At 40.5% G+C, this 144,179-nt stretch overlaps 5 protein-coding genes and 1 long non-coding RNA gene across 12 annotated transcripts in view; all 6 read right to left on the bottom strand.

Moving 5' to 3' along the window:
* xpo4 (exportin 4) overlaps positions 1-47,313 on the bottom strand; it is a 56,751-nt gene extending 9,438 nt beyond the window's left edge. Inside the window, exons 1-13 of the mRNA XM_005806236.3 lie at positions 47,185-47,313; positions 43,525-43,630; positions 42,239-42,380; positions 41,374-41,512; positions 39,238-39,354; positions 38,986-39,139; positions 27,036-27,148; positions 14,162-14,319; positions 5,725-5,899; positions 4,508-4,684; positions 4,270-4,412; positions 2,926-3,071; positions 1,368-1,545 (exon numbers count right to left, since the gene is read on the bottom strand). Coding sequence (XP_005806293.1) covers positions 1,368-1,545; positions 2,926-3,071; positions 4,270-4,412; positions 4,508-4,684; positions 5,725-5,899; positions 14,162-14,319; positions 27,036-27,148; positions 38,986-39,139; positions 39,238-39,354; positions 41,374-41,512; positions 42,239-42,380; positions 43,525-43,630; positions 47,185-47,277 — 1,841 coding nt within the window. The 5' untranslated portion in view covers positions 47,278-47,313. The remainder of the gene's footprint in view (positions 1-1,367; positions 1,546-2,925; positions 3,072-4,269; positions 4,413-4,507; positions 4,685-5,724; positions 5,900-14,161; positions 14,320-27,035; positions 27,149-38,985; positions 39,140-39,237; positions 39,355-41,373; positions 41,513-42,238; positions 42,381-43,524; positions 43,631-47,184) is intronic.
* Positions 47,314-60,953: 13,640 nt separating this feature from the next.
* LOC111609264 lies at positions 60,954-63,792 on the bottom strand. Of its 4 annotated transcripts, none has more exons than XR_002753022.1 (4): positions 63,699-63,792; positions 63,273-63,601; positions 62,297-62,939; positions 60,954-62,202 (listed from the first exon to the last, which is right to left on the bottom strand). It is a non-coding gene; the product is annotated as an uncharacterized LOC111609264 (long non-coding RNA). The 4 variants fall into 4 exon arrangements; XR_002753021.1 differs by having other exon boundaries at positions 60,954-62,471; positions 62,574-62,939; XR_002753023.1 differs by having other exon boundaries at positions 60,954-62,939; positions 63,273-63,365; positions 63,451-63,601.
* Positions 63,793-69,824: 6,032 nt separating this feature from the next.
* Positions 69,825-101,075, bottom strand: lats2 (large tumor suppressor kinase 2). 2 transcript variants are annotated; one of them, XM_023336763.1, is made up of 9 exons: positions 100,631-101,075; positions 91,600-92,279; positions 80,675-80,807; positions 78,720-80,302; positions 77,493-77,720; positions 77,037-77,391; positions 76,303-76,485; positions 76,087-76,193; positions 69,825-74,912 (listed from the first exon to the last, which is right to left on the bottom strand). In XM_023336763.1, exons 2-9 carry the CDS (start codon positions 91,936-91,938, stop codon positions 74,379-74,381), a joined length of 3,462 nt encoding a protein of 1,153 aa, XP_023192531.1. In that variant the 5' UTR covers positions 91,939-92,279; positions 100,631-101,075; the 3' UTR covers positions 69,825-74,378. The 2 variants fall into 2 exon arrangements, with proteins under 2 accessions (XP_023192531.1, XP_023192532.1); XM_023336764.1 differs by lacking the exon at positions 100,631-101,075 and adding an exon at positions 97,334-98,437.
* A 5,461-nt stretch (positions 101,076-106,536) lies between these two features.
* On the bottom strand, positions 106,537-111,757 carry LOC111609226. 2 transcript variants are annotated; one of them, XM_023336432.1, is made up of 2 exons: positions 111,482-111,757; positions 106,537-109,133 (listed from the first exon to the last, which is right to left on the bottom strand). In XM_023336432.1, exons 1-2 carry the CDS (start codon positions 111,657-111,659, stop codon positions 107,785-107,787), a joined length of 1,527 nt encoding a protein of 508 aa, XP_023192200.1. In that variant the 5' UTR covers positions 111,660-111,757; the 3' UTR covers positions 106,537-107,784. The 2 variants fall into 2 exon arrangements, with proteins under 2 accessions (XP_023192200.1, XP_023192201.1); XM_023336433.1 differs by having other exon boundaries at positions 106,537-109,061.
* A 1,008-nt stretch (positions 111,758-112,765) lies between these two features.
* Positions 112,766-120,878, bottom strand: ska3 (spindle and kinetochore associated complex subunit 3). Of its 2 annotated transcripts, none has more exons than XM_023336553.1 (11): positions 120,643-120,878; positions 120,476-120,537; positions 118,811-118,982; positions 118,247-118,673; positions 117,329-117,384; positions 116,789-116,982; positions 116,501-116,704; positions 114,884-115,060; positions 114,697-114,770; positions 113,381-113,517; positions 112,766-113,158 (listed from the first exon to the last, which is right to left on the bottom strand). In XM_023336553.1, the coding sequence occupies exons 1-11, from the start codon at positions 120,758-120,760 to the stop codon at positions 113,001-113,003; spliced, it is 1,779 nt and encodes a 592-aa protein (XP_023192321.1). In that variant the 5' UTR covers positions 120,761-120,878; the 3' UTR covers positions 112,766-113,000. The 2 variants fall into 2 exon arrangements, with proteins under 2 accessions (XP_023192321.1, XP_023192323.1); XM_023336555.1 differs by having other exon boundaries at positions 114,697-114,758.
* Positions 120,879-127,524: 6,646 nt separating this feature from the next.
* Positions 127,525-138,808, bottom strand: LOC111609349 (potassium/sodium hyperpolarization-activated cyclic nucleotide-gated channel 1-like). Its single transcript, XM_023337414.1, has 10 exons — positions 138,452-138,808; positions 135,986-136,172; positions 135,348-135,452; positions 135,117-135,254; positions 133,032-133,193; positions 132,794-132,887; positions 132,573-132,700; positions 131,630-131,776; positions 130,831-131,068; positions 127,525-127,961 (listed from the first exon to the last, which is right to left on the bottom strand). The coding sequence occupies exons 1-10, from the start codon at positions 138,634-138,636 to the stop codon at positions 127,789-127,791; spliced, it is 1,557 nt and encodes a 518-aa protein (XP_023193182.1). The 5' UTR covers positions 138,637-138,808; the 3' UTR covers positions 127,525-127,788.
* Between the last annotated feature and the right edge of the window lie 5,371 nt (positions 138,809-144,179).

The following is a 144,179-nucleotide window of genomic DNA, read 5'->3' as shown; positions in this document are numbered from 1 at the left end:
AGAACTGGACCTCGTTCAGGTTTCGCCACCTTGTCTTTAGATGGCCGTTATTGATTTTTACAATTTCTCCTAAGACTGAAAAATACAGAATATTAAAGGGAAAGCTAATTGTACCACTCAATGCATAAATGTCAAATTTTGCAGTTAAAAAACAGATGAGTTGGGGAAAAAATTTAAGTAATTTATAGTTAGTGGCTTTTAAAGAAATGCTGTAAAACTGATGGGACAAACTGGAATCTGACTAAAAGTACAAACTTACATGCACCGATTTAAGTTTTTTGGCCGATCACCGATATTTAAAAAACCCTTACCTGCTGTTTCTGATTTTGGCCGATACCAATTTCTTTGTCTAAAAAGTCGCTAAATATCAGGGATGAAGTGATTAATAAAATTAATTGCGGTTTTTGAAATAATCGTACTCTAATTCAGTAACCGAATAATCGCTAACTGGAGTATTCAGACTCATAAAAACGGCCACTTGATGAAAGAACAGCAAAGTTAGAGCAGTAAACAAGTCAAAGCAGTACAAAAAAATATAAGTTTTGCATTTAGGATGAAAAACCCTCTCGGTGAATTTCATCTACCCAGAAATCAGTGTGGCAGTTTCAGCTTCACCTTGTTCAAATTCTGCTAAAAAAAAAGAAAAAAAAAAGAAGAAGCTATTAAGCAACATTATGCTATCAAATTATTAGCTGCTTAATATAAAAAAATAATCACCAGTTCAGTCCTACACTGTACTGATGTTCATTTGAGCAGAAAGCTGGAGCTTTCCATGTTTTTTTTTTTTGCTTCCTTTGTTACAAATGAAGTGTTTCATTGAAGAAATGCTACTCTATTGCATGTTAGGCAGTAAAAAGTGTATTTTCTCATTTAAAAAAGGAATGGAATTACATCTGTGCATGTTGTAATGCCTTTCTTTCTAATATCGAATAAAAAAGGCTCAAGTGGTTAGATAAACATACATTTGGAGAATGTGCCCATTTCTTTTTTGACTAATCATTAGAATAATCCATTACAAAATAAAAATGTTGGCGTCAGCCCTGCTAAAACAGAGCGACAAAGTAGCTAAGTTGGTGACAGTGGGGATAACTACGATGAGCCGTGATTGAGACGCTGATTTTCAAACTTTTCTTTTTTTTTTTTACAGATTAATTTTATGTTAATTAATCGGCCAAGTTAAGGAAATCGAGTCCAGTTTATGGGCGCACCCCTTGCTAAAAGCATTAGGTGTGTGGACTCCTGTTTTACACCAAGCAGCCGACGCCTGATCCCAAAAAAAAAACACCGAGCGTGTTCATCCATCAGAACCCGACAGGCGCTGCGACGCTCTGTGGACTCTGGACCCGCCTGACCCAGGAACCCGCTACCTGATGACGGAGTCTGTGCGGTTGCAGCCCGGTATGGAGGAGGCCTTCTCCCCCGGGGAGCCGAGGATCTGCAGCGTCGTGTTGATGTCGACTTCTGTGGAGTGTTTGATGGAGAACTCCATCACCTCAGAGGGGATCATCGGGGTTTCGCCCTGAGGATCGTCTGCCAGCAGATAACCTGGAGAGCGAGGGAGAATACAACTTTTACTTTATTTTGTCTTTTTTTTTTTACAGCTATTGACAACTCAAATTGATTAGTTATTCATGGTTCGCTCACTTTTCCCACAGTAAAATTCAAACACTTTTCAAGTATTTTCAAACTTTTCCAACACTACACTCTGGAGGCAAAAATAATACAAATAAACTAAAAAGAAAAAAAACGTTGTACTCCACGATTATATGTTATTTATTACTGCTTTTATTAATGTTTACTATTATTAATGTCTTGTGATAGTGTTCTACATTCTACATAAAATAAACTAAAATATAATGAAATTTGCTTTGAACCGTTTCACTCTCACACACTCTATACCTGGCTGCACCGAGAACAAAACACTAGTTTAACAAAAATCAAAAACAAACAAATTAAAAACACTATTTCAAAGTCTTAATGCATAAAATATAAGACAGTGTTTATTTCAGTAACACAGATTAACGAGTTGATGAGAAATTAGGAGTAATAATATTCATTACAAATTGTATTAATGTAAATTAACTTCTTCCTCAAATTAAATGCTTAAACACAACAGATGAGGAAAGTCACAAAAAATCGCTAAAGAAAAATGTTCTCACTAACTTTTCTCACATTCAGCAAATAGAAATGACTCTGTTAATCCTAAATAACCTAAAACAAGAAAAAACCATATCTGTCTTTTTATTAGGGGCATAAAAATGTCTGGTTTCAACTATAAAAAATGCTTTCCAAATCCAGACTTTTAATCAGGCGTTAGATTGCACGTTATTACATTTGAAAATCAAGCACTTTCAAGGACTCTGTGCAGAAATCAAGAACTTTCCAATCCTTCAAGCATCTGTACGATTATGAGTTCGTATTACAGCGTGTCTAAAATCCTGGGTTATTACTTGTGTTTAGATATGCAGAGTTCTGCTGTACTCTATAAAAACATTGTAAAAACAATTAAAACGGATCTCCTCTTTAAAGAGGGCACACCCAGTCTAGAGTGTAAGTCAACGGGCCGTAAACCTCAATAAAGCTTTGAACTGCTCTGCAGACGCAGACTGCATGTCACGAACCCACAGCGCAGGGAGGTTTCTCTGTTATAAATATAACCAGTAAAGTTTAATAAACTGCACTGGAAAAGTCATTTCTGACTTTAATAAAACATTTCTATTGTAGACGTGCGGAACGTGACTCCTTGTTAAAGTCTAAAGAGTTTGGATCTGATTTTATGTGGGGCTTTTTGTGGACTGGGTTTTTGGATTTCTCTGCAGAGAAGCTACTTCTGATCCGAGAAGTTGCTGCAGACCGGAGCAGAAACCGGCGCTGAATTAAATCCGTCTTTCTTTTCTTTTTTTTTTTTAAGAAACAGCTGCTGACCTGAGACCAGTATGAGCCAGTGGATGTCCTCATACAGGTCGTCCAGGACTTTGCGGTCCACTGACCCCAGGTCGGTCGAGGCCATGAGGTGCTGCTGGGTCCTCTGGAGCTGGCCGTGCAACCGGTTCACCCGGTCCTCCAGCAGGCTGCGGAGCGGGGAAGAAAGAAATGGCACATGTATTTTTTTTTTTTGCAAAAGCAAATATGTATGAAAGTGCAAATGTATTCATAATCTTTTATTTTTGTATTTTGTGACGTCAAAGCCATAAAATTCAACGTATTTTAGTTCAATTCTTTGTGATACATCAACGCACAGTCCAATACATTTGGATATTGGAAGCAAAATGAAGCTTTTTTTCTTTTTTATCCACAACCCTGTTTTTTTATTATCATTATATTTGTACACATCAAATCTGAAAAATGTGTTGCACACATATTCATGGAGTTGCTGTAGATCTAAATATGTGTAGAACATTTCAGTCACAAAAATACTTCTGGTTATGTCTTTACCACATATTCACAACTAACACATTTATCTATATTTTACCCTTTTATCACTGCCAAACAACTGAAGCTCATCAAATTATAAGGGGAGCAAAGTACACTTCATGTTCTCAATTGGATTTAGGTCTGGACTTGGACTAGGCCGTTGTAACAAATAAAAATGCTTTCACCTAAACCAAGGAGGGTCAAAGTGGGGCGACCCGAGCTGATTTTGTGCGTCCAACAATTCAAGAATAAATAAGGACAAAACTACAAATTTTAATTTAAATCTACTTACAAGAATGTTAGACGCAACATAAAGTGATTATCTCTGCAAATCCTTTTGGTTTCCTTCTATTTTCAAGGTGACTGTTTTCCCACATCGTCGCTTTCCTAAAATAGTCTTTTTTCTTGCCGAGAGATTTTGACAAATAAATAAATAAGTAAAAGTCACGCTCTTTTTATTGCCTAAAAATGACTTAGGCAAAACAACAACAAACAAAAAAACATAACTTTTGTCAGAGAATATAATTTTAATTTAGACATCAGTATAATTTATAATGTCTTATTCCAGTGGCAGATTATTTCACTTAAAACTAGAACTTTTTAAAATCACTATTAAGGAATTATTGACTTAAAACAAGCTCCTACATTTAGCTGAAAAGTTACTAAGTTAGTTTTGTCTTATTGCAAATGTACTAAGACATCTGCACTAAAAACTAGACAAAAGAAATAACTTGGTAAGATTTTTTTTTTGCATTGTTAGAGGTTGTCATTCTAACACGACAAGATGTGAAATGGTTCCAGGGAAACCTTCACAGGGTCCTGCATGACCGGTCAGATAATTATTCGGCTTGTTACCTTGTGAGCAGGGGGATGCAGTGGTCCGCCGCCACACGTCCCAGCATGCCGATGCTGGACAGCTGGTCCGAGAACAGCTCTCTGTCGTCCTCCTGCAGCTCGTTGATCTCCTCCGCCTCGTGGGACGATATGCCGTTTACAGACTGTTCCAGCAAAAATAATTAAAAAAAAGATTAAAAAAGAAAGAGGAAGGAATCGGATCAACGGGATCGCTCTCGGGGACGCCACGTCGTCTCACCAGGTTCCGCGTGCCGTCGGGAGCGGCCAGGTGACACTGAATGTAGGAGTTGAAGACCTGGATGGCGGGCTGGACGAAGCAGCCGCGGGGAAAGTGTTCCTCGTCCTGGACGAGCGTGAGCCACGACTCCAGCAGCTTGTCGTACGCCTCCATGTAAACCATGTCGTCTTTATCCAGCTGGGAGGAGGAACAAGCAGACAAACAGGCATGGTGTCAAATTCACAGCAAACATTTGACACCAATGGGTCCAAAATGATCAGGTTGAGTGTTTTTGTTTATTTTAAATCATCAGTATTGCGTATCAAGGGTACATTGTACATTCTTCCCACAGTAAAATTCAAGCACTTTCCAAGCCTTTGTCAAGGTAAGTTTCCAAACTTTTCCAGCTCCACACTTTGGAGGAAATATTCAAACAAACGTAAAGAAAAAAAAAAAAGTTTTCATTCACCATCATATGATACCATTTATTACTTACCGACTTCATTGTGTAATTAATTACTCAACTATTATTGTTAACAGTGTCTTGTGATAGTAACTACATTCTACAGCAGAGATGAAAGTAAATTAAAATAGAACAAAAATTGTTTGTTTTGAAACGTCTCTCATACGCCCTTTACATCTGACCAGTACTAAAACTAAACACTAACAAAAGTTAATCTCCCAGTTTCAATAACTTGAATATATAAAATAGAAGACAACATTTATTTCAGCTACACATACCAATGCTATTCCAATAAGCTAAATGAGCAAAATATTCATTATATCAAAACGATTTAAATAAATTTTGTCCTTGCTCAAATTAAACGCTCAAAAACAAACAGTTGAAACCAGATATTTACCTAAAAGAAACGTTTTTCTCTCACTGCATAAAGTAAAATCAGACCAAACTTCTCTTGTTTTAGGTTTGTTATAATTACCAACATTATTTTAATTTGTTAAATGCCAGAAAATATAGCAAGAAAATTGTTAAAAGAGATTTTATTTTGAAACTTTTGTGTCTTTGTATTGAGTGAAGAAAAATATCTGGCTTCGACTGTAAATTCAAGCACTTTCAAGGCCCTTAAACAGAAATCAGGCACATTCCAAACCTAGAAAAAACCTGATTGAAATGCGATTATTTCTCAAAGACTTCAACACCTACGTGCATTTAAACGTATAACACAATGTGACGAAAGGTCTGCCTCGGGAGAAGGCGGGCTGAATGCGGCGCGACTCACCACCTCCTCCAGGGCGGCGCTGCGTCCAAACGAGCAGGTGAGGAGTGTGAGGCAGTTGATGAAGGAGGTGAAGAGCTCGCTGGGCAGTGCCGTTAAAACGCTCCGGGGGAACATGGTGATCAGGTTGGAGATGATGTTGGAGATGCCCACCGCCTCCGAATCCTCGATCTCGATCCTGAGGACAAGGAAACCGTCACCGTCTCAGACTCAGACGTAAACATTGGGAACGATCCGCAAGGGGAGTTTCGTTCACCAATAAATGCCCGTCTTGTGTTTTAGAGAAAGGAAAATGAGAATGTGAGGAAAACAAGCCGTCTTTATTTGGTTTAAGGTTTCAAAAAAAAAGTCTGCTTTGGTCAGAGGAAAAACAGACTTCAGAGTCGTTTTCCAGTTCGCCCACTGGGGACAAAAGAAGAAGAAGAAGAAATAAAAATCCATCTTTAAACTGAAACTGGCAGGCGGCCTGACCCCAGAAAACGTTCCCACAGCTGCATCCCACAATCTTATCTGTGCTTCAGTAAAAATAAAAAGTCAAACGTGGAACATTGACTCTACAGTTAACAGTGGTGCAGTTGGCAGCACTGTTGCCTTGCAGCAAGAAGCTCCTGGGTTCAATTCCCAGAGTTTGCATGTTTTCCCTGGGCATGGGTGAGTTCTCACAGGTGGATATCATGTTACAATGTTATTCCCTCATCAGAAACATACCTGGAGCGTAGCTTTGATTTTTTCATATTTCAGAAATCCTTTAATCTCCATGGCAACCATTCAGCTGTTCTTAAAAGCCTGGTTGGACGTAGCTCCGCCTTCAAGGACAAAGCTCCTCCTCTGAGCTGCAGTTTTCAAGGTTCCACCTCACATGACGCCCCTCCGTCCACTCCCCCACTCAGCTCCTTCAGACTAGCCAGCAGCAATTAGCAAACACCTGGCGGATCTGAGCATCAGCTGAGCTCATTAAAAGACCGACTTCTCAACGCTGGTAAAACGTTGTTAAAGGGTTAATAGAGGAGTGAGGCTGTGAGGACTTCCTGAAGGCCGAGTTTCAGGAGGAGGAGGAGTTTTTAAAGAGACAGAGACCCAATTTCAAGGCGTCACTTTAGGAAGTAAAATTTCTTTTGATATTTGTTTCATAACATTTATTTCATAACAACTGAAGGTAACAGTTGTTTGTACTGTGAAATGTCACACTGTGCCTGGAAAATACACAATACTGGCCCTTTAAAAGTTTTGCATTTGATTAGCAGCATCTGACTGTTACTTTCTCTATAATTAAGTGTAGGGAGGCAGGATGCGTGTAGTTTTCACTCATAATGCTTTCATTTGGGGGTTTACTTTAGTGCAGAAATAACCAATAAAGGTAGAATCTGTAGTGTTTTTTTCAACATCTGATTTGATTTAAGTTATTCATTAAAACAGGTTTTTTTTTTTTTAAATGTTGTGATATACAAAAGAAGGAGTGCTTTGTTTATTATACATTTCTTTTTTAGACCGTGACTAACTGATCCAAGAGATTTTGATGAAAAACCTGAAGATGAAGCGTCTGTTTCTGCCGCCGCTCCTCTTCCCGCTCTACCCAAGTGAAAGAGCTACATTGTGTGAGGAGCCCTGCTAAACCCTATCAGATGGAGCTAAATTGCGTGCAGGACTGTTCAATCGCTGCGGATCGGCCGTCCCTCTCTGCATGGCTTTCCGATGAGGCAAGTGGAAAAAAGCTCCAAGAATAGGTGATTAAAGACATAGCAGTGGAGCGGGGAAGAGAGGGAGAGAGAGAAAGAGAGAGGAAGAGGAGAAAAAGACCCTTTTCTCAGCCGGTGTGTGAGGACGTTATTCATATCTAGCCAAGTAATCGTAGCGTCTTATTTTCAATGAAAAGACAACGTCAACATCTCTCACAGACTTTATGGAAACAAATGCGTCTAATTATCCCTTTAATTTTTTTTGTCACTTTTACAAATCTTAATAGCTAAGAAATAAAACAGCTTTTTTATTAAAAAGAACTAAAACAAGCAGCCAATAACTATGCAAAAAACATAAATAAATTAAAGCTGCAAGCAGCCTCGGGCGGCCCTCGCAGCAAGCGCCGCTCCGGCCTATTGGCCACCGCGGGGGTTCCGGCCACCGCAGAAGCTCTCGCGCGTTTTCCAGAGCCGCAGCCCGCTCCCCACCGCGGAAGCTCCGCCGCAGTTTCCAGCACCGTCGCCCGCCAGCCGCCGCAAAAGCTGTCGCGCATTTTCCCCGCCCGTCCACCGGGCGACAGGCGTTAATGCGTTCGGCGGCGCTCCCCGACGGCTGTCGAAAAATCTGGTGCAGATCGGTCGATGCGTCGAGGAGATACGGCCGATGTATTAACTTAGGGGGCGCAGTGGAGTCAAATTACATCTCAAACCCGTTGGGCTCTTTAGAGGTGAACAAAGGTCATACATATCCAGTTTGGCGCCAATCGGATGATCCATGCGTGAATTAGAGCCAAACGTATGCATATGGCGAGGGACTGATATTCGCCGTTTGGCCACGCCCACACGGTTCAGCCAGCAGCGAGCATTGACAGAGTTTATCATCCGAATCATCGTGATTAGGTCAAGAGAGCCATAAACAGAGCTTTCCAAGGAAAAAAATGGCACTTCCTGTTGTGAGGGGGCGGGGCTTAGATGACGTCATAATGTGATGACGTAGGATCGACGGGCATACCACCAGGATTACTCAGGCAAAGTTTGATGCAGCTCGGTCAAAATATGTGGAATGTAGAGGCAAACGTATACGAACGGCGTTGCCGCCATTGAAAACACTTGGCACTTTAAAGCAAGCGAGACCAACTTCCTATCTGTCATCCAACACAGAATCACCTTGATTAGGTCAAGAGAGCCATAAACAGAGCTTTCCAAGGAAAAAAACGGCACTTCCGGTTCCGAGGGGGCGGGGCTTAGATGACGTCATAATGTGATGACGTAGGATTGACGGGCAAGCCTCCAGGATCACTCAGGCCAAGTTTGATGCAGCTCGGTCAAAATATGTGGAATGTAGAGGCAAACGTATACGAACGGCGTTGCCGCCATTGAAAACTCTTGGCACTTTAAAGCAAGCGAGATCAACTTCCTATCTGTCATCCAACACAGAATCAACTTGATTAGGTCAAGAGAGCCATAAACAGAGCTTTCCAAGGAAAAAAACGGCACTTCCGGTTCCCAGGGGGCGGGGCTTAGATGACGTCATAATGTGATGACTTAGGATTGACGGGCAAGCCTCCAGGATCACTCAGGCCAAGTTTGATGCAGCTCGGTCGAAACATGTGGAATCTAGAAGCAAACGTATGGCATCGGCGTTACAGGTCACTCCGCCACGCCGCCACGCCCAGCTGCTATCTCAAAGCCGGTCGGGGTTGGAATCCTCAACACACCAACATGTCTTCTGTGTCTGGACACAGTTTCATGTTGATTAGGTCAAAGGGCTAAGAGAGCGACCGTTCACAGTAAAACATGACACTTCCTGTTCTCAGGGGGCGTGGCCTAAGTGATGCCATCATTTGACCATATGGTATTGTAGGACACCCGATGCCGATCAATCACTGAAAGTTTGGTCCCTCTATGTGCTTTTGTATAGGAAATATAAGAGTTTCGTGTTTCATGGCGAGTAGGTGAACTTTGACCCCTGCTAACCCCCCTTCAACATGCTCCAAAACTCACCAATTTGATAACTTTAAATCAAACATGCCTTATGATCAGACTGACCAAGTTTGAAGTCGATCAATCGAAATCCCTAGGAGGAGTTCGATCAAATACGAAGGCTGTAAACGTCAAAATCGAGGTAAAAAATGGACGTTCAATACAAAATGGCCGACTTCCTGTGATAGTTGGCTTATAACATTAAATGTAAGTTCTGAGTCATTTGGTGAGCTCTACAAGTGTACCAAATTTCATGTCTCTACGATGAAGTACGTTCATACCATTGTGTCAACAGAAAATTGCTAGTTGCCGCCGTTCAGCAATTTTTTTTGCGATTTTTGCGACAACCTTCAAATTCAAAATTTTTAAATTTTCTAGTCGCCACCGCCAAGTTTGGTGAGTTTTTGAATATGATAAAGCCCCCAAAAAGGCGCCTCTTTAGGGGGGCAGAATCGTAATAATAATAATAAGAAACAGTACAGAAACAATAGGCCTTCGCAGCGCTTTGCTGCTCGGGCCTAATAAATAAATAGAAGAACTGAGCTTGGAGTTAGGTGCTTTGAAACGCTGCTCACATTCAGGACCTGCAGACTGACGTTACCATCGGCTCAGAGATGAGCTTCTGTTGTGGCTGAAATTTAAATCTAAAGGCGATGAAGCGTTTAAATACTCTGACTTACCGTCATTTAGGGCCAAGTGACGGCATGCGATAAAGTGGGTGAAGGCTGCAATGACTTGCAAAAAAATAAATACTAAAGTGTGTAGCATTAATATCTTTATTAATACTTCAGATTCTTGCAAATGGACCCAGGACAGCAAATGATTGGACCAGATATTATGAAAAAATAAATAAAATAAATTTAGTAACAGATTTTATTTTATTTTTTTAATCCATCCACAATTTCTGTTTCAGCAATTATACAACTTAGTTGCTTAGCTGTAGTTAGTTTCACCAGAACATCTCAACATTTTGTGCTGCATTAAACAGCAAGATATACCAAAACATATTACTGCTACGTGGAGCATAATTGGACTGCGCTTTTATTTTTATAATTGGCTAAAATTAAAATTTAATGAGTCCAAGCAGTTATTTGCAATACTGGTGTTGCGATGGTAGAAAATAGGTGATTTTTCGTGAAGTCCTTTCTCCATTTTAATTTTGAACAGTTATATTTTGTTTATACTGTCTACTGACACTAACAGATACTATTAGTATTCAGATTTGGAACCAGTCCTGAAGCTTCTGAACAGGAGGAGTTAAGATCTGGATAAAAACATGTCAAACTTTTGAAAGGCAACAGCTGCGTTTCCATTACAAATTTGTGCAAAACGTTTTTGCTATTCTGCGAATGTCAAAAAATAAATGAATACATTTTCGCAATAACATGCCGCGCCGTCATCCTCCTGCCACTTCCTGTTGTCGTCGTTTTCACCAGTAGCGACACGTGATCACAAGACTCGTGTGACGCAAATAAAGTATTACCGTTGCAGTTTTGCGACATACGACTGAAAAACCACCTCATCGTAATGCAAACACTTAAAAAATGTGAGCTCCATCGAAACTGACACATTTCCATTCAGTCAATTCATTTTCCCAATTCCATCCAGCTCAATTTTATGGAAGCAGAGATGGACTGAGACCGACCGACTCTCGGCTTTATTGGTGACAGGCTGGACCAAAAATAATGCAAGCCTCCAATATGTACGCTCTAACATATTGTGCCAAACGCAACATTTATCATTAAGAATTTAAAATTGTTTTTTCTCCCTCCAATCAACAAGGTCCAGACTCTTTTTCTTTGTGTTCATGCAGCTCCACATGACTGCCTCTTTGGTTGATATACATATAACTCTCAGGTTTAGACAATCGACTTTGTTTCTACAGTTTCACATCACATGAGTCTCATGATCAACAGCCAGATTTTACCACTGATAAAAACCACGAAGAAGACGGCGATGACAGGAAGTAGTTGGAGGATGTCGGTGCGGCATGTTTTCTAAAGATTTATCACAGACGTATTCATGTGTGATTTTAATTGCGTTTCTTATTTGACGGAAACACCACAATTGCGAAATTGTGGGGTTTTTGTTTTCAACATTAGCGGAACATCGACAAAGTTTTGTACACATTTGTTTCGGAAACTCAGCTGCTGTTAGCATTTCACCTGATTTTGTGTTTCAAGTAAAAGCAGTCATCTTGCATATGTAATCGTTTTACATTTGAGTAAATACTATAAAACTCTGCTGTCTTTAATCACGTTTACTGTATAACATTTCGACAAAACACTTTACGCAATCCACAGCTCAGAAAACACACCAAAGTGTTTTCACCTCTTGAAAATAGTCGGAGCTCCATCATCAATTCAGAGCTCCAGGCAAATCTGAGAGACAAGCCCCCTCGGTTTTATTACAGGCTCTGGCAGGTTGGTGTTCAATTAGAGGACAACCGGTGGATATAAAAACACACAATTCGCCCGTGTTTAAAGGAAAGCAAGTGTGGCGTTTTAATCCTGTTTTATTTGAAAAAAAAAAAGAAGCATGAGGATAATAATTTGATCCACCACGGCATGAATGCGGTTTCAGACACATCTGGGAAGCATAAGCCACTGGCTACGCTACGTACTCAATTTGTTACCAAGCTGGAAGACAGGTTCCCATGATGCAATGAGGGGGCATTAAAACTGAGACTCAACAAGCAATTACTTCCTGTAAATAAAGCTGAAATGGTTCAACACGCAGCGTCCTACTGTTGACGTTGGCCTCCGACGCTTGTTGAGTCTCCGAATTTAAACACGAAATGTGGAAGAAAAAAAAATTAAATCCAGCACGTCTGCTCAAAGATAAGAACGGAGGGCTGTGAGCATCTTTAGCACACTGCGTTCAAACCTTCCGAAAACAAACCGAGACAAATTGAAAAGCAACACAAAGCAGTAGCTGCAACCTTTATCTCTCAGGCTCCGAGCTGCCTTCAAGACTGAAGTAATTATTGAATAATGGCGTTCTGCAGCTCCCTAGCACTTTAATGTGATTGTTGAAGGTTTAATGGTGGAAAACAATAAAAGGAAGGCTATTAAGCTAAAAGCATCAGGCATTAGAGAGAAAAGTTAATTCAGGGTTCAGCGGCTCAGGCTGGCTGCTGCAGCGGCGCCCGTCTTCACAGGGCGGCTGCTTTCACTTTCAGCTTTCAATTAGTCCCTGCAGGTCAGTACTTAAGCTACACCTGTCAGTGTTGTGGCTTTTGACGAGAAAAAAGTGGACGACTTGTCAAAATGTCAGAGGAAATCATGAAAGTAATAAAAGTGAAAAATGAAGAAGAAGAAAAAAAAAAAAAAAGCCAGGTGACGACTTGCTCCCGAGGATCAGCAGCAACTGCAACCCACACACACACACACACACACACACACACACACACACACACACACACACACACGCACACGCGTGGCTTAAACGTAAACTAAAACTGATCTAAATCTAAGTATGCATTCAACATTTCGTATAGATGACAAAATAAAAAATTTTCCCAAACTGTCATAAAGCGGCCCAAATTTAATCCCATTTCAGCAACATTTTAGAAAAACTAAGGCAAGAGATTGACCAAAAAATAATATTAATACATGATTTAATAAAAAATAATCCCAACTACATTTCAGATCAAAAATACTTTGGCAAAATCAGATATTATAGTGAGAAGGCCAAGTAGCAGCTCCGGTTTTTGATTTGGTTCATAAAGCTCTATCCAGGGAAGCTAAGACAATTATTTTATAACATGTATTCTCCTTTTATATGGTCTTATTAAATGCCAAGGGTGTGTATAACCTTAGGTTTAACTGTATCAACTGGTTAAAGTAAAATAAATGTGATTTCTTTTCTTCATTTAAATGAAAAAATAAAATACAATTTAAATCTGCTTGCTTGTTGTTGGTTTAGAAGGGCTTTGATAGTTTTGATAACAGAGAGCAAATTAGTTTAGTCCATGTGATTACTGATGTCCAGGGCTGGGACATTAATGCATTAAAGTCTTAATATTTTTAATGCAATTAATCTTTTTCTTTTAAACATACATAGGTTCCGGCAGGAACCTTTCCATTTAAGAGTTTCTAGTACGCCCCTAAATCTGACGCACAAGTGACGTCTGCAAACAGCAGCGATGGATGACGAAGCTGCTTCTCTGAGCTAAGTTTTGCTTCAAAAGTCTGATTGGACGCTGGAAAAGTCTATTATTGAGCTAAAGGCAGTTAGCCTATCAGCGAAGCTATTCAAGGCTAAAATAGCATTTCAATGCTAAACATGTAGCTAATGTCGGCGTCCACATTTCTATAGAAGGATTTTTTCACAGAAGTTTATGAATGATAGTCTAAATAGCAGATAAAAAAACAATATTGTTGAGCTCATATGTCTATTCATGTAATAATTTACCAGCATTTTTTTATTGAAAATATTGCAACAGTTTTAATAAAAAATGATTAAATACAGATCCAGCAATCAACCTAATGGAATATCTTAACCGAGTCCCATCACTACTGGTTACACAGGCTTTCTGAAATATTTGACGAAAATCAAAATGTTTGAAGCTTCAGCCACCGTCAGAGAGAGAATATTATCTATCCAATACAGCACAACGTTATGATGCGTCTCCGCAAAGCAAAAGCACAACACTGGGACTTTCATTAAAACGGACTTTAAACCGTCTGAGCAGCAAATTCTGCTCAAAAGCGTCACGTAAAGCATGTAAGCCAATAATGCGACTTCCAGGTTAACGGCAACAGAAAGCTCGCACTCACCCGTTGATCATACTGAGCAGGCCTTCCACCAGGTGAGCCAGGTAGGACACCTGGGCGCTCTCGTCTGGGAAGACGGGCCCGTGCATGGAGGCCAGCTGGGCCAGGCACTGCAGGGAGTCCTGGGCCATGTCCGAGTCCTCCCGGATCTTCCTGTGAATCTGCAGGACAGACAGACAGACGCGTCTTTCTCAGACTGATCTCGTTCTTTAAGAAACAGATGGGAAAATTGGATGTGCAAAGGTACAGACCAAATATAAAATGTTGGTTATTTTTTAATGTACAGAATGTAACTGGCTGGTCACGAAGAGTGTCACGATACATTTTGTTGGACGATAAATTGTCCCAGAAATGATTGCGATAAATGGTGATATTGTTGTTTTGCAACCATTCTGAAGTAATATATTGTTTTTCCCTCTCAAAGATCAATACAATTTCATTTTGTAAACAAAACTTATCACTGAAACTGGAAATAATGATAAAAAACTATATATTAAAATATATAAACAACCAAAAAAAAAACAATAAATAAAAAGCACAACCAAAACCACAGATAAGACAGATTATGAAGTATGTAAACATAATTGGCCTTCATTAAAAATATTATTCATCAGAATGGAAATTATTGACTTTATTTTAATTCATCATGTGATTAATTGATTAATTGGTTACTGTGACAGGTTTAGCTGCAGCCAGCAAACCAAACGGCTTATTTCCAATCAATTTACTGAGACTGCCAAATATTTTTTTTTAGTTATAAAACACAACATTCTCCTCTCTGTATTTTGTTTGATGGCAACAAAATAATCTCAGTTCAAACCTAAGCAAAAAAAAAAAAAAAAAAAAAAAAAAACATGTCAAAAAGAGCTAAAAACACAAACAAATGCTAATTTCAAACAACTCTGGAGACAGTGGTGAGGACAAATGCTAATAGCAGAAGATATAACAGATCTACTGCAGCGAAACTTTACAGCAAATCCAGCATGGGTCTTAAACTGGGCCGAGCAGCACCAGGACAAATCTGAGAGAGGACAGAGTCCTGCTGACAACTCTTAAAACACACTTCAACACAAGGTTGGGGTGTTTATGAGTTTGATGCTTGTTCTCGTTTTAAAGAGTTCCGATTCTAATTCCCGTTTTTAGCAAATGGTCGACTTCTTGCAGAAATGTTGTTTTGACGTATGTGACTTGAAGGAAATAATAAAAACCTTTAGCCTTAATTTAGAAGCTGAGTATTCTACATTGCATTAATGCTAAAATCGTTTATTTGTTCAACTTACAAAAGTTCAACACTTTACAATACTTAAGCATTTTGCCAACAACAAACCATTCTGTCATTTTTCATTTTATTTAACCACCTCAGTGAAGAAAATCAACAGATATGGCAACAATTCACTGCAACCAAACTTCGCACATCCCTTATAATAAAAACCGACATCAAGCTTTACTTTTATTTAATACATTCTTTAACGCTCACTAGATTTTATGTGAGAGTTTATATAAAGATACAATTCCTCAATGCAATCTGCCGGGTTTTCTTAGAAACTTATTAAACAAATTTGAATAATGATCTGCGCTTAATGTACCGTTTGATAACTGAGATTAGCTGTAACTTTTGTACGTTTGAAGTGAAAAGACAGCTTTGGAAATGACGTGGCCACTGTTTGCTACGTTTTTAGCTGCTGCTGAAAATGTTGTTAGAAAAAGAAGCTTAAAAGGAAAAGATTTACTTTACCCCTTAACACAATTGCAATTTTAAAAATGTAAAAAGCTCTTTGATTTTTATTTCCCAAACTCTTCTCCTTACTCTTTGTGGAAAGGATCTAAAGGTGAGTGAAAGTTTTATTTAACGTGAATTGTGCTCCGATTCCATTTTAACCTCGACACCCGACAACATTTAGCTGTGCAAGGCAAACCTCCACAAGTAGAAAAAGCCGTAGTGGAGGTGAATCTGATCCAACCAAAGTTGAGCAGGATAAATACTCACTGGTGCAACAAAAAACAACAAACAAAAAATATCCAGCTACTCCGACTTCAGCGTGACCCTGTCGTCGCCAATCGACCGCTTCAGATTGCCTCAATTAAACTCCTGAGCGGAAAAGATTCAAGTCCTGACGAGAGAGAGAGAGATAGACAGAGAGACCGCCGCCTGACACGGTCTCATGGCATCAAGCGTCTGATCCCGGGATTGATCCGCGTCGAGCCGTCAGACTCCGGCAGCAGGGGGAGAAGCTCGGGACGGAGCGCGGCGGGGGCAGCAACAGCACCGCGGCGAGTCATCACAGCAACATGTGTTTCCACTGGCGGCTCCGTGCAGATGTGCGGAGCTCCAGCGAATCAGCCAGTTCTTTCCTTCCTTTTTTCCCCCCCTGCTTCTTCCTTTGCGTCCTGAACTGTCATCCTAATAAATCCAGAGTGCCTGCATCTTCAGCCGGTGCCTCGCACACAAAACCATCACTGGAGCACTCAAACTTTCATCCTCCCCGTCTTTTTTTCTTTTCTTTTCTTTTTTTTTCACCCCTTCTCCTCACTCAATCCCCGCTGGATTCTTCCCCGCTTCGTTCCCACACTCTTCCTCCCCCTCTCTCCGCTTTCTGATCTCCAGCTGTGCCGCCCCGTTGCCCACTTGGTGGCGAGCCACGGCGCTCGGATGCTAGCGTGTTCTAGCCGCCAAGCTGTAGCCTCCAGTGCTGCCGCTCTCTTCCAGAGCGTGAAGTCATCCTCTGGAAGAACTCGGCAGGAGGAGGAGGAGACGAGGAAGGGGAGGATGTGGGGGTAAACTGGTGAGTAAGTGAGAAAGAAAGCGAGAGGGAGGAGTGGGAGAGCAGCACAAGGCCAACAGATTGAACAGCGCCAGCTCTGGAAAAGCAGCTGCTCCAGCGAACGAGCCATACCACGCCAGTAATGTCAGTCGCCTTGAGTTTGCCTATAGTTAGACACGCTGAATGCTGCGCGGGTATTTCTGCAGGCGCGAGGTGGGACGGAAGGAAGAATTAGGAATATATTAATATGAACAAAACTAAAAAGAGTTCCACACACAGTGAGTCCTTCAATTCAGTTTGGTTTTGGCAGTAGAGATGCACCGATCCAAAATTATTATCTGCATCAATCCTGATATTGAAAAAATAATAATAACCTAGATTGTGTATCGTGGACAATGTGCCCGATCCTTAAGGGCAGATCTATTCAGTCTAATTCTGTATTTTAAGCCCTGAGTGATGTCATGCTTTATTATTTATTTTACATCATATTTAGATTTCCTAATTGCACTTTCAGAACCATTTGAAAGAAAGTTTGTTACATGTTTGACCAAAGCAGTCAACCAATTGTCTTTGTCAGTTTCAGCGTGTTTATCATTTATTTTACATTGGCTGTTATCCTCCTGATTGCACTGACTGGACAAATGAAAGCTTTTACATGTTTGACCAAACTTACGGAGCTATTTAAGTGTGGCGTACTGGTGCAGAGTTACCGGATAAATTTGTAATTCTGTACATTTATGTCGGTGTTTTAAAAAAATAAATGTCTCAAGTCAATTCAGCAATGTTTTTCTGTGTCGGATCCGTATCAGCCGATACTAAACCACAGATATCGGGATCGGAAGTGAAACTAAATGGATCGGTGCATCCTTATGCAGTACAGCCGTTTGAAGGCGTTTCCATTACAAAAGTGTGGAAAAACCTTTCCATATTCTATTAAACTCAAAAAACTGAGGGGTGAAAGGTCACCTTTACTCTTCTGTTTTCAGTAAAGGAAGCAGCGGCCGCAGCTAAATATTAAAGAAAACTCTATACCCGCTTTGCTTTTCAAAAATAAACTTACAAAACGCAGAGCCTGTGATGAATACACTGTGTACATTTTATAAAGAACCTCATCCTACTAAAACAATGTTGATGCCTAACATCTAAAATACAGAGTATGACTTTTTATTTCCCTCTAAGTCTTTTTGTTGAGGTCAAAGTTTTTGTATCTTGACTACTCTTCTGAAGAGTGAAGGGTCAGTTTAAGGTCAGTGACCTTATTCAGGAAGTGAAAGGCCTCCTGAATAAGGTCCAAAACATATTTGAGTGCCACACCTGTCGCAGCAGAGAACTAAACCCAGGTAGATTCTGGCTAATGTGGATTTGACAAGAAGGTTCTGTATAACCCATGATGAGGCTTGTCATGTGACTTAAAGCTAATGTATTTCTCACATGCAGATTTTCTGCGGGGCTGAAGTCGCTCCATGTAATTTATTCCAAATAAGAAAGATCGATTCTTTGATTGTTGCAAGTTAAGAAGCCTATCACCCACGTCTGTGCTGGAGGCATCAGGAAGGTTTTGTGAGAAGAAAGTCTGACATTACACCTTCAGGGAATGTCAGCTCACTGGATTAACTACAGCTTTATCAGTTTGTAAAAAGGAAAAGAAGAACCCAGCAAGGGAATAATGGAGATGCCACTGGCTGAATCCAGCTCCACCGTGAGCAAGTAGAAGGATTTATATCCTCTGTGGATATCTGCTGCTGAAGGAACAGATGTTAGCTGGTCAATAATCAAAGCAGTAGTTATGGAGCTCTTGTCCACTCTTCATTTTGGATTTGGGAAATATAGTTAAGCCTGTCGGAGTAAGCAAATAATCAAAATGAGCTCAATAATTCCCATTTTGATGACTCATATATTCTGAAGGACATTTTCCTTTACAGAGTTTTCACAACCCATTTTATTTAAGGTTTCAGTTGTGTGTGGTTTTAATTTGTGATTTATTTATAGTCTTTGGCTGTTGTGTTTTATTTTGGATATTTAAAGAATTGTCCAGTTCCAGTGTTAAGAGTTCTTCACTAAATTAACGTTTACTGGTCTCTGAGAGAGAAAACTTGCATTATTATGCTATCATCAATATGTTACTTGGACGTGGTCTCAATTTTATAGCTTATTGCAATAATTACTGGGACAATTTATCATCCAGCAAAATCTGTCATTGTGACAGGCCTACATATAATCTTAAGAGTTTTTGTAGCTTTGGAGAATACAAATTAAATCAAAGTTGCCTATGCATTTTACATGCTTTGAATTATTGTATTGCGACAAGACAAAAACATAATAATGTAATTCTTTAGATTCAAACTAGGGATGCAAGTCATCAACTAATGAGTTAATCTAGAGTTGATTTATCTCAACAAGCTCATTAATGCGAAACTTAATGAGCTTGTTTGTGTTTGTTTCTAAACAGAACCTCATAAGGTGCATTTTGCATCCCACACCGGACTCTGTTCCTATTCTGGTATGGCCCCGCCATCTTTATTTCTGTATCGACTGGTTCCGCTTAAGGATGACCATCAGGGCCCTCTTCTGGATGGCAGCCAAACTACAACACTAAAAAAAGGTCTAAGTGGACGTTATTAGTTAATTGATTGGAACTCATTTTAATCTAATACGTCATTAAGAGATAATCAACAATCGTAAGTTGATTAATTCTTTGCATACCTAATTAAAACAGTAAGAGACATGGAAATTACACAGTAGTAATGTAGACAACTGATTTGATTAATTTAAGGTTAAGAAATTGGGGAGAAACTAACAATTATGACTCAAAGGGGCTACAAGGTTCTCATCTAGAAAATTAAAAGCCCTTTGTTGAAGAACAAACTCAACTGAGGTCTACTCCAAACCTGCTTTGCTTCGGTAATGGTGATGGTACATGGTCATAAACTCTTGCATTATGTGGAAGAATCTAAAGTTAATCTAAAGAATTGACTCCAATTCAAATGAGACATTGAGTACTGAAACTCAAAAACTGGCAATGCAAAGAGAAATTATTTAAAAAATGATTATCTGGAGAGTAATTACTTATACTCTCCAGTACAAATAACAGTAAAATAATGATTTCCCCACTGAGGAAATGGACTGAAAAATTTTAAGAGAAAAAGATATTACGCAGTAAAGTAGATGAAAAGGAGGGTTGACAAAGAAAAATAAAAAGGAAGAGAGAGCGAAAGAGAGCCAATGATATTTATAGCAGACAAAGCCTGGTGTCTGTTACCACAGGGGGGCTAAGAGGCTCGTCTTTCTGTCCTTTTTTTAAAATCAACACCGCGCTTCCAACTTATTGTCTTTCCCACCATCCGCCTCCCTCTCAGATCATGTTACCGTGTGCCTGCAGGGCTCTGCTGCAGCCTCTTCTCCTCGCTGATTGGGTTTGTTTGAGTAAACACGTACAACCCCGGCCTCAGTTTTCTCCCTTTGTGGGGACGAGTGCATGCCAAGCCTATAAAGAGCAGCAATTTTCATTCTTCTTGCTGCCTAAATTAATCCGACATAATGTTTTATATGGTACAGCCTGTGATGGGCAAATCTGAGATCATTATCAAGCCAAAAACAAAACACTGTGTTTTCTGAAGGGATGGTGAATAGGAGGAAAGACTCCAAATATTTAAGGGGTTTTTGGGTGTTTTGTTTTTGTTTACTTCAGCCCACATTTTGTTGCTCAGACCAATTTTCGTGTTGTGTTTAAAGACACTTTTAATTTTGGAAATCAAAACTGAACAGGGAAATTAAAAAATAATTTAAATACATGACATCATGCTGCAAAACCAGTCGTTTTTCTTTTTTTTTAAACAACGGCAGCGTGCTGGTTCATTTATGGTTTTATTGTCGATGGATTGTGTTGCATCCACAATTTTTCTTCCCTCTCTGAAACTGCTGCTCTCCCACTCAGGAATAAAAACATTTTGTTGAAGCATCGATTATAAGATTTAGTGTGAATATATTTTGTTGTCTCTTCCCCCCGCCCCCTTCCCTTTCTTTTTTTTTATTGTGGCGCTGACGGTCCGTGTTGAAGAGCAGCTAGCATTTACTCTGAAGGAAAAATAAACGTCTGCTTGTTTCCAATCTCCAACAGACCGTTTATCCCGTAAACGCTCCGCCGCTCACAATCACAATTCCCTCTTTTCCCCTCCCGTCCATAGTTTCTCTTCGGCTTCCTCTCATTTCCTTTTAATTTGATTCATTGGGGGGTTTTTTGTTCCACATTTAGCCCTGTTCACATTCTCATCTGTACCTCGGCTCGTTTTCTTAGTAAGACAGAATGATAATTATGAGGCTGTGAGCGTCTCTTCAGCTGGACAGACTGCATTGTTGCTTAAATGCATTTCCAGAATATATATTTTTTTATTCTGTCTGACAACACAGACAGAATAAAACAGAATATCCAGGGTCTGGATAATACAATCGATAATGATCTCACCCCAGTATCAGTTTACTGACTTCAGGATTTACTGTTGCTCCCGTCACGAAACGCACAGATTAGCCAAAAACCGTTTTCCCCCTCATGCTTACCCCTGGAAATAAAAGCGAATTTCAAATTTACTACATACCCAGTTTTTGATTCTTTGCTGCTGACAACACTGTTGCCATAGTGACCTAGAAAATACACTAGATGTTTATAACAGTGCTGCTAGACTTAAAGAATGTCCATTCAATGCAGAGTCATCGTGTTTAGGTCAGATTAGGTTTGGTTCCTTCGCTGACAGATTGCTGCATCCCAGGTGCACCAAGGAGCGTCACAAGAGGTCCTTCCTCCCAGCAGCTGTTCGACTCTATAAGAGGGGTGTCCAAAGTGTGGCCTGGAGGCCTCTGAGTACAAGTCAGCAAGGCTAAAAATGTGAAAAAACCCTCCCCCCAAAAAACTGAATTTTCACATTTTTATGGGTCACAGATTGTTTTGTTTTTGTTCTAAGACAACAGTTTGAATCCCTTTTTATATTTTGCATCTTTAATTGCGTACAAATTTCATTGAAAAGAAAATTTTGCGCGGGTGAAAAAAAACAACAAAAACACTTGTAATTTAATACATTTTGTAGTTTAAATTTGCCAGGCCAAAAAGTTTGCACATCACTGCTCCCAAGAAAATCAATGGGTATTTACATCCCTGTTAGTATTTGCACAGTTTTAATCATTTTAAATAACATTCCCGATGGTACTGAGCATCTGTTATTCTGCGCTGTTTTCGTTTTTCATATACTGTTAATAGTCTGTTGTCAAATGTACACCATGTACATTAAACATCCTACTCAGTTGCACATCCCTCGGATCGGAGTACGCCGTTTCTGAGGACCGCACAGTTATGTTTTATAATCACAAAAGTGCCAAAGTGGTAATAAAATACTCCATTTCGCCCTTATTCCCATACTGTTAGCAGAGGGTTTAGAAGTGCTGCTGATTCATGTCAGGAGTCATAACATAATGGTCGCACTGCATGTAAAAACTTTACAGCATCGCAAATAGCATTCATAAATCTAGACACTAATAGGTGACACTAAAACGATGAAAGGCATTCGAACAGGAAAGCTGCCTTCAAACGTACAGGGATTGTAAAAATTACTAAGGATAAAATTAACTGTGCTCTCTAACTGCTGCAGTCAATGACCAAAAATAAAACCGTGAGCCTTCACGTGAGTAAGTTTTAGTCAGTAACCTCATCCTCGAGCACAATCCATAAAAAGAAAGGAAAAATCCCTAAACCCGTGTTCTTCAAATTAAAAGAAATTTGGTGTCAACGGTTTGTGCAGCAACATTTTTTGTTTGTGCTGCAATCATTTTGAAAATATTGATAAATATCTTCAATATTTATCAAAGGTCATCAAAGGTCAACCAGCCGGTCCACATTTACAAAATCAAATGAATTATGGCGTCAGTCAACGGTGCTACGTTTGTGCAGTAAAAATGTTTATGTAATTTTGTTATTTTTTTAAAAGAAAGTTTCCAAAGGTCACCAGAGATCAACCTGTCATTAACAAAATTAAATTGTGCTGGATTATGCCTCTAGGATTTTTGTAAAACAGTCGACTGACATCAAATTTGCTTATTCTTTGTAAATGTTGGGGGGGTCAGAGGGGATCTTTGATCTTTGATGACCTCCGAAAACATCCGTCTTTAAAATGAGAGAAGTAAAACAAAATCTTTTAGTCGCACAAAGGTTTGACACCAATTTCCTTCAGGTTGCCGCTAGAACCTGGCATTGCAGGGCAAAGACAACGAGTTGCTTGGTGGCAGTTGAAATGCAAAACACTTTTAAGATTTTCCTAGTTGCTCCATCGAGGAAAATAGAGGTAGCGACAATTAAACCTTAGTGACCTTAGTCCCCATCGCATGATAAATAGCGATGGGGACAGTGGAGAGCTGCATGAAACAGTCGACCGTTTCTTGTTAGCTTGCAACAAGACAGCGGAGGAGCAGAGGAGGCTGGCAGACGTCCACCCACTGAGGGAGAGAGACAGGACGAGTGTGTTATGGTAAAGTTACTGGGGTTGTTAACAGGGGCCCCTAATCCTGGGGCCGGGCTGTAATCTTGCCACTGGTCGGCAATGGACTTCGACCCTGATGGCACGTGCGTCTGAGGACCCCCTCAACACACACTTACCCGGGTCACACACACCCCCTCACCACCACACACACAGCTGAGGAGACACAGCAGCTGAGACAGCAAAGGACGCCATTAAACGCAACACACACGCACACACAAACCCAAACCGGCAGACGTAAAATATGCACCCCAACACAATGATGATGAAGGTACAACACACACACTCACTCACGCCGGCAGCTGATGGCGCGGCGGCGGCGGCCTTACAACAACAAACAGTTGAGCTACTAGAAATACCACAGCGAGAGCTGAAACCGGAGGCCTGGAAGCTGAAACCAACACAAAACACGTCCTGCAGATTCCAGCTGCGCAAAGAACCGACAGAAAAATGACAAACATTTTTATTCGCAGGCGGACGCCGGGGACAATCGAGCTTTCCGTACGGCGCCGCTGAGCTGATCTCACTCACAACCGGAGACGTCGCTGTCGTCTGATTCCTCGCCACAAGTCGTGAAATGTTCCTCTAGAAGATCCTGAGCTGTGACTGAATACATCTAGATGCATCCAGAGCGTCAGCAGCTACATTTTCATTATAAACGTGCGCAAAACTCTGTACATATTCCACTAGTGTCAAAAAACCCACCATTAGAAAAGAAACGCAACGTGAATAAGTTTTTTCCCATTGTGAGTCACAAAGAAAACATGTAGCACCATCATCCTCCAACCACTTCCTGTCATCTTCTTCGTCTTTTCAGCCAGTAGGGACGTTCGGTTGTTTATCATGTGACTCGTGGGATGCGAAAAAAGTGTCTACATTACAGTTGTACGAAATACACCAACTTCAATAAAACTGTGTAAAATGTACGTCTTATTCATTCAGAGCAGGTATATAATGCTCAATGACATGTTCAACTTTTAAAAACACACCTTTAAAATCCAAAATAACCTCCTGGTATCTTCAGATCGCAATCAATAGAAACAGGGAACAGTAAAGGTGGACAAAACTAGTGATTTGTTTTATATTGTGATAAATATTGCTCTGAAAAAGACCAAAAAAGAATAAAACATCAAAACACTTTCAGCCTTCCAGCTATTTTCTAAAGGTCTAACTCTCCTGCACTCTGGATAAACCAATCTCTTGTTTCTATGTGGTGCGTTCACTGACTGTAAAAAAAAGAGGAAAGTGTTTTTATTATGACCATCCAAAGCTGGATGTCGGCTGATTCTGGTCAGTTGATTTCTTGGAGTAAATCTAATTATTAGGTGTATTTTCGTCCTTTTCTGGGACCAAATCTAGGGCTGAAATGATTAATCGAATTAATCTTGATGAATTGATTATTGAATTGTCAACAGATTTATTAATCGATTAATTAACTGGAGCATACGGACTCCAAAAAGGCCACTTGCTGAAAGAACAACACACTGAGAGCTAATTAAGCCAAACTGTACAAATAAAACCTTAAAGATGAAAATCTGCTAAAAACAAATCTCCCATTAAGCACCTTTTGCTACCCAGTTATTAACTGGTTATTGATATTGGTGCATTGATGTGTTGAGCAGGAAGGGCTGAGCTTTTCACATGTTGACAGTAGAAGTGTTTTTAGCTGCAGATCCATCCATTTCTGCAAATGATCATCCGTACGCTAAAGGAACGCTGTTATTGCATTTAGGGGATAAAATGTTTCTTTCCTTTTTAAAAAGAAACCAAAATGTATATTTGCATCTTTTAAAGTATTTCTAACATTGTATAAATAGGCTTAAGTGGTTCAATGAAAAATCTGCAGAATGTGACAATTTTTTGCTATCTGATTAATCGATTACTAAAATAATCGTTAGTTGCAACCAGGGTAATATAATGGTTTTGGGTTTTTGATTATAGTATTTCGTTGTGCCTTTGTTCATCTAACTCAGTTTTGAGAGTTTGTTTGCTTGTTTTAGTTACATACTATCAGTTAAATATTGATTAGTTTCAGTTTAATTTTTAGTAGTAGTTTTAGTTTTTTCATGTTTTGATTAATTTTCAGGTGCAAAATTTAAAAAAAAATTGAAAGTATTGTTTTGCGATTATGCATACATCAATTGGGTAATGAATAGTAACTGAAGATACCATTGCCAAAAATGTATTTAATTTCTGATGAACAACAACTGACTGGTGTTTCCTCCTAACTTCTGCTGTCGCTATTTGAGGACTAGACTAAGTGCCACTAGGAGGAGTATGGTGTGCCGTAATTTGCCAACAGCTGACATAAACTGCTGGTATGTAAGGGGGGAAAATAAATCTACTTCATATCAGTTTGAAAGACTAATAATTAGATTAATAAACAAAGAATACTATATCTATAATTTCAGTATGTTTTAGTTAGTTTTAGAAACACATAGTATAGTCAGTTTTTCCGCATTATTTACCGTTTTTATTTATTTCAGTTAACAAAAATGTTTTTTTCCCCCATTTCTGTTTTTGCTAGTTTTAGTTAATTATGATGTGCTTGGTTGCAGCCCTAATCAAATCCCATCATGTTGAATGAAAACCACGGTGAACTGTGGTGAAAATCTTTTGCAACCGACCCGTTTTCTTCCTGCTCACCTTCTGCTAATTTATCCGATTTTAGCCGTTTGGTGAGATGTACACTGTATCGTCCTCAAACTATTCTGTCTAGTAAGACACCTGAAAGAAGAAGAAAAAAGTAGTATATGTCTGGAGGCCGTTAAGAGGAGGAGCACTATCTGGCGATGGGCAGCTGGAAGTTTTGGACGGATGCTTAATGGAAGAGGAGCTGACCAGTTTGTTCCACTCTTCTATTCCACAGCGAGCGCTCGGCCAGCGTGGGCCGCCTCTTTGAACGCGCTGCACTAAAATACACATCTGCTTCACCGGGCGGTCTCCTGAACGGTAACGCAGTAACACGAGCCCGGTGCAAAGCACCTATAAATCTGCTTAATGGTGCATTCAGGAAAGCCACAGAAGAAGAACAAACTTAGAAAGCCCCAACGGGGGAGGGGAGGTTAAACCAGGACTCGCAGCCCGACATGAAGTAAACAAACCACTCCGGAGAGCTCCGCAGAGAAATACTCCAGTACTTTAATGGAAATGTGGAGAAAATATTCCAAATTTATCAGGAAAACCACAATTTTCTATATATATTTTTGTTTTATAACATTGTAAGATGCACTGTAAAAAAAGAAAATCGAGTAACATTTCAGGAAGATGTAGGAGTCAGTAATGCCTTAATCATGATAAAAAGTGCAAGTTCCACTGACAGATTATTTACCCCATAGAAAGACATTTTTCCTAATGTTAAAATGAAAAAATCTGCCAGCATAACTGATACTTCTAGATCAATATTAATGAATTATTGACTTAAAACAGGCACCTAAATCTTGCTGAAAAGTTACTTTTAAGTTAGTTTTGACTTATGTCAAGATATCAGGAAGCGGAGGTGGGAGACAAGAATCGTACCATCAAAGCTTCTAGGTGCAACAAGTATGTGATGACCCAAACCGATAAATTAAAATCCAGGCCTGTGGGGATACTCACAGAGAAGAAGAGGTCCATGACGCGGGTGTCCAGCAGCGCCTCCCTCCAGGACTCCGTAGGCTTCAGCGTGACGTTCTGCGTGGCCTCGAACATGGCGATGTAGTGGCGCCCCAGTGGTCCACCGCCGGTTAAGGCCCACAACAGCAACAAAAGGAGGAGGAGGAGAAGAATATAGGAGGAGAAAGAGGAGTACAGTGAAAGCAGCGGCTCCTGTCAGCCGGCTCCGTCTCAGTGGTTAGGTCTGGTTTGTGGGAGAATCCTCTTGATACTTGTTCTTCCTCTCATTAACCCCGTCAATCTATTTCTCACAATAAGAGTCGGGTTTTCTCAGCCTCCCCCCCTGATCTGCTCCATGTCGTCTTCCTTTCTTCCTCGGCTCTTTATTTGCTCAAGCTTGTACCCACGCAGTTAAAGCAGGTCCTTCTTTCTCACCCTCCTGTTTTCCCTGACTTTTCCAGTCTATGACACCCGCCTCCTCTCGCTCGCTCTGACAGCCTCTTCGCTCCTTGTCCTCTCGCTCAACCCCTTCCCTTCCTCCTGGCCTCCCTGCTTGTGCGCTTGCTTTTCTCTCCTCCGTTTCCTTAAGATCTGAGACTCCGCTCCTCTGGGAGAAACGCCCGAGGCTCCTTACTGTCCTCTCTCTCTCTCTCTCCAGCCCTCCTCGGCCAATCACCGGGGCTTTCCGACTGACCACTTTCCAAAATGAAATTCATGCCGTTTTTTTTTCCATCACTTTAAAAAAAAAAGAACAACCCCAAAACTTCTCAGCTAATCGCCTGTTCTCCAACTTGAAAATTTTAACCTAAGAACTCAATGTGGGTTGTGTCAGCCCATTGCCACAACACAGACGCAGTGTGCTTATTTAAACCGTTTACACATCCACAACCGGCCTGTTCTTAAACCCACAATCTGTAACTACACCACCGCAACACTTCCCGTTGTTGTTTGAAACATCTTAAAAAAAAAACACACACACACACACTCCCATAACAAGCTTTACCAAAGCTCATTGAAGCACATCTTCTTTAAAGCTACAGTTTCTCACCAGCTTGAATGCAGTTCACACACCCACAATGCTCTACACTCAAAAGAGAGATCTTGTCTCTTGTTATTACGACTCACCAAACATCAGCAAAACAAAAACGTCCACATGAAAGGGCCTGATGGAGACGCCTGCTTGTATTTATTCCATCTACAGTCTATTTTCCAAAGTAAAAGAATAATAAATTTGGGATCAATAAGTTGATTAATGTGTGTATGGAGACACGCACAGGACATTATTAAGTCAGGGTTTCCCCCAGCGTGTTATAAGTCTGGCGGGCCACCAGGCTTTACTTGTGCCCCCACCAGGCTAAACACTGCTTATTTATTTAAGTCTTTTTAAAATGTTTGCATTTTAAGACTTTATAGTTGATGTTCAGATATTAATTTTCCAAATACACATTATTATCAAGTGATATTTTCAGATTTCCTGTCAACTTTACACACTTTTTAATTCAAAAACATGACAGGCCGCTGGATGAACGACTGCAGCACCCAGCCACCGGGCTTAGCAAGTTTTCTGGGGGAAACCTTGATTAAGGTGTGCCACCACTGATTAACACCAAGTCAGATTAAAGATTAAACCACCCAATATAATGGACCTTACCTCAGGGGCCGCTTCTCATTGGCTGATGCCCATTCTACGTGGTCACGTGCGTGGCCGTCTCACAAACACTGTTAACTTCCCGTTAGCTTAGTACAGCATAATGGCAGAACTGATACAACTTCTACACCTTGAAGCCTGTCTGCTACACAGTCTTACGTTAGCTAAACAGATCAATATGCAATGTGTCTGTATCTGACATACACTAACGATTTTATTTGAGCAGAAAAGGCTTTGGACTAAACTGTTACTCCTGTTAGCAACGTTAGCACCAAGTACAGCTAGTCAATCAACGGTCGCTGTGTTCAGGGAAGCGCTGATTAATAATCGAGAAATAAATATCAAGCCTGGAAACTTGATATCGTAACGGACTGAATGTTATGTTTTTGACGTAATCTTTGCTCGTCTTGCGGGACGCAGGCGGTTGCCACGGTAACAGGTGTGCTTAAACTACAAAGAGAGAGAGAGAGAGTAAAAAGGTAGGAGTGGTTTTGAGTTGATCACCTGTTCGGGTTATTTTACCTGTGTTTACCTTTGCTGTGGCTCATTACAGCCGCTGTAGTTTCTAAATGTTGGACTAATTACCTCGTTCGTTTGTGAGTTTACGTCATTCACAGCAAAGATCAAATAGAACAAATATATTTCATAAAATTTTAACAAACAAATGGCTTCTACCGCGATAATTATGTGAAATTAAATTAATTATATTCCAACTTAAGAAGATTTGCTTTTACCTTTACAGAGCTCTTTGGTTCCTCCTATCAGTCTGTAGCTTCTCATATTGAGGTCAAAGTTCAGATCTACCATAACTGACTGACGCCTGCTGGCCTCAGGTTTGCAACCAGCTTGTGACTGAGAAACCAGTAACCTCCTCCCAGATGATGACATGAACTTGTTAGTTCCTCTGTCCATTGTAGTAGCTGATATATTGTGAAAATCTGGTAGAAATTATGCACTAATGGAGTCATGTTTACATAGAAACAACGCGCCGCGAGGCTTTGTTTGTGAGACTTGCGGTCACGTGGGTCGGTTGTGGGCGGAGCTTGGTAAGGTCCATAGCACTCAACCACAAAAAACATCCAGTTATAATAATCTATTATAATGAATTATTTTATTTTATCATCATTTTTAAGACTGAATCCTTTAGGTTTCCGTTTTTAATGGGTTGTAACAGTAACAATAGTGTAAAACTAATTATTATCCACTTTACACAACACCTCACTTTGATTGACTTCACCCATCCAGACGCAATTTTAAACACAGCTACAAAAATATATCCAATTATTACTTTGAGCTTACATTTCTGTTTAGATTTCTACATCAACATAAACTGATTTTTTCTAAATTATTTTTTAAAAATCTCAATTCCCCCCGGTCAGCCGGCATTGCTGCACCGCCGCTCAGCGACAGCACAAGCCGGAAACTTCCACAGGAATGTTTGATCAAAGCCAAGCGGCAGCAGAAGCCGGCAAGGTCACGCATTCCTCCGACGCCAGTCCGGTCCCTCCCCGGCGCACACGCCCCACAACAACACGGCATGCCGCACTTTGGGCACAAAAGTTGCCACCTGTTTAAGGTTCTGAAGGACTCTTTAAAAATAGAGAGTACGTGGCGGACGATCACAAGCTAAATACTTCTAGAGAGAGGGGTAGCTGAGTCCCGTGAACTCAGTTTGATTGGAGACCAAAATTGCATCATTTGTTACATTTCCACATGTTGGGGTTTGCTGTTACACTGTAGTGTGTCGAAAAACACCCAACCATTTAATAAACCTGTTCCCCTCCTCGGCTGTAGGGGCGCTGCAACAAGACCTAATCTGGGAAACAACACAAAAAACCTCATAAAAAGACATGAGCACAGCTTCCTTTTTTGCAAAATGTAAACAAAAACGGAGCAGTGCCAGATTTCAGTGGTTGTAGGATTTCTCTTTTGCTTTGGTAAAAGACCAAGAGTAATCTCTCCCGCTAACGCTAGACACAATGGTTTGGTTGTATTAATCCAGAATACCCTGCAATACAGTCCACTTCCTGCTTTTGGAGCGGTCTCTGTTCCACTCGGCATTCATATATACATACGAACCGCACCTGCGTTCACTTCAACCAAACCGAGACCTCGGTTTTTAGGTGGACCAGATTTGGCTTTTTTGAGAGTTTGATTGCACGTTCACACTTCCCCAAACGAACCAGACTTTTCAGTCAAACAAGCAAAGTGTGTTCATGTGTCGGACTGGCACAGGTCCTAAATACAGCTGAGAATCTAACATGCTACATAAACCAAAATTTCCTTTTATTCCACTGCTAAGTGCTCCTTTTTTGGCCTATAAAAAGAAACACCAACAAAATATCTCTCTTGGTGCGTTCACACCAAACACATTCTGCTCGTCATAAAAAAAAAGCAACGCTGCAAGTTCAGCGCATGTGCACTTTGAACGCAGACGCTTGATGGTACGTTCACACCAAACGCATTTTGAGCCTCAAGCATGTCTGCTTTACATTCAAAGCCTATGTGGAGGCGCGTCGGTAGCGTGTCAGACGAGTCAAAATCGCTCTAAATGCTGTTTTCCATTGCAGACCTATTGGACGCTCCAAATGCTCAAAATGCTCCAGACACGTCAAGCCACGCCGCGTTAGACGCTCAAAACACGCCGTTACGGGCCCTCAACGCGCCTCCAACTGTAAATAATCCATGAATGTGAAACGCGTTTGGTGTGAACGCACCAAAAGTCTGTTTAAAAAACAGAGAGATTCAATGTTGCATGATTTACTTCTTGAAGACAGTAAGGTCCGCCTACCTGTCTATGCAAATACAACTATCCAGTTGAAATACAGCATAAGCTGTTGCTAATATTTGCATTGACTGAATTTAACTGAAGTTCTGAATGTTTAGTTCCCATCCAATCAGAACCAGAAAAAGGAACCGGTCTGTGTGTGTTTGTCATTCCAACACGATGAGTAATGAACCCGGAGTGACGACGACATGTGGCTGTGGTTTGTGGGTTTTTAAAAGACATCACCTGCTACTATCTCGACCACTCCAGCAGGCTCCAGAATACCTAATGCGACACGTCAATTTTCCACTCCAAAGACGAGATGTAATGACAGACCGTCAAAGAGGGAAAGAGAATGAGAGACAGAGAGAGAGAGAAAAAAAGAGAGAGAGGGGGTAACTCAGCCCATGTTAACCACCAACCACAAGTTTCAATCAAATGCAAGTGAAAAAGCCCGCACAATGAAAGTTCTCACAAAGAGTTGTCGAGTCTGCAATCACAGCGATGTGTAAACATAAAAGTTAATACCTCAGCCATCATCAGCCAGGAGCGGTACGTTGCAGTACGCTCAACTGTGACACAGATTTTTATCGTCTATTTCTGCCCTGTAGGGTCCGGCAGGACGCTGGGGGGTCGACCACGTGCGCCACAGAGTTTTGCGACCTGCAAGGTGCCAACAACTGTAAAATTCTCAAACCGGTGCCGGCACAAACACACGACAGAAAGAAAACAAGGAGTTAAATTAAAGCAGAAGAAAGAAATGTAATGTGGAAAGATTTGTTTAATAATGTATCAATGCCTTGGAACCGTGACGACGCAAAAAGTAGTGTACTGGATCAATTTTTTTTTAATTGTTCCAGCCTTTTTGTTCATATTTGTCTAAATGTGTACGTCATTTAGACAGTAAATAATCAGGGATTTCACCAAGTAATTTGTTTAAGCATTTACAATGATGTTCACAGTGGCTGCGCTTCCATTAACCACAAAATTGCTAAACTGAATTTACGTGGAAACAAGGCAATTAAAGAAAAACATGTTTTTTCATAGAAAGGTTTTGCGCTGAGATGCGTATTGAAATAGATGTATTTAGCAAAACTTCAATGGATACGGGGTTTTTTTGGGGGGTATCACAAATTGCGTGATCAACAGCCGGACGTTGCTACTGGCGGAAACAAGGAAAACGACTACAAGAAGTTATAGGAAAACAAAGGTTTGTTTTTGGGGGGGTTTCCTGGACGATATGCAGCTGGCTCCACCAGAGCTCTCACTGCATCTTCTGTAAAATCATTAACTACAATTTCCCCAAAACGCCATTCTTTTTTTATTCTTGTGTGATTTTAATTTCTTATCTTATTTCTGATTTTACAAACAGTAACATGCTACCAGTAGCCTAGCATTTTGTCAGACTGCTCCATATATAAGAACTTTATCAGCAGGAAGTGAATTTATTGATGTCTGTAGGTGTTAAATCAGATATTGTTTAGAAACACATGGTAAGCTTTAACGTTGATTTCCTAATTAACTTTATGTTTGACCAGTAAAGGGTCAAACATAGAGAAGCTTTATTTAGGACAAAATATCCTTTGCCCAGAAAGAAAACCCAATAAGACAGCATGATGAATGTGATTTCAAGCATTTAAAAGAGTCTGTGTATCTCCAAGAAGTTATTTTGTTTCTGCAATTCAATTGAAAAAGCTAATAAACAAAAATTCTAACTTTCATTTTCTCCGATTTTAATGTAGAAATGCTATGTTATTAACATGTTAGGGCCCACGCAGTAAAGGGAAACACTGCTGACTTTACAGTCCTCCTGCAGCAGTAATGCATAATCAAATGAATAAAAATGAACTGGTAACAGTAGGGCTGGGCGATAAATAGATTTTATTGATCAATCAAAATTTCTGTGCAAGAAGATTGAATTTCTGGAAAAAAATGTGATTTTTTTTTTTTTTACTAATTCACTCCTTGGGGGTCCCTGAGGTTCAGAGTGTCAGCCCAGCCAGTGCCGGGCTGTTTGATAAACATGATTTTCAGGCTGGATTTATTTGGACATAGGTTGACTCATACACGGGATGATTGAATCATTTTTTTAAACTATTTTCTGTATTTTTAAATTTCTTTAATGTAAACTAAAATCGAATATAGGATTTGGCTTGAAAAAAAAAAACTCTGATATTATTCTTAAGCCATTTCACCCGGCCCAAGGCAACAGCCATTGATTTCAAGTACTTGACTGGGAATGTAATGGGAAACGTCCAACCAGAAATAAATGACATTTCGTGTTATTTATCAGGAATTATTTATTTTCTTTTGAGTGTCAGGAAACGGCATGAGATCCTATTTTTGTTCACCTGCATCATGACGAGATTAAATAAACTACTTCATTTTCTCCCCAGATTCAACAGAACACATCAAAAACTTTCAGCTGTTGCACAAAAAACCGCATCAATCAACCTGACAGCATTTTGTGACGGTTTTAAATAGCCAACATCTTGCTGATCCTGGTAATCTCAACATTTTGCAAGCCTGAACAACCTTCACGCTGAAGGATCGGTGGATTAGTGGGCTTCTCTTCTATCCCCTATTCATTATGTCCGATCAGCGCAGAGGAGAGTCCCGCTGCACGGTGGTGGGGGGGTGAAAGGCTGCCAGTGGCCATGTAAAGACGGCAGCGCTATGCTACGGCGCGTGGTGGGGTTTAAGTGATATATCCTGCCACCAGACCGCCCTGCAGCCTCGCCATGTGGAATAACAGTCCAGGAATACCTCCTCTGCGACCTGTTCCCCCTCCCTGGTGAGCCCCTCCCATCTGTTTAGGCAGACGTTGTCATTAATTCAGCTTCCAGTGGGGGGAAACCAATAATAAAGCAATTACACACTGGTTTTTCATGCCAGTTTTTTTTCCCCCCCTACAAATCCAAGAGGAGAAATCTATGTAATGCAGTAACATGAGACGAATACTTTCTTCGTATGAGCGAGCGCTCGCAAATCCCTTATAAACTGCACGCTATCGCAATTCCACCCTGTGCCTTCTTTCAATGAATGAGCGGCCTGCACATCCACCGGCTTTTCCGATCAGCTGTTTACTCCGTCCCACTGTTGTTTAGATAGCAGTCGCTTAGGATTCTTCGTAGTGGGTCAGGGCCAAGGCAAACAGTCGGCATCACCTTACACATACCCTAATCCTAACCCTAACCTCGCGGCCATAATGCCCAGAGCGCGACCTTAGGAGAGCTGATGTGAAAACCGAGACCTCTCCGACACCGGCATCCACTCAACACAAGCTGCAAAAAACACAAAATCTTAGCAAAATACCATTTTTGGTCTCGTTTCTAGTGCAAATTTCATGGTACACTTGAAATAAGACAAACCAAGTAGCATTTCAGTAAGCTTGTTTTAAGGCTATAATTCCTTAATATTGCTAAAAAAAAAGTACTAGTTTTCCTAACAGCTTATCTCATTTAAAACGTGGGATTAATGAAATAATCCACCAGCAGGAATTGCACTTTTTAAAGTAAATAAGAAATTATTAACTTAAAACAAGCTGCTATATCTTGCTCAAAAGTTACTAGTCAGTTAGTTTTATCCAATTTCCAGTGTACTATGACATTTGCACTAGAAACTAGCTAAAAATACTTGGTAAGATTGTGTTTTTCCAGTGTATCTCCTGATTGGGGGCTTGTTTGTGTTGCTACACCATCCATGAAATTCTCTGGGTTCATGTAGGGAAGAAGTAAAGAGATGGCAGTCAAGCAGCGGAAATTGAGGTAACATTACCTTAGTGAGAGAAAAAAAAGTTTTGCTCTAGTTTTAAACATTGGTTTATCTTGCAGTTTTCCCGTCTTTTCAGTTTTACAAACATTTCTTGCGGTAATCTGGTTCTATGATTGAAATGCACAAAACAAAACATGAAAAACTACTGGAAAAAATGACGCAAAAAACCCCAAAGCACCAAAACAGAAAACAAAAGAAAACCTCAGTTTACATCTGTTTGTGCCTGTAGAACTAAATTTAATTTGACATGAACAAGGAAAAAACCTTCGACTTAACTATCCAATAGGTTATGTGGATTCACAGAAGGGCTCTGTATTTTTGCAGCACCTTTTTTAAAATTATCTTGATTGACTACATGTGTTCCCCATTGGGGCCCATACAGATTTGTCCGCAAGTATCTTTAGCAGACAAGACTTTGGTGTAATCTTCAGATTCTGTCATTAGTTCTCTCACTGTCTGAATGTCTTTTGCAGCTTTTCTTTAGACTTTGGCTGAATCTCGATTCATTTTCAGTAAGAATGCACGATTGCATTTCTCTGGCCGATCGCGATCTTTAAAAAGCCTAACATGCTGATTTCGATTTTGGTCGATACTGATTTTTTTGTCTGAAAAGTCGCTTAGTTGGCACATGTGAACAGGCGGTGGTGTTAGTTTCATAGAGGAACAAAATGGGACAGTGGCTGATTTTCAGACCTTAGCAATCTCCCAAAATTAATAAAATCTGAACCGATTTATCAATTACCCCTAATTTTCATTCCTTGTAAACAATGTCAAAGCAGACTAAGCCGTTTAACTCTGACCCACAAATCATCAAGGCATAAAAAGGCTCCTAACTCAAGGTATGATCCACCACTGCGTCAACATCTAAATAAAAAATATCAGTAAATAACAATATTTACAGACATTCAGTACTTTGTAAACAGCATCCTGATCCAAAGGCACAATTTCTTCCAATTTTCCAGGAAAAAACACTTTAAAAGCACCAACATACTTTGGCGTACTTCACTCACGTCCACCCAAAGGACAAACTTTACCACCTCGTACCCATAGTCTTGTCACACAGAAATCTGCCTGGCAGGAAACAGTGTTCACACCCAACTGTTTTGTATGCGCTAGCAAGCTAATAGGGTTAAGAGTCGGCTCAAGCGGTCTCAAGTTCACGCTGCATGACTGCCACTCTGAGCCGCACCAACAGGTCACCAGGTGGTCTAGGTGCCCCACTAGCTTATTGAACTGGCTAGTACCCATTCGGATTGTGAGAAATGAAGGAATTTGTCACCAAAAATGTAGGCAATCAGTACGCTCAACTATGAAAACTCAACCATTCGGATATTGTGTGAGGAATCCGCCCGGCTCACAGAATACACATATTACACCCCAGTATGTGGGAGCCTTAAGGTTTACAGTCTTGTCTTGACGATATTTCCAACAATCGGACGGCCTGCTGACCGAAATGCTAACCTTGAGGTAACCAAAGGACTTTAACATATTTCAAGAACAATGGAGAAAACGTCACCGTATGGACGTTCCTGAACTCAACGTTTTACTGCGATTGTCTTGATTTTCAGTGAATATGTTGTCTGAATTGTCTGTGTAGAGAGACAAAGACGACTAAACTTTGGTTTGAAGAGACGTACCAAAGGGCTATGAAAATCATAATGCAATAAACAACTTGGTAGGAGGAATCTGGAATCAGACGAACCACTTTCCGATTATAAGATGACAAATCTTCCCACAGAGTCACAGTTGCCCTGTATAACTGGAGTCAAGACTTTCCTCCCCAGAGGGCAATTAAAAGAAAAGTCTGAAACTGCCACAGCTGCCACATCGGTTTTGGAGACTCCCCCTCATAACAGTTCCAGCTACACAGTATAATCAGTGGCTGAAGACAAAGGTGAATGAACGAATGTGGAAGCAGCCGAGTCGTCTGAGAGCGTTTTGGGGCCTTGAGGCCTGACCGTGACCCAGTCTGCAGTCCAGCCTGGTGTGGAGTGACGCGTGGGGGAGTGCGTCTTCAACCATCTGTGGTGTGTTCAGTTCACACCACACCAGGTCCAGCAGCAGGCGTGCTGCGACGCTCATTGAGCGTTCATCAATCTGTTCCCCGTTTCAGCAGCAGCTCAGGCATTCCAAGACTTCACACACACAACGGATTTCAAGGGGAACGCCACTTGATCTAAAAAGTCATGAGCTATTTTTATGGGCTGAGACGGTAGTCAACATTTACAACAAGTCAACATGAAGAGGAGAGAACGGCTCTATATAAGTGAACCCAACACCAGCAGGAAAAGATCCCCGCGCTCAGAAGTTACCCAGCGACTTCTGCTTCATTCATTTCTGTTCAGCCGATGATTAAATGATGAACTTCGAGGAGCTGAACTCATACCGAGTTCAGAGCCGTGAAAGCAATCGTGTTTAATGTCAACTGTGCGCGCTTCAAACTCATAGAGGAATCAGTTTCGATAGAGTTGAGGTGAAAGATTAAATCGGGTAAGATTTTAATTTCTATAAACAGCTGGAAATAATAATCTTCCACTTGACTTTTCCTTTTTGTCGCACTTGATCAGCTCGGAAAACAAGTAGAGTCACTACTAATCAAGAGTCAACAGATGATTTCGTTTACTAAAACAGAAAAAATAAATAACTCGTTATGACGACCAGACCGACCATCCCTTCCTCAAAGCGCCCAGAATCAACAACTGCCGCTCCCTCGACTTCATAAAGATGCCGCAACAATAAAACTAAATTAAACTCTCATCCAAAAATCAATATCAACAATCTTTGAAACATAAAAAGCGGGTATTTGAGAACACAAATCCGGTGGAGCGTGCCTGGCATGCCAAGGGGAGCCTCGACAAGCCAAGGCAGGGCTGCCGTGCTGTTGGAATGAGACGGAGGGGGTGGGGGAGGACACACGGAGACACCTCTTTGAAAATGATCCATGGCTCTGGCTGGCAGCAAGCGCCACTCCAGATCCCCTCCTCAGACAGGCCGAGAGGATGCCAGGCTGTGGGGATTAAAGCCGTAATGAGTCGGGGTGAGCACACAAACACTCCGACACGCACGCAGAGCGCCTCAGTTTGCTCAACAATGCAGCCAACTGTGAACGTAACACGGATGTGTGCACAAGACGTGAACGACGAAGCAAAACCTGCTGACAGTTGTACATCTCGGAGGCAACGTGTATTTAAAGACACGAACACATACACCAGGTTTCACCAACTCAAATCTAAGATCCTTATGAATGGAATTTAAGACCCATATCGTCATATGTACGAATATTGTCCAGCCAACTGCTGTTAAAGTTGTACTTATCCACGAAAGACCCAAAAACATTAGCTACCCTAGCAAGGGTACCTTAGCAAGGCATTTTTGTCAGCAGAACTCAGTGGAAAGTAAAATCAGAAAGTATGAGGTAGCATTTATGCTAAACGAATGTAAGAATTACTGAATAGTTAATGAAAATAAGGCAAAAACGATTCTAAAAGTTGATGTTTCTGCACATATTTTGTAGCGTTGGCTTTTGTAAATGGTTTCCTGGCTAGAAGCTAATGCCGTTTGCAGGGCCATGGCATGGAAAGGTTTGGGAACCCCACCTGCCTTGCAAAGGTTTGTTACTTCACACCAACGCCATACTAAATCCTATGGATTTCCATGTAGTGATGCTTAACCACCGACTCTCCACTTGACATAAACCCCTTGCTGATGCAGCAGACTGCGTGGATGAACAATCAACCCACGTCCTTCCAGCTAACAAAGGATATGATTTGGAGGCAGGAAGTTCCAGCTCAGGACCTGGTTGGCTAGAGCCAGGTAGCGCTGGAAGACGCAGGACATCTGAGCGTTGAGGTTCTCCCTGCGACTGAACTCCTGCAGCACCTCCATGGTCAGCATGAAGGTCTGACGCAGGCCGTCCTCCTGGAGGGGGATGAGAGAGAAGAGGGGTCTGTCTGCAGCGGTGCGGGTGGAGAAAAAAGAAGAAGTGAGGTTTAAAGAGATCGAGGTGGGAAGCCAACCTGAAAGAGGCGCTTGCAGTTGCCGTGGAACTCCATGCTGAGGCCAATGCTGCTGGTCTTGCTGGAGCTGGAGAACTCGCTGAGCAGAGCGGTGAGGATGGAGCAGGCCAGGGTTTGCTGCAGGGCAGAAGATGTGACCTTCAGATTAGCTCAGGAACGGTGCGTAAATAATTTTCCATGGCTCTCACTACGCAGGAACACTTTAAGGGCGGTCCCTTCCTGTTCAATGAGCGTGCACCAAGGTGCATAAAAATATGGATGAGTGAGTTTGACCTCGTGACCTAAAAGGCCTTTGTGATGACTTCAAGCCACGCCCTCTCATCCAACATCAGTGTCTAACCTCAGAAATGTGCTTCAGGTAGAACTTGCACTCCTAAACCTTGTGGAAGGTTTTCCGTAAAAAAGTTTGTCACAGCTGGAAAAGTTGGCAGACATCCACTTAAATCTAGGGGTGCACCAATTTTTGGACCAGATGATTTATCTGAGTCAATTTCCTTAATTTTGGGAGACCTGTGATCGGCTAATACTTACACAGGAAGCTAATCTTAACCACTGATCTTATCTACCTCAGCAAAGGTCTAACAATCAGCCACCGTCCTCTTCTGCTGTCCCGTGAGACTGACAGGCCGGCCCACCAGGCCATGTCTGCACATTTACAGTTAACAACAGTCACACCACTGTTGCCAACTTGGCAACTTTCTTGCAACATTTCAGACAAAAAAAACCTGACATGGATCAAAATCGGAATCGGCACAGCAGGCTGATTAAAGATTGCGATGGGCCAGAAAACTCAATCTTTTTTAAGTGGAAAAAAAAGGTAATTCAGTCAGTCAAAGCAGAGTGTGTATTACTCCGAGACGCTCCAGACTACGGTAGCCTGACTACTTAACGTAATGTAACTAAAACATTTTGACAGAGCGCCGTGAACTACACAAAATTGCTTCGAGGTCTTCTTCTTTACTTCTGGTGGTGTTATTAAAGCGGTCAAGAAATACAAACAAGATCCTCAGCAACTAGAAGATTTTCACATCATCTACTTTAACTGGTGGCTTTGGCCGTCGTTTTTTATGACTTATAACATGGGGGAACACAGAGCAAAATGAAGAGCTGCAAAAGAGAGAGAGAAAAAGTCCTGAATAAAAGTTCATTTAACTTTTAGAAAAACTGCCTCATTAATCTTCATTTAACAGTGGCAAGAAAGCTTTTAAAGGGTTAATAATAAAAGTCCTCCATATTTCCACCCAACACATGCAATCTAAAGTTAACTATATCAAAAGGCTTTAACTCTTAGCAGTTACTGATCCCCTGGTTATGATCAACAAATAGATATTATGTAAAGAAATTAAGTCAAGTCTCAACTTGCAGAGAAAAATTGTTATTAACGTAATTTAAAAAGTATAACTTAAAGTAATTTGTTACTTAAGAAAAAGCTTTTTTGTAAGGATCTGAAATAACTTTCTCTCTCTTTGGGATTTAAATTCAAGCACAAGCACAGTAGTGCCATCTACTGGGCTGAAATAGGAATTTACTTTATTGTTTGTCAAATTTAGGGATCCTCATTTTTTAGACTTTTGTAATAATGTTTATGAATGTGCTGGAACGTACATATAGAGCTGGTCAGTCCGTGTTTTCTAAATGTGAAGTGATATTTTCTATTTTACAAGCCCTCGACACCAAATGTATACAAAATACTTCAAAAATAAAAGTCAAGAAAAAAGGTCTTCTAACTTTACAACAACATGGAAACTAGTTGGTTTTTTTATTGTTATTGTCAGACTAAATTAGCTTCCTTCATCTTATTTTGTGCAATTAAAACACAGATGAAAAATGTTAAGATAGAATAATAACAACAGAAATTAGTCTCTTTTCTTGAGCCCAGAATCCTCACATAAAGTCTGAAAACACGCAGAGAAATAAGCCTGGTGCTGAAATCTGTGATGCACAAATGTCATTCTCAAAGGATTAATTATCCATCTGGATCAAATGTTTCCCAGACGTACTACTAGAGTTTTAACGACAGTATTTATTCGACGTTAGAGGCTTTGTTTCCCCTCTTTAAAGCTAAAGTTTATTTCCTTCACAGCCAAGTCGAGTGGTGTGGATCAGTGAAAGCCGAAATGCGTGCGTCTCTGTTACCACTGTGGGGTTCCCGCTGCTGATGAGCTGGCCGACCTCGTGGAAGATGCCTTTGCAGTTGATGCTTTTGTCCAGAGAGCCTCGCTTCACGATGACGGCCACAGCCAGCAGGATCTGCTCACGGACGTACTTCTGCAGGCTGCAGGAGCGCGCCGCCGCCAAGGCAGATGCAGAGGAACGGAGGGGCTGTTATCCATTAAGTTTAGAAAATCTTTCACAACAAAGAGGCTCACCACGTACTCAAAATCAGGATTAAGAGACACAGCTGGATTGTCAATAGTCCTAGCTCCACTGGGAGAACTTTTCACTTATAACATGGGAAAAATGTCTTCCTATAAGTCTAATAATCTACCAGCGGAATATTTAGACGCTATTTACTTAAAACAAGCTTGTATATAAACATTACTTGTGAGTTATTTTGTCTTATTTCAGGTTTACTGAGATATTTGCACCAGAAACTACGCTGAAAACACTTGGTAAAACGTTGTGCTCTTGCGGCTACTAAATACACTGCTCAAAAAAATAGAGGGAACACTTAAACAACACAATATAACTCCAAGTAAACCAAACTTCTGTGAAATCAAACTGTCCACTTAGGAAGCAACACTGATTGACAATCAATGTCACCTGCTGTTGTGCAAATGGAACTTTGTACAGAACAAAGTATTCAATGAGAATATTTCTTTCATTCAGATCTAGGATGTGTTATTTGAGTGTTCCCTTTATTTTTTTTGAGCAGTGTATAAACTTCTGGACTGGCTATCAGCAGTCAAACTGCCTGGATATATTACTGGCACGCAGAATGTGAATGCACAAAACTCGGAAGACAGTATCCAACAAAGCCTCCTCTTCCTTTCCTACTCACTTGGGTCTCTGCAACACGTAGGTGAGGAGGAACGCCCGGAGGGACTCGATGCTGGTCTTCTCCAGCAGGATCCACTCCCGCACAACGGCCTCCATGACGGCTGTGGCTGCCTGGAATAGCACATAGTCCACCTTGCTCGTCTCTGGAGGGGGAAACGTGGGGAGGCAGAAAATACGCGTTACGAAACTGGAGAGCGTCAAAAGGGAGCAAATTAAGACGGCGTGTGGGCGGGGAAGTGATGGGAAAACGTGTTAACTGCTTTGGCACTTTTATATAAAACGATTAATCGGACGAATCGGTTGCAGGTTATCCACTTTGTCTTCATCGCCACGGCAAAACGTCGTCGATGTTGTTGTTTTTTTTAGCCTTAAACGTTGTTTTTAATTCGAGAAATATTTGAAAGTTGCTCTGAATATATTAAGAGTTGAAACAATTGATCAGATAAACCGCAATGAATCGATTATCGATAAAATCTTCAACTAATTTAGTAATCGATTAATTGCTTACTTTAGCATACAGACTAAAATATATTACTCAGCAGTAATTAAGCCAAAACTGTACAAAAATATGTACATTTTGTATTTAAGATTAAAAACAAACCCTTTCATCTTAAGTATTTTTAGCTGCAGACGCATCCTTTGGCACAAATTTAGGCAATTAAAAAAGGAAAAAATAAATAAAAAAGAAATTGAATTATTTGTTTAGTTGCACCTTTTAATGCACTGCTAATATTAAATTAAAAAAATACCTTGAAAAATCTGCAAAATGTGCCAAACTTTTTTTATCCAGTTAATTGTCAGAATAGCATTAATCGATTATGCTAAAATAATTGTTGGTTGCAGCCCTGAAATACACCAACCGGGCTCACAGCAAATTTTGGAAAAGATAAACTTACTGGATTTAGTAAGGTTATTAAAAATAAAAGTCTGAATGTTTTTTTTTACATGAGTGGTTTTAATTTAGCTGTTTCCTTATCAAATGTCAGGTTCTACTGATAAATCAAAGACAAGGGATTGTATTTATCACACTTGGAAATAGGCACAGCGGCCCTAATTTCAGATGCATAGCTTGCAAAGTTATACACTATCTCTCAAAAGTCCTTTTCATAAAAACAAGCCGGCTTCCAACCGTAACACCACAGGCTGATTCTCATGTAGTCAGGCTCAAACATGTCCTGGAGCAACACGTCACCACGGTCCGGCAGCTTGTCACCAGCAAGGTGATTCCTGAACGTCTCGAAAGCGCCTCAACACTACGCAAGTTCAGCGTTTTATTTGACGAATTACCCAGGATGTGCTTGCAGATGGCGAACGGGGACTTGGACTTCCTGAAGGAGAGGAATACATGTTCAGCGTGCTGCCTCTGCTCTGTGCTGACCATGGATGGCGGTGCCTGGGAAGAAACAGCAACGGCACAGTTCAGGCAGAAAGCTTTAAAAAGATAACATGTACTTTGTAAAACCAGTGTGCTGGAGAATGTTTTTTTTTTTTAAATGCTTTATTCCAGGGCTGCAATTAAGGATTTTTTTTTTTTAGTAATCCATTGTTCTAGGGATGCACCGATCCACTTTTTTCACTTCTGATACCGATATCTGATGTTTAGTATCGGCCGATACAGAAAAACAGCTGAATTGACCTAAAATGTTTCATTTTGAAACACAGATATAAATGTACTAAACTCCAAATTTACTAGATAACTCTTAAATGGACCAATAGCTGCACAAACTTGGTCAAGAATGTAAAAACAACTTTAATCTGTTCAGTCAGTGCAAGTAGGAGCAGAATAGCCTATGAAAAATAAATGATAAAAAAAAAGGTGGACTATCTGGGTCAAACATGTAAAAAAAAATAAACTGCAACAAAAATGTTTTCAAATGGTTCAGAAACTGCGATTAGGAATTATAAATATAATGCGACATAAATAATAAAGTCTAGAATTAGACTGAACAGATCCGCTCTGATGGATCGGCTACATTGTTACCGGGCGAGAATTTTTTTCCAATCTCGATACCAATACAGATATTAATATCGGATCAGTGCATTTCCATCTCACACAGGACCAAGTCGGTTTGGATATGCATCGTCCTCAAACTGAAAGACTATCCTGCAGCTGAGACATCAACATACATGAGAAGAAATGTTGATGAATATAGATAACAAAACAATTTTCCAATGTAGTCTTTTAGTAAAAAAAATACTAAGCTGCAGCTGAGTTTGCACAGTTGCCTCCGTCATTCATAGAAGACACAAGCAAGCCTCTCATAAACAGATTGCAGCTCTAAGAAAGTGCAAAACAAACAGTTTTTTAAAATACAGCGGCGTCTCCATGATACCGCCCAGCAGGAAAGTCACATTCCAGACCTAATTGCAGTAAAAGCAGCTCAGTGGTTGGAGGCAGCAAAAGGAAGAAAGGCCCTTTTATCTGACAAAACACACATAATGTGCCATAATGAGGTGACACACACAGAGAGAGAGAGAGAGAGAGAGAGAGAGTTATAAAAGACGACTGCAAGCAGACAGACTCAACGGACTGGACCTAATGTGCTCTGCTGTTAGATTAAAGCCCAAATTTAGAACGACTTTTAATTCTGAACTAAAAGGGAATGACAGACGTTCATTCAGAGGCCTGGCGTGTCAAACGCACCACCGAGGACGGGTCGCAGGGACGTTTCCCCATTTCAAAATTCAAGACTTTTCCAGAATCAGATTCTCATATTTGTCTGGCAAAGTTTTCACCCAGCATGACTGGGACATGGAGTGCCAAACATTATATCGAGTTTTACTGTCGAGTCGAAAAATATAACTGAATCTCGCTTCGGGTTCAGCAGTTTGGAAAAAGGAATATTTCACTTTTCTATTTGGTTTTTGACAAGTTTAAGAATAGAAATGTGTGTGTGTGGGGGGGGGGGGGATCTGGAAAGTTTATTTATTTTGTTAGGAGAGATTTACAAATTTCTGGTGATACACAAAACTTGATCATCCCTGACAAGTAACTAATAAATTGACTGAACTAACTATTTGTTTTTTCCTATTCTTAGGGCTGTAGTTACGCTTTTCTGTTTACTTTGGTCTGCATCCAATTGATGCGTTTGACAACTTGCCACTTTTTCCAGCGGTTTGGTTCCTTTTCACACAGAAAAACCTCCAAGCGAACTGAAACCAGTCGCTGCAAACCAGCCGAGAATCTGTTTATTAGTCAGACGTGTTCTGGGGCAGGAGAAGCAGAGGTTAAAAAAAGAAGAGAGACATAGTTGTGTCCAACTGTCTCTTCTAATTTTAAGTTCATTGATAATTTCACTGATAATAAAAACAATCTAAATCTGGGGGTTCTCTTCCTGCAGTAACAACTTCTGCACCGATCAGGGTTACTGACAATCTGAAAAATATTTATGTTTTAGATTAGAACCGGCCAATTAGGGATGATCCTGGCTTGGATAAAAACTATAAATCCTTCACTGAGAATACAGACGGGAACTGTTGTTGGCAAGACCAATTATGCTAACTGGGATTGATGCTAAGAAGCTAATCCCAGTTTTAAATCTAAGATCATTTTGTCTTTCTGCTGCACTATTGGTGAAACGAAACAACAAAAAACACTGACATTTCTTCTGGTCCTAATATATCCAAGAGGATTTGTTAAAATATAAGAACAATTTAACAATCTAACCCCTATAATGACAAAGTAGAGGTTTTTACTCCTACAAAATCAGCTGTTGTGTTTAAAAAAAAAAAAAGCTTATGGAAATATAAAAATAGGAAATATAAAAACAGCAAACTACTACAATTTCAAATCCTCAATAAAAGCTAATGAATCTATGCAAAGGATTTAGCATATAGAGGTTTTTACTGTGTACATAAAGTTCCAGAGGGAGACAGCTCTGTATTTTTGAGCTAATTCTGAAAAAAAAAAATATTTATTTACCAAAAAAAAAAAAAAAAAAAAAGGTTATTTCTAGTCATTTATTGCTCTCAGGAGAAATATCAGATCATAGTTTTACCAAATTGGTGATTGGGAATTACCCATTAGCAGACACACATCTTCCAAAAATGTATTAAGTTAAAATATACAACACTTTTCTTGATATAGCTTAAAATCTAATGAGTTATTAAATTGACATCATTTAATGAAAGTTAATCATCCGACAAACAGCCGGTTTCCCCCTTCAGCCTTCTAATTTAGTCACCAACAGCCTGGATTTGAGTTGGTAATATTTTAAATCCCAGACTAAAACACCAGCAGGTGAGTGAAATGTGGACCTTTAACAGCAGCTATTTGACTCACTGTTGTACGGTGGAGATTTCCTTTCTAATAATGTCATTTTGGGCTGAGGGGGGTTATTTACATTGAAATGTTCACGCAGCAGCAGCAGCAGCAGCTAGCTGAATCACCCAGCATACACACCGACATGCACATGGTTAGCTACTGGCTCCTAGCCGGGCTCTTCTGTCTCATTTGCTCCGGTTCAGGCCGAAATAAGTTAAGTGTTTAGCGGGAAAGAGTGTGGTCTAGCTGGGCGAGGAGGAGCTGGAGCTGCAGGCAGGGGAGCAGAAGAGAGAATATAAACAACAGCGACATGCTGCGACTGTGTCCAGAGCGCAAACATCTTGATTTAGCGACACAGAGAGAACACGAACCGCAGAAGTTTCTGGGGGGGAAATGAGCCCCAGCACGAAGACTGGGGTTGGTAGTTAAAGTCCGGAGACGTACAGCAAGGTGCGGCATTTGAGCTTAATGAACAGGTTTTGTAACGGGACGGAGCCGAGCGAGACTCTGCGCCACGCATCGTTCAGACATACCGTCTCTAACCTGAACACAGTCACCAACAACAACCGGGGCGAAACGAACCGCCGCGGCGAAGATTTTCACCCGACGAGCTCCTCCGCAGACCGGGTTAACTAGCGCGTTCCGAGCCCGGAGCGGGGACGAAACCAGGCCGGGCTCCTCACCATTAAAACTTTGGCAGCGCTCTCCAGTTGTGTGATCACTTCTGGTGCACCGACCGCCGCCATCATCATCGGCTCCCTCCAATGACGCGCCATGCGCTCTGCATTGTGGGATACTCGGCAGGACCCACGGCGGAGAGACTCCGCGAGTTACGTAACCGTGGAAAAGCATTTCTCTGTGGCGGAACATCAGAGGAGTGTTTTAAAACTGAATGTGAATGATGTTCACTATTAATTTGAACAAAAAAATAAAAAAAAAACAAGTCAACAATAATTAGATTTTACTGTAGAATTCATTTTTGTTTGTTTTTGATTTTTTGTTTTTGTTTTGTTTAGAATTTGTCGTGTTTTATTTTTATTTTTTCAGTTTCGAAAGTTCAGTATGACGACGTATTAGGGCCATTGCTGATAGAAAAAAAGATAAATAAATTCTCGCCAAAAAAAAAAAAAAACTACAAACAATGTGAAAATAAAAATAATAATTCAGCAATTATTGAATTAATTATTCAATAATGGATTTTTTTCTACAGTAAAATTTATTCTATTTTACTGTAGAATAATTTTTTTGTTTGTTTTTGATTTTTTTGGAATGTGTTTTTTTTTGTTTGCTTATTTATTTATTGTATTAGTTTTGTTTCTTTGGGGGGGCGGGGTGTTGACGGGGTTTTGTTGTTGCTTTTTTCAGTTTTGAGAGTTCAGTACGACGTTGTAATTGGGTTATTGCAGATAGAAAAAAAGAGAGATAAATTTCCGCCAGAAAACATGAACATCTCTGAGATGCAAAGGTCACAAATTTCCAAGAAAAAACGGAGACATTTTTTTAGATTCGTCTCAGAAACTTTCTAAAACAAAACTGTTGATTTCTGAAGTGCAACTCAAAATGTTAAACTTTTTTTCCAACATTTCTGAGTTTTTCCAGCACATTTTTTACTTTTGAAATTTAGAAAATTTCCCGGTTTTTTTATGAAAAATGTTTGAAAGTAATCTAAAAATTTAAGGGTTTTTTTCTCTTTTGACTTTCGAAACTCTTAACACTAGGACTACCAGGATTTTGAGAAATTCCTATCTCTACCAAGAGGGGCCAAATTGGGTATCTTCCTAGAGCTACCGAGAGAGGGCCAAACTGGGTTATTAGCATCCAAATGTGGCCAAACTGACGACTCTGAATGGTCTAATTAGCATCCCTGTAGATGTGACCATAGCCTGAGGGACCAGCAGGGGGGAGGAGAGCCAAACTCACTACATCAACTTTCACGCTGATTGTCCTTTGTCATTGTCAGTAATGGCCTTATTTACATAACAAAGGCGCCTCTTCACACCCTCTCTTGGAGGGCCAAACTGGCCCCTCTCTGGTACCTAGACGAAGATTCCCATTTTGGGAATCTTTGGTAGTCCTAGTGTTAAACTTCCTTGTTTTTCTTGAAAATGTCTGAGTTTTTTTCAGCCGAAATGCACTCCTTTCTTTCCTATCTACATGTCCCCAATACGCTGTCGTAACAAATAGGCCAATAATTTACTTAAGAGTATTTTCTAGCTGCACTGAGTTGGCAGAAAGACATACCAAAACTGTAGCCATACAGAAATACAGATTTTCAACTGCCCTGGTTATTGTAAAACCATCAAACAGAAACGCATTGATCACAACCAGTTACCTAATGCCTTAAATAGGCTACAACAAACCAACCATCTCGGAAAAATACGCGTATATTTAGGATATGATGCTGGGTTTCAGTCACGTGACCTGGAGGACAGTCACAGGACTGAAACCCAGCAGTAGAGCTTTGATGTTTACGTCTCGTGCTCTCGCTCGGGTCAAAAACTTTGACCCAATTATATTCTCCATGATTTAATCTATGGTTACAGAGAGACCTGGTCACACTGGTCACACTGGTCGAGTCCTGCTGGGCAAAACTTGAAGGTCTTTCTCGTCTTGTCTATGCCAGTTCAGCCCTTAATGTCCCAAACAGCCTTTGCACTAAAATTGATCAAATACTCATTGATTTCATTTGGGGGCAAAAAGTCCGATCTTAATAGGAAAAATGTTATGATCAATAGACTGAGGTCTGGTGGTTTCACTGTTCTGGACTTTATTATCCTACATTCTACCTTCAAAGTTAGGTGGATCCAAAGATATTTGTAAAAAAAAAAAATCCTGATTCAATGTGGCATTGGATTCCTACAGAAGTCTTTAAATCCTTGGGCGGCTTAGACTTTTTATTAAGATGTAACTACAAAATAGAAAAGCTCCCTGTTAATTTATCTAGCTTCCATAAACAGCTGGACATTGGTTTATAAACATAACTTTTCCCCTCATAACTGTTTTATATGGAACATAAATCCCTATTTCTGTTATTTCTTAAGAACTGGGTGGATAATGATATTCTATCTGTAAAACAATTGTTTAATGAGGATGGTCAACTGTTTAATTATGGTGAAGTTCTTTGTAAATATAATTTCCCTGTGACCCCTAAAGAATTTGCTGTTGTTTTCGATGCTAGTCCAGCAGGTTTGAAATTTCTTATATCAACCTCAGGTACAGTCCATGTCCAATATCCCAGATTTCCAGAGTTACTTATTGGTAATTCAGTCCCGTTCCTTAAAACCGGAAATGAACATACTAGAGAAATAATCCAGAGGAATACTATTAGCAAACCTGCTTCAATCTTTTTTTGGAACAATCTCTATACAGATATTGATTGGGAACAACAAACATGGCTATTGCCAAGAAAGTTTTTATCTCAAATAAAGTACGGGAGGTGTCTCTTAAAATTTTACACAGGTGTTACCCTGTCAATTCAGTACTTTCTAAATATATTCCAAATATTGATCCTTTGTTCCTTTTGTCACATTGAACAAGAAACATTAACTCACCTTTTTTGGGAATGCTCTTTCAGCAAAACATTTTGGTGTCACTTCAGTATTTTCTTTAGTCGGAAATGTGATATACTTATTCCTTTGAATGTTAAACATGTTTTCTTTGGTATTTCCAATAATAGTATGTCTGGGAAAGAATATATTATAAACTTTCTTATTCTGTTGGCTAAATTCCACATACATGCCTGTAAATTTGCTAAACCCAAACCCAACCTCGGTGTTTTTAGAGCTTATGTAAGATGTTTCTTGGACTCGTTATAAATGTGCACCAACTCTAAAGCTATGACACTTATTAAGTGATGAATTGTGTTTATAAACTATGATTTTTTCTTTTTTCTCATGGAATCCTGTGGTTTAGTTACCCCAGCACCTCAAGCATACTATTACTGTCTGCGATTGTATATTTTTCATTTGTAAATAAAGTTTCTTTTTTAAAAAGCGCTGTTGCTCGGCGCCATCTTTAAAGGCCATTGTGCTACCGACCGCAGCGAGGTTGTTTTCAAGTTGGATATCGGCGCTCCGCGGAGTAAGGGGTGTTTAGCTCAAGGTTGATCCGATTTATGAACGCTAATTCCGGTCAGCGGTTCTCTACCGCTCCCTCCTCAAACTCTAGGAGGTTCACATAGGGATCGTCAATTTCCGAACCAAACACTCCTGTAAATAAATGCCTTGTGACCAACTGATCCCAAAAAGTGGTAATTCATGGTATTACACGAGGCACACTATCCTCTATTAAAATTTTAAGTCATATTCAATATTTTAAATAATTTTAATATTACATAATATGTTTTCTTCAATAGCTTCCAAATCGTTGCCCCATTAACTCAAAACCTGTGTGAAATTATTCTATGAGGCACATTCGTCTTTATTACATTTTGACACTTTTTATATTTTCTAGCTAATTCTGTAGTCAAAATGTAGTATTCTTCTTCAATAGCTCCTAGGTCATGTGACCTATTAACTCAAGATCCGTGTGAAATTATTCTACTAAACTATGTAGATGATGCACACATCTTTATTACATTTTGACCCCTTTTTAAAAAATTTTAAATAATTGTATATTTAATATATATAATATGCAATTTATATATGTATATATATATATATATATATATATATATATATATATATATATATATATATATATATACAGTACAGACCAAAGGTTTGGACACACCTTTTAATTCAGTGAGTTTCCTTTATTTTCATGACTATTGACATTGTAGATTCACACTGAAGGCATCAAAACTATGAATAACATGTGGAAATATGCACTAAACAACAAAGTGTAAAACAACTGAAAATACCCCTTATATTCTAGTTTCTTCAAAGTAGCAACCTTTTGCTGTGATTACTGCTTTGCACACACTCTGCATTTTCTTGATGAGCTTCAAGAGGTCGTCACCTGAAATGGTTTTCACTTCATAGGTCAACCTGCCCTGTCAGGTTAATAAGTGGGATTTCTTGCCTTATAAATAGTCATGAAAATAAAGAAAACCCATTGAATTAGAAGGTGTGTCCAAACTTTTGGTCTGTACTGTATATATATATATATATATATACCTGTAATGTTTAATTACATAAATTCTAGGATCTATTTCATTACATGTTCACATCTTACCTGAAATATACAACAAATATTTACTTAAAGTGTGATCTATTTCATAACATTTACTTGTCACCTTTATTGTTTACCTTGAAATGTTTAATTTCACATTAAATGTTTAAAAATGGGCTCTTTCATCTGGTTTGCTTGTTACATTAAATGTTTACTGCAAAATGCCTGATTATATCCATGATTTGGAAGCGATTGAAGAAAGCATAATATTTAATATTAAAATCATTTTAAAATATTGAACAATTGAATAAACCACGTCAGAACCTTAAAACTGGTGAAAAACGAGCATGGAATACAACTCTTGGACGCCTATGATGATCCTTTGTCTATTTCTGTTTGTTTTTGTCGTTCTACTATCCTTCTGTTTGGTGTCTGACAAATGTTATTTATTTAGATTTTTACTTTACTTTTTTATTGTTGTCTTGTAATTATATATGTGCCTTAAGCCTGTAAGACTTGATTACATTAAGTCTTAATGTAATCAAGACTTAATGATTACATTAAGTCTGGATTATGAGCAATTAACACAATTGCTCAAAGTGTTAAAAAGGGTTTCAGTCAGGTGACTGTCCTCCGGGTCACGTGACTGAAACCCCGCATCAAATCCTAAATATAGGCGTATTTTTTCGAGATGCCTTGTTTGTCCTGGCCTAGTTAAAGCATTAGCTTACTCGTTGTGATCAATTTTGCTTTGTTTTGAACCGAAGAAATCCACTTCCGGCCCTCCATCTGAATTTCGCGCGGCATCCGGGTTCACGTGACCGAAACCCATCAATTGCTGGGTTTCAGTCACGTGACTGCGTCATTCGGGTCCCGTGTCTGAAACCCAGCAATAAAAGTCCCCGGCGTCATTGCGCGGTTCTCTTTGGATTTTGAGAGACGGCTGAAGCAGCCTGGAAAGCCTCGGGACAGTTTGAACTGGCTGAAATCTGTGACTTGCCAAACCTGCTGAAGAAGAAGCTGCTGACCTGTGGAAAGGGGCTTAAATTGACTGGGGTCTTTTGACCAAACAGGAGACAAGGAAAGTTCTGAAGAGGGTCCGGCTCCCTGGACATCTTCCCCCAACACCTCCACACAGATGGCAAGAAAGGAAGACTCTGTTCCCTTGACATCGCCACACACCATCTCCAAAAAGAGGAAGAGGAAGGAGGACCCTTCTACACCACCACCTCTTGCCACTACCCCCAAAAAGAGGAAGGGCGACTCTTCATTAACAACTCTTGCCACGATCACCAAAAAGATGTTGGCGTCTCTTGCCACCATCTCCAAAACAAGGCAGAGAAAGGAGGATCCTTCTCCACTGATATCTGTCTGCCACATGGCCAAGAAGAGGCCGAGGGAGGAGAGTGCTGAGGTGGAGCACCCTAACAAGAAGATGGGTTGTGAGAAGGTCCTTGGAAATGGGCAGTCCTCTTCGTGGCTTATTCCCTCAGTCCTTCGAATCAGCGTCTCAGGACCAGAAGATACTAGAGAGGACTGTGAAGAGCCAATGCCGTCATCATCCGGCGGCCTGAGAAGAGGACGGAGCTTCCGACGCTCCTGGTTCAGACCTCGTTACAGTTATAGTGACTCGGATTAAAACTGTGATCTCTGCGGGGCGAAGGACCAATTCCCCACAAGGACACACTGAAATGTCAGGAGATCATTGCTTTAATGACTTGTTCTTTTGAAGCTTATGGCTTTGAAGCAGGACTGGGGATGTCTTAGGTAGCGCCTTGCGCCTGGGCTTTTGTTTGCGCCACTGCTGGATTTTGGTCTTTTGAGTGACCGCTTTTCCACCGGCCCGACCCGGCTCTGTAGCAGGGTGCCGCCTCCTGGCGGTAGGGGGTATAGCGCCCCGCCTCCAGGAGCTGTACTTCGTTGCTACGCGACCTAACGCGAGTTGTTTTTCTGATACAAGAGAAGAAGAAATAGCTGAGCTTTTTTTTAAAAAATAAATTATAGCCTGATTGTGATTTTTCTGAGACTTCAATGAGACTTTGATAAATTAGGTTTTAATAGGGAATAGAAATTTGAGAATGTGGTCGATCAGTTAAATAGTATTGAGGGCGGAAAAGAAGATTTTTCGTTTTAAAAAAAATACTGGGATCATTATGAGAATTTGAGGTATAGATATTAGGAGCCAATAAATGGCAGTAGTGCAACAAAATGGATGCAAGCTGCCGTTAAAATCTAAAGAAGAAGAAGAAGAAGAATCCTGTAACTCGCTTGCCTGAATATGGAATGAAACAAAGAAAGAACTGCATTTTGACTTTTTTGATCGTTTGGACTTCGTAAGCCATAATCCACGGTGCATCAGGTGACTGACTATTGGAGTTGAGTTCACCTTTTGTTTTGATCACCTTTAAGTCTTACGTTTTATTTATTTATTTATTTATTTTTTGTTTACTCGGCTCTGTAGCAGGGTGCCGCCTCCTGGCGGTAGGGGGTATAGCGCCCCGCCTCCAGGAGCTGTACTTCGTTGCTACGCGACCTAACGCGAGTTATTTTTCTGATACAAAAGAAGAAGAAATAGCTGAGCTTTTTTTATTTTTACTTTTTTATAGCCTGATTGTGATTTTTCTGAGACTTAAAGAAAACGCGCCGGAAAGCAGGTGGCTCAGACGGTGCAGGTGAGCTAACGATGATTTGTGCATTAAACTTCTATAAAACCTGCAATAGTGCCGAATATGCATGCGCTAATTTTAGCCAGGATGTTGCACATAACCTAAGTGTCAGAATCCATTCCTAATATATTCCGATGTGTTTCCAGATGTTGGTAAACCATCTGGTGCTTCTGCAGCCTCTGAGTTGCAGGATGTCTCATCAAGTGTCCGTCTTCCTGACTGCCACTCGGTGTTTGACCTTCAGGATGTCCAGAGACCTTCACCTTTCTGGAGCTGGGATCACATGAGCCCGATGTGCTGATGAAACATTTCTAATTTTTAAAAAAATGTGGCTGATGTTCTTACAGAGTTGAAGTGCATTAACGATCTGTTGTTTTTAGCTTCTCAATACGTTTAATTATGATTAAACTGATGTTCATACTGAGAGCAAATAAAGCTGTGTTCTTTCTAATCTGACTGGTTCTACTTTTAATCAAACTATTCATGTTTTCACATTTTGGTCACCAAGAATCACGGTCGTTTCAGGAGATGAGAAGATTAAAGACGATTAAAAGGTTCTAAACTTTAGTCTAGAAAATATTACTTTCATTTACTTTCATCAATTTAGTTACATCTACTAAAGCAGCTTAAAATATTAAAATGTCACTAAACTTTGCATTTTAAAAAACCCTTTAAAGGGAAAGAACCTTTTAACGAGAGCATTCCTAAGTTTTATTGATCCAGTTCTGGATCCGTGGAACCAAACCAGCAGCTCTCTTCTCATCAAAGCCTAAATTGATGTATTAAGTTGGATAATGTTCAGGTTGGCACCTTAACACTGCTTGTCAACCTCTCTGGATGTCCACTCAATAACGAATTATTATTATACCAAATTATTATAAGTAATAATAATTATTAATAAAAATAATAATTATTATTATTATAATTATTATTATAGTTTGGTATAATAATAATAATACCAAATTATTATTTTCTTTGCAGTTGTGAAACATTTCAAACTTCCCATATTATTTCATTACTCATCAATCATTTGTTACTTAAACAACCCACTCTATGGAGGAAATTGTTTCCTGAATTTAGGAAACTAAAACTACATCAAAATCCTGCGTTATGCGATGATAATAACTTCTCTACAACTTCCTATAACCTGTTTCCAAGCAAAACCCAAAGGGTTAAAAAGCCTATTTCTATGTTCCTTAGGAAAAAGGTTCATTGGATCCTTTGTGATTTTAGATTTCACAGTTTATGTTTAAGGTTACTCCACTAGCCTGAGTTATCTCTATTGTCAGATGGACCACAGAACAAACCCACTCCCCCCTTCATGAACCTCCTCTCACCTCTTGCAGGGGCAGGAAAAAGAGCTGATAAGGATTTCAAGAGAAACTCCTAATTCTTCTGCTGCTTCATTAGCATTTGGCTCTTGTATCATGAGATATGTTTTAGTTTCATCTCATTTTAAAATGTGGGAGTCTTCTGTTGCTTTACTTCTAAAGTTGTAACTTTGTTATCATGCTCTAGTGTTTTGCCAGGGGGCTTCATATGGTGGTCAGTTGGACCTGGTGGGGGTCGGAGTTGCAGCACCGCTGCAGCTTCTGCCTGTTCTCCCCTGCTGAGCTGCTGCAAGCTGCTGTGAGCAGGAGTTGCAGCTCCTCCCTGGTGCTTCATTGTTCTCTAGTCTAAATAAACATACTTGTTGCTTCCTCCTGCTTATTTTTATTTGCAACACTCTCTTCTTTCTGTAGTTGCTTTTAATCATGTCTTATTACAGTTTAGTGTTGATTCTCTACAAGTAGCTCCTCATGCACCAGTGTCACACAAAAAGATCTTTTTCCCAATAACCAATAGTTATTTCAGGCTTAATGTTAACCATTGATAGCAAATCGTGTAAATTTAGCAAAACTTCCCTCGTTTGATCAATTTCCATTTCATTCACTTCATCTAATTTGGGATGCGATGTCTCATTATCAGACTCTGGTTCACTCAGAGCTGATTCTAATTATACTCAGGCGTTTTGTTTCTCAGGACAGTTTCTGGCCAAATGTCCTTCTTTTCCACAACACCCTGAATTATTTGATCTTAGATTTCCTCTTCTCCCTCTAAAACCTCCTTTTTTATAAAATATTCCTGCTGAAGCTTTTTTTTAATGTTTACTACCTTCTCAGCATGGAGGGAAATAATTCACATACTCATCTAATGTTCCAGTTCCCAATTCTATATAAATGATTTACTCATATTAACCCATAATTTACTGTCCATTTGTTCTGAAGTTTTTATTTTCACAGGGTTCTGCCTTTCAATAACCTTCCAATCTTTACACTGCAGTTCATCTTTTGGTTCACACTTACTGCTGTTTTACCCATTTTGAACAATTTAGTCCAGTTCATCAACACATAGGATGATCTAAAACTGGGATTTTTATAGCGGGGCAACAATTTAAACAAATACCAATTGTAGTCATTCTCAATAAAGCATATCTGAATCCGGACTGAAAAAAGAAGCAAGTGAATAAACAGTGTACAGAAACAATAAACCAAAGAAAAAAATACTAAAGTAAAAGCAAAACCGTAATAAAAATGAAATGCACAAGAAACTAAAAACAAAAAAAAACAGTAACAGAAGTTGTACCACTATGGTCTGGAAAGTGCTCTCTTCTTCTAGTTGTTTACTCGTGAAAGTTAAACTTGTCTTTCCAGACTCGACTGTCTCTCCTGAGGGAAGATTGGAGGAATCCTTCTCTATGTCAGTGGTCTGGGCAGCAGTCGGTACCTGGATCCAGCAATCAATGGTGGCCTGTGTCCCATCGGTTTGTGTAGCCTTGGTCAAAACAGCACTTGAATTCTCAGGCTCAATTGTTTCTTTCTCCGAGGGAAGATTGGAGGAATCCTTCCCTCGGACAGTTTCCTGGATAGCTTCGTGGATCCAGGTATCAACTGCCGCGTGGCACCAATATATTGCTGCGTTCGACAAAACAGCACTTGAATTTCCAGACTCAACTAATGCTTTCCCTGAGGGAAGATTGGAGAAATCGTTCCCTGTCTCAGCGGTCTGGACAGCGCTCTCTTTATGGGTCCAGTCTTCTTGTGCCATCTTCATCAGAGAAAATGTTGAGCTTTCGGACTCAACTTCTGGGTCCTTACCAGCCGGTGAAGGACCAAAAGGAAAAGCACAAACATCATTGTGCTCAGAGAAGCAAGCTTCCCCAGCCGGGGAAGCTTGGATCTCTGGCGAGGAAGGCTCCTCTAAAACTTCCCCAACCGGGGAAGGTTCAAAAGGGATGGCATCAAAATCACCATATTGGGAGAAGCAAACTTCTCCAGCCGGAGAAGTTTGCTTCTGTGGCGAGGAAGGCTCCTCTAAAACTTCCCCAACCGGGGAAGGTTCAAAAAGGAACGCATCAATTTCATCATACTGGGAGAAGCAAACTTCTCCAGCCGGAGAAGCTTGCTTCTGTGGCGAGGAAGGCTCGCAAGGAACCTCCGCAGTGGAGGAAGGTTCAAAAAGGAACGCATCAAACTCATCATACTGGGAGAAGCAAGCTTCTCCACCCGGAGAAGCTTGCTTCTGTGGCGAGGAAGGCTCCTCTAAAACTTCCCCAACCGGGGAAGGTTCAAAAAGGAACGCATCAATATCATCATACTGGGAGAAGCAAACTTCCCCAGCCGGGGAAGCTTGCTTCTGTGGCGAGGAAGGCTCGCAAGGAACCTCTGCAGTGGAGGAAGGTTCAAAAAGGAACGCATCAAACTCATCATATGCAGACTCAGTGCTCTCGTCCTTAGAGACACTTTCTTCTGAATCGTTCCCAGGAAAGATCTTGTCAAAAGCCTTCTGCATTTTGGTGCTAACCACATATCCAAGTCCAAAACCCAGGGGAAAAAACACGCCAACTAAAATCCTGTTCATGATGAAAAGCTTTGGTAGAAACAGTGTTGAAGTTCGAAGATCTGGCTGAATATGAACTGATGATTTGAAATACAAGCCCTCATAACCTCAGAAGTTCTTTGATGTTTGATCACATCACAGATGAGGTCATAGCTATAATGAGGTCACAGTAGTTCTGAGGCAATGTCTCGATTCTGCTCGTTTCTATGGAAACGCTCAGATCAGTTCCACATGACCCACAAAATTGACCCTTTGCAACTGTGTCACTTAATCATTCGAGGTGCCATGACAGACGTCGGAAGTGAGGATGGGAGTATGGACCTTACCAAGCTCCGCCCACAACCGACCTAGAAAATCCCACGTGGCCTCAAGTCTCACAAACAAAGCCTCACAGCGCGTTGTTTCTATGTAAACATGGCGTCTTCCACTTCCACTGATTCTCTGCAGTGTATTTCTGACTCGATTAGTGCATCATTTCTACCGGATTATCACAATATATCAGCTACTGCAATGGACAGAGGAACCAACGAGTTCATGTCATCTTTTTTGGATGAGATCAAGGTGTTTGAATCACGCCATGCCTCCAACATTGAGCACGTCACAGCAAAATGCTTTCGCTTTTTGCTGTTCAGTTTTACTGTGAATTGGTTCAGTCACACATCACAATGAACAAAGTCAATTCAGGCCAACAAAATACCTGAGAAGAGGAAACTATTACTCCATGTTGAAGCTGACACCCATTGATTATAGATTGACTATAGCATACATTGATCATAGCTTGACTATAGATTGACTATAGCATCCATTGATTATAGATTGACTATAGATTGACTATAGCATCCAATGATTATAGCTTGATTATAGCTTGACTATAGTATCTATTGATTATAGCTTGACTATAGATTGACTATAGCATCCATTGATTATAGCTTGATTATAGCTTGACTATAGCATCCATTGATTATAGCTTGACTATAGATTGACTATAGCATCCATTGATTATAGCTTGACTATAGATTGACTATAGCATCCATTGATTATAGATTGACTATAACATCCATTGATTTAGCTTGGCAAACAGTAAATGAATGTTTACCTACATGAGCTTTTCTATACAAGAGAAACGACACTAGAAGTCCTTAATATTCCAGACCAAAATGTGGAGATGATGAGACGGTCAGACATTTGTTTTGGGGATGTTCCTTTGCTCAACGGGTGTGGTTATTATTGTTACCACGGTTACAGGTTATTATTTCATATATAATAATAGCCTCTGTGTTGTTGAAGGAAAATTAGGGGAGGAATGATTTTTTGTGGTGGATAATTGTTAACTGAAAGACGCTCTTTGGAAAACGAGGAACATCCTGATTTTTAAGAAACATTTAGTAGCAGAAACAACTAACAAAAAGTGTGGCTACATTTATTAAAGACTATATTTGTAAAAACTCTTTGGGTAAAAAAAAGTGAAAACAAAATGTTAATGTGAAAAATACCTGGACAGTTTTTGATCCTTTAGGACTAAATAGAATTTGTATATCTCCACTGAATGAACGGTTTGTGTATTACATAATATTTTATTATGCCCTATATTTATTATTATTATTTTACTTATGAGTGGGAAGACACACATTCCAGGCTAAACATAGTGAAGTTTAACAGGGGCATTAAAAAATGTGTCGGCGATTTTCAGTGGGTTGTTTGATATCAGACAGAATGGATCAGGAGAGGAACCGCAGACCCGTCAGAACCTAAAGAACCAGACAGCAGCCTCTTCATCCCTCAGTCATTTTCTGAGACCGAAAAATAATATAGATGGCAATTTAAAGAACAAATCATACAAATAGATTAATAGTAAATAAATAAACATTGTGAAGAGAACATTAAAAACGTTTGTTAGGATTGTGTAGGAAAAATGTTGATATCTTTTATAAATACAGTGTTTTGTGGTCAATATTATTTCACCATTTTATTAATGTGGGTTGCCAGTTTGGATCAGGCTTCCTATCGAGCTATAAGAATGATAGAAAACATGCTAACAAAAAGCCTTAGACCTGCAGACACAGGCGGTTCTAGACAGGCTAACAGAAGAGGCTCTTTGCCTCAAATATATTAAATGATGAAATATTGCCCTGTTTTTTGTTTCATTCTTTTTTTAATTGTCCTGTAAGCAGCAATTTATTCACATATATGTACATTTATTATTATTGATACTTTAATTAAAAATGAGTTGTACAAGTTTATGTCGTTGGGGCATGCCGGTGACATGTTGGCATACACCTCAGAAAGTATGTAGTTGCGCCCGTCATGCTGCTTTTGATTAGATGTAAATACATACAATTCCATAATTCTTCGATCCAGCAGTGATAGAAGTTTGGTAATAATGCAACACCCATATTTCCCATGTTTTGTCCTTTATCTCGTTTTTCATGCAGCTCTCCATGTCCTGTTAGTTCCTCCCAGCTTAGATCAGCTTGATCTGTTTCTTTAGACTCAGTGGGAACAGAATGAATGTGAGAAGAGATTCTGAATTTGAGGCTAATTTTAAACCATAAAAGTTGATCAAACTTTAATGTTTTTAAACCATAAACGATGATCAAACTTTAATGTTTTCTTTTGTTTGTTTTTATATGACTTGACCTCAGATAACTTGTTTGTACCAGGCTTCACGCCAACGAGTTTAAGTACCATAAAAAAAGGAAATCAAATGATTGTCCTTCTGCTCTAAAGCAGATTTATCATCTCAAATGATCCAAATCTGATATCTGAATAAAACCAAAGCAGTGACGGCAAAAAAAGCTTTTATTGAATTTACTTACAACTTAATGTTATTTCACTCTATGATCAGCTTAATTACTTTCCATGCTTTCACAAATCAAGTGAAAGTTACACACAAATATAAAACAGAATACAATAAGTCCAAAAATACATGTATTATATTACATCATAATACATAGAAATAACCTGACACTGCAAAATATTTTACATTCTTTAATATCTTCCTCCTGCTTCCTGTCCTGTAAATAAACACCATGATTTTCACACTGTTGTGAGAATTTTCTTTAGCATTGTGATGACTGTGAAATATAAATTTAATCTTTAAATGTACACATTTGTTCAATTTTTACTCTTCAGAAACCAACAAAATGTGTGTTTTTGCACTGAGCAGGAGCCACAATGATCTTCTGTAATTCCATCAGATTATGCAGCATATCTTCTTCATTCCAAACATTACATACACATTATTACATAAAAACATGCTACCATGACTTTTCTTTATAACAATATTAGTTTCTGGACAGAGGAAATGAGCTGAACACATTCTTCAACAGGTTCAGTCCAGGAACAAGCTCATCATCTTCCTCTCCTGTCTGCAGCCAGACAGATTTCTCGTCCTCCTCTGACCCACAGCTTTCCTGTCAAACCTCAGATGTTCCATCTTCCACCTCAGTCATGGACTCTTCTGCTTCCACAAGTTTGTCTTTAACCACATCAGGAGACGCTGCTGCTCCCTTTGCCTCCACCTCCAACTTTTCTGTATCTAGAAGTCAGGTGAAGAAGCAGCCGGAGAGACTGAACAGGAACGAGGCTGCAGGTCCAGATGCTGTCAGTCCCAGATTCCCTCTGTGGGATTCTGCAGCATCTCTTCAACCTTTGCCTGACCCAAGAGGAGGTTCCGTTGTTGTGGAAGACATCCTGTCTGGTTCCGGTACCGAAGAAAAGTCACCCATCAGTCATAATGACTGTAGACCTGTTGCCCTGACGTCCCACATCCTGAAGGTCCTGGAGAGACTCCTGGTGGCCCACTTGAGTAAGCAGACGATCACATATCAGGACCCCCTGCAGTTTGCTTATCGCCGTGGAGTTGGAGTTGATCAGACACCTGCTTCAACAAACCCACTGTCATCTGGACAAAGCAGGCAGCACAGTGAGGATCAGGGTCTTTGGTTCCCAGGTGCATTGAACACAATTCAGCCTGATTTGCTCTGTTAGAAACTCCAGAAGACACAGGTGGAGGCCTCAACAATCACCTGCATCTGTGACTACCTGACAAACAGACTACAGTTAGTGAGACTGAAGGACTGTGTGTCTAACCAGGTGGTCAACAACATGGGAACACCACAGGGCACTGTACTCTCACCATTCATTTTCACTCTCTACTGTTCAGACTTCCAGCACAAGTCCGACTTCTGTCATCTACAGAAATACTCAGACGACTCTGCAGTTGTTGTGTATCAGAGGAAGACAAGAGGCTGAGTACAGAGATCTGGTGGATCACTTTGTGGCCTGGTGAGGGAACAATCATCTAATCTTGACTGTAAACAAAACAAAGGAGATGGTTGTTGATTTCAGGAGAAACAGGAAACCCTATTTCCATCATGGGAGAAGATGTGGAGGTGGTTCAGGAATATAAATACCTCTGTGTTTATATTCCAGTCCAGTCCAGTCCAGACTGGACTGGAGACGCAACAGTGAAGCCGTCTACAAAAAGAGACAGAGCAGACTGCACTTCTCCAGGAAGCTAAGATCCTTCAAGGTTTGCAGCAAGTTGCTGCAGATCTTTAAGTCTGCTGCTGAGAGTGTCATCTCTTCTGCTATCATCTGTTGGTGCAGCAGCATCAGAGCCAGGAACCTCAAAAGGCTCAACAATCTGATAAAGAAGGCTGGATTGGTTCTGGTTCTGTTCTGGAGATGACTGTGGAACCTCTGGAGATGACGCAAAGAAAGATTCTTCAGAAGAGTCAAGAAAGCTATGGACGACTCTGACCGTCCTCTTCATGAGTCTGTATGGGGAAAACAGAGTATCATCAGTCAGAGGCTTCTTCAGGTTTGCTGCAACACAGACAGCTACAAAAGATCTTTCCTGCTGACAGCAATCAGTCATCTGCAAAACTCTTTGAAGAATCTGAATTAATGAGCTGCAACTACATTTCATTTCCCTTTGGGATCAATAAAGTCAAAGCATGTTTGGGTAATTCTTGCACACTACTCAAAGTTTGATAGAAAAAAATATTGAACAATTGGAAGTTATGGTGGAAACATTTTTGTGGTTTCAATGAAATGAAACAAAAAATGTAAAAAGATAATGAAGTTTCGCTTTTCCTGTGCAGTTTCACCTGTTTGCAGCTCGTTTTGCTGTTTGCTGCGCGTTTGCAGTTGTCGGCCACAGTTTCTGATCAAGTCATTATCTCCTCAACCTTCACCATCATCTGTTACAACCAGTAGATCAGTAGATGGACAAAGTAACCTGCTGTAAGTGTTGGTCAACTCATGCTTGGTTTGTTATTGAAGGACCTGCTTCACATGGTCCTTCTTTATTCTGTGTCCTCAGGTGTCCCCTTGTTGCATCAGGAAACTTCATCTTGGGATTTCCAGCAGGATTTTCTGAGTCCCTTCAGTCCTCTGTGTCTTCTCTCTCCTGATTGGTCCAGTGCTGCTGGTGATGCTGGAGAATCATCACATAATAATACACACATTCCTTAATCTCTGTCTAAATAACAGATGATTAAAGTGAATTCCTGATCAAGTCATCAGGTCCTCACCTTTTCCACAATCTGTTACAACCAGTAGATCAGCAGGTGGAGCAGGTCGTCTTCTTTAATTGTTGGTCAACTCAAGTTGAGGTACATGAGTTGACGGAGAAATGAAATAAAGAGAAAACATAACAGGGTTAAAAAAACAGAGAATATAAATCTGCAGAAAAAAGAAACATTTTGAAATTTGATCTCAATTTCATCCATATTTAAAATTGTTACTCGGGTAAAAATATGTTTCTTACTTTTTTTGTCAACAGGGTTCTCTTATCTTCCTCTGTCTGACTGGTGGTGTTGAAGGTGGAGGTTTACAGGTGGAGCAGGTCTTCTTCTTTAATTGTTGGTCAACTCAAGTCAAGTGACATGAGTTGATGGAGAAATGAAATAAAGAGAAAAGACAACAAAGTTAAAAAAAGAGAACATGGACAGAAGAAAGAACAGCTTTGAAATTTGACCTCAATTTCATCCATATTTAAAATTGCTAGCCAGCTAAAAATAGGTTTTTTACTTTTTTTTGTTAACTGGGTTCTCTTATCTTCCTCTGTCTGACTGGTGGTGTTGAAGGTGGAGGTTTACAGGCTGACGAGATCCAACCTGGAATGATCAGAGAATCAGAGATCTGCCACCAGCATGATGTGAAGGTAGAATGCAAAAACTTACAAGCAGTGTGAAAAACAAGGGATCCAGAAGGCAGGAACCACATGGACAACGATGAAAGGAACCAGCGATGAGCAGCTAAAACCTGAAAGATTAAAAACTGGGAGACTGGATTAGTAGACGAACAGGACAGAATAATTTACTATATTGGAAAGCAGCGTGTAGGGAAGCACCACTATTACACCCTGAAACAGGACGGAGTTGAGCGGAAAACACAAAGACGAAGAAAAGCCCCGGTGCAAGGCGCTACCTAAGGCTTCCTCAGTCCTGCCAGAAACCTTAACATCTAAAATACTAAATTTAGCAGCGGAACAAAGAAAAGCCCCGGTGCAAGGCGCTACCTAAGGCTTCCTCAGTCCTGCCAGAAACCTTAACATCTAAAATACTAAATTTAGCAGCGGAACAAAGAAAAGCCCCGATGCAAGGCGCTACCTAAGGCTTCCACAGGCTTCCTAGAAACCCAATGGCTTTAATAAAAAACATGAGAGAAATGAAGATGTCCTAAAGTGACTTCCCAAATAGGTCTTCAGTTTTTACAGATCCCAATCTAATCAGAGTCACTTGACAAGACGTAGTGAGGTCTAAAAAACACGTGTCTGGAACTCTGTCTTGCTGTAATTCCGCTAGATGTTGAAGGTATTGCTTCCTCTTCTGTGTCCTCTTCAGTCCCCATCCAGAAAAAGAAGTCAGGGGATGACAAAGTTGAATTTTCAAAGTGTATTGATGGTGAAGGACTGAAAACGAGGGGTGACAGAATGGGATCCTCATCTGGCGACATTGGTGAGAGACTGAAAACACTGGGTGACAAAATGGGATCTTCAAAGTGCGTCGGTGTTGAGGGACTGAGGACGGGGGATGACAAAATAGGATCCTCATATGGCGACATTGGTGAGAGACTGAAAACACTGGGTGGCAAAATGGGATCTTCAAAGTGCGTCGGTGTAGAGGGACTGAGGACGGGGGATGACAAAATAGGATCCTCATAAGGAGACATTGGTGAGAGACTGAAAACACTGGGTGGCAAAATGGGATCTTCAAAGTGCGTCGGTGTAGAGGGACTGAGGACGGGGGATGACAAAATAGGATCCTCATATGGAGACTTTGGTGAGAGACTGAAAACACTGGGTGGCAAAATGGGATCTTCAAGGTGCGTCGGTGTAGAGGGACTGAGGACGGGGGATGACAAAATAGGATCCTCATATGGAGACATTGGTGAGAGACTGAAAACACTGGGTGGCAAAATGGGATCTTCAAGGTGCGTCGGTGTAGAGGGACTGAGGACGGGGGATGACAAAATAGGATCCTCATAAGGAGACATTGGTGAGAGACTGAAAACACTGGGTGGCAAAATGGGATCTTCAAAGTGCGTCGGTGTAGAGGGACTGAGGACGGGGGATGACAAAATAGGATCCTCATAAGGAGACATTGGTGAGAGACTGAAAACACTGGGTGACAAAATGGGATCTTCAAGGTGCGTCGGTGTAGAGGGACTGAGGACGGGGGATGACAAAACAGGATCCTCACACGACGTCAAAGGTGAGAGACTGAGGACAGGTGGTAACTCAATAGGATCGTCATATTCCGTCTTTTGGTACGGAAAGGACAGGACACTATACTTGGTCCTCTTGGCTGGGGGCTCCTCTTCAGCATCACTGTTCTTTGTCCTCTTTCCATTTATGCCAGTCACAGATGTCACATGAGCCGCGTCCTCTTCCAAACCTACCTGATGATGTTGCAAGGTACCGATAGGTCTGGACTTCTCTGGACGCAAAATGGGCTCTTCCTGTTTGTCAAGTCCAGATGGGAATTCCACTGAATTACAAGGAGCCATGTCTTCTTGGGGCTTCTGAGCCACCCCAATGTCTTGTATATATTTGAAATTGTGGGGAAGAATCTCAGGCAGCTGCGACGCAACATCGGCAAGGACCACTGTCAGATTACTGTCACCGGAGCCCAGATGATCAACTGTTGATTTCAGGAGTTTCAATGCATGTTCAAGCACTCCCATGCCCCACAGGAATTTAATGTTTGGTCGAAGGACCTGGACAACCCGAAATCGGGATCTAAAGTCATCCTGGTCTCCATTACCTACCTCGTCTTCACTGGAGCTGTTAGTAGAGCTACCACTGGAGCTGGTAATATTGCTATCAGTGGAGCTGGTAGAACAGTCCACAGACTGCGGAGGTGAACTATACTTCAACTCCTCTCCATGGTCTTCAGAAACCATGTCGGCTTCATTTAACCACAACTTACCGTGTTCCTTACCATTATCTGGACGTCCCTCCAACGTTGGGGATCCATCTGCTGGAAGCGCCATGGTATGGGCTGTGAAGAAAAGAACAAAGCCAAAAAAGCTATAAATCTGTATCTTGAAAAAATCACAAAAGTCCAAAGCAATGTTTAGAGGGAACACTGAAATACCAACAATACAATAACCCAGCTTTGTGATTAGCAATATTAATGCTATGCCAGATGTGATTATACAACAAGAACGGGAATTAAGAGATAAAATAAATAAAGCTTATCTTTAGTCACACAAAATAAACAGCAAAAAACACAATTTTACATAAAAACCAGAACAAACTCTAAAGCTCAGTGATCAAACACGTATAAACCATCAGCACTCCGACAAACAAACTTGCAGCTTCATCTTGGTACCAATCAATCATTAAACACAATAAATCAAAATTACATTTATTGGTAATTCATCCCTAGCCATAAACTCTTAAAATAAAATAAAACCCTGCAACAAAATGGATTCACTAAAAGTAATTTTATCAAACTAAAGTAAAGTGTTTTCCAATCACCACTATTAATATTGCTGACTCTTTCTGAAAATGTAATCAGCGTGAAAATATATTACAGCTCCAAACATGCAAAGGACCAACACAGCATTTCGTAAACAACTAATTATTCAAAACTCCTCTTTCTTAGAAAAAGCAAACTAAGCAATAATGGTTTAGTAAATACAAACTAAACTACTTAGAAATAATACAGGACAAATATGTATCTAAAAACCTTTCTAATATTCAAGTATTAAGGTTTTATTTCAAGCAACGTATCCAAGGAGACCAAATGTGTTATTGAGGCATTTTTTGAAACCTGGACCAGACACTGACTACTTATTCCAAAGATCTGAATAAAACAAAACGGATCTTCTAAAACCAGAAATAACTTTTTAAACCACATAAACAACGTCAAACCCCTGCAATCCCTCCAAGATTTTAACTAACAAATGAATCACAACTGGACCAACTGAAACTGAGATGATTGTTTTTCTAATGAATTTTAACATTCACTGTTAACATTCAAGTGACTTCTGAAAATGATACGTCACTAAAATGCAATGGAACAAAAGGCTGTTTTTCTGGTCTTGAGTAATTACAATAAACTAAATAATTTAGTTACTTTGTGAAATCAACAGGCACACATTGATTGTTCTTTAATGACTTTTTATAAGAATAAAGCTGTGTGTTGTTATTTAATCAATGTATCCATGGAGACTACATATAACACATTTTTCACAAAGCTGGAGGACGCGCATGTTTGCAAAGTGTTCCTTAATTTTTTATTGAAGTCATTTTAAATAATGTCACCAATGTATCCATGGAAACTAAATATGTTTGTCTAGGCATTTATCAAAAAGAAAAAAAGGGCAAAGAACCATCCAGTTTACCAAGAATTGGAATCCAAAGTTATCAAAGATGATTTTCACAAATAAATCATTATTTTGTTTGTGAAAATTAGTTTTGATTGAAGATCACTACGACTATACACGATTCATTGCCTATTAATGGTCTATCATTAACGAACACACACACTTACAATGCTTATTACTGGGGCGACAGTGGTAGGAGTTTGCCCTGCAATGGTCCGCCTCTGTCGTTGTGTCCTTGAGCAAGACACTTCTCTCACCTTTAGCTGGAGTTTATTGCTGGCACGATACAACATCTGTGGCTACAATCCATTAGCTTATAAACATCAGTGTGTGAACGCGTACATGAATGGAAATTTTATGGAAAGCGTGTTAGTCTGATGTCATTACCATGGAAACCAAGTATGTTTGTCAGGGCATTTAAAACAACAAAAAAAACCACATCAACATGTCCCTATCTTGAAAAAATAATGAAACTAAACAATTGAAATATAGGTTATTATAAGGGTAAACACTATTTTTTAAAATGTTTTTAAAAAACATATTAAATATTTAAGGCATTTTATTTTGCGTGTCCATGGAAACTGAGTGTTTACCACGGCATTTTTCAAAAAATAACGGTCAAAAAACAAGCTAATTTTTCAGAAATTTGAAGTTAATTGAACTAATTTGACTATAATTCAGTAAAATGCATATATTTCTTAAATTATTACACCACAGTTTAACATTCCCGACATTTCCAGCGAAATTCAGTAAAGAAAAAGGCTCATTAGTTAACTAGTTAGTTAGATCTATGCTAGCAAAGAATGCTACTCGTCTTTTTTTTCTACAGCAGTCAGTATTTCTTTAAAACACACACAAACGCAAAAATAAACTAAACAAGTCACTAATATCTTAGTAATAACTTGCTTTGGTTTATTAAAAATAGTAGAAGAATGATTTGAACCTTCCAGCTGGTCACCCTGCTGCTTCTTCTCCCGGTCAGGAAACGTCTTTCGCAGGTTTGGTATCCACGGGTTTCTTCGGCAAGTGCGAATTTCAGCAAGTTCTTCTTCAGCAAGTTTTGCGCAGCAGATTCTCGACAAGCTCAAACCTTCCGAGGCTGTAAAGGCTCCTTCAGGCGTCTCTGTCAAAAGTCCCGTAGCAAAGGGGAAAGAACTCAGAAGGTCGGCGTCATTTATAGGCTCGAGGACGCTAACGTCGTTGCCATGACTTCCATTGACGAACGCACGCGCTGGTGCGTGAGAGAAATTGGACTACAAATAACGCAGATAACACAAGTATCGCGTTGTCTTGTTCATCACTCCGTATGCTGCCACCTACTGGCCAACCGCTCCTCGACCCAAATATTAATGCAGGGAACCCTTTCCACATTTATGCTAGTTCTTCCAGAAGCAAAAACAAATATATAGTAATGCTCAGATAATTATTTGCAGTCATTCTAAGACACGAACTATCACATTATAAATCCAGAGGTGGTCCAATCGGCGGACATTGTTACCCGATGCATTACTGAATAATACAAAGCCAACATTTTCTCCAGGATAAATTTTAATTTATATTTCAAGTCTTAATTTGAGATAATAATCTGAAAAAACCCCCCCAATATAATAGCTTGAAAATATTTATAAATATATTAAATCTTGCTTTAACTCATAAGGTTCTTCATAAAGATGCTAATAACCAGATCCTCCTTGGTAGTGAATACGTCTAGGCTGGCTTTTTTTTTCTCTTTCTTTCTTCATTTCATTTAAGCATTTTTACTTGCACATCTAAAACAATTTTACGGCGTCATGTTTCTTTCACATATGAATCCACTCGTGTTCAAGTTGGTTAATTTAATTTATACATACATTTTACACACCAGGACATTAAAAGTATTTTTTGTTTTACAATTTTCAGTTCATACATGAATGTAAAAAAAAAAAAGTCAATATTACAACATGTATCCATGAATACTGCGATCATGGTCTTTCAACATTAGCACAAAACCTGGGGAAAAAAGACAAAAGAGGATAAGAAGATACCAAAAATATGTATATCTGTATAAATATAAATCTTAAGAGTAACAAGATTGTATCAAACACAAAGGAGAGAAAAAAAACTTAAGTGCTTTAGAGTAAAAAATACAAACTGAAGGTTTATAAAAGCCTTAAGGAAATGAGAGAACAAAGTCAGTTGAAGATTGTCAGTCGTAACTCTAACACACACATCCAGGAAAGCACGACACACACTTGGTGGCATTCGCTCATTCTGAAGCCGTCTTTGCCCACAGAGAAGGCAGTCCGGGTTAACAAAGACGGAACAACACATAGCGCTGGGGAACAATGACAGAGCAGCACCAGCCTTTGATCACTATCAAACATAATCCTGATGAGTTAGCGTTGTATTTCTTCCTGTCGTGCAGCTAAATGGCAACAATGCTGGCTGTGTTTACATGCATGAAGTCGGCTTCAAACTAGCGCTAAACACTTTCATAAAATGACAACGAACCGGTTATTTCACATTAGATTATAGCTGCTGTTGTGTAGCTGGCCTGTTAAATGAAATGTAAAAATCAAGCAAAAGACAAATTTATAAAGCAACTCAGCCTGGGTCTCCCACTTTTTAACCTACCCATGTCTGGTTGCAGCAATATGAAGTCAGAATGAAGAAAAATAAGTGAACAACAATTCAGTCTGGGTGTTGCAATCTGCATTGAATTGGATGGAAAAGTTCACTTCGGTCCTTATAATTCTCTGTCCTTGCTCCTCATATTCTCTGGGTTCTGCTGGTCGGCTTGTTAGTTCTGGATCAGAGGAAGAGGAATGTTTGTTGCATGTGAACACAGTGAAGCAGAGAATGCTCTGTCAGACTCCCCACGGCAAAAACAAGAGACAAAAAGAAGTCTTCAGAATTTTTTTTTTAAAAAACTACAAAAAACAAGGCAGTCTTAAGATTGTGTTGCTTAGGATAGGAAAAAGGAAAAGGCACATTTACACAAATAGTGATATAAAATCAAAACATTGTCAAGCAAAAACAAACCAACACACTCTTCTGCAGAACCATGTTAAACCCACAGCTACCATCAATCAGGAAAGTACTTAAACAGTTGTGACTTTCTGATAAAATAAAAATAAAAATAAATTAAAAAAAAGGGAGAATGAAGTCAGAACGTTTCAGGAGTAGTTTGGTTTCAACCGATTAAAAAACCCCCAAAAAACTCGGTTACGGCACAATAGAGAGCATTTGCTGATTTGGTGATTGTCAAACAGCGAAACGATGCGAGATGGTGAGAAGCGGAGCTCGGACTCCAACGCGGCGCCGCTCTGTGACAAAGACAGACGACGCCAACGTCTCGGGATAAATAACAGAGAACGCTTTGAAGCTCTGTGTGTTAGAGAAGTCAACTTAAGGATAAAATAACTGAATCCAACCTGCATTAAACATTTTCATCTAACGTTTCGGCTCCGTCTTCCTCTGAACCGCTCCGGTCTCCGCCGGTCGGGACCAGCCCGGCCGAAGGAGTCCAGAAGCCCCACCGCCAATGTTCTGCAAACACACACCACCATCATCACCGTCGTCATCATCATCATCATCATCATCATCATCATCATCATCATCATCATCATCATCATCACATTCGCCCACTTCGTCGTCGAGTGGCCACACGCGCTACAACACTCGGGTTAGAAACTTTCAGAGCACAAACACTCGTTCTTTAAAACTGTAACAAAACCAGGAGACAGAACACGTCATGTAAATAATATTAACCACAATGATAAGCAGCATCTTCCAACCGATAAAAAGACAATTATATATTTATATAAATCAATATATTTGTACATTTCTGAACTTCTGAAATGGTATTTTGCGTTTAGAAAACTATATACATGTCATTTTGTATTGCACATAGTCACACTGTCACATGTTTGGTTCGTTTTTCGTGGCCGCCTCCGAAAGTACGACAGGAGGACGGCTAAGATGCAACACAACTGCAGGGGGCTGACTTTTTTTGCGAAGTAGCTGGACATCTGTTCGTCTTTGTGCAAATGTCCTTTATGTTTTAGTTTTCGGTTCATATTTGGATGTTTTGTGATATTTTCTAGTTCTTTCGTGTTCAGACGGACGAATTAAGTCGGCGTAACAATATCCTCAGCCCCCAGTGAAAAGTTTTCAATCTACGAATACAAAACATCTGACGTCGAGAACCGGACACGTAGGCAGAAACGCAAGTGCTAAAGGGTCGCCACACTCTTCGGTGTGGACGTTGTTACTGAATGAAGACTCAAAGTTCGCTGTTTTCGGAGATATGAGAAGCCATTTAAAAAAGGAAACTATTTCCTATGACTCGTGGTTCATTTAGTTCTTATCCCGTGAAGCTTTCAACCTTATCTGGCCTGTAATAAACTGGATTTGGAAATATTTGCTGCCCTTTTTGGTTTCGAGGGCTAAGTGCTAATACTTCAAAAAATATCACAACTGTAATCACTTAATTTTGGTTTTAAAACAGTACAACATCTGTTTTCAGTGACAGCTCTCTCTTTCTCTCGCAGTATAAATAAAGATCACTCATAACAGGAAGGCTACAAATAAAAAAATCAAAAACATTTCCTATGTAAGAGTTTTAAAAAGAAATCGCAATATCGACAGATATTGCGATTTCATGTAGATTCACATAGATTTTTACAAAAACTATGTCGGAAATTGGCCACAAAACTCTGATCGGTGCATTTTTACTGTGTTTGGATATCGGAGCTTCAGGTTATAAGTCCATCCTCATGAGCCTGAGTGTACGTAGTTACGAACAGGCCCGTGTTTTCTTGTAAAAATAAAGAAAAAGTCAAACGTAGTGAGACAAGTCCTGACAAAATTTACCTAAAAAAAAGAAGAATTTTTCTTCTTTTTTTAAAAACATCACTGCAGTGTTTCAGTCTAGATCAAAATCTGCTTTTGTGTTTTTAAAACCTAATGCAAAGTCAAGACCGACCTGAGCTGAACCTCGACACGGTCAGAATACAGAACAGGAATAAACGTCTCCGTACACGGAGGAGGAGGAAGAGGAGGAGGAGGAGGAGGAGACTCCCTGAATTAAATTTGGCACACAACGAGGCAGGTTCATCTACATCCGCTAGATGGCGCTAAACACTCTAAAGAATACGTTAGTTTCACTGAACACCTTTTTGTGATTTTGAGGACAGCCTGTCCCGGACACTTTGTGAGAGACGGCATCAAAACACCGATACAGAATAAAGTATTCACACCTTTTTACATTTTTTGTCACGCTACCAACACAGACTTCCATGGTTACTATGTGTTAGACCAACACAAAGTAGGGCAAAACTGTGAAGTGGACGCTTTTTATTTGCAAATTAATCTAAAAAGTGTGGTGTGCATTTGTATTCAGTCCCATTTATTCTTGATCGCCTGAAATGTAATCTAGTGCAATCCAAACATTCTGACTGTGTGGAAGACCGGCAAGTCTAGAGTTCAGTTTGGAACAAACCATGTAGACGACCTGAAAACAAAATAAATTCTTTGTGCACATCACCTGGGAAACAAACATAAACCATTGGTATAGATCAAATACTATTCATGTGTTAGAATGGCCCAGTCAAAGTCTAGACGTAAGCCCAATCAAGAATCTCTGGCAAAAAAAATTAAATAAAATAGTTAACAGCAGCTGCTCTACTTGCAAGCAAAGTCTCCAGCTGGTAAGCATGCAACAAAAATGTTTCAACTCATTGGTTGAGTAGAAATGTGTGCCACACTTTTCAGATTTTCATTTGAATATCTCTTTCATTCCACTTCACAATTATGTGCTACTTTCAGTTGGTCAATCACATAAAATCCAATAATAAACTGAGGTTTGTGATTGTCAACATGGCAAAAAGTGAAAAAAAGGTCAAGGTTCATGAACCCAAGACGAGGAGGCGCTGTACGTCCGGGGTTATACTGAGTAAGCGTGGACGTGCATGCGAGTCTTTTTAGCTTATTTTGCAGAAGCTGTGATGGAGACGCAGTCAGTCCGTAAACTGGTCCCACCTGTCCCATCGCCGTGAGTGTAAAGCGTGTAAAGTGTGAAGCAGTCCTCCAGGTGTTTCAATCATCCGTAAGACCGACGGTGGAAGGAATGGGACAGGAAACCGCTGGGAGAACCAGACGCAGAAAACCGGTCCTCCAGGAATAATAACAATAATAATAATAATGATATTCCACTCCTGTCTGCTTCCTCTTGGTTTCTTTCTTTCTGCTGTTAGTTGGTCCCAGATTGGAGGAGATTTGCAGTCAGCCCACTAGGGGGCGATGTGCCTCTCATCCTGCTCCTGCTTTACACAGACATGTTCAGCCTCTCCACACCGACACACACCTCCAGCGGCAGTGAGGAGCAAACGGCTCTAGACGTACACCGGCTCACATCCCTCCCCTCCCTCTCCTTCCTCTTCGTCATCTTCCTCTTCCTCCGTCTCCTCGCCCTCCTCCGGGCCCACGCCGGGGACGCTCAGGCAGGCGTCGGCCTCGGGGGGCTTCGGGTAGCGGAAGGGGCAGCCGTGGTCGTCGAAGAACCTCCGGAATGTGAACTCGTAGAAGGCGTGCTCCGGGTGCTTGCCGTGCGGTGAGCAGAGCACGTCCAGGGCCCGGGTGCTGTCGCCGCTGTCGCTCCACGCCCCGGGGACCCCCTCCTCCTCCACGGGGTCAAAGTTGGATGTGTCCATGGGGTGGGCGATCTTGGGCCGGTAGGGAGCCAGCTGTTGGCGCAGGTTACTGGAGAAGTCCACCTCAGAGAAGAAAGGGTGGGCCTTGATCTCACCGGAGCCGTTGGCGCCCAGACGCTCCTCGGCGGAACAGCACAGTCGACCGATGATATCCACAGACTCTGGGCTTAGCTTGACCTGCGGCGGCACCTGGAGGGTGCTCTCCCAGTTGATGACCTGCAGAAGTGAAGGTGCAGATGAGGTTTACGCTCACTTCACTGTCATCTGTTATGGCTCAGTTAAAAAGAACAAAACTCTAACCTGAACCTTCAGAGACGCATAAAAACCGTTACAAATTCAGCCTTTTATCTCACCTGGATAATTTGATTTATTTCAACAGAAACAAAACTGAAGTTATTGGCTTTGGGTCAAAAGATGAACAATCTAGAGTCAATGCACAGCTTCAGTTATTGCAGCTACAGACTAGAGTTCAGGCCTGAAATCTGGAGTAGCGATGAACTCAGACATGAACCATCAGAGTCACATAAAGACAGTTACAAAGTCGGCCTTCTATCACCTGAAGAACATCTCCAGGATTAGAGGACTAATGTCTCAGCAAGATCTAGAGAAACTCATCCATGCGTTTATTTTTTGTCCTCAGCCCAGGTGTCCTGTGGTATCAGCACCACGATACATTAAAGATCGGCTGCTGTGGTTTCAACCTACCAGCCCACTCAGATCCTCTGGTTCTGCTTTTCCAAACCCAGCGCTGGTTTTCATAAAAACTGGAACATTGACCAGTATATTTGATGTGTATTTTACCTGATGAGTTTTATGATGGCATTTGACCAAATTTAATATTTATTACTTGTTTCATTATTGATGACTGGATGATGTTTTCATAAGGTAAAGCACTTTGAACTGCCTTGGTGCTGAAATTTGCTATAAAGATAAATGTGACTTGACTTTGATCTACATTACCAGTAAATCGTTACATACTCACCATCAGCATGTTGACTTACATGCTTATGGTAAAGCCTAATTTATATCAGGCTTTTCATGATTCATTTCAACCATGTTCTCCATAATTGCTTATGTTTTTAATCACTGCTTTGCACAGGACCACAAAAATTGATAGTTTTTCCTCTTAATAATAAAGCCCTTCATTTAAAAACTACATTTTAAGTTTACTTGTGTTTTCTTGACTAATGTTTAAATTGGTTTGATGCTCTGAAACACTTAAGTGTGACAAATACGTAAAATAATAGAAAGCAAAAGGAACAATAGGATGTTTTTTACACCACTGTGTGTACGGTGAACTATGGAACAGATTCAGAGTCTTCCGTTTCTGTCTAAACTGAATGTAAAAATTGTTAAAAATATATACCTGGCATTTTTTTTTCTCACTGACCTTAATCTGAGTCTCGGTAGGTGTTGGAGCGAGGAAAGGTGGTTGTCCCACCAGCATCTCAAAAAGAATCACTCCCACACTCCACCAGTCACACAACTGAGTGTAGCCTGCAAAAAGCACACAAATGGGGCGGTAAAAACAAACACAAACAAAAAACAAAACACAACATGTACTTCAGTAATAATAAACGGAAACAACAGAAACGTTATCGGCCACCTTTGCGCAGCAGAACCTCCGGGGCGATGTAATTTGGGGTTCCAACCAATGAGTGAGCCAGGCAGCGCTGGTGCTGCCGGTTGGCGCGCTGCTCCAGCGTCATCAGCCGGTCGCCACAGCGACAGTTGGATACGTCGTCCCAGGAGTCGCTGGGCTCCATGCTGTCCTGCCTGATGTGACTCCCTGGAGAAAGAAGGTTAGTAAAATCATAAAGGTAAAGTAAAGGTAATTTTATTTATACAGCACATTTTCAGCAACAAGGCAATACAAAGTGCTTTACAGGAATCCAAAGGAAATACAAACAGAATAACAAACCAAAAAAAAAAGAATCTAATGTTGATCTAAAGTATGTAAACTAGGTGCTCCTATTAAGGCTTGGTAGATAAGTATAAGTAAGTATCCTCTAGTCTAATTTCTATTCTGGGTTGGGAGAACAGAAGTCTAAAAAGTAGTTGCTAAGGTAGTTAAGCAGAAACATAAGTTTCTGAATTAAAGAAATATATAAACTAGTGGAGAAAAAGCAAGACTTAACTGGTGTACGTGGTATCTAAAGTGCTCAAAATCAAATCTAATAAAAGTCTAACAGTCTAATAAAACCTTGAGCTTGGGGTTATAGCATAATACATTTAACTCTGCAAATAAAATACACTCAGGTTTAATTTGACTAACACTTGCACAACAAAAAAGGGAAAAAAAAGAAAAAAGAAGAGCAAACTCAAACCAAGGTGCCCAACCTTTCTGGTAGTATTTGGAGTTGTGCGTCCAACGGAAGCCCGTGCAGAGGCCGAAGTCCGTCAGCTTGATGTGACCGTCCAAGTCGATGAGGATGTTGTCGGGCTTGATGTCGCGGTGGATGAAACCCATCTTGTGGACGCTCTCGATGGCCAGTGTCAGCTCGGCTATGTAGAAGCGCGCCAGGTGTTCGGGGAAGACCCCCATCCGGATGAGGAGGCTCATCATGTCTCCTCCGGGGATGTAGTCCATGACAAAGTAGAGGCTGTCGCGGTCCTGGAAGGAGTAGTAGAGACGCACCACCCACTCGTTGTCTGCTTCCGCCAGGATGTCACGCTCCGCTTTTACATGGGCCACCTAAAAAAAACACAGGAACCAGTTAAAACCGGTGAGCTAAGCTGGTAGGGTCAGATTGGTGGAACTGAGCATAAGTCCAGTCATGTGACGCTTTGAGTCACCTGGTTGCGGTTGAGGACATCTTTCTTGCGCAGCGTTTTCATGGCATAAAGTGCACCGGTGTCAACTTTCCGCGTAAGGCACACTTCACCGAAGGCGCCGATGCCGAGAGTCTTGATTTTGATGAACATGGACTTGTCCATTTTGGCCCGGCGTAGTCGGTTGTAGTTGGACTCCTTTTGGTTCAGCATTTTCCTCATCTGCCCCTGCTCTGCTTCCGACAGGCCAGCCTAGGGAGAGAAAGTCCAAATTGGAAATATGACGATTCAGCCAAACTATGAGGGACAATCCATGCACTTAGAGCAGGGGTGGGCAATCCTGGTCCTGGAGGGCCGGTGTCCTACAACTCTTAGATGTCTCCCTGATCCAACACACTTGAATCCAACAGCTGAATCACCTCCTAAGTGCAGTCAAGTTCTCAGAGTCCTGCTAATGACCTCATTATTTGACTCAGGTGTGTTGAAGTAGAGACACATCTAAAAGTTGCAGGAGACCGGCCCTCCAGGCCTGGAGTTGCCCACCCCTGACTTAGAGATTTGATCAATATTTTTAATATTTATCGTTTTAAGAGCGTTATAAAAGTGGATCAGACACGATTAATCGGATTAATAATGATGAATTATTGAAATAACCGTCAACTAATTTAGCAATCTGGAGTTTGAAGACTCTAAGGAACAACATATTCAACAACAAACTGTACAAAAATCAAATAGATTTTGCATTTAAGAAAAACAGATTGTTTGTAAATCGGTTCTACCCAGAACTCTTCAAGTTGTGGTTTTAGCTTCATCTGGATCAAATTCTTATATTAAGAACCTTTTGTTATCCAGTGAGTAACTGGTTAATCCAAAAACTAAATCCCCAGATCAGTCCTACACTGTGTTGATGTTAAGTCAAGCTGAGCTTTTTACATGTTGATGTTAGAAGGATTTATTTTAGCAATTCAGGGAATGCTGTTTTACTACATTTGAGGCAACAAAATGTTTATTTTGTTGTTTAGAAAAGGAATTCAGGTGTTTATTTGCATCATTTAGTGTATCTATTTTATTGTATAGAAAGGCTTATGTGGTTAAATGAGGAATCTGCTGAATGTAATTTTTTAAAATAAATTAAATTCATTTTTTTATATAGTGAAACCCCCAAATCTTTGATTAATTGTTTAATCATCATAAATCGATAACTAAACTGCTCATTAGTTGGGTCCTAGTAGTGAGGAGGTGTTTTCCCACCTTGGACATCTCCTGTTCCAGCTGCAGCCTCCGGTTGAGTTTCTGCTGGTAGGTCTTCATCACGTTCTCGATGTGCTGCTCCATGTAGAACTTGAAGGCGAAAGGCGAGTAGGTTTTGATGCGCGACTCTCTCTTCTCCTCGTCCTGTCCGTTCTTTCTGACGGGAACGGGTGACGTCTGGATCTGCTTCTTGTCTTTCACCGCTTTCTCTCCCTTGCCCGCCTTCGTCTTCTCTTTGACCTGATGGCTTTCCTCGGCCTTCCCGCTCCCGCCGCTGCCACTGCGGCCACCTCTGGCGGTGGCGTTGCTGAGATCTGGCCCGCTAGCGCCGCCTCCTTCCAGAACCCCCGGCTCCCCCGCGGGTATAAGCAGGTTCTTTGGGTAAGGTGGAGGGGGGCAGCGCTGCTCCTGGGCGGGCTCTAGTGGATAAGTCTCCTCTGGCATGTAGGGCAGAGGTTCTGCCGCGTCCGGCGCCTGAGCCGCCATCCAGCCAGGATGGCACGGACCCACCGCCGTTTTGGGTTCTGGTCGCATCACGCGGATGCTCTTGACTGGCTGTTGGATGGGTGGGGACGTCACAGCTGTGATGGTGTTTGGAGGTCCCATAGAGGAGTCCTGCTTCCCGGCGGTCGGGGGCGCAGTCATGGTCGGTCTAACGCCGTTCGGAGCAGCGGAGCGGCTGTTGAAGGAATTTGTTCTGCTGGGAACCCGTACTTCCCCTCTAAACGGGCCCTGTGGCTGGGGCTGCCTGGCTGCCGGGGTCCCGTCAGCACCCGGAGGGCCGGCCCAGTGGTGCTCATACAGGTCCAGGTTGAGGCTGGCTCTGGAGGGGGTCATCATACCCTGAGGCAGGTCTGAGAACTCAGGGCCCATGGGTGGCACGCCGCCGGGGGACCGGGACATCATGTGGACCTGGTGGGACGTGGGGCTGGCCTGGCGGGGGTGGGAGTGAGAGGACAGGTACAGGTTGGCCGGGTATCCTCCGCCCGCCGTCCCATTCTGAGACATCGCCCCTTTCGCCTGCATGTTGACGTAGTTGTCTGGAGGTCCCATCGGGGGCGGTTGCATCTTGTTCTGGAAGGACGGGGTCCTCTTGACCCCGTATCCGGCTGGTTCCATCATATGCTGCCTGGCATGAGCGTAGTCGTAGTGCGGGCCCGGGACTGGTCCCCCTGGTGGCTGCGGCTGGAGCTGCAGCGGCTGACCAGGGACGTTGTAGCTCATCATGTGCCCGTGCTGCTCCATGCTGCCGGGGTAGGCCTTCTGCGGGGCGCCCGGTGGGTACATGGCGCTGCCCGGGTTGCTCTGGGTGGGCATCCCCGGAGGATAGCTGCCCATGCTGGGAGGCCGGCCCATTGGGTTGCCCATAGCGGGGCCCTGAGCCGTGCTCGACGGGGGCATCATGTAGTTAATGACAGGGGGAGCGCCCATGTAGGCTCTGGTCAGGTCGCTCTCAGGGCCGTAACCTGCTGCCCCGTCATACATCTGAGCCCCCATTTGATGATATGGATTCAGGGCGCCGCCCTCACCCGGAACCTCTAAAGCGGGACGGTGGTCCATCCCGTTCGGCATGCCGGCTTTTCCTTCAGCGGAAGAGAAACGTCATTCATTACATCCTGTTCAGCAGCAGTATTAATAGTGCCAGCTAATACAACAGACCCAAGTGAAGTTGGCTGCCTGCATCTTCTTCAAATTAAATAAAACTAGTTTCAAACTATGCTACACAAATTTTAGCTGCACAAACATAGCACAATTAACTTACATAAATTTAGTTTGATTCTGTTACTATGGGAATAGAGCTGGTTTCTTAAAAATTACAAACAATTGTTGCTGCACAAACCTAGAACAATGTTTAACAGCAGTTTTGTTTAACTTGAAGAAGTTTGGTGGGGCCAACTTCACTCAGGTAGTCAACGGATGTAGTGAAGAGTAACAGAGTGTTGTGGTGTTCGTACCCGGTGAAGTCTGCTTAATGACCCGAACAATGAGCTCGTTGCGAGGGTCAAGGTAACCCATTTTACTGATGTACTCCAAGGCCGCTTCAATATTCCTGCTTCCAGTCTGCTTCAGTGCCCGCACTGCCATTTCCTGTCAAAACAAACGCACAAGAACATTTGTGATTGAGAAATTTGTTCATTACAATTAACCCTCTATGGCATGACTTTTTATTTTTGTGGGGAAGAAATATTTTCCTGCATTCTTTGGGAGCTTGGTGGTCCCTAATTACATGTCAATCATAAAATCGGACTCTGACACCTCCTGGAACCAGATTTGGGTTTGTTGCCTCAGGGTAACATTGGTCTAGAACACCAAGATTGTCTACACTGATTATGAGAAATGAAATACAAATCAAACAAAAACTATATTCATAAAAGAACTATTTTTTGGACAAAAATATGTCAAAAATCATGCCCCCCAAAAAATAAAATAAAGGAGCAATGTGAGGTACAGCTATGTGGTTTGTTGCCTGAGGGCAACGCCATGCCATAGAGGGTTAAAAGTTTATTGATCTCTGAGAAAGTTTTCTTTCATCTCTATGACATTATCAATATATTACTTGAAAATGGTCTCAAAACAACATTATTGTTTATCGCAATAACTTCTGGGACTATTTATTGTCTGTCAAGATTTGTTATTGAGACAGGCCTATTTATAATCTCTCACAGACGTATTTTGTGTGTGGCAAAACAAAACAAAAAAAAAAATCCAATGTTTTGCTTGGTTTAAGAACCTGGTCCTGTTCTAAGCCCTGATTTGATAACTGATATTTAATTTTCTTTTGGGATCAATAAAGTATTTTGAATTTGAACTGAATTTGAATCCAAGAGTATCTGGTTGAGGCATTTAGAACAGTCCAGTGTTTTACCTTGCAGATGAGCAGGAAATCTTTTCTTATTCATCATTTGACTTAATACCATCTGGTAGCACTACCCTGTATAATGTGACCCAATAAATCTTCCAATATTAAGTTTTTCTACAAGATATCTCAGCAGGGCGTGCTGTGGTGGCGTAAGGGTTAGCACGACCCATGTTTGGATGCCTTGAGTCCTCGACGCGGCTTCGACTCCCGGACCCGACGATATTTACCGCATGTCTTCCCCCTCTCCTTCCAGCCTACTTTCATATAAGGGACACTAGAGCCCACAAAAGACCCCCTGGAGGGGTAACAACAACAAAAAAGGATATCTCAGCAGGATCCTTAAGTAGATGCATAAAAATGTAAACAAAATGTGTTTGCTCAAATTAAGTATTAGTTTTTATTCATTTTTAGAAGAATAAAAACTTCTAAAAAGTTTGTATTTTTTAGAATAATAAATATATATATATATATATATATATATATATATATATATATATATATATATATATATATATATATATATTGAGTTTACCATTTTGTTTTTCAGCATTTAAGTACACTATATATTTGAGGATTTCAAAGTTGACCCAAAATAATAGTTATCATTTTCTATCAGAGTGCAGCTCTACTCAACCATACATGAAAATAAGCATTGCTTACATGAATATTCAGCAAAATACTAAGCATAAAAAAGATGCTCATTAGCACACGAGTTTAGGGTTTCTGCTGTGTGTTTTGCTATATAACACCCGTCCTATGCTTGTGTTGATGTTTACTATGAGTATGAATCTCTTGAAATGTTGGGAATGGGGAGCAACCAACACAGAGATGCTTTCATGTCTGCTTAACAACAGTAAACAGAGAGGCAGAGTGCTAGGCAGCAAGAAATGTGGGGCCACACCCAGGTGAGGAAATCCCCTCAAATGGCATATGATCTCACTTCAGGCACATTTTAATGCTTGACTGCTGTGACAAAGTCGCTCAGGTCCCCCTACTGGCCACAGGCAGGAATAGCAGCAGCTGATCCACAGGGAATATATACATAGTAATATGCCTAAACATATATTTTTATTGTAAAACTGAAACAAAGTGACTAGAAGAATACCTAGGAACAAAAAATAATCTATTTTCTTTGCTCTGTACAATGAAGGGAATGACGCCTGGAGAGATGTCTTCCCCCAGGAATGCTTTTCTGACTCAACTTTCTGCTTTTTCTTAGACAGGCTGGCAGCCTGCAGTTGCCAGCAGGAAACTAAATCCAATCTAAATTGTTTAAAAGCGCAGCTCGCACAGCAACTGTAGGCACACCGAGCTCAGAAAGCCAGGAAACGTCAAGGTCCTGCACTTTCTGTAAACTGTGTGTGCCATATTGTGTGAGTTTACTGGACCCTGCTATACCGTCCTCTCCCACACTGGCATGCACCTTTAAATCTCAATGCTCACCACGCTCACACATCAGTGTTTATATGCTGCTTCCTGTGTGTGTGTGTGTGTGTGTGTGTCTGCTGCATTCCTGCGCGGTCCGAGGAGAGCGTCGGCTGCCAGAGCCGCCCTGTTGCTGTCACATTTGGTTCTTTCTTTCTTTGTTTTCATTTTTCCTTTTTTTTTTTTTTAGCCACGTCTGCTCTGCGCTTTCTGGCGATACGTTTCAAAGGTTACACCAGACCGACCGTCAGAGAGACGTGGGAGGTTTTGAAAAATGAGATTGAGATTGAAGAGGGAGAAATACAAAAGACGACAGGAGACGGGAGGCAAAAGCAGCGATGGTTTTTGTGATGAGAAACTGAAAAGTTTCTTTCAGTAAACTCTGGGGAAAATATAAAAAATAAAATCTACTATAAAAAAAAGTACTTCAAAGTGTTGTTTAAAAAAAACATGCTAGAAGTGTTGTCTCCTTGATGAAAGGATTATAACATTTCAATAAAATAGAATATGTAGTCTGATGAGAGTCATGTCAGGTTAAAAGTAACGTTAAAAAGGGATTAAACACTTTTCTATCCAGCTGTGAGAGGTTGAACAGCTAAAGCCTTTCCTCTGCCTACATCTCCCAGAATGCTGAGCGGTTCTGGATTAGAGTTCAGTGAAATTATTCTATTCTTCATCTTATCAATCGATATTGATCCTGTGTCTATGGTGATAAATATTATTATTGATGTGCACAGATGAAGCCCACAGAACATCACCGAAGCTGAATTTGGAACATTAGACTTTAATAAGAAAAATAATAAAACGGTTCACCAACTGTTTTTGTTTACACGTCTTTTTTTTCCTGAAACATGACCAACTCATCCCTGATTAAATTCTACATTTGCAATTTTATCATTATCATTAACTTTTTTTATAAAGGTACTTTAATACCAGACACAGCTGAAACAAAGTGCTGAACGACAAAGTAAGATAAAAGAAAGCATAAAAATAAAGCGACAAAGCTAATAAGCACACAGTAATGATTTAAAAACTCAATTCACAAACACACACAAAAAAAATTTTACTTTCAGAAACGAGGCTCCGACTTTCAAGAACATTTTCTGGATTCCTGCTTAAACAAATGATGAAATGTAGTAAAAAGATTTATAAATAAACTTATCAATGTGATTGTGTTCTCTTAGTGTAACACTAGTTTCCTGTGAATTCCTTTTATTCGTGTCAACAGGGGGCATCAGTGAAGCACCATTCTGAACACAGACAGTGCATAGATGGACTCGATCCTCACAAAAACCAAAACATGTTTTTCTGCTTTTGTCATCTTCCGTCTTTCCATCACATCTGAAATATTCAAACCTTCATATATTCCATAATCTGTAATCTGACTTTAATCAGGTCCAGGTTCAGTAGAACCACCATGACAGCCCCTCTTTGCCTCCCTCCCTCCCTCCCTCCCTCCACCCCCTCTGGATGTGGGCGGGTCTCCTGACCCTGGTAGTCATGGCGACAGATGTGTCTCGCTCAAATTCCTCGGCACAGGAAGCAGGAATTTGAGCTATTTCCGATCTGGACAGACTCTCTCTCTCGTTCTCATTTTGAAAATAACCAGGCCGCATTTTGCACCCTTGTCATAATAGTCAGAGAGCTGCAAACCGCCGACTTATCCCAAACGCTGGCCTGCAATTTCTACCAAAAGATGCCCGAGCTGCAGTGGCAGACAGATGCATCAATCCCAAGAGTTTTCCCCTCTGGAAAACATTTCCCAGAGTATTCTTGATATTTAAGCCTCGTTGCTGACCCAGATCAGACTTGACCCCAGAAATCAAAGCCACATGAATGGCTATCAAGAGTGGTGCGGTCTATCCTCTCTTCCTCGTTATTGAAACATGTGCAAAGAGATATTTAATAGTACATGTTATGACAGGGTGACTCCAGGGACGCCTCATCCTCTGTGCAAACATCCAAACATACAACGAGCCGCCCACCCCAAAGTCACGTCCCGTTGGCCTCATTATGTAAAAAAAAACAATGTTGAATCACACATCGAACGCCTTTATGTGCTTAGTAATGAACCAGATTCCTGCTAGGGGCCAAAGTTCATCCTGAAGGTCTAGAAAGGTTTGGCTCAGAGGGTCAGGGAAGAAAATGTACAAAAGTCATCAAAAGCCTCCCTTCGTTTCACTTCCTGGATTTTCTTGTCATTTTGATGCCTGGCATGCCACCCCTCTCAAAAACATTTCCTCCTTAAAAAAAAAAAAAAAAAAAAAAGTTATGTAACGTGCCCCATTGGTATGTAATCTGCAGCTGGGAAAAGGCAGGAAAGACGAGAAGCGCTGATAGGAGATGGGCTGAAAAACAAAGGGCCATCTGAAGAAGAAGAAGAAGTGAGCAAGGCGGAGGATTACACTCACACATTTATTTCAACCATTTCTTCTGTGAGTTCATTTGAATTGAAAATCGAAATAAGTAGAAGCTGTAAAACACGCTTGTCAAAAAATGATAGTAGTTCTTGGGTGGGTTGACATCGCTATGGAGATCCGGGGAGCTGAAGCCTACATATGGAGGCTTCAGTCCTCGATAGACGTCACGGGTTCGATTCCCGGCCTGATGACCTTTGCCACACGTCTTCCCCCTCTCTCAATACCCTATTTCCTGTCAAGCTACTTTCAAATAAAGCCCAAAAAAACCTTTAGAAACCAGAAAACTCAATCGATAAAATCGGGTTAATGGCCAATATTTCTGTTACGCTCTACAACTGTAAATAAATTGGAGTTGTTCCACAGAAAAAAATCAATTTAATTTTATAGAACTCCATATATTTACTACGGGCTTGCATTAAATGAAATCAATTAGATTAAAATATACACTTTAACACTTTCAGTAAGTACTGTGGTAGTCTGACACCATTGTTTCCTGACATTTTAGAGCGTTGGCTGAAAGGATTTTGAGTTTTCGCTTTTGCATTTCTTTTGTTGAGCCATCTTAAAAAAGAGACATCAACAAAACAATCCAAGAGACACCGGTCCACAGGAAAAAACAGAGCCAAACACCCTGCAGTGGCGTGTGACAGACAGAGGAAGAGGAGGAGAGGTGACACGTTGGGTGGTGACTGGACCGGAGCAGGAGGAACTGTTCCACCCTGCTGCCATTGAATATTGTCTTCCTGTTTGGACTGACTGGGTCGGGCCTGCTCTGCTCCATTCACAGTCGTGGCGGTAATGGAGGTCAGCTAGCGAGTGCAGAGGAAATGTAACCAACACGCTCTTTGTGCGGCTGACCGGCTGAAATGCTGGATAAGCAGTAATGTGGAGTAGGTGATACGACAGATGAGCGTGTGGTTCCTTTAAAAAGGCAGAGTTCAGGGACAAAATGTAACAGCAGTAGGAGTTTTTGTACAAAAAAACCCCCAAAAACATGTCACCGTCACTATAAAACAAATAGCAGAACCAGCTAGGCATCGGTTGGGTCCCAGTATCCACATGTAGCAAAGTTTTGTAGAGTTACTGTTTCACCACAGCTAAACTAATCGAACGTAACGTTGATTTGGTTGAATTTTATTTTATGTTTTTTAATGAGATGCCAAAGTTTATCTGGGTAGTAACTTAGGAATATCTTGATACACACTGCAGGTAAGCTGGTTGAAACAAAGATACACACTTCCAGGTGAAAACTTGGCATTTTGTCCTCAGCAGGCAGTTCGAAACCAATAGTAAAGTCAGTGCATTTTTGTTGCACGTTTTTGCAAAATAAATGTTAAAGATAACATTTCTGATCGCTGATAGATTTCAGCTGCTGTCTTGGCTTTCCATAACTTTTTCTACGTGTGTCCAATAGTTTTTCTCTTTGTTGTTTTACATTATTACACCCAAGTTAATATCTGAACTTATTTGTTTGGGTTTCTTTTTATGCATGGATTACATGTCAGGTGTTACCAGCACCTGATCATGACTTCATCTCAATAGCACCGTTAAGCTAGGTTTAAGCCAGTGTTGTAGTCCAGACCACCTAACCCGAGACAAGACCAAGACCAGAGTGTATCGAGACTGAGACAAGACCAAAACTTTTAGGGTCCGAAACCAAGACAAGACCGAGGGAAGTCGAGACCGAGTCAAGACCAAGATCAGCGCCCCGCTACATGACAATAAAATGTGGAATATGATCAAAATTGCTAATCAAATTGATCTGAAAGATTCACATCCCCATAAAAACACCTAGATATTAAATACTTAAGAGCTGAAATAAATTTAACCAATATTAAAAGCAGAACAAACTCTTTGTTCTGCTTATCTAGAAAGATAACGCCCTGGGCATTTGCCCATATCATTCATGCAATGCTGACCAGTGACGTGCGGTGAGGTGCAAAGCTAGTGAGGCACTGACTTAACCACAATCAGATTTACAGATATATATACCCTGCATGTTATTGTTTACATAAGGAAATTTCGCGCATGCGGACAACGCTGGAGGCCAAAAAGATTATTCTTTTACATGTCAATTTAGGTATTATTAATTTTGTGCTGTGCTCCACAGCAAAGGGAGAAACCGTTACAGTAAAACTCAAAACCACGTCTTTCTCGCTCTCTGTATCAGCGCAGCTACGTGCAGATTTGTTGCCATAGCAACTGACAGCGCCACAAAAAAATACACACACACAATTATTTCCCACACAAAGAACAGAACATTCAGTCTGTTGCAGTAGTATGGTTTTATGTAGTAAGAGGAGAAAACTATAAGTATATTGCTGCACTTGACTTTACTGTATTTCTAGCTCGCTGTTATTGTCTCTTACTCTGCAGTTGTGGAGTCACAATGTCTGGGATCATGAGCGCCCCCTGCCATGAGGCAGGAGAACTGCCTACATCACCTCGAATCTGTTCTCTGCCGTTTCTGATCGCTCCTCAGCACACGAAACACGTTACACACACAGTTGGTGACAACACTTTACATTATATATACATAAGCTAAATTATGAAAAATCTGTTTATATATTAAATGTTCTTTAGCCATTTTATTGGCAATGTACAGACAGGAGGAACATGCTCTCATAGAATGGCAGCCGGTGCAGTTAGAGAGGTTGATCAATCCCAGGTGAGGCTCAGCTCGCTGCTTGTGGTCTTCAAATAAAATCCAGAGTCCTCAGCACCCGAGACAAGACCGAGACCATCAAAAAATGGTCTCGAGACCAAGATCAGTCTCGAGTACTACAACACTGGTTTAAGCTAAGTTTACAGCAGACACGTTGAACTGGACGCACCGTGGCGCGCGCCAACAGCGCCGACCCCATCCCCCAGCGTTGGCCTCGCATGGCATCACCTGGTCGTGCTCCTTGCGCCACGGTTCACACAAACTGGACAATTTTATAGATGCTCTTGCACTGGTATCAAATCAGTGAGCTCATTTAATCAGAAACATACTCTATAAACGCCACACCACTGCCTGGGCTCACACGCGCTAAACACGAACATTCAAAAGTCCGACTCAGCCTTTCAACATGTTAACTATGAAAAATTGCGATGTATCCAATTGTTATTTTACTAGTTGAATCCATCAACATTTCCAGAGCAAAAATATGTCATGACACAACCTCACAGCGCCAATAAGGAGAATGTCATCTTTTCTACCAAAGTTTGAAACAAAATCCTGCTCCAGGTTTTGATTCAGAAACAGGACATAACAACTACTGAGGAATTTCTGCAAATTTCAGGCGGAACATTTTTTAATCACCTACCATCCCTCTGGGATCCTAGTGATTTTCCTACCAGCCCAGAGTTGTTGCTAATCAAAAACAAGAAAAAACATCAGATTTTTTTAAAACATCTGTGGACTTCTTGATATCCTAAAATCCAAGAAAAACAACAATAACAAAGCAACATTTTTTTAAATGAAAAGCACCTAGTCCAGATGTGGAAATAAAGACGCAGAGGAAAGGTCCCACAATCAGCAAGCACTGGACAAACAGCGGGTTTCTGTGTGTGATAAGCTGTGAACAATTTGCCTGCTCCTCTTTTACTTCTTCGTATCACTGTGATGGGTTTGAGTGGGGGCATTTTTCACATACCACGCTCGATCACAAGGGCTTTTAACCACAGATTCCCCAGATCTTAACTGGACTAACAGCATTTTGCTGGGACAGTCTGATTTAATCACATAGCTTAGTCACCCTTTAAAAATGCCTTACTTGCTTCAATTTCTTCACCCCCAAAGGAGAAAATGCTGAAAAATGAATACTTTTGAGAGTTTCCCCTCTAATGCATATGCAGGTATGCAGAAACTAGAAACAACACAAACATCCTCATTCAACAGCGCTGATGAAGCCCGATTAAGGGTAAAATCTCAGGTTCATGTCTTAAACTTATAGAAATTTAAGGTAATAAACAGCGTCCACTCAACTCCGTGGTGAAACAAACCTCAAGTTTACCGGCATGCTCCACTTCTTCAAGTCGGACGCATAGCGGTGGGGACGAATGCCAATCAAGTACAGACACAAGGAAAGACAGGAGAGAGTGAGATTCTTTTCACTCGCAAGGAGAAACCGACAGAGATGTGCTTCCAGTTACAATCCCCTACTGCTCTGAAAGCACTTTCTGCCGCACCTCTCTTTTATTTCTCACATTCCCTAAGTTTACATGTACACTGCAGCTCTAAAGAAGAAGAAGCAAATTAATCACATAGCTGCAGCCTGAGTCAGGGTCACATATCATCTAAACGAGCTATACAATCTTCACTTCACACTTCTTCGGCCTTGCAGCTCAGGAGGAGGACAGGAGCTTCCAGCCAAGCGTTTATCTGGAACCGCCACCTACTGCAATGTACTCATCTCCACTTCTCCTTTCAGTGGCCTCCTTAAATATAATGATTAGTATTTACATAGGTTATTATTTTAATTCTATCACTTGCGAAAAGCCCTTGGTCATATATGTAAGAGATGAGTGACAGTAAATGTGGAATTCTTTGTCTGTAGATTTGCAGACGTATTTTTCCCATCAGTTCATATTTACACACTTTTTGAGTTAAGAGAAACAGAATGGTAAAAGTAACATTTAGAAAAAAAACAAAAAAAAACTGGAAAAATTATAATTTAGGAAAACCGATTTCAGAGGACCCTGTGATTATGGCAAGTTTCATTTACTGTTCGCGCAACAAAACACAAAACAGCATTAAAATACACGTTTTGTCGCCGTCCTGCCATCAGTGGTCATTGATTGTTCACATTAGGTGCAACGGCTATGTCGTGCTACAAAGGTGAGACTTCTGTCACTGTAAAATATTTCCACATACATAATCACAAAGCTCACATTTTATGCTGACTTTAACATTTTTAATTAGACGGGTTTGGCTAGTGATGAAATAGCAGCCTATGCGTTTAACTTTGCTGTGATACACTCATCCTTGTTCTTGTTAAGTTAATGAACTATGTGTCATAGAAGATGAGGTTTCCCTTTGACTTTTCTCCAGGTTTCTCTGATCTCACTATAAATACTTTGCCTGAAACTGAGAATAGCTGATTTTGAGACTTTTCCAGTACAAACAACCACTCCAAATAGAGATTCTGCTATTGGGAAAAGATTGGATTGTTTCACTAGTCAATGTCAATCAAGTTGAAAGTAATGTGAATCCGGTTAGCAGCACTGGTGCCTGTCTAATTCAAATTACCCCTTTAACACAGCTTGTGTATTCTCATGCACCCCCGACCACACAGACAGATGGATATCTTTTCTATTCATCTTCATAACAAAAGTGTTTTTGATTCCTTGGTGGTAAAACAGGAAGTCGCACAGAAATCTCCCAAGAATGTAATTGTGTCAAATCAATAACCAGCCAAGTAAAACAAAATCCTCTTTGGTTAAATATGTAGGTGTTGGATTAGAGATGGCCAATATGGACTTAAATTTTTATCATAGTATTTTGTAGCATTATTGTGATAATAAACATGACAATAAGAACTATTTTTTACCATTTTTCTAGGTAACCGTACAGCTCTGATTGCTTGACGCAGCAATCATGGCACAAATGATGCTCTTACAAAACTCACCTATTTGTAATTTGCTTCTTTAGGACAGCAGCAGTCGCATAAAGAAGCGTGATTTATAACACTAAGCAGTACATAGTAACTGCATTTAACCATATTTTCAAATTTATTGATATCTATTGAAACTCTCATTGAACAAAGTCCAGTGGTTGGGCGCTACGGCAGTCATCCATCCAGCGGCTCGTCATGTTTTTGAGTTACATTTTTTTTTAAGTTGACAGGAAATTAAAAAATATCATTTGATAATTATGCATTACTGGACGATTGGAAGATTAATACGTGAACAACTACAAAGTCTTAAAAAATGCAAACATTTTAAAAAGACTTAAATAAATAAGCAATGTTTAGCCTGGTGGGAGCACCAGTAAAGCCTGGTGGCCCGCCAGAATTATAATACACTGGGGGAAACCCTGAAAGAGTGGAGAAAGCACCAAAACTAACAATCCTGACAGGTTGGGGGGTTTTCAAACCCGGGAACTTCTTGTGACAAAGATAAATGAAAATTCTTATCAAGTCAAGATATTGATCACGATAAATGACAAACGATGTGATTTGGTCAGGCTTACCTGGTCGCAGCCAGCGTTGACGAGCTCCTGCAGCATCTGCCTGTTCACCTCTCCGGCCTCCCCCGACTCGTTGGCGAACGGCATAAGGGACCTGCGGATTTCTCGCAGGGCGCTCTGATAGTTGTTGAATTTCTGCGGCGGCCGGAGCTGCTGCTGCCGGTTGGCCGTGTCCTTCCCACTCTTGGAGTCGGCCGCCCTGCTCCCCTCGGACCGGGAGTTCCCGCCGTGCAGCGCCTGGCTCACCAGCTTGGCTGGCTGCTTCAGGCCCTCCTTGATCTCTTGGAGCCTCTGCCGTGTGTTGCCCACGTACGGGGCAGCTGGGAACGTCTTGGGCCTCATGGCCTCAGTGTCCCCCCACCCCCGGGCAGTCACCTACTCTAAATCGGGGGAGACTACCGCACACCAACTGGCACTCGCTCAACTGGACCCTCTCCACCCAGCTGACCTAAATAGATAAAAGGCCTCCAGGAGCTCAGCGCAGAAACCCAGATTTAGAAGCCCGCCTCTTGCGTCGTTTCCCTCTGACTGTGTTTCTAAGTCCTGATGGAGCAGACGGAGGCGATCCTGGATTCTACAAGCATTCCATGGTGGGAGCCTCAAGGCTCAGGTTGCAGCTTGTTCCAGGAAATGCAGCCGCGGGTGTGGGCAATGCAGAGCCAAACCATGATGCCAGTGTGCGCCTGTGGAGGAAGAGATCCAGTGAGAACGTGCATACTGTGGTCATACGTCATGCTTATTATGGTCTATCTGAACAAACGGTGAAATGAGGAGCTTGTCTCTGAAACACAAGGATGCTGTGTTGGAGACTGAAGACTGACAAAGGCCATAAAAGAGAAGTTTTATGTGTTTTCCAGACACATAGTACCAGTTAATAGCATGATCAAGTAACTATGTTACCTTCAATTCTTAGAAAAATGCTATGTCAAATGACAAAGGAAATTTATCACCTTGAAATTGGGCTTCTGTCTCTTTAAAAACTCCTGCTCCTTCTGAAACCCAGCCTTGAAGAAGTCATCATGTCTATTAACCCTTTAGCAATATTTTTACCAGTGTTTAACTGAGAAGTAGCTCACATATTGAGCCCACCAGATACACAGATCCAACAGGTGTTTGCTAATTGCTGCTGGCTAGTCTGAAGGAACTGTGTGGGGGAGTCACAGAGGATGTCTACTCTGTAAGGTGGAAGCTCGGAATATTGGCATCTGCAGCTCAGAGGAGGAGCTTCATCCTCAAAAGCGGAGCCACCCAGGCATTTGGCATAGCTGAACGGTTGACATGGAGATTAAGGGATTTCTCAAACATGCTTGAAAGTATCAAAGCAAAACTCTAGAATTGTTTTTGACGAGGGAATAACATTATAAAATTATGTAAAACTGAAAAAAAAAAGAGTTTATTTTACATAACACTGCTCCTTTAAAAAAACATTCTGTAGCCCCATCAGGCATGCTGGCAATAGTCCGTAAATGTCACAACTCATATATAGGACCTAGTTGAATATGTCGTTACCTGGAAACCAGCGAGTCACATTCTATATCAGTGGTGTTTAAGCGTCCACGCATAATTCAGGAATATCAGCAGTCATAAAGACTTAGTTGCACAACTGAACTGCGGTGACTGCATACTTCTGCAGCGCGGTCATCGGTGAACACCCCTGTGAGAGCCTAGCAAGCCAGCCGGGAGTCACAACAAGCCAGCGGCCCTCCCAGAGCAGACCCCTTTTGGCTGTTCTGCTCTACGGCGTTTATGGACATTAAACACCACCTGACGGCCTTATCTGAAGAAAAAACATACTCTGGATTCTGCCACTACAGTGTTACTCCTCCGGAGCGGTTGGGATGACATGTGGAAGGGCTGCACGTGTTTCTGTCCAGGGGCCTCACGTTAGCAAAGAGGTGAAATACTTGCAATGCAAGAATTAAGAGAACTCATTTCTGCATAAACAGCAGATGGAGCAACAGATCTTGAAGCAACTTGCTCTCTAACTCATGATCACCCAGTTTACATTATTGTAAAACTTTCATGTTCTAACAATTTAATAACAAAACGTCCCAAAATATGAATCAGCCTGTTAGAACTGTATAAAAATATCTTCAGTTATAAAACAGTATCTGTTTGGGGCGATACGCCTAAACAGAAGCAGTTACATTTGTTGTAACCTAAGAATATTGCACCATCTGCAAAACACGGTAGTGGCAGAATCATGAACAGGTCATGTTCTGCTGCCAATCAAGAAGGGTTACTACCCTTCGTTTGTTTAATCTGAAACTAATAAACAGCTGCATGGTTGAAACTTAGACAGAACAGAAGAAAAAACTTCATGATGGCTAAAAATATTTTCTGGCTGCCTTAATAGATATTAAATTCTGTCAGTACCAGAAAAGGATTCCTCTTCTAACTATATAAAATCAGCAGTAGCTTCACGGCAGGTCTACAGTGTTCTGTTATGCTAACTTTGCAAAGAACCACACATGGTTCTAAGAGTAATTCTGCAATAAACATAACCACCCGACTGTGCTCTATAACATTACACTCCAATAAAGATTGAAGGGAAAAAATAGCATTACTCTGAGCTTTAAGAGCCACAGCCAGCTGTTTTACAGCCAGTCCATTTTACATTGGACTCCCTGGTTAGCACCACTCTGAATGAGGTACCAAACTTACAGTGCATGCACAATTATTAACCCCTTAGCTGTCATCCTAAAGTCAATGGGTCCATGAGGACACCGGTGTCATCATGACAGATAAGGGGTTGATGCAAGGGAGTGTTTTGATCATTTTTAAGCATATTTTCTAACTTGGTTGAAGATAAATGCTTGGTGGATTTTAGCATAGCAGGTGATGTGCATCTGTATAGCGATGGAGGGTGGGGCCAAAGGGGATCAACACCCTACATCAAGGGGTGCATAATTAGTAGGCGCCTTCTTTTCTTTAGACAAAATGGGCTAAAAGTTTCTCAAAGGGATGGAGGACTCTTGAAATTGCTAAGAATGGGGTGTGATCACAGAACCATCAAACATTTTGCTGCAAATAGTCGACGAGGGTCCCAAGAAATGTGTTGAGAAAGAAAGACCCAAAATATCTGCCAAGGAAATGAGAAGAATCAAGACTTAAGTTGATGATGACAACCAGAAAGTCATCATCTTTCATCTCTGTCTCATTCCATAATTGCAACTTAAGTGGAATAACTAGAAAATCTTCAGAGTTCAGAAACATGGCCATGGTACGGAAGGCTGAAATCCCAACGCCTCTGAACAGGACACTTAAACTGAATGGGCTAGACTGGGCCAAGAAGTATTTGACTGATTTTTCAAAGGTTTTATGGGTGAGAGTGACTCTTAACGGACTAGATGGATGGCCTTTGGGTGGATCAGAAACTAGAGCTCTACTTTGAGTCAGACGCCTGCAAGGTGGAGGTGGGGTATTGCTATAGGCTAGCATTTTTAAAGACGAGTTAGTAGGAGACTTTCAAGTTGAAGATGGACTCAAAATCAACTCCCAAACATACTACCAGGCTTTAGCAATACTTTCTTCAAGCAATGGAACGGGAAAATGTCAACATCTTTCAAAAAGACAATGATTTTTATGTCGGACAACCCCAACCCCATCCCTCCCCTGACCTGAACCCAATTGAGAACTTGTGGGCTGTTCAAAGAAGAAAGGCCAAAAGTTCCTTCATGGTGACAGATTTAGCAAAAACTCAATATCAATGCCTCCACTTACTAGGCTTAGGAGTTATTACTTTCACACTGGGAAAAGTTGGTTTGGATAGCTATTGTTAACCTGATAAAGGAATGAATTTGAAAGCTGCACTTTCGCATTTACTCGAGTCATTTTAAAATAAAAATACTTTATTTTCAACATGTATTTGATAAGAATTCAGAAGTGGAATAAGCCTTGTAAAGCGATGCTGGAATGGGTTATTATTATCATGATGGACTGATCAGTGTGATTTGGGTCTGAATACGGGACATGTTTCATCAGCCAAACTTTTGTGTTCAAGGAAATCATCTAAAGCTAATGAGCTTCACTTAAAGTGATTCAACTATCCCATACAGCTTTGCTTTTGTTAAATTTAATACCTCTCTTTTCTTCGGGATTCACTTGGCTGAGTTTCACATCAATGATCTCCTCCAGCCCTCTAGCTGACAGATTGGTTTCCCAAACGCCAAACTGATTTATCTCAGACAAAAGAGAAAGTCCTGGATAAAAAAAATCCCCCTCTGGCAGCATCGCAGACACATTCATGATACTAGTTTTAATGGGTTTTGCTCTGTCTGAAGATGGCTGACAGGTGGAGCAGTCAAAGAATTTTATCTGACTATTATGCTGACATGTGGGAATAAATGATGAGCCGGAGGTATTTCCACAGGCAGAACGGAGACTTCCCGCATCAAGACATTCTTGTTTCTCAACATTTGAATAATCACAAGGATTAGATCAAGATGGTGGAAATCCTCAACATTTAAGAGGCCAGTAATAATAAATGCTCATATTGGGGTTTATTAAAGTGTTTAAGCTGTAAAACCACCACTTCATTACTTTGACCATTTTTAAAAACAACCAAAAGAAAACCTATGCATAAATGGGTGATGAAATACCAGTTTATTAACACTTAATAATGTATACTCTAACACAAGATGGAGTACATTAAACCTTACCAGACTCATGTCTTAGTTTATTATGCAGATTTCAGATCAGGTGATTATACATCAGTCGTGTCTCTCCTGTATGTTCCAATTGTGAAACAATATGAGTATCACGTTGCCTGACAGGTTTGAAGGAACTATATGAACATGTCCCAGCTGGTTTCTGGCATCCTGTGAACAGACTTAGATCAGCTCTAATTCCTATCTACACCACTTGAACTTGTCCAATGACTGGATAATCCTACATTTAATGGAGATCCCTTAAAGCAATCTGAACTTTGGTTCCATTATTTGGTTTGTAAAAGTTCAAATATTTGCAGTTTTGCTCCTCTGTTTAGAATCTTAACCAAACCATCTTTATGAACCATGTTGTTTCCAATGGAGACCCAGACTTAAGACAGTCCAAAGTCTGCTTTTTTTTTAACAATTTGTGGTCAATATGTTAAAAGCAATAAAATATTGTAATATTATAGCTATAAAATGCATTTGTGGGAAACTTCTTATCATATTTAATTTCTTCTTTATATATTTATCCACAACTGGTACTTCTCTAGACTTTTTAAAACATCATAGGAATCCTCCCTATAAGTTTTTTTTTAATTAATCATAAAGCAATGCAAGTTTTATTACCTTCTTCATCCAAGTACATCACCACCAAACTACATGACATTCTTAAAAAAAAAATTCTACTCTTGATAAATGTCTGCATTTAGGGCGATTTAAGATGAAATAAAATTAAAAAAGCTTTAAAGTTGAAAATTAGTTATTTTTAATTCTTCAGTGGAGAGTTGGGGTGCTAAGTGAGCAAAAGCAGAACTACTTTCGACAATCATGTATTTGTGGAAGGATTGAAATTGTTGATCACGGTACTCCTGGTAAAGTAAAAGAAAACAAAAGCCTTTAATTAAACTAACAAGTGAAAATAATGACAAATCCATCTTATGTATTTTTTTGCACTTAAAAAGATAAGATTGTGACATTTCCAAACTTACTGAAATGACTCGAGCAAAAACAGATGAAAATGAGTTTATTTTAAATAAATACTGGTATTATTCTAATTCATCTTTAATTTCTATTATTACTTTTACCTGTATTCATTTTTTATGACAGCAGTGTTTCCCAACCCTGGTCCTTAAGGCACACCGTCCTGCATGCTTTAGATGCTTCCCTGCTTTAACACACCTGATTCAGATGAACAGATAAATAAATAACGTTACCTCAGTGTAACATCAGATCGGGACATTTGAAACAGGAACTCTGAGGCTGTGGTAAAACGGTTTCTGCGGTGTCCTAAACCGTAAAGAAACTCCACGCTGCGATAATGTCCACAGACACACGGAAAATATTATTCCTTTTTATAAATATATCAGCCATACTGCCACTGCCTGGAGCAACAACCCTAGCAGATGCAGCGGTCAAACATAAAAAGCTCCAGAGTACATACCCACCCCTTCTTCTCCGCCTCCCTAGCAGTCTACATCCCTCTGGGCCGTTTCTGAGAAGGACACTGCCCTCACTGTTTGCACAGATAAACTCTGGACAAACAAACAAAAAAAACATTTTCTTTTGATTAGTTTTTTTTTTCTGCCTTCGCCGAATGGCCGGGTGGTGGAGTAATCTGGGGCTAAGTGGTATAAATGCCCCCCCGCCACGACTCTCTCCCTCCCAATCTCCAGGATCTCTTGTCTCCATTCCTGCGATGCTTTAAGTGCCGTGTCCGAGCGATGAGCGTTCCATTCCACAAGTAAAATACCACGCCGCAACCATGGGACCTCCTGTGTTGCTGACCAAAATACAGACCCTCAAACTTAGCAAAGAGCGAAAAACACAAACGGACGACTTAAACCTGGATGCAGGTGAGAGGGAAAAGAAAAATATCCACAAGCAAAGAACAAAACAAAAAAACATTACATGCAGGCATATTTTCACATTTAATGCAGACATCCCAAAGCTCATCGTCACATAAAATGATACCTCGAGTCTTTTTTCAAATAATTACAGTAACATAGTGACAACTCTTTTTTTTTTTAAACAACAAGACCACAAAACAAACTCCCCATGACTCCACTTTTGTTGCAGTTTACATAGTTGCCACTAGGTGTCAATGTTAGTCAAAGAGCATTGGCTGAAAATTAGGGGTGTCAAACTCCAGTCCTCCAGGGCCAACGTCCTGCAGTTTTTAGATGTGCCACAGGTACAAAACACTGGAATGAAATGGCTTAATTACCTCCTTCTTGTGTAGATCAGTTCTCCAGAGCCTTAATGACCTAATTATTCTATTTGGATATGGTGCAGCAGAGGCACATCTAAAAGTTGCAGGACAGCGGCCCTTGAGGACTGGAGTTTGACACCTGTGCTGTAAATGGTTAAAACTCACAAAGCTAAAAGAAGTGGATGTCTTAAGTTTTGGTGTATTGACGCAGTCCAAAAAAAAGACAAAAACTGCAGTCTCAGTCCAAATATTCAAGAACCTGCATGGCTGTCAAAAATATTAAAACAAGATCATTTCCAGGATCTCTGCTTCTGTTGCATTGTGGGATGTGAAGAAGACAGAAACAACCAGAGAACCAAGCAGAGCAGACAGATGTGGACACATCGTGTTCATCTCACGATAAAAACACTGAGAATTAAACCAACGTTGTGGTTCTCAAGTTGTGGTGTAAGAGCCACTGGTGGTACTTGGGTCATCATCAGAACTTAAATCTAGCAATCAATTCGCTCTGGTCCAGATCTACTTGGAACTTTTTAACAAATACACCCAGTAGCAAAGCTAGATGAAGCTAGCGATTCAAGCTAATAGCGCATTTCTTTGCATTTGGTACATTTAAACGATGGAGCAACATGCTCACTAAAGGAGGTTGGTGCAGTTTGTATATGTGTTGTTGGGTGACAAATATAATAAAATATAAAAAATTAACTATTTTAAAAGGTAGCCATGATGGATTTTGAAGTTGGGGTCAGCAAAAAAATAAATAAATAAAAAAAATTCTTAAGCTGCTCCCCCCGCAACCTGACCCCGGATAAGCGGAAGAAAATAGATGGCTGGGAAAATTTTTTTTAAAAATGGCCGCATCTCCTCACATGGAATTCTGGGTTCATCAGATTATTTTTAAAACTTTAAACTTGGATAAATAAAAGAAAAACAGCATCTTGCGACCTGTCATGCAGTGAGAAAGTCTGTTTTTGTGAAAACGGTAACAAGAGATGCATCAATCTGCCTGTTAAGAGATTGGATTGGACCAAGTGTCCCTCCAATGGCGTTGACACACGACTGCCATTCTAAAAATATAAACAAAACAACCACCAAGACGTACGCTGAAATAAGTAAAAGTTTGATGTTTTTTGGGGGGAAAAAATCACATCCACAAAGAAAAGAAAAAGTATGTGGCAGGTTGAACCTCAAACCAAACATCAGTACATGCCAGGAAAAGTCTAATTGTTATGATAAAAGATGCACCAAACTGGCAAAGTCAGTTATAATACTATTGCTTTCAAATGCAGTTATTACAGGGATGGTAACTGTATAAAAAAAAAAGAAGCTTGAGAGCCAGGAGGGACTGATTGATTGTTTCAGTCCCAATTTCACAATACACATCTGAGCAGAGGCAGCCTCAGCCTCCGTATGTAAACACTGAAGAGCTCAGTGATTCCTGTGGATGCTCTCTGACAGGCTACCTGTAAACCTCAGAGGAAGCTGCTGCAGAGGCACTCTACTGCTGCTCAGCTCCAACAAGTACAGATGTGACCCGACCCAGCTCCATTAAACACAAACACAACATGTCTGAGTGGGAGAAGACTACACAATACAACTACTGGCTCAAAAAAAGCAACAAAAAATAAATTACAATTAAGTGAGGTTATTTTAATCCAGTGAGGTGTCATGTTCATTGGAAGGTAGCATTAAGTTAAAGCTGAACAGTGATTGAAGGAAGATTTGATATTCAACATTTTTGCATATCGATTCACTTTAGTGTTACTAAACAAGTAGATTGTTCACAAAAACTGTTTATACTTTATTGTAATCTCTACATTTGACTTTTTCATTTTAAAAAGAAAAAAAAAAATAGGTGGGTTTTGTGGGGGTTGTTTCTTGCCTTCGGTACCCTAGATACGAAAGGTTTTAGGAAGCCCCGTAGCCTTCTCCACTGTACCCCAGGCAGGGCTGGAGGGGGAAGAGAGGGGGCTGAGCGAAGCAACACATTCCAGCACTGGAAAAAAAATGGAGGCTGTTCTGGTAGCCCCCGAACAGGCTTAAAACCCACTGAAAACACGTTTTACTTTCTTAAACCGTACCACATCCTCAACGAAGGCATTACTTTAGCAACGAGTCGCGAAATATGTCACACCACCACTCCCCTTCCCTGAAAAAGTAACTCTCAACTTACCATGTGATAGAAGGAATAAGAAAAAAGTCAAGACTCGGGGGTAAATTCCGTTCAAAGTCGACTTCTGAAGGCGGCTAAGTGCGAACACGGAGCGGAGGAGGTCGGCGAAGACGGAGCAGCGGGCTAAATGTGATGAAACGAGCCTCCATTTTCTGCCTAGACTCCAGGCAGGATCAGAAATGCAGCACAAAGTTGGACACTCGCTGCATTGTTAACATTCCACAGGTCACGTGACGGACCAACGCACGTCAGCACCGGAGCACAGATCTTGTATTAGGAGAAACATTCACTCCGCCTATAATTTGCCGTCGTTAAATGGCAATCCTTCAGCCAGACACGGCGTAGTGATATTTGAACATACAAAGGTTTTAAACAACGAATAATAATAATAATAAAAGGGAAATGTAATAAAATGTGAGTAGATAGTTCGGTGAAGATATTTCTACTTATTTTTAACAGATTTGGTTTTCTACTGTGTTCTGTTTCAGATTTTCATATATATATATTTCACATGTACTTTGGAATTGCTAAAATAAAATAAATACATTCAATTTTTCTACATTGGCGTAGAAAAATGATCATTTTGGGAGTTTAAAAAACACAAAACCTTATTTTTAAATGAATTACTGGAATGAATTTTAACTTGAACTTGGATTAAAATGTACACTTTTATAACCGTGTCTATTTTAAGACTATTTTGTCTGTCAGACAATCTGTATCAGCAGCTGCCGTTAGCATAGCATATGCACTATATTATGCAATTGCTTAACAGAATAATATTAGCAGGACAGAAGTGGGAGTCTGAAGGTTTCTCTAATGAACGCCTCTATTTCATTTTAAATTAACCGTTAGAGTTGGCCTTCTTCATTTTTTCCTATCTGACCGCACATCCTCAAGGTGGAGCCTCCGCAAGCATTTGTTTTCTCTTTCATAAATTAAAAGAAATCCATACATTACTCAGTCACTCCACTTCGGCCACAGAGGGAACATTTACCTATCTGTCAGAGACAACAGGACACTGAGAAATCCACGCCTCTTGAGCATATTTTTGTTTCACCAAACACAAAAGAGGCGCACAAACGCACTTCTAAAATAAAAACGCAGTTTTGAAAAGGCATATGCAGAATTGTGCCAAACTTTAATTTTCAGTCACGGAGGCCGCATCAGAGGAGTCAGGGTGAAACTTTAAACTTCAACAAGGAAGCGCATACAGTCAGTACAGAAAGGGTACAGCAGGAACATGTTCAACTTGATTGGAAAAGCTCCTTTTATTTTGAAACTAGCTCATCAGGAAATAATGGTGTTTCTAGAAACCATAACCCCCCCCCTTTACAGAAACTGAATGAAAACTGGTCTTACAAGTATATGACAGACTTCCCCCAGTATCTCCCTCTTGAGCAGACCGCTCGAGGTGCACAGATGTACATTCTGAGCCCAAAACTGCTTCTGCCTACGAACTACCACCTGCTGAAACTCAGTAGCTGGAGTGAGTCAGCCAGAGAGGCCCCAGCATCCATCCATCCACCCATCCATCTTCTGGTCACCCTTTGTCCCTAATGGGGTCGGGAGGGTTGCTGGTGCCCATCTCCAGCTACGTTCCGGGCGGGAGGCGGGGTACACCCTGGACAGGTCGCCAGTCTGTCGCAGGGCAAAGGCCCCAGCATCGGGTGAAAAATCTTTCCAAATCCATTTTAAAGCCTGAACAAAAGAATGAAACCTGCTCTAATCCTGGATTTCTAGACGTTTTCCAACAAGAATGACCAAAGATAAACGCGGTGTCTAGTCAACCAAGAGGATTACGCACACATTGCGTCAGTGGACAACAACAAGCAATGCAATTTAAGAATGGATGCCAAAGTTGAGCAAATATTTAAAAAGGGTACAAAGCCAGCTATCTGTAGAAAACAGAATGATCTGCAACGTCTTCACAAACTAAGGCACAAGAAATGCAAAAGTTTTTTTTTTTTTTTTAATATTAGGTGCCATGAAGAGCAGGTCTTCATACCACATGTCTCAACTGAACTACTCAACAGTAACTAATGTGTGTGGCCCGAACCAGCTAATTATTAGCTAACGCTGTGGCTAAAACCTTTGAAAATTAATTTCACATGCATTCCCTGCTGAAGTTCATGTGTTTGGCAGAAGAAGAAGAAAAAAATGCTTTTTCCTCATCAAAATATCCTTTGTCAAATTATACCACAAAAAAAACATACAGCTAAATAAAACAAGACAATAAAATTGCCATCTCGATATCTGGGGAGACAATTTACATAAAAGAAAGGACGACATTTAATTTACTTGTTTAATGCAGTCTGACTGCAGGGATTACAGTATGGACAACACATTTCAAAGCTGAGTGCTTTGTTCTGCTCCCTAATTACAGTGTATAACAAAAGCAACTCAGATATAATAAAAAAATGTCCCTCATTACCGTCGCAGGACTCAAATACGCAACTTTACCAACAGCCTTAAAATAGTGTCACCGTTAAAAGCTTATGTTCTGGTCTAGCTTAACTTCTGCAAAGGAGGACTGTCCCAAAAAAAAAAAAAAAGTCCTTTCAGAGTTGCACTGAAAATGCTCAAAGGAAGCTAAAAAAAAACAAAAAGTTGCCTTGAAGAAGTTTTCATACCCCTTAAAGCTGCGGTATTTCACTTTCAGAAAAGTTTTTTGCATTTATTTAAATTGTCACTATGTCATGAAAAAAAATTAGAAATCAAGCTCTTCCGTCTTCTTCCAGCGCTAACCTGCAGAAATAAACCACTGCCAGAAACGACCAATCAGAACCACCAGAAGTGTCGCTGCGCTGTCAATCATGTCGCAGCGCTGTCAATCATGCCTGCGAATGTGCCGTCATGCTACAGCGTCTTCCCAACAGTGGAGCCTGTCACAAATGCTAAGGCTAGTTAGCATGGCCACTGAAAACGGTGGATAAACAGTTTTCCTGGAGCTGTGAGTGCTTCCTCCGCTTTAGCACACTTAGCAGCGCGTTCACGAGCATGACTGACAGCGCCAACACGCTCTCCCCCTGGCTCTGATTGGTTGTTTTTGACCGGAAATAGTGCTATTTCCGGTCAAAATAACACTAGGCTAGACTCTAGATAACACTACACTCCACATTTTTTTACAGAATGTCTCATGTCACAACATTGTGAGTTTTTAAAAATGAGCAAAAATTTAAATAAAATACACTTTTTCTTTTTCAAATAACAGTTACATACCGCAGCTTTAAAGTAGTTTCCAACCTAATGACAAGAAAAATACCAGATTAAAAAAAAAAAGACAGGTAATTTTAGTGTCATTCTGTTGTGGAAATTCAATGCACTTATTCCATGACAAACAAACAAAAACAACAACAACACCTGCATTTGTAATTAAATCCGTTTTTGTAGGAGAATCTGTTGATGGGACGACTACTACCGTTTCACTCCACAAACTCACCCTCTGTGAAAACAGTTAGGAGAAGGAAGTCACTGTTTGAAAGAAGCAACAAGAAATATAAAATACAATGTAACGGTACAAAATATGAACACTTTTGAAAGGCACTGTAGGTCAGAGGGTGATTTTAGTTTGTGCCCATCATTCCTAGAGGGACGTTCTCCGTAGTTACAAAACTGACCTGCCATTACCGGTAAAAATGCTGAGATAAGCACATCTAGACACAGGAACAACATCAGCTGAGGCTACACTTTTCCAAAGGACCACACACATGCTGGACATTAAAGTGTGTTGTAAATCTGCACCGAGTTCTCTGTTCTTTTCCAGTGTTGCACACAATAAGGCGATAACCATGTGGTCTAACCGATACACGTTAGTCTCTGCAGTAGCGAGTGACTACGACAAGTCGTCTATGAAAACCTTGATGGAAGATATCGTGGCTTCACCGCACTCACACAAACATCTAAAGCAAGGTGAAAAGGGAGCAGTTGCATTTCATCCTGTTACTTGATACTAAAATGACATCGATACTTTTATAGTTAGGAGCGTAAATCGTTTCACACTCGTGACAATTCGTTATAAAATACATTTTTCAATTAAAGCTACTTAGTAAAACCTGGAATTAAACGCCACCTCCATCACAAATAGTCGTGTGAAATGTGTCAGTGTCAGCTTTAACAAATTGATCTCGAGACGAACACAAGAGGTGGAAGACTAAAAGCAAAATATAGAGTAAAGACTTGCTGTGTTTAGTTAAAAAAAATTTTTTTTAAGTGTTTGCAATGCAGAATATGAATCGTTAATTTTCAGTTGTGCTCCTCGTGGAGTAAAACTGGAAGCTAATATTAGCTGGCTAAATAGCTGGACTTTGTAATGTTTCTCTGGGCTAGTAGCAATTTTACTTTCAATGAACGTTTTTGGACCAATCAGGAGACAGCTCTTAAAGCTAGAAATTAGTGATCGGGTCCAAAATCTGAACCTTCAGAGACACATAAAGACAGTTACAAAGTCAGTCTTCTATCAACCCAAAGAACCTTTCTTGGATTAAAGGACTAATGATCAAGAGAAATTCATCCACATGTGAACGATTACCGGCCCGTCGCTCTGACCCCGGTGATCATGAAGTGCTTTGAGAGGATTCTTCTGAGGTACATCAGAGACTTCATCCCCGCACACCTGGACAGCCTTCAGTTCGCCTACAGAGCGAACCGGTCAACAGAGGATGCTGTCTCCATCACTCTGCACACAGCCCTGACCCATCTGCAGCATCCCAACACCTACGTCAGGATGCTATTTGTAGACTTCAGCTCAGCATTTAACACCGTCATCCCAGACAAGCTGGTGCTGAAGCTACTCGAGGTGGGGCTGCCCGCTTCACTGTGCCACTGGATCAGAGACTTCCTCACCAACAGGCCTCAGGTGGTGAGAATAAGTGGCTCAACATCGTCCCCACTGGTCCTCAACACAGGCACGCCGCAGGGCTGTGTGCTCAGCCCAGCTCTCTTCACCCTGTTTACACACGACTGCGTGGCCATCCACCCCACCAACACAGTCGTGAAGTACGCGGACGACACAACAGTAGTGGGTCTCATTTCAGACAACAACGAGACCCACTACAGAGAGCAGATTCTGCAGCTCACTCAGTGGTGTTCAGCCAACAACTTGGTGCTGAACACAGGGAAGACCAAGGAGGTCATTGTGGATTACAGAAGGTCCAGGAGGACGGATCACACTCCCCTTCTCATAGATGGAGAAGTGGTGGAACGTGTGGATAACATCAAGTTCCTGGGCCTCCACATCACTTCTGACCTCTCCTGGAACACAAACACCTCCCACCTGGTGAAGAAAGCACAACAAAGGCTCTTCTTCCTCAGGAAACTGAGACGGGCTGGACTTTCCTCACGGCTGCTCGTGAACTTTTACAGGGCGATGATCGAGAGCATCCTCTGCCTCAACATGACTGTGTGGTATGGTAGCTGCACAGCACTGGAGAGGAAACAACTGACACGGGTGGTGAGAACAGCACAAGGCATTGTGGGATGCCCCCTCCCAGACCTGGACTCCATTTACACAGACCGGGTCAAGAAGAGAGCTGGATCCATAGCCATGGATTCCAGCCACCCGGGCCACAGACTGTTTGTGCCGCTGCCATCAGGCAAGCGGTACAGGAATATACGGACTACAACAAACAGACTGAGAAACAGTTTCTTCCCCACAGCCGTCAGAGCCATTACTCCCTGCCGCCCCCCCCTCCCACACATATCATAACCTCGCAGTTACACATACATATCCCCCACCCCCACACAGCCATATTGTTCTGCACTTTGCACTGTCACATTATCTGTACTTTGCCATAATTGGACCTGCTGCTACTTCTTTGGTGTGGTTGAGTGCCTTTAGTTAATTTAGTTGTATATATTGTTATTATTATTATTGTGTGTTTGCTTATTTATACTGTATATATTTGACCTTTTGCACGGGAGCTGCAATGGAAATTTCGTTGAATTCTGTTCAATGACAATAAATGCTATCTATCTATTTTTAGTTGAACTGATGAGTGAAAGTGTCTTTAGGCTCGCCACAATAAGCAATAAATCAAGCTCAATAATTTGCAATTGCATGATTGTTTTTCTCGTGTCTCTTTCTACGTCATAATCCATTTTATTTGTTGTTTCTGTAGTTCTGTTCGTTTATTTTGGATATTTAAAATGTCTTCTAGTTCCGGTGTAAAACGTTCATTAGAATTGACAGTCTTTTCATCTTTGACAAGTGTGCTCGCATTATTATGTCTTTGCTTTTACATTGCGCAAAAATGATCTCATAACAACATTATTATTGCTTAACGCAATAACTTCTGGGACAATTTATTGTCGAGCAAAATGTGTTATTGTAAAACGCCTACGTGTCCTAACAGGTCTGCATAAAAACCCTCAGCCCAGCTCTAAAGTCCCTACACTGGCTCCCTGTAGCTTAGACAGTAGACTTTAAGATACTGTTGTCAGTTATGAATCATTCAATGTATTAGCACCAAAACACATCTGTTGTTGTGTCAACCTTCAAGACCATTCAAGTCTTCTGGCTTAAGTCTACTCTGATGAAAATCTTGATTAATAATAATTGGAAAAGCGTAGATCATCTGAGGTCTTTACAGCAATTTTTAAGACAATGATTTCTCATGATGACATTTGAAAAAATGTAATACTTTCACCACGTAAAGCACCTTGCATTACCTTGTGGCTGAAATGTGCTACACAAAAAAAGTTGACTTGTGTTCCTTTCATAACGGTTTTCTCTAGTTTTCATCGTGTCACTTTCATAAGAGCCAACTGTGCGTCTTGTAAACAAAAACAAATAGTGGTGATGTGCCAAAACAGGGAATGAAGGGATGACTTCACTCCTGGCTCCGCCCACTCCTGAGCCTTCTGTGGCATTTTATTAAAGGGACTTTAAACAGTATGAAATGTATGAAAGTGGCACCGTTTGAAAAACAAGACCCATGTGGACCACCTCTACTCGCCAAACCAAAGGTTGCATTCCTCGACTTAACATGTCAGCAATTGTTAGTGCCACGTTCAAGAATAGTGTTTTTAATCAAGAGTGACTGAATTGGGATTTGGTGAAAATAAATGTAATTTTCCTACTAGACACGTGACAGGAAGTCTGAAACAGTAAAAAGTTAGGAGAGCAGCTTTTAGTGGTGCATTGCTTTCTGTACGAGTCACTCAAGCGGAGCAGCAGAGATACACAGGTTGTTTAAGGCACAAGCGACTTGCACAATCTTATCAAAGGTTGAGAGGTTGGACGTGCGCTCGCAGGCGGTGCTGAAGGGGCTCTCGACGGGTCCTGTGAGCATGGTGTACCTCTGCTTCACCATGGAGATCACCCGCTCCACGTGCCTCTGCACGACCACCGTCTCGGACGCGGCGTCGGGCCCCGGCGAGCCCTCCGATCTCGCGCGAGCTTCACCTTTGCCGGCGATTTGGAGCAGAGCTCCGCGGGCGGCCACGGAGTCCGCGATGTCCAGGTCGCGGCAGGCCAGCACGACGTCGCCTGGGAGAAGCTTGCACAGAAACCCGCAACGCTCGGCCAGGCTCCTGTCGCTGATGCTTCCAGGCGCGCCCCGCGACACGAAAGTCACGACGCCTTGCGGAGCCACGCCGATCAGATACTTTAGCGAGCCGTGACTCTGTGCCATTCCCTCGGCGCGAGGAAGGGTCGTCTCTCGTTGTCCGTGCTCCGTTACCGTCGAAGCCGGCTCCTCGAGGGGTACAGTGAAGCAGTCTACGATGACGGCGCAGTCCGGGTGGCTTGCGCGCAAAGCAGTGGGCAGGTTTTTTCGGAGCTCCGCTCTGGACGGCCAGAAGACGGCGGTCGGCACCAGAGTAGAGGACATGATGTTGACCATGCGGTGTACCGTTTTGGCCACCGTGCCGACTTTCACCCCGAAGCGGTAGCCCAGGTCTTGATTGCGGAGGTCCAGCCGCAGGCGCATGAGGGTCAGCAGGAGCTGCTGGAACTTTGACAGCTTCGTGTTTTTCATCCCGTCCATGTGCGGCGCCAGCAGCCACATCACGGTCTCTAAGACGAAGTAGTTGGGCAAACCGGTGTAGAACTTGACCTTTTCCGCGTCGTTCCTAAAAGCGTTCTCAGACAAAGCCATTTTCTCCACAGACTCCCTGAGCGCCCGGTTCTCCTTCTTCAGCGCTTTCAAGATGTCGTCGAAGTTTACGGATATTTCGGACATCTGGGCAAACTTTCCTTTCTTCCTGTCTTTCGCGGAGGCTTCGTCGTGCTCCTCGTCTTCATCGGTGCTGAAGGAAGAAGGCCTGCTTTTTTCCACAGCAGCCTCCGGCGCCTCCTGTTTGTGACGCCGGCCTTGGCTCGACCCGTCCACCGCAGAGCTGCCCTGGCCCTGGAGGAACAACAGAGCATTGGCGGCTTCGACCCGTGCCTCCTGCTTGTCCAGGATCTCCAAGGCACCTGGCTCCTTCATGTCTGGGAAGAAGGGAACTGGTGTGAACACAGAAGGAACATAATCGGGCGAATGTGGATTCTTGACTTGTTTACCTGGATGTGGACAGTCAGAAGATAGTTAAAAGGTTACAAAAAAATGCCTTCCACATTTGTAAGGAAACTCTATTAAAAATTTTTTTTTAGAAAAACATCTTTAATTGCTTTAATATAAATCTGCACTAAAAATGCATCTTTCTGCTAGAATAAGAGTTTTTAAAAGGGGAGTATTATGTATTTTCCAGGTATATAATGACATTTTTTAAAGCATAATCAAATAACAATGTTACCTTCAGTTGTTATGAAAGTGCTACATATCAGCATTTTCATAACCCTCATATATTTACTTATTTCTTTTAAGTCAAATGTGACTTAAAAGAAATTTTACTTCCTATCTTAACACCTTGAAATTGGGTCTCTGTCTCTTTAAAAACTCCTGCTCTTGGTGAAACTCCACCCTCGGGAAGTCATCACAACATCCTTCCTCTATTAACCCTTTAACAACGTTTTTACCAATGTTTCACCGAGAAGACGCTCGTACAAAGAGCTCAGCACATGCTCTTTGCTAATTGCTGCTGGCTAGTCTGAAGGAGCTGAGTGGGGGAGTCGTGAGGGACGCCTGCTCTGTAATGTGGAAGCTTGGAACAGGCAGCTCCGAGGAGGAGCTTGGTCTCGAAGGGGGTGCTAGGTCCAACCAGACATTTTGCACAGCTGAATGGTTACCATGGAGATTAACGGATTTCTCAAACACGCATGGAAGAATCAAGGCAACACTCCAAATGTTTTTGATGGGGGAATAACATTATAACATGATGTAAAGCTGAAAAAAAGTTGATTTTATATCATACTGCTGCTTTACAGAAGGTTCTATAGTAACATCAATCATGCAGGCAATGGTCCGTACATGTCATAACTCCCATATGGGACCAAGTTGAATATGTTAACTGTGTAATATAAAGCTCAAAAAAGTCAATTTTACATAATCCTGCCCCTTTAATTGTTTTTTTTATACAATTTAGAAGCCAGATCATTGTCCTATAAAGAAAAAAAGAGCAGCTGAACAGCAGTACCCCCCATCCCCCCTGCCTTTTTCTTTAGCAGAGCTGCTAAAGGCTATTTCAACCCCTGCTCTGCTGAGGGTGCTTTATAACTGCATGGTATGCACACTGCAAAGAGGCAAGAGACCAAACACTTCCCTAGGGGAATTAAAACATCCCAGAAATTCATTGGACTCCACAAGCTCATCCTGGTAGGAATCTTTTACAGACGCTGCCTCTGCAAAGAAGCGTGAAGCATAGCTCTCTCATCAGTTGTTCTCTCTGCTGCCACCTGGGAGGCGACTCAATACCAGCAAACACTTTCAGCTCTGTCAGCTCTCTCAACATGGCTATTACCTTAAGCAATACTAATTGTTGGTGTCCCATTTTTGATATTCAACAGAATAATTATTGTCCAAGTCTTTAAACAGCAAAATAAATAACTGTTTTCAGTTAAACGAGTTAAAAATCAATAATGCACAATAATGTCATTCATTTTCTGTTGGATTAAAAACTTTGTCCACCAAAAGAACCTGCAACATATTTTCTTTCTAAAAATATGTTCCTCAGAAAATAAGTAATTGGAGAAATGCTGTCACAAGACAGACTATCAGAAAGAGCAGGAACTTCTTAAGGAGACAGAGGCCCAATTTCAAGGCAAACTGCAAAGTTGGGGTTCTTTTAAGTCATGTTTGATATATACAGCATTTTTTATAACAACTGCAGGTAACAAAATTACTTAATTGTTCTATTAAATGGCACCATCTGCCCAGAAAATGCATAATACCGCCGCTTTAAAAGTGGAAAATTTGTGTTTGTAGATTATTCTTGCTTTGGACATTTTAGATCAGCTGTCATTAATTCAGTTACATTTTGTAATACAATTTGATTTTTCCTTTTCTGAAACTTTTTTTTTATAACATTGTTAAAAAAATCACTGCAGTGTTCTAAATATAAAATGAAAATAGTTATGTTTCATATAGATTCGTATATTTGAAATGTTTTGAACACAATTGGAACGTCATACTGCAACAAAAAAAAAAAAAAAAAAAAAAGAAAAAGAAAAAGTGAAACGCATTGTTTTTATATCACTGAAGACCAGGCCTCAAAAATTAAACTCAATGAAATTTAAAAGTGAAATCCTCTGTAAACTACTTGGACTATACGCAGAGCGTAACCCGAACTTTTTCCTCTCTACTGTTTGTAAACAAGCCCTGTGAAGGTCTTCCTCTTCCCCTGTGCTAACTTCTGTATCTCACACTGTAAGCTAGCAGCCATCATCACAACGTAAAGAGTGTCAAAACCCTCGGATAAAACTCCCATTCCCAGTTTCTTCCCCCCCCCCTAAGAGTCGAGCTGCGTCCGTACCTGAGATGAAGTGGGTACTACACAACCGGCTGCCGTCGTTCGGTACCCAGCCCGCTCGGTTCACCGCAGCCACCCAGCGCTGCTTCCTCTCTGGGTCCCGTGGGAAGCGGTAGAACGACAGTCTGGTGCCGGGCGTCCGTCGGTTCTTACAACCTGCCACCACACATGTGTGAACCATAGTAAGGCCACGGCGAGGCGAGGAGGTGGCCGCCGCTGCCCGCTTTGACTCCCAAAATGGTGACCGACCGGAGGATGCGTAGCAAAAAGAAAACTACAGTTCCGTTAACGGCGTTAGTTTGCAGTCCTCGATCTGATTGGATAATCCCAGGGCGACGTCACTGCAACTCGATCTCGACTCGTGCGCAGCAGTCCACACACGCGCCATAATTTGCTGAATTTATTGTTTTCCTAGAGAGATTTTACAAGTCAATTTGTAAGAGTGGAACTTTTTCGGTTTGATGATCAAACACGCTTTTTACATTCTGATTTATGACGTTTTTAGAAAAGCAAAAAAAATGTTAAATAAACTCATCTATTTTATGTGGTTTTGGGAAAATATAGTTACGCAAATACGAACTGAACAGTTTGTATTTCCCAAACTCTATATCGAAGAACTATCACAACTAGATTAGTATTAGTATTCTCTCTCTTGTAGCGGCTCTTTTATAGCAGGCTAAAAATGCGGATGAAATGCATTTAACTTTTACAAACGGAATCATTTAATGTGTATGACTACTTTGGAAGAGATACAGATGTATGGTCATCTGGACCATTTAATTATTTGTTTGCTGCACTTTTTTGTCTCCTTACACCAGAAGCCTTTCATCAAGAATACATCGCTGGAGATTATACAACATACTGGCAGGAAGGCCACCGAATATTCCCTATTTATCACACCCCAAACAAAACCGAAACTTTATTTTTTTTGTAATTAACTTGGCTATGAAAATATGAAATATAAAACATATGAAAATATAAAATCTTTAAAAATCCCCAAACATTTAAAAAGTGTTGGCTTTTTAAGTCTTCTTCTCTGAATCAGAGTAATAAATCTGCAGGAGTAAACGTCCAGAATCTAATTTACTTTGTTCACTGTGAGGTTTGGGAATGAAAGCTAAAGTTTTATAAACTCACAAAAAGAGTTGTATGTTCACTGCCACTAATTAAAATAAAATAAAATAAAAACATTAAAATATGGATCTCTAGTTTATGTTTGCTATTTTTAATCCATTATTTGTGATAATCCATATTTCTATTATCAGTCAAAGGAGCTCATACAGGTGAAATAACAATAAGCAGCATATATTTATTAAACATTTAATCATCCAACTGAAGCGTACTCATCATGAATACATCTATTTACAAAAAAAAAAGATGTGCAAAAAGCTACTAAACCTGCAATTTCTGGCCGTTTGGGACTTCACTTCTGAGTGTCGGTCTTTTCTATACTGTAGTGAACAGAAGTTGTTATATCCTCAGTAAGGATTACACCATCAGCTGAACCAGCGCCTCGCCGTTTTTAGTTGCCTGTTATCAGTTTGTACACGGCGGCTTCCAGAACCCCATCCACCTGCTTCAGCCTCTGGAGCTCCGTCAGACACAGGACGTACACAGGAGCCTTGGTTCCCACACTGATGATCCTCCTCAGGTCGTCCATCGTGAATTCCTTCGTTTCTCCTGCACAGGGCGCCAAAGAAAACGGCGTGACGCGGGGAAAAGGACGCCTCGTTTCGCTTTCCTAAAACTATAGCTTGCAGCTAATATAAAAAGGTGGTTAGCATCTGTATTCGTGGGGTTTTTAGGCTTCACTGGCTGACAACTATGCGGCCATTTTGACTTCTAAGTTTGTTTCATTTCCAAATTAAAACACGTGGGCGATATGTTTTCTTTCCTGCTCACCATGGCGTTGTGCCGTAAATCTGTTGATGTTTTGGACAGCCTGGTTAAGGTTGCCGAGAGTCATCAGCCTCAGGTAGGACGGCAAAGTCTGAAACTCGCTCTGTGAAACCAAAGTGAGACCCTTTGCAGGAGGAGCACTAGACGAAAGAAATAAAGAAATCGTCAGAAACTAGTAGCTTAAAAAGAAAAACAAACATCTGCCAACACTGTCACAATGAAATAAAACACACAAGACTATCGGGGAAGAAAAAAGACCCTCAAGGAATGCTATTTCTATATTTTCTAAGAGTTTCAGGTGATATTTGCACCTATATTTGTATTATATTTAGCACCTGAATAGAATTGCAGCTAGATAATTAGCAGCATTGCAATATATAGAATAGAATAGAAGTACTTTATTCATCCCAGCAGGGAAATTACTTCGCAGTTACAGCATAGAGACAAGACAATAACAACTACCACTGAGTAGTAGTAGTAGATAAAATAAAAAATAAAATATAAACTGCTATAAATTGTAAAAATATAAAATGCTGTTAATATAAAAAGCAACTTAAGAGCAGTCCTTGCAAAGATAAAAAAAAAATGCAGATATGCATATGTAAATATATGTATAGATATATTTATCCTCGATACCGAGAGGATAATGTTGGAAAGAGAAGACATTAATATGCGTTGAATAAACAAACAATGAAGCAAATTTAACAATGGGTATATTTAAATAAAAGCAACCTTATTTAAAATGTTAATTTGTTTTAAAAACTGCCAGATGTAGAGGAAGGAGCAAATGAGGGGGATGAGTCTGCAGTCTGACATCCGTCTTCCTCAGTCAGAAGCCTCTTCAGATTTGAATCTACACTGACTGCTAAGAGATGTTTCCTGACCACAGCATTAACCTCCACAGTCTATCAAGATACTTGGATGTTATGACAGCATTTATCTTTTCCCTTGGGGTTAAATAAAGAATTTTTTTAAAATTTAATTCACATCTGTGTAAAAAAAAAGTGTAAAATTGATTATTACGTACTTTTTAATTCATAAACAAAACAACTTCAAGTGACTTGCAGTTCATTTGTCATGCAGTTGTTGTTTTTTTTTTTGCTGCACCAAGATATTTCAGATACCAAAAGCAATGAACCAAAGAAAACTGCAGCAAATCCAAAATCAGATTTTCAAATGATGAGCTCATTTACTAAGAAAGAAAAGCTACCCAAATGAAAAAGCAACCTGCGTTCCTTTGCTAAAATCCTGAATTCACTGTAATCACTTAAACAGAACTTGTTTGACAAAAAAAACCAGCAACAACTCTTAAGCAGTACCTGTGTTTTTCTGAGCTGACAGATGAGGCAATATGTGCAGAGGCAGATTTCTTTCTCTGAACCTGCGAAACAAGCTGCAAAATGAAACTAAAGTAGGTTAAGAAGACTCAATTTATCATCCAATAAATTTACTAAAAGAAAAAAAGAACAGCCTGTCAATCTTAGCAGAAAACGAAGCGACTCCTACTTTACATATATCCTGTGTGACCGAGCTGAGGTCTGGCATCTCGGGGGTGCTGGGCTCCTGGTAGCTCATCCTGATGCGAGGCGTTCCAAAGCTGAACTCCTGGGTGGGTCCGTCCAGGTCCGGTCTGTTCACGCCCGCGTCCTCTCCCACCTGCTGCGTCAGCATCCGGCCACTGTTCTGCAGGTCGGCACCGGCAAAAAAAAGCAGACGAGTTCACTTCTGTTCAAGACGTTCCGTTGGTTAAGCTTGAATGCAATTTATAATTTTTTTTTTTTTTTTTTGCATGTTGAGTGATATAATACATGACTTAATAGAGTTCTGTTCAGCTGGCTTTCGAACACGAAGGCGGTCACTGGTCGTTTTTGTGCAAGACCGATGGCGCACAGTCGCAACACAAAGTAGCACATATTTAGAAAATAGAAGAAAAATGGTGTACTCCCCTTCTTCCCCCACAAACAAAAAGCATCATGTGAATTTGTATCCACAAAACCATCCTTTGATATCCTCAAATAAAATCTAGTGCAAGCAAATTGCCTTCAGGATGAGCCTAACTACTAAACAAATAAAATGAAGTAATAATGTTCATTCCATCAACTAAAAACAAATAATAATCCTCTATCAAAGTATAAAAATATCATGAAAGGGTTTTGAGTGGCCCTGTCAAAGTTCAGATCCAGACCTTATTGGCAAAATTTTGCAACTGGACCAGTCACAACAACAAATTTTGCTGGAAGATAAATTGTCCCAGAAATTATTGTGGTAAATGGTAATATTGTCATTTTGAAACCATTTTCAAATAATACAATAAACATAATGGCATAATAGTACAAGTAAAAAAAAAAAAACAAAATACTGAAAAATCAATCAAACTTTAATCTCTAATTATCTGACACTGGAACCAGAAAACATTTTAAATATACAACATAAAACAAGCAAAACGACAATAATTAAAATTGATTACGAAGTCTCTGTAATCAAAATTGCATTTAAAAAAATAATAGTCATTCAGCTTAGACAGGGAAAACAGGCAAAAGTGGCAGGAAGTGCAGACAAACTTCCTACTGGTGTTAAATGTTTGTTTCTCAAAATGGCGGCCTTTCAACTACATTTTAAGGTGTCAAATTAGGAAGTTAAAATTCTTTTAAGTCATGTTTGATATATAAATAGCATTTTTATAACAAATGAAGGTAATGTAGTTACTTGATTGTGCTACAAAATGGCACCATGTGCCCGGAAAACAGATAATACTGCCCCTTTAAGAATGCGCGGACACCCTGCTCATCATCAGAAGATATTTCTAGCGTTATTCAGTTGACTTTACTTGTCGAGCTTTAGGTGCTTCTTCCTGAACAGAGCCACTGTGAAGTCGATCGATCTCTTTGTGGATTGTTGTCCAAATGGAAATGGTTGTGCTCATTTAAACTGATTTTGCTTAGTGGCAACACTTGCAAAACTGCTCCATTTATTCAGAATATGATTGAGTAAATTTACATAGAAAACTAGTTTATCTTTATGCTTTATCTCTCACTCTATAAAGCAACAAAATGACTTGCTGCTCTAACGGCAATGACACTTTTTTGATAGCCTATTGAGTAAACATTATTATTCAGGTCTTACGGTCTGAAGGGAATTGCCCAAAAATGACTCCAAGTTGGGCATCTCTGGTATCTCCTTTTCCTCCACGCCAAAGAAGTTCACTTCTGGCACATCGTTCTCCCGGGCGGGGTTGGACTCGCTCCCTCCGTTACAGGGAGACGTTTGAAGCTTGAAGATGTTACTATCCCCGTCACCCTGCAAGCTGATTGGCTCAGTCTGTGCTGTCTGGAAACATTACAATAACAAAAAATGTAAAAAATACAATCAAAAACTGAGTGAAGGTAAAAGAAGCATGAAATATTCTTATACCTTCTTGCCGCTGACCAGGCGGTTCACGTATGGAGTTTCAAACGCAGGCACCTCAGGGGTTGGTGACAGGTTTCCATGGCGACAGGGGGACTCTGGGTCTCTTGTTTCTTGTGACGGTAGGTGACCGTTTGGCTTTTTTATCTTGAAGCCTGGCGTGCAAACTACAGGCGGTTCCGGAGACTCTAAATTGTCAACTGAACACAAAAAGAGATAACATCATAAGTAAGGCTGCAGCTATTGATTATTTTAATAATTGATCCTATCAATCATTCTGACGATTAATCGAATAAAAAAACCCAAAAAAACAATTGCCACATTCCGCAGATTTTTAATTCACCTTTTTATTTAAGTCTTTTTTTTAAATACAATATTAGAACGATTTTAGAAGATACAAATAAACACAATTTTTATTCATTTTTAAATAAGAAAATAAGCAATTTAATTCCCTAAAATGTAACAAGAGCACAACAGGGCTTCGTTAATCTGAAACGTCTAACAGAGAATAACAGCAGCAGTGAAGCACAGAGGAAACTTCCATACCTTTAGTCTGCAAACTCTCCATCACCTCGTTAATTGATGGGAAATCTGGTGAAGGTCTGTAGAGGAAAAACACACATGTAGCACCGAAACTAATACAGTGACGTTGAAAATATCACTCCTGCATTTAATACTATATACTTAATAGTAATTTCACATGGTAGACCAAGACAAATTAGTGCATAGTTGTGCAAAGAATTTCATTCAAAATGTCAACATGCTCTGTGAGGCGGAAGCTCGGTAACTGCAGCTCTGAGGAGGAGTTTCGTCCTCGAAGGCGGGGCTAGGTCCACCCGGGTGTTTTGAACAGCTGAATGGTTGCCACGGGAGATTAATGGATTTCTCAAATATGCATGAAAGAATCAAGGCAATATGTGTTTTTTGATGAGGGGATAACATTATGACATGATGTAAAGCTCAAAAATGTAAATTTTGCAGAATGTAAAATGGGGCAGTATAGTACTGCATCATTTGAAGGGGCAATATTATGACATCAGACTAGCCATTAGCAGTTAGCAAACACCTGGTGGAACCGCTCAGCGCATTATAGGAGCCACTTCTCAGAGCAATGCTGGTAAAAACGTTATTAAAGAGTTAATAGAGGAGCCATGCTGTGATCACGTCCTTTCAGAAAGAGCAGGAGCTTTTAAAGAGACAGAGGCCCAATTTTAAGGCGTCAAATTAGGAAGTTAAAATTCTTTTAATTCTTTTAAATCATGTTTAAAATATATTTATCATGTTTGATATATATATATATATATATATAGCATTTTTATAACAAATGAAGGTAACATAGTTACTTGATTGTGCTACAAAATGGCACTATGTGCCCAGAAAACACATAATACTGCCCCTTTAAGAATGCGCGGACACCCTGCTCATCATCAGAAGATATTTCTAGCGTTATTCAGTTGACTTTACTTGTCAAGCTGTAGGTGCTTCTTGCTTAACAGAGCCACGGTGAAGTCATTGTTCAGACACATCGTGTGCTCTGAGAGGCCGAAATCACGCATCTGGGGCGTCTGCAGGTCATCGTCTTCCATCCGCAGCGCACATTTAGGAGTCATGGCCAGAGGTGGTGGCGCGGGCGTACGGAGCGAGGGCTGCGGAAGGTTTAACTCTGGCATGGGAGGAACTTCGGCGCACCACTCTGCTCCACCCAGAGCTCTCTTCATCTGTAACTCAGAGAGACCGAAATCGGAGAGCTTAGGGGTTCGCAACAAGTCGGCGAAGGGACCCGCCGCTTTTGGAGGCGACGTGGAGTTCGTCCGCTCATCCTCCTCCTGGCCTTCGTCTTCTTCGGTTGCTAAGCTGGTTTCATCCTCTTCTGCTTCTTGATCGTTTGGGTCTGATGGAGGGGGGGGGGGGGGGGGGGGGGGGGGAAGTAAAGTGTCAATTCAAGTCAAGAGAATCTTACTGGTGTTTCTCCAGATTTGAAACATTTCAAAGGCACAATGAAGGAATGAGATTTTAATCAAAGCTTACCGTTTGGAGTTTCTGCCTCAGATGGAGCTTGGTAACCATATTTTTCCAGGTGTGTCCTGATTGTGTGGATGTCTTTAGAGACCCTCTGCTCCATCACTCTACAGGCCTCAATGAAGCCTCTAACCTCCTCCTCTCGTTGTTTTTGCTCTGCCAACTCTCCTTGTAGCTGCGCCTAAACAAGCACAGAGCAGCAGAAGGCCCACTGATTTTCATAAATGTTATCCTCCAGGCTGATGACTGTCTCCTGCATTCATCTAAATATATTCTGTGCAAAAGCAATATGCTTAAAAAGACAGAATTATGAATGAAGAAGAAAAAAAACTCCACAATCCCAAATTCTTAAGGTTGAGAGGACATTTTGGCTCATAAAACATAAAAATACAAAACTATTATAATTCAACAAGTTTATAAAGATAGCTTGATGTGTAAGGAAATTGGTAAAATACTGATCCAATGCAATAAGTATATTAATAAATAAATGTTTAAAAAACTAATATTCACCATAAGAAGCTCTAACTTTTAAATGTCGGCACTAACATTGAAACATTTTATTCATTCGGCTTCATTAAAGTTCTGTTATGTCAAATAGGAAAATTAAAGGCTATGCAAACAATAAAGAAATATTAGACTGTCAAGAATTACACTTTCCAATAAGTCTTGATGTGTTAAATGTCAGTTTTACCCAACATAAGAGATGTGTGTTTTTTTTTTTTTTTTTAATTGCCTGGCCTCTATGCTGTTAAGATTTTTTTTAAAGATTTTCTTAACTTTGGAAAGAAATTTTATAGTAATGGTGATTTCCCTGTTATTTTTGTGCATTTTAATTTCAAACAAAGGAAGATAACAGTTCAGGCACATACACCTTGGCAACTGAAACAATTTACAAGATGTTTGCCCTCCACGTAATTATAGACTTTTATACGACTACTTGTCAGGAAAAATGAAAGATAGAAAAAAAAAACATATTAGTAACCAAGAGCCTCCGTAGCCACTAAAAGAAATGAATGTCCTGTTGCCTTGAAGATAAACAATCTCCTCCAGTTTTTCAATAAGAATTCTTCGTTCAACATGAACTTACATGTAATATATTACAACTTGAGCTTAATTTTCCTGCTTGACTTTTTAATGGAAAATATGAATTTGCAGAAAAGACTTGTTTACTGAAGTGTGCTGAACGGACTCTATAACTATGAAACCATTCTATTCTCTTCACCTTAAATGAAAATGGAGATGAAGGAAAATGCAAACTACATGTAGTAAAAGAAACACGGGTTTTAGTGAAGCTAATTATGTTTGACGGCATTTAAATTCGTAGTATATGTCTTTGTCAAACTATAGATACTTTAACTAACTAGTAGCATTTTGCTTCTTGCAGATAAAGTGGTTTGAGAAAGTAGGTTATTCCTGGCTGTCTTTTTCGGTTTTTTGCCACACATATATATTCAGAACATCAAATACATTTTTCTACCAAACAAAGAAAAACTAACTGTACATAGACAATGTATTATTTCTTTTATCAAGCGAAAAAAAAAAACATATATTAGCACAGCTACGGTGCACGTAGCTACACAAAACAAACGTTAGTGGCGTAGGATGCTGAGCTGGTGTTACAGATCTGTTGGTTAAAGCCGAGACTCGGGCAGGTGCATCATGCTCCAGGTGTACCTTGAGACTGCTAACATCGCTGTTCACTTCATGATATGCTCGCATCGCTCGGACGGCTGTGTCTAAAACGAAACAAACCAATATTGACATGTATGTACATACGAGATACATCGGAACATGTTTAGGAGTAAGAACAGAGCAGCAAAGCTTGTTGCTCCCTCTCTCACCGCTGTCACCATCCTCGTTTTTTCGGCCCTCAAAAGCTTGCTGTAGTTTCTCGGTTTCTGCCTCTAAAGTCACCGCCATCTTCCTTAGCTTGGAGAAAAAGTCTCGGGTAGACTCCATCTTGAAACAGGAGTCCAAAGCTACTAAAAGGGATTAAAGCAAAACGTGAAAAATCCGAAAGTGTGGACGACTCGTTTGTTTACCAGCTCTATCGCTGCTAGAAAACAACTTTTCGATTTTGGCGCCTCTTCCGGCTAAAGCGGAAGTGCTTTCTTCTTCTTTTACTAAATGTGTTTGTTTCCCCGTGTTCGCCCCCTATGCATACTGCGTGGCTCTCCATAACTCATGAAGGGAAAAAAAGGCATAGTAGATCAATTTCATAGCTGACATCTAATTCAGTGAGAAAATGCTTCGGGAAAATGGTGGTGGCTTCATTAAACTTGTGAGATTATATAACTAATTAAGAAAAACCTTTATGTATATATTAAAAAAAATACTTAAAAACATATTTCTTATTTTAGAATTAAACCAATAGTGTCTCACGAGAAGGAGTCGAAAACTGACTCCGGTTTGACCTACTTGACAGCATGAAACCATGTTGGCATTAAGATAAGATAAGATAAGCATAATTATAAATAAATTTCATAGGCACCAAGACCCCCTCGATGCAGCAAGGACAAACGGGTTTAGACAATGGATAGAGGAATGTTTTGCTTGTTTTTGATGTTTCTGACATGATCTGCACGAGTCCAATTTATATATATATATATATATATATATATATATATATATATATATATATATATATATGGTCCATGGCCCTGTAATTACATTCGGTTGCCAGAAGATGGTGGTGTACATCAGTTAGGATGCTACAGAATCAGAGGACCACTGCCCGTCTGTCTCTGTCACAGACCTAAACAGCCTGGTGTGGTGAATAGTAAATAAACATTTGGGGTCACTTTAATTATCAGACACCAAACAAATAAAAATGGTTCCAGGTTTTAAGTTTCGTCGGGTAAATGTTGGTAATAATGGCTCCTAGTGCCAAAAAAGTAAATTACATACCTGTTGAAAATCTTTAGATGACTGTTAGTTTCTATATCCACTGCAGCATTCATCATGGTTTTCCAAATCATTAGCTAAAATCTATCAAAGGTCACTTGTACATATTTTTTTTTTTACTAATGTTAGCTGACCAGCATGACCAGTATATACATTGTGATGTCCAAGACAAATAATTTTTATTTGTTTCTTTTTCTTTTTTGGGAGGGTATTTTCTTCAGTACCTCATGACTCAGGCAAATTTTCACAAAAAAAAAAAAAAAAAAAAAAAATTAAATTAAAAACCAACACATAATTGGACAATAGTTATTCTATTTATTTATTTTTTTTCCTGATAAGTAGAAAACTGTTTTGCTCTACTTGCTTCAGGTGTCGCACCAAAATGATGCGGCGGCGTTCCTGCTGAACGTAAAGGACTGCTGGCAGGAAAGGCCTCTGTGTTCCTCTGACTGCAGTCCTGGTGGTGACAGAGCAAGGTTGGACACAGCTGCAAGCCCAAACACTGGGTGAACAATTGGAGGCGTGCGGTCTCCAGGTTTCCCAGCAGGCATCGTTAAAATTTAATTGTGTCGGATTTGACAGGTCATCACATTGAGGGAATCAACCTTGGGGGCGGCACAGAGATTCAAAAACTTTTATCGCCACGCACGCACTTTGTCTCGCACACACACACTGCTTTTGGAACTTGTGTCAAAAGAAAAAAAAAAGGTGACCCATTCAGACTCAGAGTTGGGTAGAGGGTAGTTGCATTGACTCAGTTACTGAGCGACTTTTTTAGGAGGATAAATGTGACAGAAAACGTTATTTCTGCAACGCTGTACTTTCTACTTTTACTTGAGTAACTTTATTATGAAGTACCGCTATTCTCACTTGAGTAAAGCTTCTGGATTCTGTTCCCACTGTGAGTAACTTCATGAACAAAGAGCAAGCTTGTTTTAACCAAATGTTCACAGACACAGACGTGCAGCTTCTGCTAAAGTTTTACATATGAAAGAATGTTACTTTTGTCTCATAATTATTATTGTTATTTACATGAATTATTTCCATTTTGGTCTTTAAAATACCAAAGTTTCCACATAACTTCATATTTCGGTCAGTCTACAGATTGAAGTTTTAAATATCAAATGACTGTTTTGGTCAGTCACTCAGTACCTGTGAAGCCTTTTAAACCACATATTTTCTTACTATTGAGTCACTATTTTTTTTTACCTTTACTCGAGTAAAAATATGCTGAAGTAGCGCTACTCTTATTTCTGTGATGCTCATAAGCAACAGAGGTGTAACAAGATATTAGAATGCGAATTTGACACATTTTGTCAAAGCGGCCATCTTGGTTAGCATCCCAACTCCATAAGTATTTATGTACTTCTCAATTAACTTACTGAGATCCGATATCTGCTAATTTAGTAAGGCATTACTGATGATTCGCTTACAAAAAACCAGAAACTATTCATCAGAGGTTAAAGGTCGTAATGGCGTCTTGTTTTGGAGGCCGTCGATTCAGTTTTGTAGGATATGGAAGTCTCTGTATCTGTTTACACATTGCACATCTTTAAATTCATTTTAAGCGTGGAAGAGAATTGTTACACTGAGGCTGAATCTTAATAACTCGAAGACGCAGGAACCATCTTTGACACTGTGCTCAACCCAAACGCGTCTATAAGAGGAACAATGAGGAACACAGCTGTTCAAGATAGAATCTCCGGTTTCCAGACCAAAAAGATAAATGTGACAGAAAACATTTGGGTCCTCTGGGGAAAGGAGCTTGCTGTATTCATCTCCTCCGTGTGAAAATAAAAGGAATATTTAGATCATCTGCGCCTCAACCTTGTAAGAAGCTGAGCTGGCAAATATTTTGCCAGCTGAAGGGGGGGGGGGGGGGGGGGGGGAGTTTTCCATCTCCAACTAAAAAAAAAAGGAAAGAGTGAAATTAATGAGCCAATGGCTGAATGACACCAATACTGCGCCAAAAAATATGACGATATTTACAGCCTGCATGTAATTTACACTGTAAATCCTAGTTCAACACAGGTCACGGCATAAAAATAACCATACAAGTGATGTTATTATGTAAGAAATGAGTAATTACTGAGATCAGTTCCCTCTGAAGTGACCGCTCACATTAGGCTGGGTCTGTGTGTGTTGCTGATGGGGGAACCACACAACGACAGACGGACTGGTTTTCAATGCATACTACTGGAGAACGCCACTGTTGAATTTTCTTCTTCTTTTTTTTTTTAGATCACTTGTTTTCATTCACTGCTGCTAAGAAACATTTCTAAATTCCCAAACTGAAATGAGTCCAGAGTGCTTTTAATAAGGGGCTTAGGACGGAGAGAGCCAAAGTTGGTGGATTAACGTTAATGCTGAATGAGGCAGAAAATCGGACTGAAATTAGGGAAGAAGGAATGGTTTGGTAGTGTGCTGCTCTTTTGAGGGACTAGTTGTTGTTTGCATACATAAACATATGTAATTAAAAAAAAAAAAATTAGGTCAATAACTAACCATCACCATCATGATGAGCATCGTGCTATTTTCTTAAGCAGGAACCGAGAAAGGCTTGAGACGGGGATGGAGACAATGAGCCTAAACGTCCGACCAATGCAACGACAGATGTGTTACGAAAGCCTGTAAATTCAACTTAGAATCTGTAGAATTCCTTTAAAATGAATCATCCACGGATCCTCTCTGTCCAGGTTGAATGCTGCGACAACACAAAATCTTACCAAGTATTTTTCGTCCAGTTTCTAGTGCAAATATCTTCGTCCTCTTGAAATAAGACAAAACCGACTTACAGGTAACTTCTCATCAAGATATAGGAGCTTGCTTTAAGTCAATAATTCCTTAATATCGGTGAAAAAGTGCTGATACCACTGGCAGACAATTTCAGCTCTGGCAGCACATTTTGCTCATGTTTTAAGTGAAATAATCTGGAACTTTTTCGTCAATATTAAGAAATTATTGACTTAAAACAAGCTTCTCTGTGTTGCCGAAAACGATTTATGCACTAGACACTAGACTAAAAATACTTGGTAAGATTTTTGTGTTTTTGCAGTGTAGTAGATCTACCACACATAGATATTACAAGGCTTTGTTTGTTGTACTTTTGATGATTATGGCTTATAGATAACGAAAAGCCCCAAATTTTGCGTCTCAAATGGAGAATGCTGGGAAAAAGAACCTTAATGGAAACGCATGAAACGGATCAGTCATTTTACACACAAGACACAAATGTCAACGCTGACGCATACCAACAGGAAATTGAGTGGAAGAAAGAAGTGTGGTGGGCAAAGGTCCACCAATAATATTGCATCTTTCATGCAATATTCCATTTTTTTTTTAAATGAAAAATGACAAATATTTCAGGATAGTCCAGTAAAGTGACTGTGACTGCACACAGCGTTGATTCAAGGAACTGAATACAGAAAACGTGGAAAACCGTGTCCCATCTTCCACTTCTGAATCGTGTGCGGCTTTATTTTAGTCTGTCACATAAAAAACCCAACAGAAAACATCAATGTCTGTGGTTGTAACATGGTAAAAATATGGACAACAGCTGAGGAGGAGCCATAGATATCCGCGCAAAGCCACATGCAGAGCGGACAAGCATGAGAAAACAGAGAGCCTCATTTAGAGTTCAGATAGGTTCACTTTATTGCTCTTTATTCCAGACAAAATAAAACAGTGAACATAAATTAAAGGAATAATTACAAATTCGAAAAACATTTCATCCATTCTTCTAAGAAGCATCCTGACTGTTATATCCTGTGCACTTATGGTAATTAGCCTTGGATCTCCATCTTTGCCACGACATTGAGGTAAATACAGATCATATTTGGAGGAAGGAGAGAAGTCAGCAGAGCTACAGCTAATTTGAAGGAGACCAAGATATGCATAATCAAGCCCAGCTCTATTGCAGTAATGTTCGTCCGTAAAGTTAAGGCCACTTTTATTTTGCAAAGAAAAGAAAAAAAGAAGAAAGGACAAACAGAGCAGGTAGTCTATTGCTAATGAGGTAAAAGACAAAAAATGGACGTGGCTTAGATATGATCCACACCTGCTTTATCTACGAGAGATGGCGTTCATTTAATATTTATGGAAACCACGGATGTGCTCCGGTCAAACTATTCTCCAGAAGTGGTTCAACAACATGGCAGAGTGCAAACACTGTCAAGGGAAACAGTGGCTAACAAAAAAAAAAAAAAAAAAAAAAATCTACCAACCATCTTAGTTTTTTTTGTTGTTAACAGTAAACAAGCTTCCAGCTTCAGTTTGGGTCAGACTGTAAACTGACCTTCAGCGTGAAGGTCTCCGCAGCGCTTTGTTCTGCAGAGGGCGGGGCGGAAAAGCACAGGAAGCTTTTCTGATTGTTGGTGCGCTTTGCTTCACCTTGAACATGGATAGTTCCAGTCTCCTGTGGGAGTCCATCGATTTCTCTATATTTTCGTTCTCACTTTGCTGTTTGGCGTCTATAATAAGCTACAAAATTGACCTTAATGGGGTTCGGGTAAAGCGACGGCTTAGATATATGTTGGAAAAAATAAATAAAAATAAGCAAGTTGCAATCTGGCATCAAACAAAAACCCCAGCGGTCACTGTGTGACTGTTGCTAAGTGAAAACATTAAACTTGTATGCCAGTCATTAGCAGGATTGCCATGTTTGTTTTCAATATTTAGTAATGCATTTAAACTGTTTCTCTTTTTTCCCACGGGGCGATAATCATGCAAATCTAAATCTCTCTCTGCTCTTAAGAGACATCTGAAAAAAGAAATCATTCTGATGAAACAGTATGCCACTAATTAACTTAATGTTTTCTTGTGTATTTTTCGTGTATATTTGAACTATTGTCTGTGAGTTGAATAGCTAATTTTCTCTTTCGGTGAATCCGCGGAAATATTATAAGTTTACACTAGGCCCTGCTCCTTTCCATTCTTGATTTCTTTCAGTTGTTACATGAATTGGGAATGAAATACAGAAATAAAATAAAACAAAAGAAAAATGTACCGTATTTTCCGCACCATAAGGCGCACCTAAAAACCTTCAATTTTCTCAAAAGCCAACAGTGCGCCTTATATATGGACCAATATTGAGCCACACCAGGTCTCACAACTATGGTAAGCAGCTGCCAACTTCATTTTCCCTCGTAGAAGAAGAAGCGCGCGGTGCATGCTGGGTTTTGTGTAAAGACCCCAAAATGGCTCCTATTAAGAGACACGCTTACGACGCAGAGTTTAAGCTCAAGGCGATCAGTCAGGCAGTAGAACACGGGAACAGAGCAGCAGCCAGAGAATTTAACATGAACCAATCAATGGTGTGGAAGTGGAGGAAGCAACAGCTGTTTATTCATTTTAGGAATGAACAGAGTTTTCAGAACGCTGGTTTGTAATCTATTTATAAAGTTTGACTGACCTATCTGACTATTTTGTTGACATTCCCTTTAGCGCAGCTCCATCTAATGGATGCATAACGTAACCCCAGCCTCTAATGTAGCGTCTATTCTATGCGCCTTATAATGCGGTGCGCCTTATATATGAAAAAAGTTTTAAAATAGGCCATTCATCGAAGGTGCGCCTTATAGTGCGGAAAATACGGTATGTAAAATGCATACTCATAATAAGTGCATGTAAACCTCTGACCTGCACTGTGCCTGTTGTTAACCACCCATGTGACACATCCACGGTTATGAAATGAATGCTTGTTTCTCCATTTAGTATCTATACTACATTTCCCAGAAGTTTCAGCTCCAAAAAACGTGACAGGAGAGAATAAGTTCCTACGAATTTTGTTTTTTCAATAAACAGCAATAGTTCAGAAAAAAAAAAAAAAAAAAAAAAAAGGCAAAACACCCCAAAATGCCCTTTATGTTGAGGTCTTTGTTTGGTGTAGATAAATAGGGGATGAGAAGGCAAAAACTCTACATAGTATTGTAGCATTTAAAAGGTGCTCAACTTTCATTCATGTGCAAAAAACTCTCCTTTATCCATCCAAATGCCTCGGAAGTGCATAGGGTTAGATTCAGATTCCTTCACAGAAAAAACAGTTAATGCTTTTTTCTTTTTTTGGGAGGGGGAGGAAGAGAATCTTACACAACTTCGCCGTCGGCGTTGACGAGGACCATCTTTTCTAGGTCCTTCTTGATGTCCGGGAAGCACCGAAGCGCCTCCTGAAAGTCGTCCCAGGACAAGGAGAAGCACTGGCAGTCGGTCAGCGCCTTCACCGTGGCCAGATGCTTGCCTTTGGTCAGCACGCACGTCTCTGCGGACACACGGGAGGGAAAGACGGGAGGCTAATGAGCGCGCGGGCCTTAATGGCGGAGCGCGCGGGTGAGCTCTAACGGTTAATCTGAAATTAAAACGAACAGACGTTAGCCGTTAGCTCCGACGGGCTCCGGTGCCAACCGGACTGGGACGGGTTCCAGCCTAAAAAGCCACTGAATTAAGCAAATGGTTTAAAGTACGGAGGAGAGAGGGAGGAGAGGAACGAGGGAAGAAGAAGAAGGGGAAAAAAGTCACTATATGTGATCAATCTGCCAAATGGAAAAAGGAGGAGGCGAAACTCGGGACTGCCAGAGCCGGAGATAAATACAAGGACCAACTGGCATTTTCAGAAACGCATTTGTCATGCTCTGAAACACATTTTGTAAAGACAGAACGCCCTGTGACAGTAACTCAACATGCGGTTCTGCCAAAATACAGTCACAAAAGTGCCAAAAAAAGCAACAAAGAAATAATTGAATTGGTTTTTAGGTACTATTAAATGTCACAGTGTTACTATCAAAATAAAATTGGAAGTACATTTAAAATATACATTTAAATGCCTTGAAAAATTTCATATTTTGCTATGTGACCATAAAATCAGATTTAGCCCCGTTTACTCTGATAGCCTTAAATGAAACACAATGCAACCAACATGTTTTCACAAGCCACCTCATTAGTAGGGATGCACCGATCCACTATTTTTAAACTTCCGATACAGATATCTGAGGATTAGTATCGGCCGATCCGATACAGAAAATCTTTTCTGAATTGACTTAAAACGTAAAGTCTTTGAAACACAGACATAAATATACAGAACTAGAAATGTATGTGGTAACCCTGCACCGGCACACCGGCACAGCACACTTAGATACGCCGAGGGTTGGTCAAGCATGTAAAAACAATACAACTTGAATTTGTTCACTCAGTGAACAAACACAACAAATTGACTACGTTGATCAAACATGTAAAAAATCAACAGCAACAAACCTTCTTTCAAATGGTTCAGAAAGTGCAATTGGGATTTGTAAATATAATGCAAAATTAATAAGAAATCATGATGTTGCCCAGACCACAAATAATCACACTGAATAGATCTGCCCTTATGGATCGAGCAAATTGTCACCGATACCCGATCTAGAATTTTTTCAATATCAGGACCGATACAGGTATTGATATTGGATCGGTTCATCTCTACTAATTAGCATACAGAGTCCAGCTGCATGTACTTCAGTCTTCAGATCTTCTGAGAAGTCCTCTGAGGTTTCGTTGGAGAATGTTGGTTGTAGGGAACTTTTAAAAGAGATTTAGCTTTTTAAAACAAGGTTCCAAGGTTTGAACTTTTTTGGCAGAGCCTCGTTTAATCCATCCTACAAAAAAATGAAAAGAGTATGGCACAGATGTGGGCGTCCGCCTAAACTGACAGGCTGTGTGGGGAGAGCATTAATTAGCGGCGCAGCCAAAATAGGCTAATAGTAGGAGCTTCAGAGATCTACAGCTGAGGTGGGGAATCTAATCACAGGACAACTGTTAACCAGGCGCTCCATGAACATGGACCTTTATGAAAGACTGGTGAAAAGGAAGCTAAGAAAGTCATGAAAACCCCAATTTCAAACACAAAGACACTCTGTTAAGAGGAGAATAAAATCAAAGTTTTTGGTTTTTACACACAAAAAATGCTACGTGTGGAGGAGGACTAACACTGAAACCCTGAACCCAGCAGCCAATAGGTGAAACATGGTGGTGGCAGCATCATGCTAGAAGGTGCCGGGGGGTTTTTATGTTGTTTTTTTTGCTGTCAGCTGAACACAAATGCACGCCACACTTTTCAGATTTTTATCCAAACAAAATGTTGAAGAGCATGTCGTATTTTTCTTCACCTCAACATTACGAACTGCTTTGTGTTATGTAAAAAGTATTGAAATATATTGCTGAATTTAAAAGTAAAAAAAAGGCAAAAAAAAGTTCAAGGGATTTTTGAATATTTTTGCACTGTGTAGGAATAAATCAATACATTTGAAATGCATTCAAGTCAATAATATATTAGCCATTAACAAAAACATATGAAATTAGTTATTTAATTCATATTTAGTTATTTTAGTGTTTCATCATTTTATGGTTCATGTGCTGTAGGGCACCATGAAGTGATTTTAACAGTCACAGTGGTTTATTGAATATATTGCAACATTCGACTGGTTGTTTGCAAGTTAATTAAAGTGAAGCGTAATATGGAAGAAATACACCACATTTAACTAGTGTGTATGGCATCCTCAGCTTTCTTACAGGATTTTAGTTTGAAAGGTTCATTCACAATTGGTCAACAGCAGCTAAAGCACCTAATGGACAGAAATGTCTTATTCCAACTATAGTGTCATCTACTGACAACAATCAACATCAATGCTTCATCATATCTTTCTAAAATAATTGAGTTAATTTGTTACGAGTAATAAAATAGGTCTTTTTCCAAGTAAATGTTAAGTTTATTAAGTTATCATGTTAAACAAATGTAAATAAATTAAGTTTGACCAACTTAATTCAATTACATGATGCAAATTGACTCTTTTTTTGTTGTTGTTGGATCTCCATTCTCTTTTTTTGGGTGAAGTTTAGAAAGATAAACAGTGGCAATACCGTCAACTCCTCGGAATTTACAAAATCAACCACAATGTAATCGCAGGAAGTGGATTCAGAACAGCTTTCATTGGCAACGTTTTAAAAAGGACAGATGTAGACACAATAATAATGATTGCTGTGATGAGTTAATAGTGATCACGATGAGGGAAATATCATGTTCTATTTTACAAATTACTAAATATACAATTTGAAGTTCTCCGAATGTAACCAGAGATGTGGAACAAATCGAAGCATACCTCCAAAAAAGTCTCCGTCGCAGAGCTCCCTCTCGTACGACTCGGTCTCCATGGCGGCCTCTCCGTGATCGATGAAGAACATGCGATCGCCCGGGACGTTCTGTCGGACGATGACGTCTCCCTCCTGGAAAACCTCGTAATGCAGCTTGAGGAGGACGTCGTTGATGAAGTTTTCCTCTCTGTTCTGAAACATCGGCACTTTCTTCAGCAGCTGGCTGCACATCACCATCAGGACTTGCTGGGAAAGAAAAGAAACAACGATTACCCATGTTGCGGTTCATTAGAAATGTAAGGATCCAAACACGAAGTTAGACAATTAGTATGTGTATATCAGGGTTTCCCCCAGTGTATTGTAAGCCTGGCGGGCCACCAGGCTTTACTTCTGCCCCCACCAGGCTACGCATTGCTTTTTTTTTTTTTAAGTCATTTTAAAATGTTGGCATTTTTGAAGTCTTTATAGTTGGTGTTCAGTTATTAATCTTGCAAGCTTTCAATAACACATGATAATCAACTAATATTTTCAAATATCCTGTCAACTTTAAACATTTTTTAACTCAAAAACACGACGCACCGCTGGATGAATGACTGCTCTAACACCCAACCGCCAGGGTTAGCAAATTTTCTGGGGGAAACTTTGTATATATATTACAGATAACAAGGTTTTGTAGCTCAAGCGTCACTTAGTCTATACCTTAAATACTAGTGACTTTGAGTAAAAAATTTCATTACGACAACTTAGCAAAAATATGAAAATGTATCCCAGTATGTTTAGGGATAGTTGTGTATTGATGAGGTTCACCTCTTTGAGTGATGATGATATCGTGTCCATTATGTATTTCTCATCGAACCATTTCCCTCCGTAGCGTGCTTGGTAGTAGTTGCTGATGCGAAGCTGCAACTCTGGTGGAAGCTTCATGAAGGCCATGTAGTGCTCCAAGCGACTCATCTGTGGGGAAAAAAACCCCACAGCAATTATAAACCGTGTAATTCCATAGTATAATGCTTAAAGGACTCCAAGATTCATTTCTTACAACTAGGAAATCTAAAAAGCTTAAAAGTATGAACCTTTTTTCTGTAACGGTCCAGAATGCTGAAAACATTTTTCTTTGTGTCTGAGCCAAATGAAGGAGAGAGTGTTTAACAGCAACTGCAGCTTGATTATCACCATTTTAACAATTTTATCCACAGAACCTGCAGAATTGGCTAAACGTGACTCTTTTAGTGCTAATAAACATGTTGTAAAAAAAAAAATTAGCGGTAAGTAAACTTGTGAAATATGTCGATGTTCACTGTTGAAGAGAGACTGAATGACTTGGATAGCAGAATTATTTTAGCACTCACAAATCCGACAATGAGTAACTCGTTTCTCATTCAGTCTGCTCTGGTAGAAGTGTTTGTGAGCACTGATTCCTATTTAAGTAATTGTGGATTTTATTTATGTTATGCTTTTATATTCTTTAAATATACATGTAGGATTTTATTGTTGTGTTGTTTTGTTTTTAATCTGTGTAGCTATGGACTTAGAGCCCAAGAACGCAGTTTGAACTGAATTGAATTTTGAAACATGTCTTTAGTTTCCACAGTCATGAATGTATTTGCTGAAAAAAATGTCTAAGCAGGGACTAGTTATTGTAGCTATATCAAGGTTTCCGTACTAACATATATACTCGTCACAAAAAAAACACGGTAAGAACAATAAAGGAGAGCCAGCAACTTTACTCGCTAAAGGCCAGTATAAGGACCTTGCTCTTGTATTCCTTGGCTGCTGGGTCAAGGTTGGCGATCATGGTTGTAGCGTTGGCTACGAGGATGGTGTACATCATGCAGCCAGACACCATGCTGACCATGACGATCCACATCTCTATGTAATCTGGAGAGCAAAAGGACTAGTGAGAACCTTTGGGTACTTGCGTGTTTTTTTTTAAAAAGTGTGAGATGCCTGAAGAAAAGGGTAGCGCCTGACTTGTTGGAGCGTCCATGGAGCCGTAAGAGAGCGCAATCATCTGGGAGAGAGCTCGGAAAACTCCCCAAGAGTATTTAACGATGACTGTGGAGTTCTGAAAGAAATAAGGTGACATTGTTATATTGTAACCCGTTAACCAAACCACGTCACCAAGAATCCACAGAACTGGCCCTCTAATTTGATAAATTCGTCATCCTGTGCTGTCTGTACATTTGGGGAAAGGTTTGGTAGCTTTTACCATCAGGTTTTCCTTCCGAACCCAGCAGTCGGTGGGAAACTCCTCCAGCATGGGGACGAAGTACTGGATGCAGCCGTTCCAGTGACACAGCAAAAAAATCATCATGAAGAGAGACAAGATGCGGAAGAAGAGCCGAACTACCTCCAGGTTTGCGTTTGACACCTGCCGAGAAGACACGACACGAAAGAGTGCAAATTTCAGCGCATGTACATGAAGTTTCTCTACAACTTGCCATCAAAGCATCAGACTGGCGCGGTCATATTGGCTAGGCAAATGTCGCAAGTAATGTTTTCCATGTGTTTTAGCCAATAATCTGCATGGCAACGGCGAACACAGAGAAAAGCATGGTGTCCAAGAAGGACCAAAAAAAAAAATCGGGGTAAGAATTCATCAAAAGAGCATTAGAATTACGCTTTCTTCTGGGTTAGTACGAGTGCTGGCTTCACTGCTTTGGTCAGCAGTTTGATCAAATGACAGCTGTACAACTAAATAAGGCAGAGTCAGAAACGGAAGCGGTCAGACAATCACCCGGGCTGCAAACAAACCAACAGTTTAACCAGATTACCCAAACAACTAAATTTACTCCTAAATAAGTAATGATTCTCAACTGTCAGGAAAACAGTTCAAACAAACATAAACCTACAGGGCCAAGTGGATGTCTCTCTAGGATTATGTTTGTCGATCTGGCTCTATTTAATTTGCTTATTTAATAGAAACACTTCTTGATAAAATTATCATTTATAGCGGTGCACCGATTGTTCGGGTGACCGGCAATCGGCCGATACCCGCATGTGTAACCGATCTCATCCACCAAGCTTATTTAGGTTTAAATAGCCACAAAACTGCTTCATTTGGCTTTTTTATGCACTAAAAGGAAATCTAAAACTGAACAATTTATCGGTGGCTAAAGCTGTTTTGTTAGTTTGTTGTCAAGTGACTTCAAATCTTGTGATTTTAAAAAAAAAAAAGCAAACCACTGCTGTGCACATTATTTTTTTGGTAAGAGGCCCAAAGCAGGTGCAGTTAGACCTGTTGTGACAGTTTCCTTTGTATTTAAAATGTAAAAAAGTTAAAAACTAAAGGAAAATATTTTTTTTGTTTCAAATTGTTAATTTAGCAGATTGGACAGCAATTATCTAAATATTTAATTTAATTTAAATGCAGTGGAGAGCGCTACGTCAAGTACAGCTAAAGTTTTTATTGTTTCACGGGTACTATTCAAAATTGTTCTTCAATAAAATAAGACTGGACCATTGAAGATTTTTGTGACTTTACAACACCTGAGAGTGTCAGTTATAAAACATATAATTGCTTGCACGCAATATCTGGCTAGATCTGGCTTGTACCACCCCTGAGGTGGTTTCAAAAACCCGGTAAGAATACCATGGTGTCTGTAAATGGAGAGGAATCTGACTGGGACGGACTGAGGAAGAACTGGTTAAAGCCAGGTCTGCAGACAAGGGGCTAAAGAAACCAAATACTCAGCCAGATGAAAAGATTAAGAGAAATGGTAAGACATACTTCATGGACTCAGGGAATGTAGGTGTCCTGAGGAGACACTTTATTAACAGCAGAGAAAACTGACAAACAAGAGAAATGAGCCTACGCTTTGTAGATAATAGCATACAACAAACGGCAGAAACAGTCGGTCGGACGGTTGTTGATGTTGCCAACAAAGCTCACCAACCAAAGTGATACCTCTTAAGGAATCGACATGAGCATAAAGAAGGAAATATAAAGTCTTTTGCCATCTTCTCCTTCAACAAGTTTTCAATCGCTTATTGTAACGGGAACAGTACAAACACCATACATAAAACGCATGACTTTCCATCATGGCTTACAGAACTGTTTGACCACGAGTCAAGAGATCCGGACTGCCTTTGCCAGCTCGTTGCAACAACAGTAAAACCTAAACTAAATTATTCTGCAATGAACATAATGAGCACAATTAGAGATTTATAAAACCTTCATTTATACTGTTTGCCAAACACAGCAAAAAGTACTTCCAAATCTTTTAGGGCCACCCTGAATTGAGACAAATGTAAAAAAAAAATAAAATAAAATAAAAATAGTTGTTGAACTTACTTTCTCAACTTCGTTGAAGAACCTGACCAACCTGGACACTCGAGCCAGCCGGATCAAGCTGAGGATCCGCACGAACATCAGTATCCTCATCATCCTGTTGGCCTTGGATGGGTTGTCATCGTTGTGGTAGTGTAGGTCCTAGGAACGCAAACACTGTGAGGGTTTTTTTTGTTTTGATGTAGGCAGCTCTAGTAAAAAAACAAAACAAAACAAAACAAAAACTCTCATTACCGCAAACAGCAGGATGTATCCAATGGGGAAAGCTGCTATGACGTCCGGGATGAACCACGTCCTCAGGTAGCTGACTCTGATTTTTTTGATATCCAGAATGGCTTCCTGAAAGAGAGGACGGAGACCGGATGTAGCCTGTGCCATGAACCGATTTAGAGGGTTAACGCGCCACCTGATCCGATATTTAGGGAGTACTTTGAAAATAAACCGTCATGCTGGATCGGATTTGTATGTATTATTCATACAGAAGACTTGCATGAATGTCAGAAGTTCGCAGAAACGGACTTAAAAAAAAAAAGTAGTCCAGATGCAAATCCAGATGTTTGTGTTGCAAAACATCACAGACGCATCATTCGTGATTAGCAAGAACTCCGCGATTCGGGGAAAACAAACGGGATATTGACAGAAGGATGCTTAATTGGAAACGTTATACGCTCATTATAATCCCCCGTTATAAAACCCCACAGCAGGTGCCAATGTTGCCCGTATCTCAGGATGGGAGGTTAATCTGGCCTTTCGTGTATTGAGTGGATTACAGATGGGACGGGGGGGTGGATTGCATGAGCCCGTCGGTGAGGGGATTATCTCTCCGTCCAGATTGTGTCTGAAAAGTGGAGCGGGCGGCCACTCTCTCTCACCTCGGCGTCCTCCGTTATGATGCCCATCCGGAAGTTCAGGACCACGTCCATCAGAAACAGCGTGTCCGAGAACACGTTGAAGCTCTCCCACGCCAGCCCGCTGTCGCCGTCCAGGAAGGCGATCTCCATGGGAATCCCGATCAGGTTCAGGAAGGTGATGGCCATCATGACCATGATGTAGTAACTCCTGCAGGAGGGCAGATGTCGAAGTAAAAAAAAAAAATAAAAAAATTAAATATATGTATATATTTATTTAATTTAATTTATTTGTCTTTCTGAGACTTGAAACTTTCAAGGAGCTTAAACTAAATTCTCATGCTGAAGTTGGTAGGACGAGTGATAATGTAACTGCACATCCCGTCAACCCGGCTTATATTGCCGGGCTCCGATTACTCCGCTCTCTGATCCCAAAGGTTTTGTTCTCTCTCTGCTTTTGCGTTGTTTACAGACTAATAACAACCTATAGATCTAATATATATATCTATATATATATATATAGATCTATATAGATCTATATATATATATATAGATCTATATAGATCTATATATATAGATCTATATAGATCTATATATATATATATATATATATACAGGTTTTTGTCATGTTTTATTTTAGGTATCTCTGTTTATCTGTTTCTGTCTTGTTTGACTTCACATAATGCAGTGCAAAGAAACTCAACTGTCAACCCCCTCCCAGAAGCATCGGTACTCGTTGCTGTTTTATTGCAATGACATAACCTTACAGTGAAAAACTAGCTGCGGTTTTCCACTGTGACCTCCACCACCAGGTTTTCCTCACTCTCTGAGGTGTTAAGGTGAATTTCTCCAGCCTTGTTTGTCACCGCTCCAGTTGCTTCAAATCTTTTCAATTTCTGTTTAGTCTTGTTTAGTCGAGCAGCTGCTTTCCCTGTGGTCATTTTCTGATCTGAAAAGAAAACATCTGGCTTCCTTTCCTGGCATGTTCTTTTTGTCTTTCCCATTTTGAACAATTTCTAAGAGAAATTAGTTTTTTTTTGTCATGTTACGTTAATGCCTCAGGGATTATGGTTAAATATAATTTTTTCTTAGGCAGGGATTATTAATTCAATCAATGCGCATCAACACATTGATCAACTGAAACATACCTCAAAAATGCTCTAGTTACATCCACGGTAAGGGGATTATCATGGGGGCAACTAATGATGGCGGCATTTTTTTTTTCCAGACGAAAAAATATTAAAATTTGATTTTTTTGTCAGTAAATAAGCATAATTAAAAAAAATATATATTTTTCTAAATTTACAATATAAGATTTTTTATTATCTTTTTTACAACCTTTTGGAGGATTGCTAATCAGTTTGCCGTGAAGGTTTAATAGCAAAGATTGAAGGGGGGAAAAAAAGGAGACATAAATAAATGTTCCAAAAACAGGAAAGAAGTGTAAATCACAAGTTTGAAGAAAATAGTTTGAAGTCCTTTGTATCATACTGTATGTTTGATACATTAATGCATACATGATTATGCTAACTATTGCTGCATAGGACATAGCTTAAAGGACAAAAATTTGATAAAAACTAAAAATTTGATTTCTTAATTCCCTCTATGTAATGAATCCATTAATTAATTAAGTAACATGTTGTGACAACCTAAAAGTCAGCCTGGTATTGGGAAACTAAAGCAACTGAACCTGTAGTGTTTAGATTTTGCCACGTTTGCACCTGAAATGTGTCAACATACCGTACGGAAAAAAAGAAAAAAACGGACTAGTTTCACACAGTTACAGGATTTGAAACATGAATCAGGTGGTGGATGGTTCTGGTGTGGTGTTCGCGCCACGACTGCTTGTGTTTTTCATAGCAGGAAACATTTTCAAACAGCAATACTTGGAAAACAAGTCCAGGCATCCTGTCAGTCAGCTGTGTTCAGCAGTAGGTTGGGGAGGGGCAACTTCAGAAGAGAATAGAACATACTTTATTGATCAGCCAGGAGAAATTGATTATTTGTTGACAAGCTACTCCATCCAGTGTTAAATATTAGAAAATACAAATATAACAATACGAGACATAAAATTTATTTATTTAAAATTTATATATATATATATATATAATCAGGTGGTGGATTATATATATAATGGATTATTGGTGGATTATTTATATATGTAATAAAAGATATAAAAATATAAAATATTTAATACCAAGCATGCGCATGGAAATAATCTGCACATAAATCTGTAAAAACGTACATTAAAAGACTTTTATGCATAGTGACTTCAGCTGTTTCCCTGCCATCTCATCAAAGAAACTTTCAACTGTAAACTGCAGTCAAGTTTTAATTTGAACAATTTTTCTTTCCCACCTGATTGAAATGACAAATGGTTTCTAATACTTAGACAATCTTCTCTATTGCCATTCGCTCCTGCTTTTCACTCTGAGCATCGGGTGCTGAATGCGAGACGTCCCGAGACGCAGCGCCGCGTGTCTGAAGTACCTCATGGGGCTGAAGGGGTGAATGACAAAGACTCCGCTCTCCAGCTGGCGCTTGCACTCCTTCTCCACGGCCACCTCGCTGCCGTACACGTACAGGGACTGCCTGTTCAGCTGCGGGAGGAGCAGGACTCTCCATCCACAGGTGGCCTTGGTAAATCCTGTGGTGGGACCTTTGAATTTCTCCATGGACACTCCTCAGTTCCCTCCGATCAGTCGAAAGCGCTGGCCATCCCACCAGCCAACCATCCGCCCCACAGCTGCTCCTTCTTCTCGGGATAACTGCGTCTGAGTCCGGCAGTCCCAGCCTCGCAAGGTGTTTTTCCACATCCAGCCTCCCGGACTAGCTGAAGCCGAGTGGAGCTTGAGTGGATCCCCCCCCACCTCTCCTGCTCGGTCCCTCCCTCCCTCTCTCCTCTCCTCCCTCTCCTCACCCCGGCCCTGAACGCCTCCCATCTCATCAACTATTCAGTATCTGTGTCTCATCCTCAAATGAATCAAGCCATGTCACGAGGACATGTCCAGCTCGCATTAATACTAAGGGCAATGGTGGGTGAGAACGTCACACACACACACGCCCACACACACGCCGTCATGGGGACCAGGCATCTGGCAGCGTGTGCAGGGACGGGTTCAGTCTGGGCCACGGAGCATGTAATTAAACCCTGCGCCCGGTTACCTGATGCTGTACGCTTGGATCTTTGAACCAACTCCTTGAGCATTGTTTGCATGCAGCACAGTCAGAAAGAAACTCACAAACAGGGATGGATGTGGCATCGAGTGAAACCAACGACTGGGGGGGGGAAAAGTGTCTTGTTTCTATTGTCTTAGAAAATGCAAAGCGAGAAAATGAGTCTGAGCCAGACAACTTGGATAAAATAAAAAAATGACGTTACATAAGATGACAGTAGAATTAATCGCGAGTTCTTGACAGTGGGCATAATGAATGAACGAATTTTACCCTTTGTGCTACTTTGCTTCTTGCGTAACTCCAAAGAAGAGAAAACATTTTCAACCCAGGAGGATACTTTTAAAAGTCTTCAGCTCACCTTGTCAGTGTTGGACATTCCTTAAAATGCTTCCAAAGGGTTTCGACGTCTCGTGAATCAAGAGTTATCTCCGCAACAAACCACCGCATGTCAGGGTAGTAAACCTCACATCACCCAACAGAATCCTGAATGCCAGAGTGCCACAGGGCATTGTGCTAGGCCCAGCAATGTTTAGCCCCTTCACCTGGGACTGCACTTGTAACCATCCCTACTGATACAATGCCTGACGTTCCTGATGTGTTGGCAAATCATTAGACAAAGTAATGGAGTCCACTACAAGTAGGAGGCACAGCATCTCATTCAACGGTGTTTAGGCAAATCCCTACTCTTCGTCATCGAGGTAGAGATGGAGAAAACAGTCTGCCTCAAATTCGGAGGAACCTACATAACTGAGGACTTTGCTTGGTGATGTCAGTGGAGACCGTTCTTTCTAATAAAACCAAAAACAGGCCGTCCTATTTTAGATCTGTTACAAAACTGATACGGAAGTAAAACAGTGAGCATCCTCTGCCACAGATGTACAGTGTGGTGCGCAGGCCACAAAAAAGCAATAAAACACAAGCTCTGTTCCGATGACTAACAGAGCTCAGAAGATTGTAGGGGCTCCTCTTCCTCCAACTGGCACTGTATAAGGCGAAAACAATCAGCGTAGACCGCAGTCACCCGGGTCACGCTTTGTTCGTTACGTTTTCCTCAACGTAACACAGGGCTTCAAAAACACACAAGTTAGCCACTTAAAACATTGACTCTGCTGTCCTCAAGGCTCTTCTGAAGTAACTTGGTGGTCTGCTTAGGGTCGCTGTTCTTTTGGCCCCAGCTTTAACGTCCTTGTTACATCTTTATGTTGCTTCTATATCTCTACATAAATCTTTGACCATGATGTTCTCTATTTGGTGAAGTGCACCTACTCCTATCACAATATTTAATAAATCAATTAATCACATGATAAATTAAAACAAACTCAATTATTTCCATTGACTTGATTTATTCTTTTTCTCTCTTTTTTTTTATCTCTTTCTACCAAAAACTGGATGAGTAAAGTCTTCAGTTTGGTGCTTTGGTCTCAACTAGCCCTTTTCTGAAGGACATGTTGCTTGCAAAGACTTCAAAGTTAATTTTGTTTTGTGTATTTAAAATGTCTTCCAGTTTCAGTGCTAAATGTTCACTAGAATTTAAAGTTTACAGAACTTTTAGAATGTGCTCTGGCATTATTACTTTTGCAATAATACCAATATGTTACTTAAAAATGGTCTCAAAACAATATTATCGTTTATTGCAATAACTTCCGGAAGCATTTATCGTCCAGCCAAATTTGTTATCGTGGCAGGCCTGAGCTTACCATCCTCTCCAAAGATCAACACAACATGTTTCCGCCCCCAACTGCTTCGATATTTCCCTAAATTCAGTGAACCTTCCTCCTTTTCCTCCGTAGTCATTTTGGCCAAACATTTTTGGTTTGATCAAACCACAGCAGGACACGTCTTCAAAACTTCACAGCTTCAGCCAGTAGCTCTTGGGTCGTGGTAATATTAATAAAACTGTGACTTTGAAAAAGCTATTCACAAATTCTTAAAAACAAAAGATCAATCCTATCCATTCCGACTGACCTAAAGCAGGGAAACATCTGGTTTAAACTCAGGGAAAACAGAGCTCATGTCCTTTAATATCTTTATTTAACCATCTGTTGTTTTGTAACAACACGGATACCAAAATCATTGTTTGCGTTACAGTGTGTAAATTTATTAAATCCTTTCAGTTTTCCCCAACAATGTCTGAATTTTATAGATTCTAATCCAGGCTGGAAAGCTCTCAGAAAAAAATCTGTTACCCATCTCATATTTATATATATATATAAAACTTAACCTCTGGGATAAACCGCCTACATGTTCAGGTACACTTTGTCTCTGTCTCAATGTTTGTCCCAAATACATGTTAGCCTCCTGTGACCTAAAACCGAATAAAATGCTGAATCGGCAGAGTCTGCAAAGCTTGTTAAACATCAGACTATATCCTCTCCATCCGCTATAATCTTGTTTTGGCTAGCAGATTTAAGTGAGGAACAGTGGGATTTTAAAATAAGCTAAAGAACGTTACGAAGCACTTGGAAATAATTTGCTTTTTATAGCCGTCTTTTCTGGACGCATTGGACGCAAGAAGCCAAAAGCATTCAGTGTAATTCAGACACTGAATGGGTTAAATCACGTCTCCCAGACAGATCAAGAGTATTTTTGGATATTTCGCCTACAAATCTGTCTTTTTTTTTTTTTCCCCATCTGTACATGAGGCTTTGACGCCGGATTTAAATGGGACTCACAAGGTCACCACAACGGAAAGAAAATCCCTCGTACCGGGTTTGTGGTCAGGGCAAAGTCGTCTCTGAACATCAGTTGGGAGTTTCAGAAGGTGCTCATATAGACTGTTTTATCTTTAGCTTCCATATTTGAAAAGAAAATCCGTCGCTCATCCCATGTGCACATGTGTACACATTCACAAACTCCACCGTACTGCGTTAGCATTTTATGTGAGAGAATTCAAAGGAGCAAATGTTTCTTAAGTAGACGGAAAATTATACGTGGATGTCAAAACGCGAAACTGACACTGCACATCACCACCCCTAAAGTGAAGCATGGAGGTGGTAGTGTCATACTGTGGGAATGCTTTTCTTGCTGGTGAGAGATAATGAGAAGCTGGTGCAGATGCAGACTGTTTTTTATTGTTTTAAGTTTTTTTAGGACGAGCTCTAACATGTAAATGTCACATTTCTGTCTTCTTAAACTGAAAGCGTTAGCTACAACACAAAGTATTCTCTCTTTATTGCTTCGTCTGTGGTTAGACAGTCACATTCAGAAGTTTGCATGCAACAATCACTGGTGTAAATTATTGTATTTTCAGGGTGGAAGGACAATACAACAAGCAATTTCTATGATTTTTAATAAGATAGTCAGTAGAGAAACAAATAGTCAGTTTATTTTTTTTTCAATCATTCAATAAACTTGCAATGTTTTTTGTTTTTTTTTTAAATGCAATGTCATTTTTTTCGTTGCTCAGATTAGATTAAAAACATTTTCCTGGCAAACAAAATCAAAAATGTTTAGCCCAAAAAGCTGGGAAACTGCGAATCTTTCTTATGCCGAGGCAAATGTCTGATACCCATTTTGAACCTGCAATAATTTGTTCTCTTCTATTTTGCTTTATTACAATATATACTGAATTTATTTGTGAGCAGGTAGAAAAAAAAATTCACATTACAATGATTGTTTTTTGCCTTTTTATTGGGGAAAAACACAATTATTGCTCATTACTTTTAAAGTCCATACTTAAATACAGTTTAAAAAAAAAAATCAGCTGTAAGATCAGAACCAGGCCGTTCCTACATGCTAAAAATTCAACCTGATTGAGCTTCAACTGAGCATCGGTATGCAGAGCAGACAGAAACCAAATTAAACTGAGCCTAGGGGGCGCTGCTGAGCCACTTGGCAGTGCCATTTTTTAATTCCACTGCAAGGTTTGGTGAGTTTTGGAGTAATTAAAGGCAATTCATTCACAGAAATGTTTACATTTGAAAAACAATAGACCGTTGCAGAGCGTTCGCTGCTGTGGCCTGATTATTCTGTGCAAACGAGAAAGAAGAATAAAAGAAAGATATCAAGGAAGTCAGACACGAATAAAGAAATAACATCAAGGAAGTCAGACATGAATAAAGAAATAACATCAAGGAAGTCAGACACGAATAAAGAAATAACACGGCGCCTTCCAGATTTAGCCAATGCATCCTGCTGCAGAATGCGGCATTTGCGTGATTCTTCCCAAACAGTGACCTCAGCCGAAAAACGCTTACGTTTCCATCTTTCCAGAAGACGCTGGAAGCTTCCTGCAGATGGTAAGAGAAGGTGGCAGATGGTCAAGGCTTGTAATGTGGCTATGAACCCTTGCTCCTTCCTGAAGGCAAAGTTCAGCTAAGAAGACAAAGACAAAAAAAAAACAACAACAACAAAACACATAAAATTAAATAAAACTGAGCAAGGATACATGGGTACTTAGCACACTCTCAGATTTACATCGATTTTCAAAAGAGCAGAGTGTGCAGATGGGCATGTTTTAACAAAAGGTGCATATCTGTCACACAGAGATGAGCAAATGAACAAAATGCTTGCTTGCCGGTTTATCTAGCACACAGCTGGCCCCTCGGACTGGAGTAAGTGACTCGATTCTTCTGCTTACGCGCTGCCTTGCTGATGCACCATATGGGCAGACCTGCGAAAGAAACTCACAAAAACACAACTGCAGGACAGGAAACAGTTTCATTTCTCACAAGTCCCACAACGCCGTTGTAATACTCTGCCTTGCACCTCAGCAGCAGCAATATACGCCTTACGTAACAGCCGAGAAGCAATGAATCCATCTACCAAAGCCCAGGAAATCAAGTAGAATGAGACGTTTCACCTTGAGTGGCACACAAGTAAGGATTTTATTTTACGAAAAGTACAAAAGATAATAAAATATAAAACAAGAAAATGATTTGCAGTCAAGAGGGATTTTGTTAATCATAGCTCACTCCTGCAGTGAATCAGTAAAAGTACATTTTGCATCACATACTATCGCATGTTAACAGCTACATGTAATTAGAGTTAATAAGACAGGATCCGGAGGGGATACAGATGGAATTGTTATTATATACTTAAG

The sequence above is a fragment of the Xiphophorus maculatus genome, chromosome 7 (genome assembly GCF_002775205.1).
Source record: "Xiphophorus maculatus strain JP 163 A chromosome 7, X_maculatus-5.0-male, whole genome shotgun sequence".
NCBI classification, from domain to species: Eukaryota; Metazoa; Chordata; class Actinopteri; order Cyprinodontiformes; family Poeciliidae; genus Xiphophorus; species Xiphophorus maculatus.
This window is presented reverse-complemented; position numbering and strand designations above follow the sequence as displayed.

Bases quoted from the DNA above. Each gene is read 5' to 3' on its own strand.
- lats2 (XM_023336763.1), bottom strand. From the start codon at position 91,938: ATGAGGCCCAAGACGTTCCCAGCTGCCCCGTACGTGGGCAACACACGG. The intron at 80,808-91,599 runs GTAAGCCTGACC...TTGTTTTGACAG, and splicing joins TCAACGCTGGCTGCGACCAG to GAAATGGCAGTGCGGGCACT. The intron at 76,194-76,302 runs GTGGCCGATAAC...TGCTTTTTGCAG, and splicing joins GGAGGTTCTGCTGCGCAAAG to GCTACACTCAGTTGTGTGAC.
- LOC111609226 (XM_023336432.1), bottom strand. From the start codon at position 111,659: ATGGTTCACACATGTGTGGTGGCAGGTTGTAAGAACCGACGGACGCCC. The intron at 109,134-111,481 runs GTACGGACGCAG...GTCCACATCCAG, and splicing joins TAGTACCCACTTCATCTCAG to GTAAACAAGTCAAGAATCCA.
- ska3 (XM_023336553.1), bottom strand. From the start codon at position 120,760: ATGGAGTCTACCCGAGACTTTTTCTCCAAGCTAAGGAAGATGGCGGTG. The intron at 118,674-118,810 runs GTAAGCTTTGAT...CCCCTCCATCAG, and splicing joins TGAGGCAGAAACTCCAAACG to ACCCAAACGATCAAGAAGCA. The intron at 117,385-118,246 runs GTAAAGTCAACT...TTTCCTCTACAG, and splicing joins AAGCACCTACAGCTTGACAA to ACCTTCACCAGATTTCCCAT.
- LOC111609349 (XM_023337414.1), bottom strand. From the start codon at position 138,636: ATGGAGAAATTCAAAGGTCCCACCACAGGATTTACCAAGGCCACCTGT. The intron at 136,173-138,451 runs GTACTTCAGACA...GCCCTCCTGCAG, and splicing joins CACCCCTTCAGCCCCATGAG to GAGTTACTACATCATGGTCA. The intron at 131,777-132,572 runs GTCCTTATACTG...TTTTCCCCACAG, and splicing joins CCAAGGAATACAAGAGCAAG to ATGAGTCGCTTGGAGCACTA.